This window comes from Aphelocoma coerulescens, chromosome 3, assembly GCF_041296385.1.
Source record: "Aphelocoma coerulescens isolate FSJ_1873_10779 chromosome 3, UR_Acoe_1.0, whole genome shotgun sequence".
Classification (NCBI taxonomy): domain Eukaryota; kingdom Metazoa; phylum Chordata; class Aves; order Passeriformes; family Corvidae; genus Aphelocoma; species Aphelocoma coerulescens.
The window spans coordinates 22,943,884-23,046,751 of NC_091016.1; the positions used below are offsets into that span (position 1 = coordinate 22,943,884).

A 102,868-nucleotide genomic window follows, 5' to 3' on the forward strand; every position below is an offset into this window, starting at 1 on the left:
TACCAAAATACCCAAAATTACATGTCTCCAGGAAACACCTGACTCCATGGAACTTTCTGAAGTGAGGATCTTAGGAAAAACTCTTGGAATACAGGCTGCCAAGTAAAGGGAAACAGCAAAGTCAATAGTCCTTGGTACGTCAGACAACCTAGTACTCAAACAGCAGTGCCTAAAGCATGCAGCCTCTCTAAGCTGTGCATGATCTATGTCACAGGCTCTGCAGACCCCAGAGACCCTTTTCTGACAATCTGAGTGAATAAATAGCCAAAGGATAACACCATTATAGTGAGGGTAGTTGTGCAGTGGTGACACCGGATCCAAATCCATGAGTCTGCAGAGATCCGTTGTGAACTCGGAGAAGCTCTTACCTTTCTTCCAGACTATAACTCCTACAGGCTGAGCTTTCTACTGCAAAGGCAAGCCTTGTTTCACACTGTGGGAATATGCAACACTCAGTAGGACGGTGTCCCAGGTCACCGTCATAAATCAAATGCTGCATGTATAGGCATTTCAGACCTTATTGGCAGAAGTAAAATTTAATACACCTTGCCAGCATGTGGAAAAAATTTAAGGTCCAATTCAATGAAGTCAGTGTGATTCTGGCCTGAATCACCCATCTACTACCTATATTAAGTAGTATAACATTCATTATATAAATAAAATATATTCAATTTTTATCACGTTTGACATGTCTTACAGTGCTAAAATTTTTATCATTTGTCAACCTGTATTTTTAGAACTCTCTTGGACTGACTGCCAGGACTCCATCTGGCAAAATGAGGGGTGTTCCTAATTCAAAGCACTTCAAATCAATTCTCCCACATCAGTTCAAAGAGATCAAATTAAAGTGATTATGGGTGACTGTAAAAAGATGGATTTTAATTTTCTTTAAGAACACAAACAATGAAACAGTAATTTAAAACTCCTTTATGTTACTCTGTCAGCTACCTATCCACCCACCAATTCTTTGTATGAGGTGCTGCATTTCCAGTGACTATCTATTGAGCCGGGTTTAATATTTTAAGGGACTTATTGTAAATTTTTTTATCTTTTTTGTTAAACTAATCAATGTATTACCCACACTATAAATGTGATTATGACCTGAAAAACACAAACCCTAAGGACAAGACTGACAACTAAGGTATCTGTTATGTTAAACATAATTTTTTTCCCCCTGGGTGAAGTGAATTTGAGTGAGTTGGTCTCAGATACAAGCCCCAACTCTAGGAAAGATTCTGGCTTGTAGTCTTTATTCCTGAAGAAAGCATATCGGCAACTTAAGAGCCACAAAGAGACCACTGTCTCATCACATGAAGTCTCCTTCCTTCCTTGAATAAGCAAAGAGATGTCACTTTAAAGACTCTCTACATGTACAAGTTACTGTCAAGTCTTTCCTAGACTTTGGAAAGGCAGAAAGCTCACCTGTCATGTCTCAAGCTACACGTGTCATCACTGGCAGAACAATTCCCAAACACCCCAGCATGGATTATCCATAGAAATAAAGCTCTGCACCTTCTAAAGCCAGGAACATGTTGCTTCCTGGAGGAAGCGCGAGCCAGTGGCAGGGCCTTCACCCTACCTGGGCAGCCTGTAAGAGAAGCACCTCACTGAGCCAACCTGTGTGGTGTGTGCACATCCACATCCCCCATGCAACCCCAAAGCAAGGGAGGACCTCAGTGACAGCAAATTACTTAATGGAAATTTGAGTATTTTAGGCTCATCAGCTTCCCCTGGGACTTGGCCATCACTGGCAAGTCTTTGAGAGATGTCTCAGGAGGATGCAATGGTTCTTGTTAAGATTTCCTGGAATGGAACAGAATTCCACCTATCCTCACTTGCTCCCAGTAGCATGTAAGAACTTAATTAGTAATTATTTCTCTCCTGAGTTTTCTGGTGATAGAGTAATGCATAGCCTCATCAGCCTTCACCCGTCACTGGAACCAACTCCTCATCTCTTCCACTCCCCACACTCTTCCACTTCTCAGTGGCTTGCATCTGAGAGTCTGCACATGAATTGACACAGATGCAGCACACACACACACACACATCTGTAAGTATCAAAATCTAAGTCAGTGATTGCTCCTTGTCAGCTAACTGATTTGGGAAAGATAAAGCAGTTTGCAAGGAAGAAATGGCAAAGTCACAAAAGGCAGATACAGCAGTGATCCTGCTCACTAGCCAAGCACATTAGTTAATTTTAATCTTTCCTAAGAGCACATTGCACCCCAACTCCTTATCTGCCCCATTTTTCTCACTGTATCAGCCTTTAAGAACATATAAATCATAATGGAAGCATAACATCAATCTGTCACTTAAATCACCATTACAAAACCAGTTATTAATACAAGCAAAGGTGGTTTCCTTATGCAGGACGGAAAACTGGTTTAGGAAAAAAATCTAATTTTGAGCCCATCAGTTGAGAAAGTCCTGTGTTCTGAGATGCATTGGCTGGGGACCTCCCCGAAGGCCCACGTCTCAAAGCTGTGAATGACAGCTCATGTGGACAGGCACTATGTAAGCATTACATTTGACAAGTCTGACAGACTGCACACAAGCAGATGTGGTGGACAGAAAAAAAGCTGGACAACAGCAAGAGCCCAGTTTATTTCTTATTCCCTTAAATTTCTTTAGATTGCTAGCACTGCAAGTCTTAGCTTACAATTAATGGACTCTCTAATGCACAGAAAAGCCTTGCATTGGTCTCATTACAAACATAAGAATCAGGCTCTAAACTGAGTGACAAGTTCCAAGGTAACTAAATCCAAGTTTTATTTCATAACTAAGAAAGAATGATACTCTTCTTAAACCATGTAAAACTATTTTAGGCTTTTCTGTAGATTTCAGCCTCTTCCAGTCCCTGGGACACGGAAGCACAAACATCACTATTCCCAGCCAAACCAAAGTGATTTGGTATGATGTGAACCTTCTGCATGCCTTCAGTGTGAACACCAGGACAGAATTAGCCAGGCTTTCCCTCCAGTGATTCATTACACACCAAGTACCTGATATCACATCAACCCATGAAATCTATCTTCTGTGTTTCATAAATCAACATCATCAGCACAACCAAGCGATGAAATGAAGAGAGATTTGTCATTAAGGTACATAGCAATGATGACATGCTACACAGCTCCAGCTCTCAAATCCACTCTCCCTGAATGGTAAGACCAGCAAGTATTCCCATGACTAGCCCCAGCTATCATGTGACTAAACCCCGTACTTACACAGATACATCATCTGAAATCCAATGTCTTGGTTACATGGTTTAGCTCAGTATTTGTAACTCATCTTGGAACTTCTCCAGATAGGAACACTCAGAACACAATACTTTAATTTATGTTTCTGAGCCTTCTGAGTTGACTTAATCTGATACTGTTGGCAGTAAAACTAGAACCTGTGCATTAACTATGCCTTTCTCCACAGTAGATTAACTCTGTGGGAAAAAGTTCAGTATTACAAGGCACTTCATGCCCAATTTTATAACTCTTGATTTTACATACATCTGTCAGCTGCATAAACTGTATTTTTGTTGTCATCACTGAGAAGTCAGTAATGTTCATTGACTATTGTTTCCACCTGTATTCTCTGGTATTTAATGGTAAAGTCTATACAGTAACTGCCAGAAAGGCAGTTTAAAATGTTTTACTGCACTATACACACAGAAATGCAACAAGGGCAGGGTAAATGCTGTAGACCTCCAGGAGCTTAAGATTTTGTTAGGATGAATAGTTAAAAATATTCCCTAAACAGGCTACCCTGCAGAGCTGGTCTGTCAAACAATCCTGAAAGAACACAGTTACAGTCCTGCTGCTGTTCCAAGGTGTGCAGAAGCCTGCCAAGGCAGCAGTAGAATAAAGGTAAATTATGTACTCAGGAAATGTGGCAATCTCGGTCTGCCCCAAACAATATCGATCTCACAAGCCCTGGCTTCAGAACAGGAAGAGTTTCTTTGTAATGCTTTATTTCTTGAGATGGTTTATAAGGAGAAATCGAACACTAATGCCCTGGAACAAAACCTAAATGAAGCGTAATCCACCTTATGAGTTATAGCAAAAAAACATTCTGGACAACATCAGGTTTTACTACATGTAATGGCTTTATGAAATGTATAAATGTTATTGTTCTATAAAATACATTTTTCATTCCAAAAGGCAATTTATAATTCATATTTATTCAGGACTTTCCTTTCTAGTGCTTTAAACTTACTTTTAAAAGAAAGACGCAGGATTGCCAAATTAAAGGTTTATTATAGTGTTTTTATTAACAAACTTTCATTGGAAAGTTCTGGGCGCATTAACATAGGAGGCACATTGGCTTCGATGTTTGGCATTTGACAGTCAACAGAATTGCACTTCACTGCGATAGCCTTGCCACAACAGTGTGAACTTTCATGGCAACCCTCGGAGCGAGCCTCTCTCCCTGACCTGGTCAGCAGGTGCTTTTTATCATTTTGGTCAGCCTTCAAAACTCGCTCATTCTGCAAAGAATGCTGATCTATCTTGCTCTCAGCTTTCTTTTTCTGCTTTGACAGAGAGGCTTTCTTGCTTTCCACCCCGTTCACTTCTGTACCACCCTTTTCATCACACTTGTCTGTCTGCTGACAGAATCCCTTTTGGTTATTTGAGACGCTGTTCTCACATTCAGAGCAACGCACTATTAGAGGTGCTGCGTTTCGGCAGAGGAACTGTGAGGAGCTCATCACCTTTGGAACAGTTCTTACGTTCTCCTCTGGGTTTTGATGAGCGTGTGTATCTGTCCTGTTTATTCTTTGATGTGCCTGGAACTGTTGCATGGACTGGAGGAAAAAATTTTTAGGCAGAGAGTTTTGTGTCATCGTTCTTTTCAGCCTTCCTTGAAGGCAGCTGCAATGGAGGACGTGCTGGACTGGATGCACGTAACCCTCGGCGGCTTGCTGTAAAGCATTTATAGGAGCTACAGAGCTTTGGATCTGCATGGTGCCCGGGGAAGGAGAACACTGGTAACAGAAGGTGTCGCTTAACTGCTGACAGGAGTGTGGACTCCACTTCACTGCCACCTGCTTATATGCATCAGGACAGCTACACTGCCTGTTTTGAGAGAAAATTGGGCATATGGTGGGTTGGTCAATAGATGTCTGCAGCACAGCTGAACTAGCAACATTTTTGATGCCTTTACTGACTTCACTATTATAGGCTGGATGCATAGGCACACATGAGTTTTGGGGCCTGCTGCTGAAGAGCTCTGAGCAGATATGAGTTTCTTCGTACGTCACTTTCTCCGCAGGGTTACAGATGCCGGTTTGTGATGCCAGAGGCTCAAGCTCATAGTGCTCATGCTCCATTTCTGGTTTCTGATTTCGGGAGTCCAGCTGATACTTGCTAACAGGATGTGATTTGTTTTGACTTCTGCCCCCTTGGGCTCCTGAAAAGGCCTGAGAGAAGGCATTACACTGCAGTTTTTTTGGCAGTGGGATCTGACCACAAGTGCCCTGAGGCCCAAGGCATCGGCACATGCACTGGAAGAAGAACGTTGCGAAAGCCCAACTAATGCACATTATAAGCATCATGAAAGTGCCAAGCTGTGTGTATGCCAACACGGTCGAGGGCATCATCATTGCCCCAGCTACAAATGTAGTCAAGGCAGCCATTGCAATAGCAGAACCCATACGGCTTAGAGAAAAAATGACCTTCCCCTCTCGGTCAGGGTCAGGGGCTAAGCGATAAGCCACTCCATAATGAACAGCGAAGTCCACTGACAAGCCAACAGCCACCGAGATTGTGACAGATTCCAACACGTTCAGCTCCCACCCAAGAAGAACCAGAGAACCCACAGTGACAAAAATAGTTCCAGCTATTGAAACTATTGCATAAAGGCTTATGATTATGTTCCAAGTTGTAAGAAGCATTACGCTAAATGCAACGGCAACTGAAAGGCCCATGGCAATCAGAGTACCATCAGAAAGACTGTCCTGAAGATCATAAAATTCAAGGTTACTCACAAACCAACCATTGCTAAGACCTTCAGGAGCAGAACTAAGCTCACTTGAAATCCACGAGTCCACCTCTTTGTAGAACTGATGCATTTTCTCGTAAGCCAGTGTGAAGAGGTAGGTGCTTTGGAACTCCAACACCACTGCCCTGATGGTGTCATTAAGGTCAAAGCGAGGCCCTGGGGTTTTGCTATCTAAATGGTACCCTGTGCTTCTTTCTAGCTCCATTATAGCTCTCTTGATACATAATTCAAAAACTTCTTGTTTGTATGGAAAGCTCCAGTGGCTGCAGCAGGGGTAAAGAGATGGCTCATCACAGTCTTGATTTTCCATCCACTGCTTAAATGTTTCAATGAAGCAGCTTGTGAAGTCTTGTTCTTCTGTCTGATAAAAAAAGGTTTGATTTCTTAACTTCTGACAGAAACGTAAAATCCAAACCTGTGAGGCTGGGCTAGCAATATTAAAACTTGTATCCAGCTGCAGCTTTCCTTTGCTTTTAGGGTTTAAAGGGTCACCATTATCCTCAGGTGTGACACCCCAAATTACTGTAATCGGCATGTGGAGCTCTTCTCCATGGTGGACACGTTCAAACATAAAAAGTTTTTTGTATTCTGCATCATATCGTTCAAATGGGTGAGAAGACCTAAAAACTTGAAACTCAGAGAGCTCCAGTGACGGCAGTTTCATCTTTGGATTTACACACACAATATATGCTCCACCAATTGTTAAGGCAAGGAACCAGAAAAGCCAAATATACCGAAATTTGATAACAATGCATGGCAAAACTTTCTCAAAAAATATCCTGGATGCTTCTGAGACTGCAAAAATAATCTTGTGGAACATTTGGCACAACACTGTCCAGCAGTTTTTGTTGTTGTATACCCTCTGCTGAGGTTTCTTAAAGCAACTGAAAATATTGAGAAGATATCGTTCATGTAATACAACTACAGCAGGCAGCCATGTAACCATCAAAACATAATTCACCAGAATGGCAGTGCCAGCATAAACACCAAAACACCTGATTGCTGTGATATTGCTGACATAATTAGCATAGAAGGCAGCAGCGGTTGTAAAACTCGTGACAAACATGGAAAGAGCAGCGTGTTGCAATGTGATGCTCACTGTCTCAGAGGTTCCAGCATGAGGTTTATCAAACTTTGTGTAGTTCCACACATCGCATAAAACAAAAGCATCATCTGCTCCAATCCCAACGAGGATAATCAATGCTGTGAGATTCATGAACGGAAAGAACTCAAAATTAAATACTACCCGATAGAGAAAATAAGAAATAATCAAGGAACTAATTATTGCAAACATAGTCATCAGCGTGATAAACATGGACTTGGTGTACACACACATAACTAACAGAACAATTACAATGGCTATGGCAGGATACACAGTATCCATCAACAGGTAATCCTGAAACAACCTATGTTTTATTCCGAACTCAATCCCCGTGACGGTTGTTACACCATCGGAAGCGTTCCAGTTCTCAAAGTTATCTAGGTAAATACTCATCATGCTTTCCCCTTTCTCGGTTGGAGAGAAGAGCATGCTGTATTTTAAAGCTGGTAAGACATAGTCAGCTGTCTTTGGGCTTAGGAAATCCTTGTCCACTAGGTAGTGAAGGATCTGGTAAACAGCGTTGTACTTGGTACATTTGCGAGGCACGTTAGTACACTTGAGTTGGTCCTTCCTTTTGGCATTCATATCCCAGCAGTCCGGCCCCAGGGTCCCGTTGTAGTAGTATTTGGCACATGTGCGAAGCAGCTTTAGGGTGTGAGAGACATCCCGTTCGACAATTTTCTGACACGATGACCTGTTGTTTAGAATAGCAATATAGTTGCCCAATGTCCAGCTGGGACAGCACGAAGCAGCAGTGGCTCTCTGGCAGAGATCACCAAACTGGGAATGGGATCTGATCTATATAAAGACAGGCAAGGAGAAAAATCCAATTTAAAATCTGAAACATTCAGTAACAAAAAAAAAAAGCCAACCCAAAAAATGACTTAAAATTATGAAAATTCAGTTTACAGCCCTTTGAAATTCTTATTTCCACACACACTGCTTTTGATCAGTATCCCCTTACATGCAGGAGACTATACCAGTCAGTATACAGACTTGCCACAGTGGCACAGAATTGGCAGAAGCGTTAAGAGCGTTACTTGAAGATCCACTGAGGTGTTTTGTTTCTTTCCAGACTGAGGACTGTTAACTCTCTTCTATTATCTCAAGCTATACTCCTGAGAATAAACAATCAGCCATACATCAATGAAGTTTCATTCTGCTTGGAATCATATCCTGAAGTTCCTAGGAGAGGGTAGGGACTTACCATCCAGAAAAGAAGGATGTGATAGCTTTACCGTGACTTCCATCACCTCTCCTCTCTTCTACAACCCTGATTTTATGAGTCTCTTTTAGCTCTTGTACAGTGACAGGTGCTGTCTCCAAACAGCTCTGCCTGCCACCCAGGCACTGCACGTCCCTAAGTCATGCAGGATTTCCAAAGCACAAGCACAGGATAATTCACTGTCATAAAGCACCCCAGAATAACAGGTCATGCCTCTGAATGCTGCATCTACGGTGGGACAAAGTCCCAAGAGTTGACTCAGGAGTGGAGTGGAGGGAGCTGCAGCAGCAGCAAGGCCAGAGAAGTCACAGGGATGAGCAGGCAACAGTGGCAAGCGCAGAGGGGATGGAGCTGGGACATGGGGGAGCACTGCTGTTGTCAGCTCAAGCAACTGCCCAAAGCCCAGGAACTCTACAGAAATGATAGCAATTTTAACATTCTGGTTAAAGATTCTCCTGAACTAAATGAGTCTTAATCCCTTATGGGGATATTTTTCTTTCGCTTCTAGAATATTCCAGATTTAGTCAAAGACAGTAAGAGCACAACTTCGCTAAATCTCCACAAGACACTTCTACACAAACTGAAAGTAACTATAAACCGGAAGCGAAACTCTTAAGTAACAAGGTTAGATCAGGCAAATTTTCTCAAGTTGAGAAAACTCAATCTTTGGAAAGCACAAGGAATAAAAGTCTCAAAAAATAGAACTTCCGTTATATGTGACAAAGTAGAATTAGTCCTTCAAATATTATAGTTATATATGTAAAACTTCTGTTTAAATCAAGTTACACAGAATGAACACATATTAATACAGTCACATTAATAAAGCCATGTGCTTCAGATTTTGTAACACTGGGCCCTGAAACAGTTGTCCATGTATGCTTTAAATTTAGGTGATCTGAAAGAAACCACTTAGCCTCTTTTTACTTTTTTTTTCTTCAGCAAAATTGCACAAGTTTATTATTAGCAATCCTTCATAATGCAGACAAAAAAAATCCACTCGGAGATTCTCTCAGCAGTTATAAAAGCTTTAATGTGGACCAAATTTTGTCAACCAGTTTCTGAACAATAACAAACTGGCATTCCAAAAAAACAGGATAATTCACATTTGATTGTTTCCAGATAAAAACACTCACACATGCAAACTCAGGAAAAACGGAACAACCCACTAAATAAAAGGAAGCACTGGAATAGCATATGGGTGTTTTTCATGGCACATCTCCAGGTTAGCCCTATGAGGATATAATAGGCAAACTGGGAGGAGAGGATTGTATTGTCTTCCCTATGTATTCAGGTTCAAGATGGGACAATGAGGTTTATATACTGTTCTTCTACACTTGCTGCAGGCCATAAACATTCACTGGCAAAATAACTGCTGCCAAAGATAGAGTAACATGAGCTGGCAGCTGGAAATTAGAAAGTAAAATACAAAACTTAGCTCCTGATAGCTCATTAAAATACTACGTAAAATGTTAATAGATTGTAGCATTGGGCTTTGTTGGTGATCCAAAGGAACTGGAAAGGTCATTCTGGTGTTTCCAGACCTGGTCTGCCACTGGCACCATTTAAATTTATTTTGGAACAAGTAAGGAAACTAAATTGTGCAACCTGCATACATCTGTGGGCAGATCTGCCCAAATGGGTCTCTGCAGTAACAGAAAATCACAAATCCACTGCTTTGGGGAAGCACTCTGAAGACATAATATACAGTCTTTGAAGTTTATAAAATAACTGTTTACAGTTTATAGGGAAAACATTCTGCAATTAACAGGTAAAAAAACCCCCAACCCTTCTTATCCAAGTAGTAAAAAATGAGAACACCTCCTATAACTATTTTGTATATAAAGTTTCCATGAAGATTTTAGGACTAGCATATGCTGAGCAGCTGCAGGATAGAGCCCCTAAGTGTCAGTAAAACCTATATTTAAAGTAGTTACAAGCAGATGGGAATACAATTAAATACATAGAGGATATGTTGTTTGTTCCATACTAAAGCCAATAGTAGTTGGCGCTGATATCCTGCTTATCATCAGGAAAATACATAAATTCTAAGGTTTGCCTTTCCAGAAAGCAGTGCCTGATTTTCCTGTCTTTGAATACAGAAAGTTTTGCCACTTAATTCACCAGAACTGTGGCCCTAAGCAAGCATGAACTCAAAACCAAAAATAACTACGGCCAGAAAAGAGTTTGTAAGATCAGGAGGTCACCAAAGTCATGGACTTCTTGCTATGGCTGCAGTGCAAGTCAGCATCCTCTCCCTCCCTAGGGACTGGCTGCTACCAGAACTTAGCTTTCAGAGGTAGGACATGGCACAGCACTTTGTGAGTTCTAAGAAGTGTTAGAAGTACTTAAAAACTGCTAGAAAGTGTTAAAATAATTCAAAATGTTATTTGTAAGTAACAAGCATTTAAAAAATAAACCATGATAAAAACTTCATCCCTTTCTGAGCCCTGAATACCTAATTTCTATAATAAATTTGCATGCACAGACCAGCAGTAATAGCAAAACCTAACCATATTAATTTGTTTTCTATACTAACTAGCTAAAAATCAATGCTGCTACCATGATGCACTGTTGTTCTGCCCAGCTGAGGTGTTCAATTAGTTTATTCTTAAGTAAATTACAAATAAAGATCTACAAAAACATTATTTACAACAACATTCTCTATAAATATCTACACAGCTGTGGGTGTAGATGATGCAGCAAACATTTAATTTTCTGAAGTGTTCTTATTTCGAAGGAAGAGCTGGTTTTATGGGGCTTGTTTGTTGCAGTAAAGTAGTTTCATCCTTCCCTCACAAAGTATAGCAGTATTTGAATAACACATTATTATCAAGGCGAGCAGATGGGGAGGAACAAAAGAAAAAATCCTCAGGAGTAATGCAATCATTGCAGAGACATTCTTCAGAGGTAATTAACTGTCTTCTCGTAAACAGAATGATGTTTTTTAATTCAGACTGCATTGCTTTGCAATGACCTACACTGCCTGGGATTCAGCTGCATCAGCTGCCTGTGTGACTAAACCTCTACAGTTAAATGCACAGATTAGCATCTCCTCCCTCAGTCCCAATTTTTACCCTTGTTAAAGGTTATTCTCCCCTGGATCTCCTGATGGAACTGGTGATGTGACGACTCATTCAAAACTGAGCTGGGCTGCTTCAGATACTGTACTTTGCTCACCTGGCTCGTTCTGATTGCAAGAGATAAGGGATAACCACATGAGCCATCCTGTCAGTGCAATCATCTCTGATGGGGAAATAAGGAACATTTCATGAGCGTGTGAGGACAAAACCCACTTCCACCAAGGGAGGCCAACCAGGACAGAATGCCTGTCAGCAGACTGCCAAGGAAGATTCATTATACAATGTTCCACTACACCTCAACATTTTAAGCAAGCGAACGATGGCTGCTGTAGAGAAAACAGTTTGGAAATTTGCTCAATTAATACAGTTGTCTAAAAGAAAATGATCAATCTAACAGTGAAGATATTTCTCATTAAAAAAATGTTGTATAATATGAATTAAACCGTTTATGATTATTTTTGCTTTGGAGGAGAGCAAAATGGAAATAAATCGTTCAGTATTAACAGAAGAAAAACATTGCTTCATACTTAGGGGTTCAAAGGAGTCCACTCCAGCAAGTGACAAGCTTATATTTTACAAATAAAGTTGAAATAGAAAATTATTATTACTCTTTAAATATGATTGTCCACATATAGTTAACTGGGCTGTATTTCTAGCTACTGTACCTATGTTCCTTTGCTGTCCATTTGCAACCTAAACCAACAAAAAAACCCCCACTAATTTGAGTGACCCACTGGGTGTCAGAGAAAACTGCATATACTATGAGGTTATAGCTAGTTCACCTGAAGGTGAAAAAGCAATAAAAATCAATTATTTGCTGGAAAACAAGAACAAAACTCCATAGAATAATATTCTATGAGGAAACACACAGTAAAAATTAAGACAGTCCTTTCCTGAGGCAACCCTCTTCTACCCCATTCTGGATGCTAAGAGTAGAAAATCCCCAGAAATCCCCCTATATAACCTGATTTACAAATTGAAAGTTGTTTTCTAACTTCATGTGCATGACCATTTGGCAGGAGGTGAACCACGTCAAGACCTCTCAAATGCTACTGGATGGCAGTGGGCAGCAAAACAAAGTTTCAAATACACGCCCTGTATCTGCAAGTTAAACCAATGCTGTATTTACTTACCCTCAAGTTGTCTACATTGCACATTGACTTAATTGCATTCAAATTCCATAAATTCTCTCCTTCTGTTGATGTAAACACCACTCGTGAATAGCGATCACCTGAAATTACAGGAGGGGGTTTTCACTGATTGTTTGGGCGGGCCTGGTATCAAAGGCTGAGGCAAAATCCCACCACTCCAATGACACACATGAAATCTTTGTCGAGTCATGGGAATTCACCTCCTTTTCAACATGAGCTGTTTATCTGTAAGACTCACTCCACATGAAAGTTTCCATTTCCTTAAAGTGCTTATAGTAAATATGGCATCTTCAATACTATATACCACTCAGAAGCTCTACAGATTTCTATTCAAGCAAACTATCTTCTGAAATATGACAAACAAATAAAAATCAAAAGATCTAATCAGCAAACTATGAAATTCTTGGCACAGCATAATGGCAGTACACTGATAATAGTAATCAAAGGCTGATTTAGTAAGTCATTTGGGAATATAAATAATAATTATAAAGCTGTTTCTACAAGAATGTTTTTGCTTTAGAAGCAAATGACTGGAGTGGAAATTGTTGTGATATCCTTGAGGCCATTTTCAAGAATTCCACAGTTCAGACACATGGAGCTTAAATTACAAATTAAATCACATTTATCAGCAGACAGATTTAGGAAAGGAAATAATTACTTAGTGGCAGTGAGATCTGTCTGCAGAGCTCACAAGAGAAACAAATACACAAACACAAATATATAGTACTGCCTAATGCAGTATGCTACTTTAGGATAAGAAATATTATCACATTAATTAAAATATTCCAAAACCCCAAAAAGCTGAATTTTTCCCACTGCTGTGAAGCTGCAAAATTTTTGCCTTTCACAAGACAGCAATGAAAAGACTCAGGGATAGTGCCTTATGATCTCCAGCCATGCTTTAGGATCAAGGGAACTGAAATGTAGAGATCCTGGAGCAGACAAAGAAAGAACCAGGAATGACAAAAGTGGGTCAAGAGGAAATCAACTGTTTTCTTTACATAATGGAGTGGCAAATTTTCCCATAAAAGCACAATTCCTTCCTGACTGTTGCAATTGAGACTACACAGAAACAGCAGAAGAAAGAATGATAGTGGGACTGTGCAGGAACAGTGGCCTGGATAAGAGGAGTTAATTCTGCTTCAAGTTAATGCTCAGCAGAGTTCCCAGTACATTTCCTCTTCCTTACTCATGATATGCTCAGTCTCATTTGGTTCTGTTCACAGGAGCAGAAATGATGACCTTGCTCCCATCCTCCTCAAGACCATACTATTATTGAAAAAAAGAATAAAAATCTGTTCTTCACCCCAGTTTCCCCTGGTCATTGCTCTCTTAGACCAAGTAATCTAAACAAATAATTTCACAATTGTGTTTTTGTGCTCTGTTATCAGTCCTCACATGTGGAAGTAGCCACAAAAGAGCTCAGGTCATTCTACGAATAGAGGCAAGATCTACATCTCAAATGCACTTTCTGCCAGAATAGCACTTATCAAAGTTCTGCAGTGTGCCTCGTTAAAAAGTCAAAAGACTTTGTCTTTTTTGTCCTCTAGTTTAACTTAGTCAGCTTCATAAGCCTACAGTGCTTTAAGGGGGGGATTTTCAATTTTTACTTTTGTTTCTTTGAGGGGGAAGTTTTCGTTGTTGGTTTTTTTTGTGTGCATTTTTTTCCCCTAAACAAACCCCTAAATTCTGTACAGAATAAAACCAGTGGATGCCTTTTAGGACATATACAGGAAAAGTATTTTGATTCAGGTTTTTTAGAATTCAGTTAACAGCCCAGATAAAATACAACTTCTTCCCTAATGTGAATTAAGCACTACCTCTCTAGTCACACACAAAACACTGATTTTACAATGTTCAGCACTACCAAGAACTAATAAAATTCCTTACAGGAAATTGAAACACTTAAAGGAAGCACTTTAAGTAAACACAGTTTATTTTGAGAAAGAACCAATAGAACACAACATTTCAGCCCAATTTTCTCAAGATTTCTGCACACAGAAAGAAGGTGCTTATTGTGTGTATATATTAAGTAAAAATATCTTCCTAATATGGCCAACAATATACAGAAGAGTTAGGAAACATTGAACTGGCAGAAGTTTTTAGCCTTCCTTCTTCCATCATTTCTCCACTTACTTGGAATATCACAGAAAAAGGTATCCTTGTGGAAGTTCCAGTCTGCTTGCCTCTTCTCTCTTTCATAGTGATCATCTGACCATCTGTCATCTTGATGACTAAACCAGAACAAAGTTTTACTTTACCTTAGCAAAGAAATTATTAAAAGAAGCACCATCCAAACAAGTCACACCTTAACAGCTCTTAGACACGAGAAAACATATTTTTACCGAAGTGATTTTGGTATACAATAACTGAAACAGTAATTTAATTTTTTGTTTAAATTAAGAGACTTCAAATGAAAGGACATAGAGTCCAATACCGAAAATATCCATAGAGAAAAGTAAAATTATACATTTTTTAAAAGAGCTTGCAATGGGAAATATCTAGCCTGATATGAAAGGCCTTAAGAACTGTAGACTATTAGATTGTGTGTTTATTGAAATCAGTGGCAGTATATATATTAACTTCAGAGAGTCTTGGTGAAAGCACGATGTACCTACAAAAACCACCAACAAAAGAAAGTGCATTTTTACTATAAAGTCTTACCTTTTAGCTTGCTCATCTGCATATTTGAAAGGATAGTTTGCAAGTGTTGCTTTGTACCCTGTGTTTTTCACCATGTTGTTCCATGTGACCAATCTCTGTCCTATGGCCGTCCCTCTCGGTTCAAAACCCTAAGGGGAGAGAAGCACAAAATTCCATTGATGCTTTTCATTCTTCAGCTCCAACAGGAGAGCGGAAACACGATCAAAGTGATGGATAGTTTTCATTATGAAGCATAATTACTCCAGGCATCTACTTTTAGAGGTAAAATGCTTTATGACAGGTCAGACAAAATAATGACCGACTGTAGAGAGTGACGAGGGATTAAGAATTCTTGCACGTCCTACTGCTCTCTCTGAGAAGAGATGATGATTTAGTCCATCAAATGTTCAATACTTGGTTTTCAGAGGAAGGGCATTCTACAAAGTCCTCTTCTGGATCTCAATTATCACTCTCTATTGATTAAATATGATTAAAAACTGTCAAGTATATCTTCTCTATTTCTCCAAGAATAAGGCAAATCTTTAAATAATTTTGGAAGTGACTTTGAAACAATTTTAACTTGGCTGTTTTCAAGAAATATCCATTACATATGGATATGTACAGATACACATACTATACTATAACAATAACTTACAGAAACAGTTTGTTTTTATTTGAGGATAATAACTAAATGCCACATTTTCAATAAAAAAGTCCTGAAAGTTACTCATGCTTAAGAGCATTTATGGAAAGTGAAAAATAAGTGCAGTATTTAATAGAATCTGATAAAAATTACTTTTAGTCTTTCAATATGGCTATCACTTCATCCCCAGAAGGCACTTAGAATCCCCTTCTCCTTTAACAGCTCCTGGCCTTCACTCTTTGAAACCTGAGTTAGAATGTACGGTCTGTGCTGTACATCTACAACTCGGATGAATTTACAGTATTCAGTCTGAAGCAGTTCTGTCGAAGGACACATGACCTTACAAAAATGCAGAGGGAATTGAAACTAGTGGATAACATTCTCTGATGGCAACTGCAGCTTTGTGTTATCATTTGCTGCTCCGGTGTCAAGGTTGGGCAATTGTCAACACTGTGTCAACTGCTGTACTTGCATTTGCTGTTTACTGGTTCCACTGAAAAAACAGCAAACAAAAAAATACTTATTTGAAAGTACAACTGATTAATATTGACTTACCAGCAGTGGATCAGAGAAATCTGGAAGATCTGGAACTAATATTCCCACGAGAGCACACACCACTATGAGCACAGTGCACATGCCCAGGACCACCACGGGCCAGTCGGCAATGAGCGCAGCGTAGCTACGGGAGAGGAGCAGGGACAGGTGCTACAGCAACGAAAGCCACACACAAAACTAATCCACACTTCTCTAAAGAGCTTTTCATGTCAGACTATTATTTTTCCCCAGGATTCTGACAAAAATGCAAGCTTATCCATTATTGCAGACCACTAGAAAAAGATGCTTTGTTAGAAATTTAATGAGAAAAAACATCCTTAGTTCTTTTTTGTACAAACCTAAGTATTTTAAAGAAAAAAAATCAAAGAAAGAAAAATATCATTTTTAAAGTAGAACCCAAAGAAAACATTTACTCTATTTTAAAAACAGCCATTAAAAAAATTTCAAACCTTACGTACTTATGATCCATGAAATCTTTTGTAGTTCAAAGATGCAAGGGATTGGCAACATGATGCATAAACTGATCAACATTAATTGTCTAGTTTTACAGCATAACATCCATCCTTGGATTTTAACACCTAGTTCATTCTAAATTTTATGAGTGGAAGAATTTTTATATTCTAAAAATACAAACCTAATTTTTATTATTTTTTTAAAATATTCTTATTTTTGTTAATTCAACAGCAAAATTCAGAAAATTAAGTGAAACCAAGAAATCTAAATTTCTAAATTATTTTTCTTACAATAAAGACTCGAATTCATAGAGTTTATGTTTCAAAAGCAATATTGTCTAATATTGGGAGCAGAGAGAGTACAGGAAGTCCCACAAAGGCATTAGAAAAGAAATTACAGGCAATGAATCCTTCTATACAAATGGTCTCTGTACACACTAAATATTGATCAAGAAGATCTCCACTCTTATTTCCTCCTCAACTTACAAGCAGCATAACATGAAAGGTTATAGCACAAAGCTCCTTTACTTACTTCTACTGTCTTAAAAGATTATTGGCTCTTTTTCAGTTTTAAGAGCAACTTCCTAATTAATCACATTACAATTGTCAGCTTGACAGAAATTTTATGTCCTGCTGCTCAGAAGAGAGGGATTGTCCATCTCCACACTCCAGCAGTGGTTTCCCAATGTTCTGACTGCAAAATCCACGGCACGAGCAAGCTTATTCCTGTTTTTCCATAGCATGCAGAAATAGGCACCTCTAGGGGTCTAAGTAGAGCTTTAGGGAGCAAGGAAATCCAAAGCACTGGGTGTTTCTTCATTTCCCATTAGGTAAACATGGTAAACTCTGACATGTTCACACAAGAGGTTAATTAGCAAAAGCTTGAAAAGCAATCTGAAGTCAAAGTTTTCATTAAAGTCAGTCACAAAGGGGCAGCTTGCCAAATGAGCAATTGTACAAAGTAGAAGTGAAGGGAAGTAAATGACCTAACAGAATTTTCCTATTTATAGGACTAATGTTTTTATAAACACCAAGCTAGACTGACTAGCCATTACAGACATTTGCTCTGAAGTCATAAAAGTTATACCCCAAAGTTTTATTTTCCTATTCATCACTAGTGCCAGATTTACCACATTGACATGTTGTCTCTACACTTCCCCATTCTCAGTTGAGCAGTCTTAAATTGGGTAAATTCTTTCAGCTGTAAAAGAAACTCTGTCCTAAGTGTTTGATGTGATAATAAGCCACATACAGAACACAGTAAGTGCTTGTTTACACCTGCAAATTTCTTCTGTTTCTTATACCACATACTGAAATTCTGATAAGCAAAGCTGACCTGGGCTGTCAAAAGGACTGACCACTCCATGCTTAATTTTACCAGTCTGAGCATCATTTAGTGCTGCTGAGGGCTCTGGCTCCCACCAAGTTGCCTCAATCCCAACCCGCCATACATGGCTTAAAGAGATGGCAGGTTTTTTATTTTTTTACCCATTAAAAAGCCATTAAATGAATTTAGTAACTTTTTCTTTCCTCTGAAGAGGAAGCTACTGCCCTGATAGATTCAGCATAAATGACCACTTGCCTCAAAATGCCCAAATTCAAGGGGAAAATGCTTGAATCAATTCCTCAGTAGAGGAGTCACATTCAGAAAGGATATCCTTAGTGCTAAGCACATCCTTTAGCACTTTCCTAAATCAGGATAAAACCTCCCACTTTTGGATGCCTCATTAAAACTGTTTTTTGGTTGTGCAGTGACCTAGACATATATCCACACTGATACCTTTCCTTCTTTCTTTTTCATCCAAACTATTCCAGCACTGAATGATGAACTCATGTAAGTTTGACACTGAGTGAAATACCACTTTTTATGCCATTTTGCCCTGTTTTCAGTCTGTTAGAATAGTACTAATTTTAGCTAGCTATGTACCATTAAAATGCATATAGCTTTCATTAATTTATTTCCTCCTGATGTTTTCCACACACCTATAAGAGGTTTGATTTGTTTTTAGTTTTTTTCCTTCATGTTTTAAGTAATTCAAAATGCTTAGGAGATACAGTAATTCAATCTACATTTAGCACCACTAAAAGCACCACTGTTTTCAAGCAATTTATCCAAAGGTGATCCAAGCCCTCAGATGTTTTCTTCAAAAGGAGAAGGTAAAAAAGCTAGTGTTTAGTTTTTCTTCCCATTTTAAGCTACAGTATAATGTGTGGCTAGAGTTAAACTTTTCCACTCAGCCCCTATATACAGGTGTCCTCAGGTTCAACCACTCCTCAGGCTCATAGAGAGACAGAAATGTATCATATACAGTTTTTGTATTGTAAAAAGCTCACTCTGAGCAATAGATATTTGTGTGACCCAAATCACATCAACACACAGACTTCTGTAACTCAAAACAGATACTTAAGAAACAGGCCTGCTCTTTATTGACAGCAAATGCTAAAGATGGATTGTGTTTTTAACGTATTTCACTTGAGATGGTTTCTTGTTGCCATTATGATGCACTGACAGTTTTAGATATAATGCTCTGTTTTTTTCTATGACCCTGACATGCTACAGAGCCTATACAATCCAAACCCACTGTTCTAGATTGCATGGGGTTTTAGGAAGAACTAAAAACTACTACGATGAAATTTTCTTAACTTGTCTGTCAGGTCTGTTTATCACTATTGATGATACAACCAAGCCACTTCTCAGAGCAACCCTCAATCAAAAAAGTACTGAGGCATGGAGTTTCCATGCTTGTGGAGGTAGTGTACATACACACAAAGAGAATGGCAGAGATTGTAATAAAAATGCCATAAAATAGTTGAAAACAAGAAGCATTGAAATCTGCATAGATTTTTAAATTCTGGCCTATTATTAATGAGGAGACTGATTTACTGTCTGTAAATAGAGCCTGAGTTTGGCTGTCTTGTGTGTTCTATCCCCTTGCTGCTCCCCCAGGATTCACAGATGTGTTATTAGGGATGGTAAGGAACTTATCCCTGGCTCCTTGTTTCAGTGCTTATTTAGGGACCCATTGCAGAGGGACCCTGCCTCCCCAGTCTCCTGTGGCAGTTGCAGAAGTTTACTACCCACTACCTAAAGAAATACTTTTAAAATCTGCCTTAAATTGAATGCTTATTATTTTCGTTGAATATTCCTTATTCTTGCTTTGTATGGAGAATAACAGCTTTGCCATCATGTCATCTACCACCTTTACAATTCCACAAACCTCAGCTGTGACAGCACTGCACCTTACCTTTTTGGTAACTTGAATGGTCTGGCTGGTCTGAAAGAAGGAAAAAAAGAGACTAATTGAGAATGCATGAAATACACATGCACACATCAATTTGTTTAATTATTCTCATACATGGGTAAGCAAATAAATTATAAAAATCAGATATTTTAGGATATGAATTATTTTGAAAGGCCCACAATCATATTCAATTGAGTCTTTGCAAACAAGTAGTTCAGAGAATAATTACAGCTACAGACAGCTGGGTTTTCAAAAGTGGAATTTTATGCAGCTAATTTTTGGGATTACTACTCCAGAGGCTTTTCCAGTTTTCAACAAGAGACCAAATAAGCTAATGTGATAAAAATTCAATACTATTGAAAATCATGACAAAGTTTGCATATGATGGGAACAGACAACCACAACACCATGTTCTGACTGTAATTCACAAAACCTCTTAATTATCCTTTGTAATTCCATTAAAAAGAATTAGTTTGACCATAAATTCTGTCTTGTCATAAAGGAAACAGAATGACATAGGGTACCTCTGTAGAATATTTTTATGCAATGTTTTGTTACTTCTTAAAAATGTAATATAAAGTATATTATTTTGAGGAGGAGATAGCAAACCCAAGTGAAAATTGTTCTTATCTGACACTGTTCAGGGGGCACTTCAATTTGTTAGCTACTGGACCACAAAGTTTCCCATAAATTCCACTTAAAAAAAAACTTCATGAAGAATCTGCAAGTCCTTTCAAGAATGTGACATAAAATCACTCCAAAGATGTAACCATACTACGGCTTCAGTTAAGTTATGGATTTGTTTTACCACCAAGGACATATTTAATATTATTTCTTTAAAGAAGTACAGAAAGCCCTGAATTAAGAAGCAGGTACTTGCATAAAACAGACCATTTAGTAACATCACACCGAGGTTGCCAAAAGCATAGATTTGTATGCCTTCACACACAGATAAACAGTTCAAACTTCAGACTCCTCAGAGATTTTCAGAAAAACTTAATCCACTACATAGAAATGAAATTTGCTGTTCTTCAAAGTAGTAAGAGTTGTTTACTACTACACAGTACTAAGATTTGCTCCTTACAGTCATGAGGAAGATGAAGAAAAGCAGAATAACCAATCTGCAGTTACAGTGACTCAAGGATTAAGGAAAGGTACAGACAATGATTCTCTGTTAAATTCAGCCACAAAAATTAAGACTAAATTTATAAAGTGTCACCAACCCTCACAAGATGCACAAATCTGACTTTCAGATGTACTGAACATACCCAATTTCCCAACTAATCCCAAAAACTGCTGGTACTACTACAACAGACTCACCAGAATGCAGAGAAATCCAACTAAACTGAGTTCTGAAATGACTTTGAACAGTAAGTTCCTCGAGGCTGAAAAGAAGTTGTGGCAGGCTTGGGGGACTGCTCGTTGTGTGATCTACAGCCTCAACCACAAACCCAACTTTTCCCAACTCAGGCTAGACTGGAGGATAAGAAACCAGGTGCTGAAGTCAGAACTCACTCAAGTTGAATCTGAAGTTAGCAGCAACAGGACTCTGGATGAAGAGTCCCTTTCACGGACTTGGACCAACACAGAACACTCACTGAATGTGCCTTCCCGACTGTATGGAAAAGGGGGCAAAGCCACAGTGCTGGGAATAACAATTTTTTAAACTGCAGCATAGACTCCTGGGTTTACAGATGAGAGAGAAATATAAACAGACATATTTACTGTTATTATAGTGATTCAAACATGGATTTCTAGCTTTCATTTGTAAAGATCTGAATTTCCATATATATATTCAGTCACTTGTTTTTGTCTATGCCTTAATGGGCTCTGCCATGAGCAATAATATCAGACAACTCTTTGGCACAAGCAAAGCCACCCAAGGACAATGATTAGTGCAGGCTTTGTATTTGTGCTGACTTTATAAAGGTTTCTGTGACAATTCCAGTTTATATTAGCAGATAAAATTGTTTTCTTCAAATAAATACCTACCTTATTCCCTTGCTCCCGATGTAGTCTCTGTTTCTCAAGGCATCAGGGACTACTTTAAAATTAAATTTGCCTAATTTGGTTTACTCAAAATGGGTAAAAATACCAACACAATCATTCCTCATCCTCCCCCTTTCCCATCAAAACCAAACTACATTTCCCTCTGTTTTCTCCACCTGCAAAAAATATTCAGTGCTGAACAAATTATGATGATTAAGTTCTTCAAAGTTAAGGAGGGTTAAAGGTCACACCTGCTATCAAACTGTTTTGTTTCGAAAAGCATGCATTGAAAAAACCTGGGTACACCCGGGTGAATTCCAGCAGTGTAACCAATCCCTTGCAGCTGTTGTGATGACTCTATTATATTGGTCAATAGGAAAAGTTATCCCTGAAAACTATGCCCCAAAATTCTTTAGTTATGCTCTAAAATACAGAAATGCATGGCAAAACCAGATCTTTCCCACTTAATTAATGTTGCTGTATCTAATTTTTGAAGTATTATGCTTTCATTGAGCCAGTTTAAGTAACACCATCAGCCTCCAAAAAAAAGTGTGGACAAAAGAGTCCTCATCAGTTTTCATGAGAAAGAAATGGCGAATTCCATTCTTTTGCTGGGACAAAAGCCAAGTTGATCTGTGTATTAAATTACCTTTGTACTTAGTTCTCACAAGTCTGATAGCAGAAAGTGACTATTACAGTTGTTTGTGACAAGACCAGCACAACCAAGTTACTACATAAACTGCAGCCACTGATTAAAATCTAATAAACACTTTGCACCAAGAGGGGAAAAGAGGAAGAAAAGGACCAGCTCTGTTCTACCTCCATTCACTCTGAGTGTCAGACCCTGCTCAACAGATGCTTTGCTTCATCCTGTCCTTTCTTAATGGCAAGTTTTGTCTGAACATCACACAATTAAGAAACACAAAAAGAAACGATAAATAGATTAGTTAAAACCCCCAGATGTTTCTCAGCCTGAAATGTATTTTGGATGACCAGCATCCTTCTGTGTAACATGGTGAAAAGGAGGAGCAGTCTCTTTAAAAAGGGCTGCTGTAACACCAGCAAGTTTACTCCAGGAAATAAAAGAGCATCAGAAGGATTGATCATGTTTGGACTGGACTACTGCAGCTCTAATTATTCACCTTTCCATCCTAAATAAGCACTTAACCTCAGCGTTTCTACCAGTATTTTGAACAGTGAGGTAATTTGTTCCTTTGTGTACATACCTACTCAAATAGGGGCAGTTCACAGGTATAAAAATGGCTTTACACATTTTTCAATCTGAGAAAGACAATGATCAGTGCTTGAGCTTCCTGGAGGAGAACATGCTGTGCCACATGACAACAACATGACTTTGGGTTCCCAGGGAAGCCAAAGTCTCCTCTTGGTTACAGCACTGAATGAGTTTTCTCATGGAAGCTAACAGGGTATGTCAGAGAGGGGAGTTTTGGCCCTAATTTCAAGAATCATAATGGAAAACAAGCTTTTGGAAATCCTATGAAGTATTAAATCTAGTTTATAACCTTCATGTCACCTGGACATCACAGGGCACAATGCAATGTTTCAAAACATGTTCCTCAGCGTGGGAATGCTGCAAATTAATTGAACACTTAATAATAACACTATGGCTGGTTTACTGCACGTGCAGCGTGTTTCATTAATCTCATGTATTTCAGGGAAACACAAACCTGAGTGTGTCAGAGGACAGTAAGAGTATCTAGATATTACAAGACACTCTTTTCCAGGCTTTCTTCACAAACCTCAGCTGTGAGAAAGGTACCAATGTAAGCAACCCCTTGGCCTCACACTCCAAGGAATCAATATTTGCTGCTTTCTTAGTGGGTACAAGAAACCCTGAAGAATGTAGCCATGAAATAGAAAACTAGGAAAACAAGCTGTGTTTTGAAGCATACTCAGAAGAGGTTTCTAGTTGTTGTGAAGCACCCACCATTTCAAAAAAGTGTTAAAAAGGCAGCTATCAATAACTTAGGAGGTTGAAAGAGATATTAATATGATTTTAAACAGGAACATTCCTGCTTACACTGACAGTAACGTTCATTGGGGGTCTTTGAGTCAGCTAAAAAGCATTGACACATTCCAAATCATATCTTCGCACTAACTTATCCAAACATTACCTTGCTAAGATTCCTATCACAATTCTGGATATTGCCCCGGCTAAACATTTGATTTCTGATTTATTTCATGTCACTTAACTGCAATTAATTTTTATTTCACCACATGCAGATGGTAGAGACTGGAACTCAGATAGAAGGGCTTTTCCTCCTTTTTGCCTGGGAGGAACAACAAGCCAGTTAGACTTTAAGCTGAAATTAATGCCTATCAGCCTGACATGGGGCAGCACAAAGGCACTGTCTGGGGTTGTTGTGCCCTATTTTTAGGTGTAAGGAAACAATAAACAGCATTGGATACATCCAAAACTGTCAGTGAGAGTGCTTCTCCTCTGCTTCATTCCTGGGAGACAGGAGCTAAGGGGAAGAAGAAGCTGCTCTCCCAGCAGTGATATCCAGCTGACTGTGGTGCTTTGCTGCAGCTGGGAACATCTCCCAGCTGAAACCAACACTAACTGAGAAATTCTGCTCTTCTTCACACCACTGCCTGCCATGAAGCACTTTATTAGGAACCTCCAGCTGACTGGACCAGAAGCACCTCAAAAACACAGACACCTTTGCAAGGTTCAAAGTCTTTGACCCATTTTTCCCATTTAATTGCAGGAACCAGTGTCAGATAGAAAAAAAGTACTGACCGCTGGACAAATGCCATCCCTCAGCAAATCCAGCTGAGATCCAAGCTCAGTGACATTTGGATATGAACAGTGACAGCCAACCATAATTTCAGGGCTCAAACCCAGGCACAAGGGTAACGTGAAAATAGTCACTGACAGAAATTTGAGAAAAGCTCAATTTTCCAAACAAGCATTCAGAGATAACTGGTCAGGTTGCTGATCTCCACCATTTTGGTGTTGAGCTGCACAAAAATTAGAAAATAAATGTACACTTTACTGATATTTATCATAAAGGCCTTATACAACATAGAACCACGGAATATTCTGAGCTGGAAGGAACACATCAGGATCATTGGAGTCCAACTCTTGCCCCTGCACAGGACAACAGATTCATTTTGCACTCTTACTTTTCACTTAAAGATTCACTGGAATAAAAAATGGTTAGTTGCAATAAATACCTGTATTTACTGGGGGGGAAAAAAAAAAAAAAAGAGAGAGAGAGAAAGACTCTCCCGTCCAAGGATTATGAGGTGTTTAACCTCAACACTCAATGCTTTACTTTGCCAGAGGGAAACTATTCCCTTTGTTGGTAGATCTGGTTACCAGAAGTGATAAAACATAGCTTTTTGTCATTATTACACTCCTGCATAAGCTAAATCCCTGCAGGATAGAATGAGATATGCATCAAATTGTACATTCTCCATCAGATCATACAATACAACCTAAATCCTTGCACAGGAAGAAAATCCTCATGTTTTCAGAATGTCATTGACCCAAGAGAACAATCTGAATTGCTCCTAAATATCAAGCTAGCTTTTGCTGTTATATCAGATATAACACCTATGTGCTTTATCACTTTAACACTCAGACAACAAATCCAACAGATTAAGTTGCCAAGAAAGTCTTTATAAGCCTCCCAATTAATTTTTTTTTGCTATGACGGACAGTTTTCCATGATTCTAACCATGAACTCTATCTAGAACACATGCAGTGTTCATTTAATTTGTCTGCACTTAGCTTTACTTGTTTACATCTCTGAGGAATAGGACAACCCACAGCAAAATAATATTGAAAAGGAGATAGAGAATCCAGTTTTCGGGTAAATTACTTTTTTAAGGTTTTATTAAAAACAAGAAGAATGCAATTAATTTTATTGGTTTTTTTCCCCACGTAAAATATCAAGAAATAATCCAAAAGGATTTAATATTTTTTAATCTCTAGATTATCAAGGTGAAATCATCTGAAACTAACTGCTGTTTCATCCCATTAAAATGTGTGAAATGTCAATATTGCAGCTTTTCTTAATGTTGTACATATGACTATCCTTTGCATAAAATTAAGCAAAATGCAATTTAGCAGACTAAAAATCGATATGCTATTTGGCAACTGTATTACAGATGTCAATTCACATTTTTACAGTTCAGACATCAAGCTTTATAAAGGTTCTTGTCTGCTTTTCCTGTGTTCTTACCTACCTCTTCAATTCCAACTGAGCATCTGCTCTATTTTCACAGCAAATTTGAGCAAATAACATTGCCTTTCTGTGAGGAAAGCAATTGTGAGGAAGGTGTTAAAAACTATAAAATCGTCGTCTGAGTGATTCTTCCTGTTTGATTTAGATTTAGCATAAAAGTGTAAGCTTTACTGACTTACAGCATGCCCACTGGATAAAATCCTATGGAAAGGGGCAAACCCTATACACTTAACTAAGAATTTCACTCCCTTTCTGCTATGAAATCAATATTAAACTTTACTAACCTACTCTGCAAATTAACAGATAGTTTTGACATCTCCCACAGAAAAACTTGTGGCTCATGCCAGAGTACAACAGGGAAGTATGTTTCCATTAAGGCACCAGAGATGGGAAAAGGTCAATACAATCCTACTAACATCCTATATGTGTGTATTTTCATTTGGAAGTTTAGTAACAGCACTGGGAGGAATGTCCTAGGAAGATGGGTTGAGGACTTTGGACTTGTCTTATTTGGAGGAAAGGAAGCTGAGGAGTGATGGCATTGCTCTCTACAGCTCCTTGAGGCAGGGAAGCGGAGAGGTGATCTCTTATCCCTGGGATCCAGTGCTGGGACATGTGGGAATGGTTCAAAGCTGAGCCAGGGGAGGTTTACACTGGACATTTCTTTATCTAGAAGGTGGTCAAAACCTGAACAGACCTTCTCAGGGAGGTGTTGATGTCCCAGTCCTGTCAGTGTCCAAGAGGCATTTGGACAATGCCCTTAACAAGATGCTTTAACTGGATCAGCCCTGAATGGGTCAGGCAGTTGGGTTAGGTGATCCTTGGCAGGTCCCTTCCAACTGAAATAGTCTATTTTATTCTATCCCTATATAACTCATCATATGCTAAAATTAAAATTTCTATAAATCTCTAACATACAGGTGATTTAAAATTGAAATGATCCTACTATAATAATCTCCAGGGCTGGAGGTTTGTTGGGTTTTCCCCCCTCTCCTTCTCCTCACTGCTCCATAGGGATGGTATCCACTTAAGAGCCCAGGACTGACTTACCAAGTCTTCAGTTTAAGGTTCCTTAGAAATGTTTTTTTGCAATACTGACTTCTAATGTCTTTCCTCTCCCATCTTCAACAACTGACTAAATATTATCAACCACTGGGAAAACTGGCTCTTTTCCTTTATAGCATCTCCTTGGTTCACTCATCCTGAAAAGGAATTAAATCATCTCCGTAGGAAAATCTGAGAGCATATAAAGGAGCCAAGTCATACAAGACCCTCCAAACACTTTTCTTGTATTCTTCTTTCCCTAAACTTTTCTCCAACGAGTGCAGCCACTTTTAAACACTGCTCCAAAACTGCCAATAAGAAAATTGCCATCAAGCACACTTAAACTGGATTTTCCCTGCTTTAAATGGAAAAGTTTATACACAATTTAAAGTATATACTTCTTCAAAAGGTTTAATTGAGGCTATATATATATTCCTTTAACTTTTGAAGCACTGAAGGCAGGACCACATAGAGCACTGCCCGGCAAATTAAACAAAAGTTCTGAACTATTTAAGAGAATAAAAAAAAGCTTTTCTGTGAGAAATACCACCATGAATCATTATTTGAAAACAAGCCAACAGCTAATTTGGAGCAGACTAATATTATTTCAAGATCCTTCACAAGTCTAAAACCATTAGTCTTTTCTCTTTTCTTGGTAATTACAGTGAAATTAATAGATATGTTCTGGGATTTAAATGATGACTAGAGTAGTTTTCAACATTTTTACTGGCAAAAAGTCCCTTCCTTAGAAATATTTTATTTCAAAGCTGTTTTTATTACACTTCCCAGTTGAATGGAGCAACACAAGGTCATGGCCACATCTTGTATTTCTCTGACAGACAGGAAATTAACATGACCCAAGGAATCACAACATACACAGAAGAAAAAACCCCATCTCATGATACCAAGGAGAATGAAAAAGATGTCCAAGAGTGCCTATTTTTATCATGGTATCTCTCCACACAGGCTGAAGTGCATGATCTTACAGGCATTAATGACTGACATTAAGCACACAAAGTTTGGCTCTAGAGTAGGGAGACTTGGACTGTTAAAAATCACACCTCAACTGGTACTTCAGTCTTCCTTCCTGTGCAGATGGAAGAATTTGTGATTGTAAGTCACCAGGGGGTTCAGTTTTGCTCTCAGAAAACCTCCTTTGACCAGAAAGCTTTTCTAAAGATAGACTAAAAGCACTTACAAGTTCTCCAAATTGTTCATTCAACTATGGTGATAAGCACCAGATTTTATCTTTCTCCATATTTAATCTCTTGCAGCAAATGAAAATACTGTTACTTAAGGTCTTTGTTACAAATTTAGTCAAGTATCTCTTCAAACATATATTTTAGTGTTGAACTCTTCCAATATCTGTGAATTAAGTCATTCAGAATCTCGTAACTTTCAAGTGATATAAAACAAATGTATAGTCAACACAATATATTTTAAAGGATTTAATATTTTAACTGCACAATGAAGGCTCTTTAGCTTTTCCTGGTGCTAATGAAAACTTGCACATATATAATGCAACATTATCTTCCCTATCTCCTGACATGAAAATTGTTTTGTATGCTCAGTAACAAGCAAGCAGAAAAGGAAATATTTACTGAACACTTAAGGTTTAGAGTATTGTAGCTAAGACCCCAGAGAAACACTCTAAGATTGAAGAGACTATGAAACAGATTTAACATTCCCAAGGCTGTTCAGCAAAACGTTTGCAAAAGTTCATCCATTTGACAGAACAAACTAAACATCCCACAAACTGGAAATGTAACATAAGAATTTTGAGGGAAGGTATCCCATTAACATGCTGGAAAATATGGAAGAAGTGGCAGAAGTGATGCAAGTAAGCTTTTCTAGTCCAGTACATTAATCTATTTATGATTTTAGTAGAAAAGAACCAAATCACACCCCAATTTGCAAATAGTGAGGCTAGGCTCTCTGAAATATCATCAGGATTTCTACCTGTAACTTCCCTTACCTGCACTGATCTGTCAGTGGTACCAACTCATTTCTATTTTGCATTGATAGTCCAGGCTTTAAGAGATTTCTTTATTCAGAAGAATCTCACTGCAATTTTTGTGTAGCAAAATCAATGCCAAACTTCTCAGGCACCCTCTGTATTTCCCTCTTGCACTGTGTCTGGAGTTTTGTTTTGCTGTTCAAGCACCACTGACTAATTAAAAGCATGCACATCAATTACTATCCACTAGGAGATGAAGACAACACTGAAATATCAGAGAGGAAGAACGTGATTTTGGAAGGAGTTAGAGACAGAGAAAGCAATGGTAACTCATAAAGAGCTTTCCAAAGTCAGTGTTCATCATTCTGCACTTTCCCCCACCATAAAAAAGATTCAAAACTTTTAAGTTGGAATACTCAAACCTCTCAAAACCCATCTCTTTAAGAGTGATGTAAATCAGGTCATTCACCATGCACAGTTTAGACTGTTGTTCTTTGTTGTCTGGTGTTGTCTTATCCACACTTGAATCTTACTACTGTTGAAGAATGGTTGGAGGATCAGGGACACAGGTCCCTGGAAGAGCTGTACAAGCAAACACCTTTTTAGCTTGACATAAGTAGGCCTCTTGCTAACTGCAGAAATCAGCAGGCCTTTATAAGCCTCTTGCTAGCTGCAGAATAAGGAAATTGTGAGAACAGAAATCACGAGAATAAAGAAAGAAGGCAAGGACACAAACACAGTGTTCTGGACAATCCTGTTATAGATAAACAGGACGTGCTGACAAGATGTACTGACCATGAGGAATGAGGAGGAACCCTGAATCGCAACATCAGCAATACATGTCAAATGTAGCTTTTTACCCAGCATCAATAGACAATAGGGAAGTGACAAGTATGCATATTTGAGTGTATAAAAGCAGAATCCTAATTCCAATGAACTGAAGCTTGCATTATCAATCACATTGATAGTCTGCATGTCTTCCCTCACCAGAGTCAACAAGATACTACAACCTCCTACTAAATTAAAAGTACATGAAAACAACTATACATTGTCAAAACATTCCAGCACACTGACATAATTTTAGATGTTGTGGTTTTTTTCTCTAAGTGTACATAAATGCTCAGTTTTAAAAGTCATCTCAAACCCCACACCAATTAGTCCTTTTCCAGCATGAGCACAGCTGATGCTGGTTTTCCAGTCAATTTAGTACAAAAGAAAGGAGCCATGTTTTTTATGGTTTCCCTCCCATTATCAGCTTTACATCTTCTGAAGATGGCAGTTCAAAGGCCCAGCAGATTGCTAGTTATGAGTGAGCTCTCTGTTGTTCAGGGAAAGGTGAAGGATACAGGGCACGGGAAATTCATCCTCAAGCACACACAGGACCTGAATTCCCTAAGGAGCAGAACCTGCACAGCAAAACAGGGCCAGGCTGGTACTCAGCTGCACTCAGACCAAAGCAGGAACCTTCCAAGCACCTCCTTCCTATGGCAAAAATGCTTGTTTCCAAACAACCTGAAGTCTAGACAAACTAATGTTTAATTAGTACAATTAAAAAGCCTGCAAAAATCCCTTGGACAGCCCAGAATGACAGGTGTTTTGAAGTGCACTTCCATGCAATACTTTCCTAGGCGTGCTGTTTTTATTTGGTCAGCCACCAAATTATAAATGGCATTTTTATTTGTATTCTTGTCTCTGTGTGTCAGCCCTTTGCTTTCAGCTCCAGCAAGTGCAGCAAGTTGTTTGCACAGCTAACAATGCACAATATTTATCATAGGAAGAATAAATGAATTAATAAAACCAGAATATAACTCTTAAGGTATCACACTCTGAAATAATGCAGGGCTAAAATAAAAATATGTGAAAATGAGGAAGCACAGCTCAAATTAGACTGACATGAAAAATTATTTCAAAGAAAGAAGAATCAGTTCATTTGGTCACAGGGAAAACCTACTTCTCCACATGTGCAAAACAGAAAATCCCACATCTGGACTCAGAGGGATGCATGAGACAGCTTCGCATTCCTTTTCCTTTTCTGCAACTCCATCAAAATCCCAAGTATGCCACTGGGTTGATAATGCTTCATAATAAGAAGATAAGAACTCCTATTTTGGCACAGAATAAATGGCTTAAATGAGAATAGAGGCAGAATTTGTATTGTTTCAGGAACTTGTGATCTATAGCATGAACCAAGAGATTTGCAATGGCCTCAACACTGAATGAAGTGATGGTAACAGCTTTTGCCTTTTAGCTGCTAAGGTTGATAAAACATTTCAGAAATCCCACTTTCAGAAACCTGACTGAAGGTTTCTTCCTAAAGATTCCTATCTTTAATCTTCCTAGGGGAAGGCAGAAAGTCTCCTTTACTACTTTTTAAGTTATTATATGCATAGGTATTTTGTACAAAAGACACTAGTATACAATTCATATAAAAAGTGAAAACAAAAATCTTTTAATGCATCAAATAAAGCAGAAGCTAACAACTTTCAAAACAGGATAGGCTGCTTTAAAAGCTCCACGGAAAAATTTTTGTGAACAGTTCACGTTGCTGAAATGAGGATATTTGAAAATATTTTATACATATGTATACACATAATCAGCTCTGCAAGCCACGCAGAATGTACTAGATAACAATTATCCTTTTCCTGGAATCAAGCAGGGAACTGTTTCATAACAAAGTCTTGTTATTAAGATTGGTATTTGGCAAACATTCCCTTGCTTTTTGAAAAAACAGAAGCTTTTCTTTTTTTCTTGGTTCTAATCTAAATGCCAAGTAACTAGAAGGAAAATATAAAATGTGTAAGAGGCAGCTGTAGTGTTCTATCCTCACTTCACAGCTTTTTCATTTTTATAGAGCTTCTTTTTAAAGTATTAAATAAAGTGTAAGTATTCATGTATATCTGCAGTGCTGTTTAAACAGTGTGTGGCACAGAACTCTGAGACACAGCAGAACCCAGAATCCCAGAACCGCCACATAAATCTGCAGTGCCAAAACACTTCAAAAGAAGGTTTAAATCGAACTGAAAGGAAGATGTACAGTAAGTCTGGATGCTGTACCAGTTTCCTGGTGCTGTTTTTTGCCTTCTTTAGAATATAAATTGGTCTAGCAAGCAAAAACTTTGAATCCAGCAATTTAAACCAACTAAGCTTTGGAGCTAAAACCTCCAAAGTAGGCTGGTGGGGGACAGGAACAATTTACACATATCCCAAAGTCTTAAATTTTAGCCAAAGTAAGGATTCTGTGAGGTTTTAAACAGATTTTATTCTCCTGTTCCAGCTTGAGATGATTGCATGATCCTGGAGAGATCATCCCATATATCCTTTCAGCCTGCTTTTTTTTTACCACAGATAATTCAGATGCTTTTCAGAACAGTTTTCCTTACTTGTCTGCTTTAGTCAAAAGCATTAACAGTATAGTCTAAAAAAGTAAATAACAGTGGGTGACATAAAGCAGGTTCACCCTGAGCCAAGAGTGCTTGTTTGAATTTATTGGTTTGATACCGCAAAAGTGCAAGCACTGCACACACTGGCAGTCTGGAGCACTTGCCTTAGCAGTAGCACCAGCAGTTCTTTCACAGCTCCCTGACCTCTTCTGCCCTACCTTTTGCCTCTGAGTCCACAGACCTAAGTTTTCTAAACTTTATCACCCAAGAGAGATTCCAGCAGAGGTGGCATCAAGATTAACAAGCATACAGGTAGCTTTCAACTGGTGTTTTTCCCATTAAAATCTTCCCATACATGTCTGAGGGAAGCAATCCAATTTGGTACCAGAGACAACACCACTGTTATTCCATGCCTTTCACAATCCTGAGACGACTTCCTGAATGAACTCTGCACATCCTTCCTCTTCCACTCCTATTTATATGCATACCTTCCTATACGAAGATTAAGTTTTGAAAAACACCAGGAAAGGTTCTAAGAGTTTTCTGGCTTTTTTAAAAATAATACTCTGTTCTCCTAGAGAACTATGCAACTGTTCACTATTTATTTTATCCTCCTTTCAATCCACTAAGCGTGCTACTGGGCTGCACAGTTTTACTTTTCCCTAGTGACTCCTAACTCAATGCTTCCAGTCATTGTGGATCAATCTTCATGCTTCTTTCACAGCTTTACTTTTCCCCATTTCTACTCCACCCTAGTGAAGGCTGCTGATAACTACAGAAGCAGGGGGCAGCAAAGGAAGGGCAATAACTACCCATCTTCCAGCACCTTTAAGCCCCCAGGTTTCTTGAGATACGTAAGTGCATTCCAACAAAAAGGGATACTTCAGCATGAGCTCTCCAGAAGAGTGAGGTAGGGAAAAAAAATCATCCAACACTACCAAAAAGAACTAAACACGCCATGCTCCAAACAGGTAAATTTAGAAATGGTTAGAAAGCAATCAAACCCCCAGACTGATGCTGATATGCATGCTGATATGGAGAGATGGCTAGAATTTCCCAGGGAGTGTTTGCGTGGTCAAGATATGATGGCCACTGAAGAAAGAGGTATGAACATGTTTACATGAACTACTTCTTAAATATGTACACACATTAACACAAGAAACTTTACTCAAGATCTTCCAACCTCAGAAAAACTTCTAAAGATCATCATAATCATTACGATGAATAGTTGAACTATTTTACCTACTTTTACAAGAGAATTTTGACCATAATCATGCTGCAAAACACCAACCATTAAAAATATTTTCTTTTACACTACAGGACTTTTTCACCAACCTAAAAAAATTAACAGGTGTCCAGACTCTCAAGATATGGTGGATAGATGATGTTTCCGTGTAATTTAGTTAAACTTCAAAGCTGAACCCTCTACAAAATTCCAGATCCAGCCAACTTAAGAGGAAAGGACAAGTGTGGCATTATTTCAATCTGTCTTTACACACTCCAATCTGCAATGATATACCAGAGCCACATTCCTGTAATATTAGGTCACTGACAAATGTTAAGCCTTGGGCTTCAAAACCTGACAAAACGTGTTGTGCTGAAACAATTGGTTACCTGCCCCGAGCTGTAAGCATCAGTGATACAGTTTGCAAAGAGTGTTCATCCTCCTCTCTCTAATCACATCTTTTCTCCCTTCTTAAAATTATAACAATATTTGAATGAATTTTTAAAAATACAAAGAAGCAAAATTAAGTGCAGTTTGACTATATATTGAATTTAATTAATGTATTGTATCAGAACCTGCATTTAAAATAACCCTGTTAAAACATGCACATTTTATAAAGCTGGATGATTTCCAACAAACCTTGTAATAAAAATACCTGGAGAAGAAGCTGCTGTGCAGATTATAAGCAGAAACTGCAATAAAATTAGAGTGTGGAACAATGATCACATTAAAATATCACACACCTAAGTGGTACTTTTCTGTTTACAGGAACTCACCCGAGCATGTAAAAAATGAATACACATTTATCACCTATCCTTTATAGCATTGCCAAGTAGCTAAAATGAGGCAGTTTGCTTCTTCCTCAGTGCACATCCATCCTCCTGCAATGCTGCATGCAGTTGCTCCCAGTTTTTACCATCTCCCAACATGTCTACACTGACAGTGGCCTCTCTGGGTGATAACTTCACAATGCAAAGAGAGACGACTGTATTTAGACACACCTTGTTGAGTATGGAGAGAGAAAAGAAGTCCTTGGTTCCATGCTAAGTCACAGTGAGATGTATACACTGTCCATTAATGTAGCCATGGGCAGTTCAAGGAGTGAAAAGGTATGGAAGCAGTCCAGTAATCATTTGATAGGGATATGCACAGTTTGCTAACACGTATAGCTTTATATAGCTTATTGCATCGTTGTTTTGACTGCTAGCAGTAAGACATACCATTTATTATAAGTCATTATCCATAATTTCTGTATGTTTTTGTAGAAGTGTATGGTATGGCAAGGAAGTGCAAGATGAAAAACCAGCATCTTGGCTCAAGAGCCCAATCAGAGCAGTTCAAACAGTTTTTGTATTTGTGAAGCATGACAGAAAACATTATTTTACCGTATCCAGAAGAAATTCTCACTGTTTTTATTTCTACACTAAAACCAGAAGCCCAGACTATGGATGGCATTTGTTCCCTTCCTCATGACTTTGGAATACAGATGAAGTTTAACAGCCCTGCTGCACAGGGAAAAAAACCATGAAATCAGTGCAACCATTCCGACAGTTTGAAAAGTGTGGCTGATCCTACAATAGTTCAATTTCCTGCATACCTTTGCATACAAAATTATACAATATCTTTGCTTGACAGTTAAACAAGTATGGGGTGGAAAAAACATCTCTGATTGTAAGCATTTCCAGCAACTCAGACTTTTTCCATTCGTAAGTGGAATAACTGGCAGGAGAAAGCTGATTTGCACTCTGTACTATCATCATCCCTATTTTCATCTGCTTTTACCTTAGGGGAAAAAAGCTTTATTCACTTTGAGTTTTTCCACATTAGATATTTTCCCAGTCTGATATTTTTAGGAGTTTAAAATTAGTTCATATATTTCATCAAGACAAAATCACTATAACTGACTGAGAAACACTTGTAGCTCCAAGTTCTTGAACAAGGTTGCAGATGTTGGAGAACAGGGAGAAGGGTAGTTTTTAATGCTCCCATGAAAATCCACCCCGTTTGGCCAAGCTGCAACTCAGAAAAAAAAAATTAACCTTGCTTAAAAGCTTCAAAGGATCTTCCTTCAATGGGGAATTTGGTTTTTAGAAACTGCCTCTTAATTGACTGATTTTGCCCAGGACCAGGAGGCTGTAGAAGGTTTTCTTCTGTTTGTTGTTCCTTGAAGCTAGGACTACTGTCACTGGAACTCCAAAGCTAACAAAGAGGCAGGTTCATATGAAGTGGAGAAGAGAAAGGATTACAACCTGTAACAATCCAGAATTTCTTAATCTGAACACAAATTTGAAGTTTAGCAGATGACCTACACCAAAAAGACATGAGGGCAACCCACTGAACCTGCTGACCCAACAGAGAAAAAACACCCTGTACACTTGAGAACAGGACTGTTGCAAGTATTTTTCAATGCATCTTTTTAAGGAAATACGTGTTTTCACTGGACTATGCAGACATACCAGATCTTTCAGTGTATTCTTAGCTATCTCTGTATTGGTTTGTTTTACACAATAGAGGTGCACTCTGTGTCTTGTAAAAGAGCTAATGAATATGAAAAAAATGAAAAAAAATGAAAAAATATGAAAAAAAAACCCCAGTCTTTTTTTTGTCCCCCAAGAAAGAACTAATTCACTTCAGGAATATTCATGGAGCCCAGCAAAATTAATCTGACTTGGTTTCTTAAGGAAATAATAACTTGGTAATGCATCAAAGATTAACTTGTAAAATCACCGGGGAAGAAATTTGGTTCATCTTCCTTTCAGATCTTCTACTTTTGTAAGGAAATGGAATAGTTCTGGGAAAGATTACCCATCCTGAGAACTAAGAAATAATGCAACCTCCTTACCTTATCCTGGCTATGTGTTGCTGCACAGGCTGATGCTGGAAATGGTCAGGCCACTGATGGTGAAGGCAGAAGGATGGGGAGGGCTGAAGACAGCAGGCAGGCTGATAGACAGGGGTGTGTTTTTGGCAAATAGAGGCTGAGTACTCAGTGTGTGGCTGCATGCAGCACGAGGTCATAGGAGATGGTGCTGAGCTGCCAACCACTGAATGACATTCTTGCTTGCTATTATGGCTACTTAAAGAATGATGGTATGGACAAGGGTGGCAGCATTGCGACAACATCTGCTGAGTTCTTTGGTTGTCTAAAGGCAGAAAGGATGGTTTGATTGTACCATTAAGTTGCAGGCAGCCATTTGGACTTGGTTTTGTTCTTGGTGTTTCCTTGGATGGGAGCTGTTGGACTGTGATGTCTCCGTCATTGGCTGCAACAACCCCTGGGCCAGCAGCATTTGACAAGATGCTGCCGTTGCTCAGGACCACAGAGTCAGTGACGTTGCTCATAGCCATGCTCCAAGTTCTCAGTGGATATGTGATGTTCCTGAAGAAACAAATAAAGCAAAGTTTAGAGAGCTGCAGCATTTTCAGATGCTCAAAAATAACTTTAGATTAAAGTGAGTAAAACTCTGCTCTGAGCTTCACCTTTCACAACACAGGGGAACAGAAAGGAGTCACACACACACTGTCAGGAATGCTTCAAAGTACTTAAATTTGTTCAACAAAATGTTAAGAGTGAAGTTATGTAAATTCCCAGTGATTAAATCAAATTGTAAGTCAAATGAACAGAGATTTGACAGTGTCTGTGTCACAGCTAACAAGTAATGGCTAAGATACACAGAACAAGCTCATTGTGCACAAGACTGAGTTATATCCACTATATATAAAAACAGATTTTGGTATAAATGGCGTAACCACCCACACCTTGCAGTGCAATTTACCTGTGTGCTTTGCAAACCTGCAGGAGACAGGCCCACACAGTAGAGATTGTTTAATAACCATTAATGTGCTGGTTTTAGTAACCTCCTTTCCAATCTCTATTGAAAATGAGGCATATTCATGTTTGTAAAGAAATTCTTTTGAAAAGCCTTATTTGAATAAATCAAGCCACTTCAGCAGACATATCAAAGTTCCTGAATAGTAGACTAGATCTTTAGCAGAAGCTCAAAATGAACTGTTATAAATACTAAAAAGATGGACTACAACCACATGTTTTTCCCAAGTTGACAAAAGAATAATTCCAGGATTAAGTTACTGCTGATTGAGAAGCTCTTGCTTCTCAGTGACACGTATTCTAAAGGCAGTACATAATGTACTATGCTGTCAATAAAGGATATTAGAAGATTTTCTCCTAAAGTTTTTCAAGCAATATGTAGGTAAACGAGAACTATTAACATTGTAGAAGTGACCACAGCTCAAGATCAAAACTTGTGTGAGGTGCTCACAGCAGCCAATTTCTCCCATCTTAACTATAACCCTGTTTTAGTAAGATATAAAGGTAAGTTGGAGATCATTATTTTGACAAATAACATGAAAGGTCAAACACCACACTCAGATAAGAGTTTGGTACCCAATTTACATGGGCCTGGGGGAGGCAGGAGGAGAAAGAGGAAGTAAAACACTAATTATGTGCTACTTAGTAGAATAAATCAACACTTGCTGAAAAAACAGAATCAGTTAATTACAACTGCTTTGACATTTTAATACCATATTTAATTAACAGCATTGCAAGTCCAAATTGCAAGGCTCGCATTACAGACACTGAACTTTGCAGAAAGACACAACATACAGATTAAAGCAGATAAGCAAGGAAGTTTCTAACTCATTTTCTTCCCTGATACCTTTGCTGAGTGCTCAGAGAGCTAAGCCTGCCCAGCCAGCTGAGCTATTTAATTGCCTGAATGCTAATTCTGAGCAGAAAGTGCTTTGCTGACTGGAATGCTCCCCCTGGCAGCCCCCCGTGCAGCATCTCCCCAAGACAGAGCTAAATCCTCCACTTCTGAAACGAAAATTAATCCTCTGCTATTTGTTCTAGATCATGTGCAGAGCCAGATGCCCTGGGAAATCACTTTCATTTAGATAACCACTCAAAACAGGAGAACATGCTGCTTTGACAGGCAAATTTTTCCAGCCTTCAATTCCACACATTCTTGCCGGGTACCCCCTCCCCTGGCCCAGGCAAGTCAAGCCCAAGGAGGACTTTCTGCTGAGCACAGAGAGCAAATTCAAGTGGCTGGCTAAGCTTCAGTTTGGTCTGAAGAGACATATTAGTTATGTGAAATTCCACTGTGTTTGAGCAGTCTGGTTTTCTCCCCCACTGCAGTCAATATCAAACCTCAGCGGACAGAGCGAGAGCCGGACATCAAGGCAGAGAAAGCTCCTCTCCAGGTGCCTGGTAACATCTTAGGAATTTCTGGCAGCTTATTTTCCCATTCACTCACATAAGAGGCTGCACAATGATGCTGTTACACTTGTTTCTACGTTAGCCAGACCCATCCATATTATCACTTGAAACTGCTGTAGACTGATCAAAGTTACTGTCTACTGTGGTAACTGAACAGAAGGGACGGAAAGACTGCAAGTATCTGACATTTCAGGAAGACAAACACACCATCCTTTTGCTTTAGGACATTTGCAACACAATTTTTAGTAGCTGTTTTCAACCACTTCATGAAGGAAACCACACATCTCTGTGCCAGGCACGCACGTGCCAAACACAGATGCCCAAGCTTGTGCCCGCAGCAGCCGGGCAATCCCAGCCCAGACACATGGGCTTGGCCCTTCAGTGTATCTGTGCCCCTTGAGAACAGGGAATGACATGGGAATTGTAACTTCTGTCCAGACAGCTCAGCAGCCTCCATTTAATATGATCTAAGATAAAATGCTTTTTTTCCACAGATACAATATCTACCTGTATACCTTTTGTTCAGAAACTTTTTAGAACTACTACATTTGAAGATCATCATCAGTACCACAAGATATAATTCTGCCTTTGTTCTCCTGTTAACAACCGATTCATGAACCATTTCAAACTATAAAAATTTTAACAGATAGAGCTGATTCCTTCTTTTTTCTTAAGCCTTGAGGAACTCTTGAGTTCTGTCCATTTTTATGGAATCTTTCAGAGAGACAATGGAAGCACCTGCTTGCCTTGAAATTCTTTCAATGACACATTAAACCAAGACTACTTTGCATGCTAAGGTAGACATCTGATTAAATATTTTATTCAGTCACAGCTAAGAACTGGGACCCAACCCAATTGTCTAGAATGTGAGCAGGGCTGTACATTTTCATTTGGTTTGGTAGCTTTTCTGTTTTTTAAACAAATGTAAGAGAGTCATTGAATTTGACAAGGCTGATGGCATCTAAGTTTTGTTTCACTCGTGTTTGAGGGTATTAAAAAATCTGTACTGTAGTACTTCATTTGTGTCCCTCTCTACAGAATTGACTATGAATCCACTGACAGCAAAACTTCACCTGCAGCTGTCACACCAAAATATATTCTTAGATTATATTCTTATCTCTCCACTGCATTTTGTCTCCTCTGCCATAATTGCAGTGACTGGGAACTTAGATGTAATAATGGCCCAATGAAATAGTTAACTGAGTCTTTTTTTTAGAGGATGAATAAATAAGCCAATTAAAATGTGACAAGTAAAAGCATAGTACAATTTTTAAAATGACATGGGCATGGGAAATCTAAGAACATGCTGATAATGAAAAAAATCTAAAAATAAGAATCTTCTTAAATTCAGTCTTTGAGAATTGTGAATTCTTTCAATGTTGAAGTTTATTTTTGCTGCACTCCTCACACTGCTTTAGGATCTGGTATTCTCCAGGAGAACGGGGTTTTCAGATTTATGACAATGAAAAGCTTTGAAGCTTTGAAAAGCTTTGAAGCAGTGGACAGGTATTCTGAATAATGAAGTTGTAGAAAATACAGGTTTTAACGCAGGCAGCCCTACTTAACAGAAGATTAAATACAATTAGAAAAAGTGTTTATCTACATGTTTAATACATCCCACTTAGGTACCCACATCTCCAGCTAGACACAAGGTATCTTAAACATGATCATCTCTTTAGAAATTATGCCAGCTGGACTGCTAAGGGAAGAAAACCAGAATTGTCTTTAATTACTGCACTCTTGATAGTGGTAACTGCTCAGAAAGCACTTGAGCCACGCAGTTCAAAACAAGTCTTGGAAGAGTGTCATATCTGGAATGTACCATGGTCTGAGCAGCGATGTTCCTTTGTGACAGTTTTATGGAGTAATCCATCTATTATTTGTAGAGTTAACAGTGAACACAACTCACCCAGCAGACAGCTGCCATCTGCATTGCAAGCCCTTCAGGAAATAAACTAAAGATGTACCACACAAACTACGTAGGATTTGGTGCTCTCCAACTAGCATGTTCTTTTAAAACTTGGATTAAGTTCACCTGTTCCTTTGGCTGCAACTGAAAGAATTTTTCTTTAAGTTTCTTAAAAAGAAAAATCCAAAACAAACAAAAAAACCACCACCACCAAAAAAAAAAAAAAAAAAAAACCAACAAAAAACCCCCAACCAGACTTAAAAAACATTGATTCAACAAATCCCATCTGGACTCATAATCCCTGCAATTGGGAATGACAGAAGTGCAAATCCAAGAGGGAATGACGTAGTGGAAATTTAGTACAACCTAGTATATTAGTACAGATAATTTATAGATATTTAGAGGACGACAGAGAACAGCCAAGTGTTGAGGGTTGTTTTAACCATATAAGAAAAAAAATACCCAAAATATGTAGCATGCACAAAACCAAAACTAAACTGCTGTCAGGCTTTATATTTTCCATTTAAGGTAGGACAAAATTCAAATTTCATTTCAAAGTTATCTAACACTTTTCAGCTGTAGTCAGCATTGCATCACTCAGCCAGCTGGGCCAGTCTCGGCTTTATGGACTTTGCAGACCTGTCAGCTACAAAGCATCATCGTTCTGAGATGAACATGATGTCCAAAGTAACAAAAACATCTTTTCATGTTAAAATTCATCTAAACCACCTGGATTCTAGAAGCAGTGCATTTCTGAAATAAGCAACATTTAACACTCCCAGCACTACCTGTTAAGGCTCCTTGCAGATGAAATACCATAATGGCCTTGCAGTCCTTTAAGACACTGAAGTTTTCCAACATGGCCGATGGGTTACATGGTCTTACAGTTTGTAAACTCAGTTAAATCCTCTCCAGGCTTCGCCTGCTGTGCCAGCCAGTGCACAGCCACTCTAAAGGAGGGTTTGCTCCTCCTTCACATTACCAGAATTCTTTGTATCTTTGCTTTTTCTCAGTGCTCAGAGGAGTAACAGGTGGTGCCTGGTGTTGGATACTGCGTTTCATGGGAGATGTCTACTTATCTATCACTGCAATGGTCTTTAGCAAGTCAAACTGCTTTTTAATGTTTTATGGTTGTTGATCTCCATTTTGGCTCTCAGCTAGACATTTTTCACATTCTCCAGCTCTTACTCTAATGCTATCATACATGGTGCTTGTTTTCTCTCAATACCTTGATTCTTTCTTTTCCATTTCAGCTGTTAACCCCTAGGTCTTCCCTGAAAAGCTTTCTCTGTACAAAACACAGGCACTTCCCAGAACAAGCCATCCCTGTGCTTTCCTTTTTTCCCCCCAGGTATTTCAAGTATATTAAATACATGCATTTCAGCTTCAGGAAGTCTCAAATTCTTATTTCATCCACAAGCAAGTTTACCTGATATATTTATTAATCTATCAGCCATTTCACTTCGAGGATTGGTACAACACAGCTCCTATTTTTGAGAAATGCCACTATGGTCAGCTTATTTTCTGCACAGTCTATAAATACCCATTTTGTCAAGTAATGTCACCCTATTAACAAGCAGATTTTCATCAACGTAAGTCCTTGTTCCCTGAAGTAGTAGTTAGCAGACAATTATGAAGCAGAAGAAGCTTGTAGAAGGGAAATTTCCCCTCCTCCAACTGTTTTGAGAGCCAGCTGTCCCTGCCATCCCTCTCCACAGCCCGTGAGGTTGTGAAGCTGTCCTGTCCTGAACCTGAGACTCCATGAGTTCATTTCCTGTGTCGCAGGCTGGCTCAGGAACCGCAATTCCTGTGACAGGGAGTTTCCAGATGTCACCATGCCAGCACCACAGCTCACATACAGATGGGCACTGGCAAACCAGCGTCGCCAAGCTGGCACAAGAACGGACCCAGCAGCGACAGCTATGGGGTGATGGAGCTGGGAAAGACTGCAAAGGGTAGGAAAACCAGGATTCTTCAGACCCTCAGAAACAGATTTTACTTTGCTTTTAAGCTGAAGTTACTTCTCCTGGCACGGACAGCAAAACAACAGCAGACCATTCCCAGAAATCATTTGCAGGGCTTCAAGTACAGAAATCAATAGCAGTACTTTAACTACAAAGTCCTTTTAAAGTAAAAATCTACAATAGATATAATTAGACTATAGATAGAAGACAACAGGAAGCTCTGAATTCTCTTCCAGAAGTTTTGTATGATTCTAAAGTTTTAATTAAAAAAAAATTTAAAATCATAACTATTTTGGGGAAATGAAAAAAAAAAAGTATTAAAGCCTGAAAAAGCTTCATATACTCTGAATTTTGGAATGAAACACAGCTACTATGAGAAATTATTGGAACCATACTACTTCAAGAAAAAATGTGCGTAGTGCTGGAAAGCAGGTATACCTCAGCACAGTTTAAGAGCCCAGAAAGCTGTTAAAAAAACCCCTAACATTGCTTACAACTGCCACACTGTCATCGCCCTAAATCTTATTCATACTACTTACTGACTTCTATTACCATATGAAAGACTTTAAAGTTTTTGTAATTGCAAATATTCTGATCCAAAATAGCTCTAATCCTGCTTGCACAGAAGGGGGAAAAACAAAAATATGTCTCTTTCTGGCTGTAAGAAGAGTTACTTGCATTGAAAGTTTCACAGGTTTTCACTTCATCATGCTGTGGGATTAACATTGAAATTACTACAGCTGTAAAGGGACATAAAAGCAACACTCTTTAAGCTACAGCCCCAGCTATACCTACCATCACCCTGGCTCTATCAGTGTTACATAAGAGGTTAAGAAACCTCTCCACCATCTGCTTAGAATCAAATTTTTTTCTGTCCAAATTTAAAAGCTATGTTTAAACATAGTAACAGGAATTGTTACTAATATTAGCATTTTTCTTCCTATTTTAACGGAAGTACTAATATAATTGTACCACTACAGTACATTAAAGAAGGCAAAGAGTGAGAATGCCAGGGCACATCAGGCAGGTACACATTGGCAGTCACACCTATTTGATAAACACAGAGCATTCCTTGCATTTGGCTACAGAAAACACAGCAGAGCACTTTTGCTCTACTGGTCCAGCAATAATTTTCTTTGAAAGCTGAACATGGGAGAAGCAATTTTTTTTTGTTGTTTGTCGCTTCATTTCCCAAGCGTGAGCGGGTTTAAAGCCTCCCGTTTGCTGAGCCGCGCTCTGAAGGTCAAATGATAAACCTCGTACAGCACTTTTATCACAGCGCATCTGCTCAAAGAGCCGGGGGTGTTTTGCTCCCTCACCAGGCTCTTCAGCGCTGGCAGGGTCCTGCGCTAAGCTCTCCGGCATTTCTACCCAGCTGAAAAGTCTCTCACAAGCCCAGGAACCCACTTGCATTACAAAGTTGCACTGCAGTGTAAATACACACTAAGTTAAACCTCCATCCTCGCGCTTTCCGAAGGCACGGCCAGGTCCGAAGCAACCCAGCCTCTCGCCACTCACCAGCCGGAGCAGATGGGCAGGAAGGAGGCGGCAGCCCAGTCTCGATCCAGGTATCCCGCGGCTCCGCGCCCGCTCTCCCCGCAGCCGGAGCCGCTGCTCCGCTCGCCCCAACACTGGCCCCGAGCGGAGAGCGCCGGGAGCCGGGGCCGCCCCTCCCCGCGGCAGGTCCGGGCTCTGGCAGCGCCCGGCGGCTCCTCCCTGCTCCTTCTGCCGCCGCGGGAGCCCCGGGCCGCTCCCCGCCCTCGCTCCCAGCCCCCGCGGATCGGGCTCGGGGCTGAGCCGAGCGCCGCAGCTTCACCTGCCGGCGCCTACCGGGGCTGCGCCATCCGCGGGCTCCGCGCCAGCCTTTCCACGTGGAGAGCACGAGTGGCATCACCTTGGCACCGCCTTTTGGAAAGGGAAAGAGCCGAGGGAGGCGGGAGACTGAAAACAGCACCGGGGGTCAGTCGGAGTGCTTTTCAAACTCACTTCAGCCCTCATTAGCTCCTGGCAAAGGGCTTGTCCCCCAGCACCAAGCTCTTACTTCATCCTTTGGTTGCCAGGCATTTCTTACAAAATATTGCGGCGTGGCTACAAATCTCTAACAGGTCTCCAGCAACAAAATACCTGCTGGGATTTAAGGGCTTTTACCCCACCAGATTTTACGATATTTGTACCCAAAAAAGCTTCTTCCACGGATGAGTACTTGAGGACCTGGTAGTTCATCTCCACATGCTTCTCAGATAACATTTTTTTGTACGACTTTATAAATACAAACGTAATTATTACAGACTATTAGTGCAAAAACCTGAAAATTTCATGCTTCACAACTCAAAATGAAAAAATAGAGATTACCAAAATCTGGGGATATCTAAAACCCTCAATTCTAGGACCTCAAGAATAAAGCAGCAGGTTGACTTTTGAAAGAGCTCAGTACTAATGTGGGAAACGTGGTACTCAGCAGAGCTGTTCTATGAGGAGCTTAAAGCCCTAGCAGAGGAAGTGCTATAAACTGGTCTCAAGCTGTGGTACACCAAGATATTATATTATGTTCAAACTCACTTCTAAAGCTCATGTGCTCACAAGCCTTGTGTTTTGGGAGCTGACTCCTGGTTTTTCCTCAGCTCTGGGTATCTCAGATACAAACCTCAGAACTGGCATCTTCCTGTCAGATCTTGTGAATCAGTTGCCCGTAAATCCAAAGTAGATCACAATTCACAGCTGTCTGACTGGCTTACAGAAGTGCTCTCCTTCCTCTCTATTGAAATACAGGAGCTCTGATTTCAGGGTCAAGTTGAACTGGTTGAAGCAAAAGGAATTCCTCACCTATAAGCATTCTTTGCTCTTTGTAAAGCAAAAGATCTAACCAAAGGAAACACTGAGGTTCAATTTTCCTTAGTGTGACGTTAGAATTATGCATTCCAATTGCTATCCAAGTTTTTACACAAGGCAGCTCTTCTTGTTAAGTGGATCTGGTCTTTAACAGGTGATGAGAAACTCTGCTGCTTCCCCACCTCTAAGAGGAAACTTTTTTTTTTAAACCTGTCTTCCTTGACTTTCTCACTGAGCTTCAACTGAGAAATTTCATTGGCATCAGCTGCCATCTCCACCTCCCCCCACACCATCAGCATCCTATCTAAAACATCAGTTTCCTAATATTAATGGATTCTATAACAGAAAACTTGCTTTCCATCCAAGGTAGAACCAGTCAGCGTTAATAATCTAGGACAGTTTTTATTTAAGAAACTAAAATGTTTTTACTGAGCAAAACAGCACTACTACAAAGCAAGTAACTTTCAACCATAATTCAAAATGAAAGTAGGACCGCAATACAGTATTCACTTTCTGAATATCTGAAACACATAGCCTGGAAGTGCCAGAAGAATAATCTCAAAGTTACTTTTCCAAAGTCACACAGCTCCATGTATTTTTGAAAAACATACCTACTAAAAAGTATTTCTGAAATGTGTAAATATTATTGTGTATCAATTCACTGCAGATACTGTATCCCTTGTATTTGCTAACCACCTCAAAGAAGTGACAAAAGGCATATAATATTTGCTCACTGCTTTTATATCTAGGAGGAAAAGGATGATAAAAATCTGAAGGATTACAGTCTATTAAAAGTCTTAGATGGTATGTGCTGCAGAAAATAGTGTTAGTTTGTTAGCACATAAATTTAATGCAGATACATTGTTCCCAAGGATGACAGTAAAACAAATGTACAATGCATGTTCATAGATACAGTTAATAAAGGTATTTGTCCAAATGGGATTTAAATAGTGTATCATGTATTTGAATTACAGACTTGTAGTAGCTTATTGCCTTTACAATATCTGAAAACCTAACTCAACACTAAGTGCTGAGTTTTCACTATGCTGCACTCAAGCCCTGCAGAGCCTTGGTTGCCCGAGGTCCCCCCAGCATATCTCTGGTTTGGACACTTCCATCACCCACCCTAACATCTCCTTCTGCATCATTTCTACTGTTGCTACTTATCCCACCATTCATCTCCAGCAATATCAGACAAATGCTGACTTCTTTACTAGCAAGTGATTAGAAAATACAGCTGAGCCCTACAGCTTATGGAATGCAGGTACAGAAAAACCAGGGCAAAGTGAAAAAGGATGGAAGAATTTAGAGTGATTCAAGGCAGACCAGGAATGTCAGATTTGATCTGTGGAAGCCTCAAAAGGATAAATGAGTAACACTCTGCTCTATTCACTGCCTCGAAATGTGTCTATGCAGGGAATCTGGAGGACATCTGCACTACTAATTCAGCCTTAATTTAAGTCAGTATGATCCTTGATACATCGGGAAGTTCTGCTTACCTATGGATCTACAAATACATTTCATAAGTACTTTGCATGTTCCAACCAAAGAAAAGTTCTTTAACTTAGTTATCATAAGAGATACTTTGTGCATTTTTCTATCATAAGTGGTACTTTTAAAACTGAGATTTTAAAGTAACATTTTTCACGGTATACTTCATGAGTAAAATCAAGTAGTAGTAAAAAGACTAATACAGTTCCCACGTTTCTGTATACAATACTCAGGAAAAAGGTAAGGTATCTGCTACAAAGATAACCATGTCTGAGACTCAAAGGAGCTGTAGTCTGTGTAAGATGAGCCTAAAAGCCTGAAGCTTGTATTTACGAAGTAGAACTGACAGTGTGTTATAATGCATGAAGCTTGACCATTCTCTCTCTTCACACAAGATACAAAGACCTGAAATACTTGGCTGGGACCCTTTCATAGCCTTTCCTAAACTGAAGACATTGGGCAATGCCATTGAGTGCCAGCCACTTCTCCAGCCTTTGGCTGCCCATGATCAAGAGCTGGGACAGAGCTGCCACCCTTCCACTACAGGAGGTGCACCTACACCTTGTACCTTTTCCTGGCTGGATGCCTTCACCTGCCTCTCTGAGCTTAATCTGACATTAATCACAGACTTTTCTTGTCACAGTGTCACTCCTTCAAAGAGAAAGATTCAGAAGAAGCTGGAAGACTTTGAGCATTGAACATTAATATGAGAGCTGGTGGCAGTCTTGGGTGTTCTGGGGATGAAGGACTAAGCAAAAGCTCAGGAAAAAAGTGCACAGGCTTCCAAAATCCTTGTAAGCCAGACAGAAGGCACAAGAGGTACTGTAGAAATTCTGGTGAATTGCTAATGAACTAGGGAGAATAAGGGAATATGGAATAAAAGAGCCAATTAGAGGTTAAAATGACAAAATGAGTTCTGCACGTGGCACATGTACTCTCCACATATTTTATTACAGCCACATTGAATTTTTATTACAATTCCTATCCACCTACAGAATTTCCTGGCTGGTGTTTTCTTTCTTCTTGGATGCAAAAGTCTCTGTTGCCTTTTAGATGCCATAGCACAGTACTTACAGTAGGCAATTTACCAAATGCCTTTTAAAATAAACAATGTAGCAGGAAAAATATGGTAGGAACCAACCACTCATTTACTGCTTTTCATACTAAAGTATATTTTTGTGCAACACTTGAGGTAATTCTAAGATAGCAGCACCTACTTTAATTATTCAGAGGCACACAGAGCACAGACCAGGAACTTCCAGCTTCTAGCAGCACATGGGACATGCCAGCACCGTATTGAGGAAGTTAATTGGGCTGAGTCAGCTTGATCCATCAGAGATTACAAGGTCTAGACTGCCACTGATCCTCACACCTGACAACCTGCAGAGAGATCCAAGAGCCTACATGGTGTTCCCAAGTGTTTTTGGCTCCAGAAATATGAGGCAAAGACACAAAGGGACTTACCTGAGACTGCAGCCACGCAAACGTGAGCTGTCTGCTCCTAAGCGTAAACTGAACCTGAAAAGAGAATGGCTGTCTCCATAAGGAAATGGAGTTTGAAACTCTCAAAATTGGCATTTGGAAGCCTCTGAATACTGCAGTTAATTCACAACCTGTGTTACCCATCCAGAGATGAAAGAAAATATTCAAAATATAAAAACAAAAGCACCCAGCAATGAAAATATGGCACTTCAGTCTGTAGGTTTATTTATCTGAGATACAGGATGAAGAAAAGGAAGTGATTGAAATTCAAAGTATTAAAATCTCCATCCTCTTACACTGTTATTCTTCTATACACTTTTTTCCCCCCCTTGAAGTATAGAAGACTGACCTTCTTATAAATATAGGTTGTAATATAAGCAAAACTGATTCAGTATCATCATATATCTATGGCAGAAGCCTTAAGCAGAGTCCTCCACTTACAGACTGCTGCCTCCACAAAGATGAAATACTGTCTGATCAATAGAGGACATGAAGTAAATTGAGTATCCTCCTCCAGCTTCCACTCATCCAGACTTTATCACAAAATCTTTCATAATTGATAACCTGGAGAAAGGCTGAGAATTAAGTGAGTTTACAGGCTGAAAAATCTTTAAGCCTTGCAAAGCAGTCTTTCTCCAGCACTAGTGACAGGGGAGAAGTTAAGACATACTCTCTGCTCATGCTCTATTCATTGTGGTTGTTTTTTGGGCTTTGGATTTTTTTTTGTTTTGGTTGTTTGGGTTTAAGATATGCAAAGGACATCTGGCTTGGATTTGGAAAATTTAAACTCCACACACTACATTCAATAAACCAGATACCAATGCATTCTTTTTAATATGCTGGAAACTGGACATTTAAGGCCACATTGGCTTAAAAAACATTGAAAGTCAAAGCACAGAAATAAATTTCTGGGGGCAAAGAGGGTCTTTCATTGTCCATGAAGTGCCTAGGACAATGTCCTCTCAGTCCCTAGTGTAATGAAAGAGTCAGTTCAGTATGAATCTGCAAACAAATACAGCCTGATTCTAAACTATTTCCTTTATTGATTTTTTTGTCCTTCATTGATTTTTTAAAAAAGCTCTCAAATTATGATAATGATATTTTACAGCTGTGCCTCCTCCCCCAACTGAAACAAGACACGAGCAGCATTTCTCTAACTTTTTTTCATTGAGACCCTGAGATTTTAAATCACATCATGTGAAGACTGAGTTTTATGACATATAAGACTGTCTTGATTATCTACTCACAGAGCAGAAATACTAACATAAATTTAATGACGTTTTTTGGTGGAGATCTAACAGACATAAACCTTTTATTTCCCATGTTTTCAAACCACACGTACTCTGAATTGAAATGCATATCTGAGGCTCCGCAGTAACTCAAGTCCCACATCACACAAAAGCCTTGAAAAGCTATTAAGTTTTAAAATTCCCCACACTGGATGAAATTATTTACATTACTAAAATAAAACTGAAAGTTGTGTATTAATCATGAAAAACAGAAGAAAGCATTAGATTTAATACTCTGCAAAAAAGCTTTAATATGGAAAATTTATTAGACAGTTTTATTAGCATCTCAAATGGTTTTCAGATACTAATATGAAGAAAACTTGTTAAAAAACCAAATAAATCTGGAAGCAGAATTGCATATCTATACTTTTAATTTATCTACAGCTTACAATGTTTTGAAGGAATTTTTAATAGCTTGTCTTCAGCTGTAAAACTTTCATTCTCTAAAGAGAGTGCTCCAATAATAAGTTACATTAAAATGCAGCTGCATAAACATGTTTACACACAGTTATATTTTCTCATTCACATTCCTTTCTCACAGGTGTACCTTTTCCACTATGAAGTAACTGAACTTAAGTGTATCTTATATAAAAGTGCACACATGTATAATGTCACTTGTAAAATAGTCCAGACTGACCAGGGGGAAAAACTAACAGAATGCTTTATCTGAACATAAAATAAACAAGTGACATAAAAAGCAGTAATTCTACCACTTGTACAACACCAGCACTTAAATTACAACCACCAGCCTGATGGCAGTGAAAGCCACTATTGCAGTGTAACTTTTTTTTTCTGATGACAGGAGAAATGTATTTTACTAGTACTGTTTTAATAATCACCACATTAACTTATCTATAATCAAAGAAATAACAAAGAACTGCATTTCTCCCATCATTTGGAGAAATTCATATAGCAACAGTCCAGAAACCACAAATACCACTATTTCCATTTCAGTTAGGGAAGCAAAGGAAAAGTCACTTTTTTCAGATTCATATTCTTAGTTCAGGAAACAGCAAAGTCTTGCAACATATGGGATTCTTTCAGAAGATATCAATTATTTTTAAGATAGGTACCACTGTTTTGAACTTAATTTAGAGAAACTAAAATTTTAACTACTGCATTTATTGCAACTGCATAAGTATTGCCATATAATGCTTATGCAATATAAACAGCTGTGTGCAAAATAAACTTTTATGTTGCAGAGATCAGAAAACTATTCATTTTGCTGTTCATTTCATTCACTTACACATCTAAGTAGAAGGTTCTTGCTCTTCTTTTAAGAGCAAACAAGGTAACAATCGTAATTCTGAAACATTTCTTCTACCTACTGCACGTTTGACTTCCAACCTAGCCTCGCTCCCTTGGCTTAGTAAAACTAACAGGAGAGGAAATCCCTACCAGCCTCTTAGTTGTTCATTTTTTTTTAAAAATATTTTCAAAACTAACTGCCTAAACCTTCAAACAAATACATGAAAGAGTTCCCCGTCCTTTTGTGCTCAACCAACATCACACCTTCACCTTTCTTCATTAGGAAAGTGGAACAAGCACCAGAGCTAATTTTTTTTTTCTTTTTCCTTCCCCCCCCCCCGGAAAAAAAGAAAGATCTAAGTGTTTGGAGTAAACAAGCATTGCTAGAGCCCATAGAGGACCTTTTATTTGAAGTGAGCTTTACTGACACACTGAAGGAAGGCCTGACAGACAAGGCAAGAGAAAATGGTATTTGAGCACAACCTCAGTGTTTGCTCACCAGGCTGCTTGCCTGCCACAGGCTTACCCAAACACAGCCCCTGAAATGCGAAGTCAATCTTTTCTGGCTGTCTCTTAGCAAACACATGTGAGCCTGGGAATTCCTCATACACTCAGATAAATCAAGAACCAGACCGTTCAGAGCCCCAGCCTCCATGGCTTTAGAAGGAGATGTCAGATTTCTCTGGGAGCCTCTGATTTCACACTACTTTGACTAAAATACAGTTATTGCCCATCATATGCAAGCCACATAATTTCCAAAACTGTTCAACAAGCTTGACACATTTCTGTTTCACCTGCTACTCCACGGTCAAAACCTTGAGACAAGTCTAAACTATGAAACACCTACATAACATTCCCCTATGTTGTTTTTTTTTAATGCTATCTCTATTCCTTTTGTATCATGCCCAGGGGTATTGAGGCATGTCTTCTCAAAAAACTTATTTGGCATTTTCTACTGTGCACAGGTTCCCTGGAGCCACACAGTTCTGACTGTACAGTACAAAACTTGTGCTGTCAGTTCAAAACTGCAATGGTACCTTCCTGATCAATGCTCAAATCAAGAAATCCTTTAGAAAAGGACAAGGTACACAAACATTGCATTACAGCTGTAATACAAACCCAGACAAATTGCTTCCCTGCATGAGGTCCATTTAACAAATCAGATTTTTATGTAGAAAATGACCCAGTATTGACCAAAACATCTAAGGTGATGTACTTGAGTGCTCTTCAAACCTAAGGGTACCTCTTGAGATTTACATTCAATAAATACAGTCGGATACCTACTTAAAGATGGAATTCAAGAACAGACTTTGACTAGACTACATATTCTGTGATGTACATAGAAATTCAGTTGGACAATATTGCTTTTACCATTTTATCCAATTACAATACAGGCTACACATGCTCAGTTTCTAGGAGATTCATTGGAATAGGATTTGGTTCTCCAGTATCAGATTAACTCCCTTCACACAAGAATTAAGGAATCTTAAGAGGATCAGCTGCTGAAATGTATTTAGGAGTACAGTATCTTTCCTTACCCAGGATTTGAGGATCAGGATTCTGAAGCAGCAAGACTGATACCAGTCTGCAAAGGAAACCAGGCTATGGGAATTGAGAGAACACTAGTCACTTTTGGTCCTTAAAGACTACAACTGTGGAGTTGTTTTTTCTTTTTTAAAATCCTGATGAAGAGGAGTGCCTGGTATATGCCAGCAGTACCACAGCTGTACAAAGTCAACACCAGGAAAGCACCTCCATATCAGACATGGAGACAAGGAAACAGCAGCCGTGGAAGACTCCTGGCAGCCTCAGGCAGCAGCAGCTGCACACCCCTTCCAAGGCTCCAAGGAAAGTTTGGTCCCTTTGCAATTCCCTCCCTTCCTGCTCCCTTAATTGGGCCATGTACCTGTTCCAGGGCATGGGCACTGGTAATTTTAATGAACCTGAAAAATCTGTTTACTACCAAGCCTTTGAACCTTTATAGCAAGTGTTCAGATATTAAAACCTGAATATTCTTTTTATAATTTTAAATCTTATTTCACAGAACAGCCTTGTTTAGTCTACAGATTTAACAGTCACTGGCAGATATCATTTTAAAGAGCAATGCACGCAAAAGATACTGACCTTCCCAGCAAGAACTCACAGGGCAGCTATTCAAAAAATAAGACCAGCCACAGTAAAGGTTGCTCCACTTGTCAGAAGATATTAATCTTTGCATATGCCCTTTCCAAAACAACTTAAGTATAAATCTACCAGCAAAAAAATCTTTCCCAAAGAGTTTCCTTTAGAAACAAAGCCAAAAATAATCTAACCTTGAGGGAACCATCCCAATGAATTTTGCATGACTTGTTCTTCATACTTGTATGACACATCCATGTTTTTCCTCACAGTGAACAAAAAACAGTGTCATATGGATCTGGTCACAGTACTCAAAGGCACACGAAGTTATTGCTAGGCATTAGAAGAGACTTTAATATCAGCCAGTGTTCTTTCCACCTTTCCAGTACAGCTGAGTGTGAGCAGGACCAACACTCTGTGCACAGTAAGTGACCCCGAGCTCCTTGGTTACTGGCACATTATAAACTAGGGGTGAGAGCAAGCTGCTCACATGTATCAAGGAGAAGGGGGCTGGGAAGAAAGGAGAGAAAGGAGCCTGGAATGCTTGGCCCAGGGCTGGAGGACAAAGAATTTCAGAGCTAGGCGGCAATTTTAAGAGGCAAGTGCCTATCACGCAAACATGTGCTCACCATGCTCACCCACACACTTCCTCTTCAGAGATTAGTTTTAATCCCAAAAATTTTTCTAAATGCAACTCCCCACATATTTGCACAAGCTTGTTTGCTGGCATAAGGATGGTGGCTATAGCAGGCAAGGATAACCAGATGGGGGAGATGCATTTCTCTCAGTGGCATTGACCACTTAGGTTCACTTAGGAGAACATGTGCATATAATGTGTATACCAGAGTACAAAGTGCAAAAGCAATAGGCTTTACAAGACTAAAGAGAAACTTTAAAAAAATGCTTAAGAAAAAGCATGCAGTACACAGAATATAACTAAAAGGCAGAAATGCAAATCACAGGGATAAGCATGATGCACAATCTCTGGCTCTAAGTTTTCTGTAAAACAAGTTATTGCTGAACTAGTTTTGAATTCTCACAAAACAACAAAGCAGAAACAAAGGGCTGTGTTCAAAATGCTTACAAACTGAAATTCCAGTTCCCTACATAAAGGACTTTCTTTCATTAGGACAAGATGGAAAACAAGTCAGCGATTAGCATTCTAATTCAACACTAAAACATAGTGGGGTACAATTGGTAAAGGCACTGACAGGCATTTTCCCAGGTTTCTTGTTGAATGACTGCACTTTTTCTTTCAGAAAAAACAAGTCAACAGTTCAACAACATCATTATCTGCTATGACTTTCTTCACAAGTGCTGCATTACTGAGCTACTTGCATGGCTACTGTAAACACTGAGCAGGAGCATCAAGGCTCTTCAGATAATCAGTCAGAGCACAACTGAGAAAAGAACAGTCACACTTCTTGTGCACAGAACACACCCAAAAGACTCCAGCCATCAGGAGCTAGTTTGCAGGTAAACATGTGAGTGACAGCAGACAAAGCTGTATTCCATTAAAATGGCAGGGGTGAAACCTTCAGAGGGACATAATTCAAGGAAAACTGTGCTGTGCATTACTGGATTCTGCACAGTTCTTCACAAAAGCCTCGTGACTTCAGAAATAAAAGAACAGGTTTTGTTAAATTTCCTATGCCCACTCCTCATATTTAAAGGTGGAAAGAAATATTTCCCTCAGGGAAGGGGGGCCCAGTTCATAATTTCTGGATTAAACCCATTACAATTAGCTGCAGAATGAAATTATTAGTGACAGGTTCACTGAATTACCTCTTTACAGAGGTCACTGGAGCTTCCTAGAAACCTAAAACTGCCACTGCAAATTTAGCTAATAACAATTGAGTTTTTGAAACCACCTAAATTAGAGGTAAACATAATAAAGAACCTGCTTTAATACCCTAATTTAGTCATGCACTGTAGTACAATACATTTTCATTTTTTCACTTTGAAGTTATAGACTAAGAAACACAAGAGTTTTGGCATGCACCACTATTACATCAACATTTTATATCCACAGATGTGGATGTAGAATTTCTATTGGTTTTAAATATGTTCATTTCTCTTTGAACTATAACACAAATCAAGAATGATTTTTCTGGCAAGTACACAAAATACAGCTTGATTAGCACATTTAAAATAAGATTATACAGAGTCTTAAAATAGGATTAAACAACAGCTTTCACCATGTAAAATTCTGTTATGAAATGAATCAATTTTGCAGTATCGAGAATCTGAAAAAAAAAGAAACCACATGTACAAAAGTCTTACTTTCATTCTATGCTTAGTACTGCCATTTTGAAGTTTTGCTCAACTATTGATGAAGGACTTTAGACAGAAATTGTTCAACCCACCACTTTACAGGCTACACTTAGTTCTGCTTAATCTTCCAAGACAGTTAATAAACTCTGTGCACTGTTTCATGTAAAGTACATACAGATCCTCAAAGTCCAGCCTGTGTTTCCCCCTTCCAAGGAAGTGACCTCACCACCAGATTATGAAGTCCTGTTTCTCTTACTGGTGCTCTCCGTTGCTCTGGTCCTGTAAATTTTGCATTCCTGGTAGTACAAAGGACGCCCTTCATCCCAACCCAGTAAACAGCTGAGTAGTTAAGAGTCTGCTACTTGGTGAGAAACCTCAGCCTCAAATCCTTCAGCTGGATTTCAGCATTAAATCCAAGTCTTCCCTTTTTTAGGGTTATCGCTACAGCTGCCCAGCAATTATATCCAAGCTTTGCAGGGCATGTGGAGACACTGGTGGGATGCTGCTGCAGTGGCACTCGGACACTGGGGCCTTGGCAGGAGCAGCACTGGGCACAGCTCTGCTGCCCAGCACACCAGTTTGCCCAGCTGCTGGGAGCACAGGGGGACTGGATGTTACATTTGCTTACACCAAGCTCTCCATCCCTCCCAAACACAATGAGAACCTTCATCCCTGCTGTCCCTCCCAACTTTTGATCTACTTTGTCACAGGCTGCTTCAAGAACTCACAGAAGTAATGCCATTCCATCCTAGTTGAATCCATTTTGAAATGCCTATTTTTACACAGTGTAAAAATAAACACCTTGAATTCTGATGATTCATAAGGAACTGCCAGGTAAAGTGGTGCTATAACTGAATTACTGGGGAAGAAATAGAAGACCCCATGAAATGGTCATGGTAAATCTTACACTAAAATGAGGGTCACCTGTCACAACTGAGCCACATTCATTAGTATTGAACAGGAACCTAATGGAGTTCCCATAGTCTCACAAGCCTTAAATAAATTTTAAATGTGCTCTGTTAGGATTTATTTTACCAGTGGAACACTATTGTGTAAGGATCACAGAATCCCACTGACCCTGGTCATGAGTTCCCTGGAACTATTACCAAAATTCCACAGTTGCCAGAGACCCTGAATCTGAAGTAGACTGATACTAATTTGCAATTAAGAGACTAACCTACCACAGAGTGCAGGTTTCGTGGTCTAAATTCAGTTCCCTTTGTAATTTCTTTTTTTCTGCTTACTACTGTAAGGGGTTTTGTTTTAATAACTAATATATCTCATGCAACAACTAGACATACCCATAACAGATAATTGATGCAAAAGGCTGGAAAAAGAGCTTGATTAACCAGCTGTAAGATTCAGTATTACCTTTTGCATAGGACACATCTGATTCTGAACAAGGAAGGCAAACATACTCTGTGCTGTGCTAGTCTCTGTATCTTTGTGGTAGAGAGTAAGACCATATTATTCAACTTCTTCCTGGCACTGGGTGTCTAAATTGAAAAAATGACCACACTCTCCAGGTGTCTAGGTTGATCAAATGACCTCATTGAAATAAGAATTTCTTTGAATTGTTACAATTCAAAATTTGCAGAATACTCTCAAGTATTCAGAATTTGCAGAGTACTCTCAGCAAGATTAAGCCAAGAAAGGACAGACACTTAAATACTGAAGTGTTTCTCGTCCTGCAAAAGAAACTTAGAGGTAACAAATATTAATTTAAATAGGTAACCAAAATGCTGAGACATTTGCAAGGAAACTGAGGCACTGAAGTCTTGGAGTGGTCTAAACTATCTCCAAATATTATTTAATATTTGGATTCTAGCTCCTCTTGCAGTGCAACTTCTGCTAGCCTTCAAGACATTAGACGATCTAAAATTCAACAAACTCTGTCAGGCGCTGTGCTGAATTATCTACCATCTGGAAACTGTAAAAATAAAAGTTATATGAAGGGACACAAAAAATACTATTAAAATAATACAGTGGTGACGGTAAAGCTTGACAACTTTCCAACAGACCTAACTGGAAACCTGCCTTTTCTGAAGACCCATACAACTTAGAGCAAGCTGACTGAGAGCTAAGAGCCCTGAGGCATCAGATAAGGCTACCCAAGCAGTCTCCTACCTGTGGAGATTAAACTCTATTTCTTTCTACAATGAAATGCAGAATTTTTTTGATTTAGCTTTTAAATTAGATAAAAAATAGAAATCTAATTTCAAAACATTGAAGTTCCTTCCAAAAGTATAGTTCTCTTTATCCAGCCAGCTCCATGTAGTCTCCTTCTGAAAAACATAGCACTGCTCAAAATTAAGTCCAAAGGATTATTTGGAGTTGTCTTGCATAAACACAAGCCAAGTATCAGCTTAAGTTACTATAATGGTCTTTATGTAGGCTCATAAGTCACACGGCAAATTCTGGCAGAAACAGACTTCAGTCTTTAGACACGTTCAGATATTTGAACATAGTGCCAAAAATCTCCCAAAGATAAGTGAAACACACCAGGAAAACTGGTTTTAATATCCGAAGAGTTACTCAAGCTCAACTGAATTTATCAAGATAAAGAATACATCTTTCTTGCTATGCAGAGGACAGATGAATCCTTCTGCTCAATATCGAACAGCTGTTGAAACAACAGATGCTGAAAATTCTCTAAGAGAGTCTACAAACAATCTTTTATGGAGCAAATTACTTTGCAACCTTAACACCAGAGTTCCTATAATGAAATCAATTTCTATGCCATGGTCTTAATTTCAGTTTACTGCACATATTCATTCAACCTACAGCCTCTAAGCTTTATATTCAATAAGTTCTCATACCAGCAGTTGTGTTCCATAAAGAGCCTGGTTCCCTTAACAGTGCTAGTATTTGCTCAGTGAAATATTAGTTCCTGCAACCTGTCAGAAAGGAACTGAACAACAACACACTCCAGTCTGACCAAACAAAAAGTAAAAAAGCCTAAACAAGAACAAAAAGGACACATTTTCAAAACTGGGTGTTTTACTCTACCTACAACAGTTCTGCTTATTCCACACTCCTAAGTGGAAAATTGTAACGTTTCACCAATTTACCAAAAAGCTTTTATTTTTTCACCCAAGGTTTAAGCCAAATGTGTCTCCCCACTGGATCCCAAACTTTAATTTCCTTCTACTTCTGCTATTGTTATGCCAGCACTTCTAAATATTTACCCTTCCCAGATTCCTAAAATGGAAGAAGCCGGGGCTCTTTTGTAGTGCAGATGATTTGCACAGACCCCAAGCAGTGGAGAAATTCTCACGCTTTCATGGGAGGGAACTGGATTTAGGGGACACTTTGCTCCTGACAGGGTAAAGTAATCTTTAATAAATTTAAATTGAAAGGTCTTTCTAACACAGAGGGATTATGTATATCTTCCTTATGTACAACGATAAACATTAAAGGTATTAGGAGACATTCCTTAGAGAACTGCAGATTTACATTTTTCATGAAGTGTAGATGTGATTAAACTGCATCTAAAGCTGGAAATGTTTAGCACTAAGTAACTGAAAAATTACTTTTCTGTATATGTCACTTCAATTTATCTTCTGAAAAATTGAACTGTCACAGACAAGGATTCAGTAAAAGCTTAATCAAAAACGTTAAGGCAATACTAACAAAATGCAAGCATAAACAACATGAAAAAGAAAACTGCATTTTTATCTCTACTGAATCTTTTGGAGTCTCCACAGGGGCAACTTAGTTCTTGGTATCAAAGAGGGAAGTCAGCTTGGTCTTTGCTGGCATCACATATTCAGCAAAGGGACCTACAAGAGAAATGCTCCATATACTGTTTATTTATTAAATCTACCCCACCCATAGTCAAAAAAGTCATGCTACAGTAAATCTAAAGGAGATGTAAACATGTAAGATACTAAGGAGTCATCTGAGACAAAAGCAGATTTCCTATTTTTGTAAGCACACACTGAGTTACATCGTCCTACTTAACAAAAATCTGTTGCTAAGGGTAGACGGAAGGCTATTTAAAACTTGCTAAAGCCATTGATTGTGTCATTTTAGCTGAAGCTGTGAGTAGAAGTATCAATATATTATTCTTTATTTTGAAGTTGTCAAATTATGCACTCTAACTAAAGAAAATCCTTCCAGAAAATCTTTGTGAGCACTGAGCCTCTTCTGTCATCAAAGTAAACATTTCTTTGTGTATCTATTCCATCTGATAAAGTTGGATTTTTTTCCCCCTTATGGATGCTGAAAACTTGAGGGATAAGAATCTAAATGAGATCATGGTTCCCATATATTACAAAATTCCTTAAGAATCCATACAAGTGCATAGTAATCGACAGAGGAATATAAAGAAACTTAAAAGTGTTTTTCTGCACTGTGGGGAGCTGCAGTTTCTCAGGATCGAACTCAGAACACATAGGCATATCAAAAAGGAGGAAAGAGAACAGAGGTTGTCCCAATCTGCTTTTCAGTTTAAGGCAGTAAAATGACCAAGTCATAATTTTTAAAAAACCAGGACAAAAATACTTCAAAGGAATGGCTGTTAGTACCAAACCCATTTCACACAGTTCCACCAGTCTATCAAAAGCAATCTCTCCTTATCCTCTTGGTACTGCACCATTCCTTCTCACTTTACATGGACCTTTGCTTCTTTCTCATCTCCTGCTTCTGTTTTTATCTCCTCTCATCCTGAACTTTTCTAATTACAAAGTCTTCTAAATCAGCAGAACCAGAAACTTGGGAGAATAATTTCTAGAAGCAGCAGTCTAGATAGGGAAGGGGAAATCTGCCTCTGTCCTGCAGATTTCTCCCTGTGTAGAATGCCTATCTGCACAAACACCACTTACCATTGCAAGAAGTTTAGATGTGCAGGACAGTTTGACCATGTAACCAAGGAGCTGCTGTGGGCACACAGGTTCTACAGACTCCATTAACCAGTTTCACCTTTTAATCATTGCAGTGACCTGCACTGCACTTGTACCTCACACAACACTCAAGTGCCAGTCACCATAATGCTCATTCAGGAGGTGTTCCTTGAGTTCTCCAATTTAGGGTAAGATTATTTCCAAGCTATTTAAGCCTTAAAGGAAAGAGCTGGAAAACATAGTCTGAAATTTTGTTCATGAGACTAGTGAGAAACTGTAACATTCAAAGTCTTCATTAAAATGACTTTGATTTTACAGACTGACTTCAAGAAAACACTTCAGAAAACCCTAACTTAATTGGCAAGTTAAAATACAATTACATTTCACCAATTTCAGATTAAGACAGGTGACTACTTTAAACTCTCAAAACACCACTGAACGAGCAATAGCTACTTATCACAGAAGCCCCTATCTTTAGAAAATATTGAAAACCAGTGGTGGAAATATAAATCATTAAAATAGAACTTTAGAAAATAACAGTGGATATTGACAAATTGTAGGCACTTATTTTTCTTAACTTTTTTTTATAGGTGTAACAGTTGCTTTACAAGTCATAAGAAAAAAAATAAAAGAACAATTCTTTACCTCTACAATTTAAAACTCATAGATGAACAGTGAAGGTTTGGTGCATCAAGTAACACAGCTGCTGGCTTCAAAACTAGTGATTATGAGAAAAATTTTAAAAGCTGAAAAGAAAGATAAAACCTTTCGGAGTCCCCTAACTGCACTAACCAAAGGTTGAACACTACTGATGACTGGACCAAACTTTTTAATACTCTTTGTTCTGCCTTTCCCTTTTATTTAACTTACAAGATATGCTTTCCCCAAATCTGAATTAAAAGCAGAGAGATAAACTGGAAAACTGTAATAGCATCAAAGTTACACGGATATGCAGCAAAGAAATACATTGCTAACTCTGACTAGCAAGGCAAGATTCCTACCTTCAGCTGAAAATAAGTTTTAAAGAGCAGCCAAGGTGAATTTGCATAGTAAGGAACAGTGTTAAAATGGGAAATGTTTAGAGAGGGAGTTAGCAGTTCTGTATATATTATAAACAACATCCAGACAACAGGTCACAGATACAATCCTTTCAAAACAGTTAAGTGTCTGCTGTTCTCAGGAATCTTGCCCTCTCCAGTGCAGAATGGATGATGTTACTCTGGAGAGCAAAGGCAAAAGGGAACAGGAAGAGAAAAGGCACCTGGAAAGAAGTAGCCCAGTTTTAGGTGGGATGATAACACTCTGAAAGCTGCTGCATAAGGAGAAAAGCATTTTGAAATAGCTCTTTGTGTCACTCTCCAACAGAAGATTTTAATGATAATGAAAATAAGGGAAACTGGAAAAAAAATCCAACCATAAGCTACATAAAAAAGAGAACATGTTCACAAGAAGAAATGCAAATACTTATTGGCCTTTCCTCCAATCATCAATGCAGAACATGACATTGTATGTCTGTATGTCCTACAATTGAAATTGCCATCGATGCTCCTCACTAAAAGCAAGAAAGATGTCACCTTCTGGTTCTGGATTAGTTACCTTGAACACAAGTGAGCTGACAACTGTAACAGCACCTTCTCAATACAGCAGAATTAAAATCATGAACTCCCCAGAGCCTGCACAAAGCAACCCCAACCTTCCTTACCCAGCCACGGGTGTGACTCTTGAGAAGCAGCTGACTGCACACAGAACGAAGTCTCTACTGGAAACCAGGCTTGTGTGTTACATTTGATGTACTTCAGGCAAGTGAAAAACTTCATTAGAACATTCCAAACAGGTTTCCAGGAACAGCAGCACACTGAATTAGGGGCTAAAGGAAGAGGAGTTGTCAGTTGTAAGTGCACCAGAAAGAAAAACAGGAACACACTTCCTGGGGCTTTTTAAATTACACTTCAAGAGCTATTGTTACTAATAGCTGCTCTGAGCTGTAAAAACTGCAACCTTGGAGGGCAAAAGTCAAAGAAACCCTACTGGTTTTCCCCGGATTACTCACAGAATTAATAAGATCATTTGGAAGGCAGCCTTGAGGTTATCAGAAATCTCCCGTCACATGCCCACAGCAAACTTTTCCAGCATTTCTGCTTACAACTCTTTAATGAATTGCAGCACTGAAGCAGAAATCCTCTTGCCTGCTAGCAGGTCGTGCTGGAATGCAATTTGGCTACCTATGTGTTTTGTGTTTCCAACAGCAAAGTTACAAAAAAAGAAAAAGAAACAGGTAAGTCTTTAGCAGTTTTCCACCACATGATTCTGAGACAGCTTTTAAAAGTGTATTTAGCACTGAAAAAATAAATGTCACAGCTTCTGTATCAATATTATTACTGACAACATAAGCAAATTCTCTTAATTTTTCAGTACATAATCAAAGAGAACATTGCTTTAAAGTACCATAGGAATTGTTCCTTTTTAAAATATTCTTTAAAACAAGAGCACTGGAACAGGCTGCTCAGGGAGGTGATGGAGTCTCCCTCTCTGGAGACACTCAAAAGCCACCTGGACCCGGTCCAGTGTCACCTGTTCCAGGTGACCCTGCTTTGGCAGGGGGGTTGGGTGATCTCCAGAGATCCCTCCCAACCCTAAAGAATCTGTGATTCTGTAATAGGTCTCAGGCAGGTAGAAACAATCTGAACAATGACAGTTCATAGTTCATTGAGGACTGCTGTTTTGATATACAGAAAACCCTAAACATCAATGGAACTAAATGGTGGATATGATTCAAACAGATTCTTGTCAAGGAAGGAATGGTAGGATTTTAGCTACGGGCACGTCTTCACTACACCATATTTAGGTACTTTGAGGATTTTGGCCCAGGGCACTATTTGTGTACAAATATCTCATATTCTGAGCACGTGAAGTTCCCCACAAAACAGACACCAAGATGGGTATCAAAAATACAGCTTGCCAGCCAGAAGCTCAGACATTCACTGTGAATTTGTGACTGGAGGTCAGCAGGAGAACAACCCAAACTGGTATGCCCACTACAGGACAGCCTTTTGATATGGCCACAAGAATAAGCAGAAGCAGGTAGAGACCAGATAAATAAAAATGACAATATTCATGGCAAAGCAGGATTTCAACTTGTCCTTAATGTGATGGGCTTGGTCAAAGATCTGGCATTGCTGCAAGTGTGCATCTGAAGCGTTAAACATCTGAAAATCCTTTTTTTGGCCTTTTGGACAAACTTTCTGAGAAGAAAATTAAAGGACTTGAAGAGGGTGAATCAGTCTGGGAACCAGAGTAACATTACAGAAGAGCAGAGACTGCATGTATATCATCATCAGGTTGGAACCCAAGGGAAAAGTAAAATCCCAAAACGTACTTCCTTCCTTAAAAGTCAAAAAAGAGACCAAAATCCCCAAAGCAGCCTGCCACAGGTAAGAAGCTGAGTTAACTTTTTTATCAATTTGAGAGAAACTGGTATTTGTAGAAGGATTTTGCTGGTTCAATCAGTACACTCACTGGAGACATAAGATAATCAGGCATTGACTGTCACAGCTTAAAACACTGTTTTGCAATATTTCACTTCCCCTCCTACATCCCAGACAATCCAAAATGGATTCCAAGCAGGCAGAAAAATTAAGGGTCTTTAGCCAGTCACATCTGTTTTACTTGAAAAGTTACAAGCAGCACAAATCCAACACATCAGGAGGCAGAGGGAACACAGAAACGCATCCAAAGACACTGCTCTTAGTTTCCAGAACAGAAAAGTTAAATCAGAATATGGAGTGAGGTTGTGTCTCAGCTGCTGTACATGGAAGCTCACTGTCCTGAGAAGGGTTAACATGGAGAACTTATTGACCACTTGAACATGCAAGCTGGACATGTTTTTTTGCACATTAGAAACAGCCTTAATGCCCTGTCTGAGATATTTTAAGTCATAAATCCTACTGTATGACATGCAGTTTTAAGAAATCCCATGAGACTGCTGGTGCCTGCTACCTGGGCACTGCTGATTCACTGTTTGCATCCACGTGCTGCAAAGATTGCTGTCGCATGCAATGTTCTGTTCAGCATCTTGTTTGTGTTGGCAGGAACTTTTGCCCACTCTTGACAGAAAAAGCTTAAGATGAGGTTTAGAAATTCCTTGATCAGGGCAGATACTCCCTTCTCCTCATACAACCCATGTCAGGGAGCAGGGAGGAAGGAAGAGAAGACAAGAGAAACAAACCTATTAATAAACTCAGAACAGAGAAGCATGGGTACATAAAATTTTGATAAATCAAGTTACCAGTTATCTACACATTTTACTCCAAAAAAGATGGAACAAAGGATATCTGTTGCTTCCCCTGTACTGCTACACCATGAGCTTGAAGAGCTGCATGTCCTGCCTTGGACTCAGTGATTTCCATCCAATCCCAACAGCAGCTCTTGACCTCACTCTTTTATTTGTACCATGTTCTCTCTATCAGCAATGACACGAACCAAATTTGCCACCTGAACAGCTGGGCAACAACAGCTTGCCTGTCTTGGGCTTTCAGCTACCTTCAACTTTTAGCAAGTGCTCAGTACAAACATTCTTCTATTGGGATGATGCTTTCTAAGTTCAAGCAGCACAGTGTCAGCTGGAATGCCCAACAGATGGGACAGATGCACACTGGCTGGTGACAGCCATGGCAGTAGGGATGCAGCAGACAAGTAATGGTTGTAAATCACGGAGGTTATGGAAGAGAACCACTGTCTTGGAAAAGCCACTTACAGTGACAAGATGTGAGGATAATTTCCATTACCTGAAAATAACAGTCACATCAAGTTCCTTACCTGTCAATCTTGAAAAAAGAAAAGTAAACTTTTTTTGGTAGACTTTTTTAGAGTCAGCCATAGTTCTGTCAACAAACAAAGCTTCATCCTGCCATTACACAGTCAGTCCAGCAACTACTAGCCCAATATCTGTACAACTCCCTAAAATTTGCCCTGCAGACCCCTCTATCAAAAAGGTTAACAAAGATTTTTTCCCCTTTCACGCTGCTTCACTAGTAACCCCTTCTTTTGGTTTGTCTGACACAATTAAAATCTAATTTCCACATTTTTTGGATGATGACTTCTTGTCAGAACTGTGTTATCTTGGGACTTTTAACCAAGGTGCAATTTTTACACAACAAGATTATAGGAAGTATCATCACAATCTCATTCTCTCCACAAAGTAACTGGTATGGATTTATTATTTCGTCTACAGTACCTTCAAGCAAAAATTTTCAAGTCTGAAATGATGCAGCGAAAGAAGACATCATCTACACTCCATATTTAAGTTTAGACATTACCAACGAACCAGAACAATTACCAACAAAGTGTCTATTTAAATATTTTAAAAGCTGAGTATTAAAATCAAGGAAAATTTTAAATGTCTTAACCTGAAAACAAAGATTGAGAACTCACATAGATACCAAACATGAAATATATGCATGGGAAATGGTTCAGAAGAGAACTACAAAGCTTAGATATTAGGAGTAGGAAAGGAAGATCCGTAACATGCTAGTTGATAGCCAGCTTCAGACAGTATCCACTAAAAAAGGTATCAGACAACTTTTTGACTGCTCATGCAAATTGAATGAATGACTTGATTTCAGAACTGACAGTCTCAAAGAGTCAAGAATTTCTAGGCATAGAGTTGCCTGTTCCCACTGCAGTAAACCACCAAGATGACTTTTTTTTTAATAGAAAAAAAATAGTTTCTCTACAGTAAAAAGTTTTATTCAGTAGAAACCTCAGGAGTGATGGGAAGGGACCAGACCTGCTTCACAAATGACCTGACATTATTTCTGCATCCCTCAGAGATTACCACTGGGGCAGAAGACTCCCAGGGATATTCCAGTCAAGGCCTCTATGATGCAGTTTGTGCTGGGTGTGGAAAGCCACATGAATTAGAAGCCCAAGGAATTGTAAGCATCTTGCTGATCTTGCCTACTACAATGAATATAAAGTACCTTACTCAAATCCAAAATGTAAACAAATTTGTGTAATTCAAATAATCAAAAGGTAAATATTTATGTGCAACTGATGGCAGATTTCTAATACTTTTATCACCTGATTTACATCAGGAATATGATCTTGTGTTTATCTATTCTTTATTTGAGGTGGAAAATAAACTAGTTCAAAGTATTTGTGCTCATTTAGGAAAATCACATCTCTGCAAAGGATATTTATGAGAAAGATGAGAACAAAGTTTCTCATTATCAGAATACCATGCCACTTCACACTTTCTACATAGTTTTTCTAAGAAATCCAATTTTTCTTAGAGTTTGGAAAAAAATGAAAAAGCAGTTGTACCTGGATTGAAAATAAACCATCTGAACCGATCAGCCTCCCAAGGGAATCTCAGTGTAAAATTTTAAGTGAAGCTCTGCTTGGAATTTCAACAAGGTAATTAGGTATAGACCACTTCAAAGTGGGACATGTCTATACTGATCACTGGCACACACAGTATTGCAGAAGGGGAGCCAGTACTTCCATCAACATTTGAATAAAATACGGATTTTTTAAAAAATCCATACTCTACAAGAAACATAAGAACAGACTGGGAGAATAGCTGCGCAGGTCTGCTTTTCGCGTTTTTCAGCCAACATTACTTATGCCCGTATCAAAAGCTTCTTTGGAAGCACCAGAACTTAGCTGTTGGCTCCAAATACCTTAACATAACTAGAATGCTTTTAAACTTCATTTAAGCCATACTTCCTAACCCTTCTGTGCAGACTGCAGGGGATTGCAGATCCAGTTTGTCTTCCCTCTTGCTGACCTTAGGCAGCATCACAGCTCAACTTGTCCTGCTGGAACTCACAAGTGTGTGTCCAGTGTCTCTCTTCCACATCACACACTGTACTACCTTTGCTGATACACGATCTGAGACAACATCTCAGCTTCCTTCTTCAGTCTGCCCATTTTCTACTTTCAAACTCCAAGCTTTTGTGACAATCAAAGGGAAACACTGTACTGGGTCATATATATATTGCCATACATGTACAATTACAATCCATGCCTAAATTGCCTGGAGCATGTATTGTTTCTAGTAAGCTCTTCCTCTCTGCTCACTGACTCCCTCAGAAGATTTCCAAGTCACAGCTCCTCTTCACAAAAACTAAAATGTCGCAGATTGATCTGTCTGGTGCAGAACTGGGACTTACACCATTTTTTCCCCCTCTGTCTGCAAGCACAAGTAAAACAAGTGTTTAATCAGAGTATATGAGAAAAGAACTGGCTGCTGTGCTCCTAGTCAGCTGATGTTGCAAAACAATAGCTAACACAAGTAGTAGGGCAACTATCCACTATTTTAGCAAAAAAAGACTTCCATGTGTTACCCAACGTCCAGATCTTTTTAGAAGGAAAAGTGAAAATTCACTTGTCTTTATCCTAAAATAGATTTTCTACTTTTCAGCTTGATGGTTTGGGGGTTTTTTTTAATAACTAAATCTGCAATTCATACATACCCCAATGCTCAAACATATATTTGCATCAAAAACATATTTTGTAGACTGAGGTGTACAGACTCAGTGAACTGAAACTTTGCCTGTGATAACATCAGCCAGTTGCAAATAGATTCTAGGTACACTGTCAGAACTGGGAACACAGGCCAAAAATCCCTGGCTCTCTTTCTGGAGACCTAGGTAGAATTTTGCTTTTAGCATGGAATACACAAAGAAAAATAATGTACCTGCCTTTTACAACAGAAAGTTATTTGGATAGATGACCAAACAGGTCATATCTTCAAATTACCACTATGAGATATGGGGTGTTTTTTTGGAGCTGTTTGTTTTGTTTTAAAATGTAAACATACACACTCTTTTACACTCATATTTTGCTCAATGAGCTTTAGAAAAAATCTGCCATATTCTGCAGCTTTGCAAACTGAGACCACATGTGAGCATTATACACACCACAATAAAAAGGCAAGCTGACTGTTCAGCTGAACATCTCTTCCTGCACATGGACACAGATGGAAGCAGCTGTTGCCACTAAATAACTCACAGAGCTAAAATACATTTGAGAAACTCTGCTCCATTCCCCAGGCAGGACCTGCTTCTATGGACTGCAGCAGAGCTGGATGGGATAGAAAGTAAATGCAAGTAGCAAGGTGGTTTGTCGTTCCCCCCTCATCTCCTGAAATGAGCTGTGAACAGATACTCATCCAGCTTCGAGAAATGAAAAGACAAATACAAACACCACTTCCTCCTGTAACTGCTAAGCTAAGCAGAAAGTGCACACTTGTATTTTACAGCACAGTACAAACAAGAATTAGCCTTTTTGCACCAAACCATTAAAACATGCAATTTGCCCATCAGGTCACCTTAAGAAGATGAAAGAAAGTAGTGTCTGCAACACTGGCTTATACTGAAAAAACAAGGAGGTGGAAGGATGAGGTAATGGAAAGAGGGAAAGCCGTTTATCACCCCACTCACTCTCCTCACGGAGAAGACTCTGAGCACTCAGGAATAGCAGGACTATGTTCGTACTCATGACCTTTCTTTGAAAAAGTGCAGTGCAAAGTCTCAAAAAGTAAAAGTCAGGGAGGAGGCAGAAATCTGACATTCCAGCACTCCCACTCCCAGCTTAAAACTTCAAGGCAGACCGATTGCTATTTCACAGTCTGCTGATTTGCTCTACTTTCCATGAACCAAGAATGCTTAAGAAACTCTAATTTAATCTCTGCTTAATGTCTCAGGTCAATCATGTTAAAATTTTGCTTCTGGAATCTTTAATGTCATCAATGGCAGTAGTGGCCCACTGAAAGTGAACATTCAGTAAGAAAAAGAAAACTAAGAATTTCCTTGCTGGAGGAAAGCGAGCCAGAAGTCTCTTTTCTTGAGGATTTTAGAGACAGGTTAGCTTCATTTGCACGTTTTTAGACAGGCATGCACCTTTAAGTAGGAGAAATCACATGTAAATCAATACAGAAATAACACAGTTCTCTCCAATACTTATCAAGTTAGCAATGGTACTGAAGCATATGTATTTATGGATTAGAAAAGGCATTCCTGCTTTCTGCAGCTCATGAAATCATTTCTCTTGCAGAAGGCAGCTGTAATACCACACACTGCAGTCTATACAACTGTAGGTGTTTACATTTCTGTGATTGTGATTGAAATATGGCAATGATTGTGCTGAGTCAATCCACAAGATAAGAACTTTTTAAGCCTCAAAACCAACAAAATATCTGATTCTCCAGAGAAAAGTATGAGTACCACAAAATGAACAACTCTACAGGGAATGCTTTCCCTATTAAGTTATTTGAGCCATAAGTTCATAACTATTCACTATTTTTTTACTGTTTGAATCATGTTTCACATTTGGAGCCCACGACATTTTTAAGTTAAGTTCCAGGTTTGGCAGAGGCCCTATCTCTACATCATCAATTCTGTACCATGTAGCCAAATTGTCTGATCTCCAAACTATGCCTCTCATAACCAAGGAACTGCAATTTCTGCACTTCTACAAAGCAGATAAATTTTCAGAAGTAGTTAATGGTGGATGCTGCTTTCTCTGTCATAGAACTACTTTGCAATTAAATGATTAAAACTATCACAGCTTACATGAACACACAGTATCTCTCTAATCTTTAGGTATTATTATACAGGTGCAGTTTGTCTTGGAAATACAGAAGGTAAACATTTCCAGCCACTGGCCCTTTAGAGATGTTGACTGGGTAATGTGAACACGGAAACAGGAAAGCACACACAAGTTTTATCTGCAAGTTTCACTTCCCATTCTGTCACCTAAAAACTTTATAAATTTTCAATTTCTATTGAGAATCCATGCCAGGATCTTCACCCAAACCAATTCTTTCATCAAATTAAAAAGGTTAATTCCAAATTTCAAGTAAATATTCCTATAGTCACCTTCAGAATTCATTACTTACCCAAACAATGAGGCAAACCAAAGGAAAAAAAAAACAACAACTCAACAATTCCATGAATCACACAGAAATTGTTTTGCTTCCACTGACGGGATCAATGTTTAAGTTAAGCACTGATGTCATTTTAGTGGCACACCCTCCCCCACTGCAGGACCTCACCCTCCACAGCCTGTGCCCAGCTTCCATCCCAACCCAAGCACATCCATTAGGTCTGTGCTACTGCAGCAGGGTACACTTATATTTGCACTATATTTTAAATAATTTAATTCTTCTACCTGCTTTTTAACAGAGTCAAATCAGATATAACAATAATTACAAGCAGAACAATGAAAATAACAAAAAGATTCAGTAAAAAGAATCCTCAATTACATAATTGCCTTTTAAATCTCATACATTCAACTTTGCTGTTTCCAGTTCTTTCAAGACAATAATGGCTCATTTGACCAGTTCTTCTTTAAAAGTCAATTACTGTACTTGTAAAATTTGCCTTTAATGCAATGGCCACCCAAGACCTCTGCACCATTTTAATTGATTGATTCCTGAAGTCCTTCTCTCAAAGTAAAGTTCTTGTCAGTACTGCAGCATCTTTCCCTAAGTCTGTGATTTTCTTCTTCTCTATCAGCATTGAGAAGACAATTCCCAATCACAGAATTTCCATCTACCCTCCATCCTAACTCTCCCTAGTAAAACAACAGTCTTGTCATTCTGACTTTCCCAGGTGGTGAGGGGAAAACAAACCCATCCATACCAAAAGACATTGAAGTTACAGAAGTTATTTCCCTTGCAAGGAAAAAGAGTGCACTGTAGTAAAAGTTATATGGAGAATAACCACACAGAGAAGTTAGCCAGAATTGGGAAACACTGTCCTCATAGTCTCAAAGGCTTAAGGAGCCCCACACATTCCTGAGCTTGCAATTTATATTCCCAACTTACATTGTTTCTCCCTCAGCTGCCTGCATCTCCTGGGTTTGCACACAGCACCTTCATTTTCTTCCCCACACCTCACGTGCTTTGAGCAAGATTCAGCTGCATGAAGCCACCAGGCATTTGGCATATGGAAATACCAAAGCAGGAGAAAGAGCAAAGCCTTATTACAGACAGATGTTGCTGCTCTTACTGCAGCTCCATGCTCAGGAGTCTCATTAGAAAGAATATTGCTCCCAGTTGCAGCCTAACAGCGGAGAGAAATACAACAGAAGCAAAGCAAGTTGTCTGCTCCTGACAAGGGAACATTCAATAAAAATCTAAATTTGGCACCTTAATGTCTTTGAAATCAATCAGCCTTTAAAATTCCCTGCCACATGATGCTAACCATGGAATACAGCAACGTTTAGTGCACTGCAAATTTTTATGGTTGTCACGGACTTTTAGCTGCTCATACTATTAATGCCAACAGAAAGACTGTGGGAAGAGAGGTAAATATCTGCTGTTTAAGATGTTAAGCTTTTCATGCCTCTGGCTCAAATAACTTCACACTCTCTGAGATAGTAAGATTCCTTATGGTAAGAGTCCACATTCCTTCTAAACTTGCCTTTTCTCCAGCTTAATACTGGTGCACTTTCTTTCTTCCTGCTCATTCTGTTCCTCCACACTTGCAAAAAGCATCATTGCTCCTATGCACATCCAGCACTCTGACAGGCCTTGTACAAATAAGGACTTGGCTTCTTTTTGCCTTCTCACAGCTATTCAGCCCTCTGCCATCTCCATCTCATCTCTCCTCAAGCTACCACAATATTTTTTAAAAGTAGGGAATAAATGAAACAGCAAAAAGGTACTGAATAGCTCTCCCCCTACTAAGGTTTCTGATGCCTTAGGCTAGATCAGACGTTTCTCTTCATGTTAGTACTAGCACCAAGTTAATATTTCCTTTCAGTATCGAGATTATGGTGCTACCAAATAGTAATAAAGCTCCACTAAATATTCTCAAGAAATTAAGTTCTAAAATTAAACTTAAAAGTAAGATTTTTAAAAAACCTCTAATGACTATTAGAATGGGGGAAGATACAAAGGAAAACTGACTGAAGTGGTTTCAAAGCAAAGTGTAATTATATATGAGCTTCTAGCATTTTATGATCACAAAATGAAGTTATCTTTCTTAAACTGAATTATGACAAATTGTTTCTTCTCAGGTATGGAACAACACAAAACTGGTACTACCAAAAATCTTCAGCTGAAGCAAGGTATCTTCAGCAAAAATTTTTACCTCTATTATCATCTTGTGGTCAGATGACTATTACATGGCCTAGCAAAACAAACTTCCATGTGAATATATTTCTAACCTGTAGCTAAAGGCACCAAAGTAAACATTCTTCTGCGTCTGTTCCATTATTTCCATTTGCAGAACATGAAGGTGTAAGTACAGAATGTTTTCAGCACCTGCACACACATGAGGAATAAACCATTCCTTTAGTTCAGTCTCAGAATTGCAGCTATTCTCTACAAGCTTTAGGAGATGGGAAAATTCATCCAGAACATTCCAACAGTGAAACCACAAAAGAAATATCCTGGAGACAGAATATGGGAGAAGAGGAAAGGCAAGCTGTCTTTCAGACCCATCCCAGAAGGGCAGCAACTTTTTATTATTTGACATTTGTAAAAACATTTAATTCAGGCATTCAAATAAAACCTTCATGATATGCAACATCTCGACACAAGAACAACTATTCCTGAAAGGTGAATATATAAAATGGAGTATAAACATACCAACTACAAAACTGGGATGAAACTCTAAGATCACTGCTTCTTGCTTATGACAGAGAGATTTGTGTAAGAACACTTGGTTTTAGTCAACTACAGATAAATCACAAATGTTATAACTATGCAAAAGAACCCATCAAAATTCAGATGTGTTCAGATGGACACTTCTGTAATTCCATCTGAGAAGTTCTGGGGTTTATTTGCTAGGAGTACTGGTTTTCCCTAGCTCAAATAACCAGCCATTTCTAATAGCCTAAATGAAGTCATCTACTCTTTTTCTAATTGCCACTTAGACCCAAACCAGTCATAAGGACACAAAAAATAAAACAGAGACACCAAAACCTAAGATTATTCTGGTAAACAGCACTTTTGGTACCCAAGCCAAGCAGCAGCCACAAGAATGCAATCTGGACACGATGAAGCTCTTGATATCCAGTCCCTGCCTCTCCGACTGACCCCTGCTCACTCAGAACATTTCAACAATTTCTGCAGGATTGCTCCCAGACATTAGTGTGACTATAGTGTGATACAGAGTAAGGAATCTCCATCTTAGAGCACTTTAACAATCTTCAGCTTCTCCCACAAATGTAAAGCTATAGATTATTTTATTTGTCCAAGACCAAGTCCACATTCTAATTTTTATCAGATTTCACTACCATCATCTATCAAGACCAACCTAAATATTTTCCCAAAAGGTACTTTTTAAATTAGATCTTGTAAGCAATATATTAAGTTCTTTCCCTTAGAAGCAGGATCTCATTTTGTGCAAGTTTAAGATACCAAAAACCCACCTAAAAATGCACGCTATTTCTTGGGCAAAGTTAATTCTTTGTTAATGTAAGTACTAAAGCTCAAAATTATGTTTCTTTCCAAATAACTGAAACATCTCTTTAACAAAGCAACAAACTGTAGTACAGCATGAACATTGTCACTGTCTCCTTTCAGCAGATAATTTCATTTCACCAGTGCAAATTTTATTGTAACTACCTTCCACTACTTCTCCCCTCTCAAAGTTTTCCTGTTTCATAACACTCTGGAAACCCAACATCTTGCTTTGAAAACCTGGCTTATGGCCAACTTGCAACTGATACTACAGTTTAAATACCTTCCTAGCAAAGTTGCACAAACTTCAAAACACTCTGGGATCAGTCATTAAAATGTTTTTGTTTCAGTTACAACACTAATGAAAACCAAATGTCTACATTTATTTTAGCCAGCTTAATGGTCTAGGGACTTCGCTTAAAAGAAAGCTCTGAATCAACACTCATTTACTTGACTGAACAGATTAGCAAAACAACATTGTACAGAGATACAGATAATATTTTTAAAAGGTTTAATAAGAGTCTTTCAGCCACAGTTTCAATTAAGGAGGCCAAATTAATCGCCTCAATTTTCTTCTTCTCTGAAGTCTTCAATTACAGCATGCTCAAAACTATGCACTTTTAGCTGCAACTTTACAAGGCTCAATTTGCAAACAGATTTAAGACCCAAAACTAATGCTGTGCTACAGGATAGGCTACTGCAAACCAAGTAAAGTACAAAATAACAGATCCTGCCTGGAGATTGAGCCTTCCCAAAGTGTCTGCTTGTGAAAGATATCACTGTGCTATGCAAGTGTATCTCCCAGTTATACACACGACACATTCAGCGGACATGGGAATATTCTGGGTGGGAATCACAGCGTGCTAAATGAAATGCTCCATACAAAGCTGTCTTTCAGCTGAGAGTCATGACATTCTGCTGCTGCTTTAATCCATACCCTCTACAATCAAGCCAGCAAATTCTATGCTGGTTTTGTACAGCCTTAGCAATTCAAAATAAATTGATGTTTCAGCAACATTTTATCCCTTAATTCATTTTTGAACACTTTGTACGTACTTCTGCACAGCAAAGAATATGGAAGGTCTGCGGAAACAAAACCAACACAAGCTGGCACAAATATCTACATTTGCAGTAACAAATCCTGTTGACCATCATTTGTATCTCAAGATATTTGGAGCATGCACCACCTGTTTCCAACTAGCTCTCACACTGTTCAACCACACAATTAATGACAGCTGCTAAAAAGTCTAAAATATCAGGGAAAACAAATAAAAGTCTAACAGCAGCTATGCAGGACTGGGGCAAGCCACGATCTTTTGCTAAATATGAGTCATTATAACACATACAATACTCCAGTAACGTGGATTTGCACTTCACAGACTCCCTTCAGCACCATTACAACTGAAGTTAAAGGGTTTCTGTGTGCAGGAATGCCGGCGCCTCTGTGCAACAACTCTTTCTAGGCCAGGAGGGTGAGCAGGCTGCCTGTACATTTCCAGAGTTTTACAGATCTAAGGAATCCCTAGAAGAGCCTTCCCAGTACACATCCCTAACACACACATCCATCCTATTTAGCCAGAAACATAGAAAACAGAGCAAAAAGCCTGCTCAAGAGGTGACACCAGGTGCACAAATGCCAACCCAGAAAGAAATTTTACATGATTGAATCTCAAATCATCAATTTTTTTATTCCCTAAAATGTGTAAAAACCGATATATAGCAAGAAAGTAAAAGCTACAGATAACTGATGGGCCAGTAAGTAGACTTTATAACATCCACTTTAAGTGCATTGCCAGTATATTTAGAAGAGCAGTTTACTTAGGAACACTGGCACTCTTGCCATGCTTTCAAAAGTATGCAGAACTCTCCTTGTGTAAGAACACCCCTTTCTTTCTTGCACAGCAAGATACTGAAAAGAGTAACTTTTTACATGCTTAATTCAGAGTTTCACAAAAAATCACATGCTTACAGTAATTCAATTGATTTCTCTATTTAAGAGGTTTCTTTCCCAGAAATTAGAATACACAATTCTCGTACTAAGTAGCTGATAATTGCTTTCCTGTTAATCCCAAAAGGAGAAAGGAATAATACAGGAAAAAAGGGATACTTAAAAATAATACACTTATGTTTCACAAAAAAACCCAATGCAACATAAAAGGCTTCCAAGGACTTAGGTCTCTGACCTGGTCACGACTTTATAGATGATGGACATCACGTCAAGAGCACCACAAGCAAAGAATCCTTTCTCAAAGTTTCAGCTAAATTATCACTAAAAGCAACAGCTAACAAGATCAAACAGTTCAGCTATTTAAAAATGAGAATGGAAAATAGCTGAGAATAATTTCTTATTCCTTTACTTTGTAAATGCACATTCCTTACTCCTTTATTTCACATTTCTTACTCCTTTATTTTGTAAATCCACGTACCTGCTCTTTACTACTTTGAGAAAGAATCAAGGCATACTGTTTACTTCTCTTATGTGGATAAGAAAAGTATGAATTCAACCACACCCTTCAAAAAACTTCAAAAATACCATTTCTCAGTATGAATTTTGTCAGACCCTGGCAGCCTTACAGAACAGTCACAGCTCCAGCCAGCAAAGAGGTCCTCTCATGGAGTTTCAAACAGATACAACAACACCTTCATTTATTAAATTGACCATACCTGCCTATCACAATTTCTCTCAGGCATGCAGCACAGAAGATTAATAAAGAGCAGTGGAGCAAACAAGAAATACCCCCTGAGATCAAGAATAACAAATTTCTGCAAGAACACAGTTGGAGATAAGTTCCTGCTATCAAGTACTGTTTGCACAAAGCAGCATAGAAGTGCAAATCACAAAACTCTCAGGAGACTCCCACATCACATCTGCATACAAGGGAAACTAAGTTTTACATCTAACCTATGGTTTGGGACAAACTTCTCAAATATGACTCTTTTAAACAGTGATACACATTCATTCCTCTCTCAAATGAAAATAATTACACCAAAAGCAGATTACAGAGAAACAGTAATACTGAAGAATTAAGTCTTGTAAATTCAGAGTATTAAGACTAATTTTTATGGCTCATACAACAAGCTTCAGTTCTTTCATGAGACAAGGGATTTTTTATGTGAAAACACCTTGAAGAAAAACAGATAAATAGTAAGTATTTTCCAGTAAAACAGAACTTGACACTTGCCATATATTGAGCATTCTCACTTCAAAGCCTCATCTAATTGGCTATTTAGTTCAAAACAACCATATCAGAAGACCTGTTCCAGAAGAGAAATACGGAAGCAAGGAGAGCTTAAGAACAAGGCAGCTGCTCACCTTCCTTCATATTGACACACTCATAGGAACAGTCACTCCTTTTGGAATAAGAGAACAAAATTCTGAGTATCTTTTCTTTTATCCTGACATCCGGCATTGGGGGCATTTTCTCACTATATAGTAAGGGTTAAACTGAAAGCATTTAATAGAGATTACTCTGTGAATATTTAGGATCTTCATGGCTGGTAGTGTCAGCTCTGGAAGCTGGCTGTTGGGTCAGGCCAAGAGGATTGATGGACAATGAGGTAATTGAACAGATGTACACAGCACTTTGGGTTTTCTTCCCTGTCACTAGGGCCAAGTGCCTTTCTGTGTACAGCACAATTTCCAGGTATGGGAAATCAACATATGGGATGATTGGAAAACAAAAAAACCAAACCCCAACACACTAAACAAAAACATGATGGCTTTTTACTTAGAAATCTACTTGGAAATTTGGCCTGAACTGCCAGAAAAGTGTTCTAGCCCAAGAGCATTTGGTCACTGATGATTATCACCAAAAGGGACAGATTGGTATTGTTAAGACAACATCTAACAAAGTGAAATAAGCATGGACTGGAAGAGGCATTCATCCCAAGCACTGTCATGTTTTAACATCCTGCTGAGTTTGTACATTTGTGGGATATGGGCTATATTAGAGCAGCACATGGAGCCAATACCACATCAGGTCTCACAACCTGAAGCTAGAAATCCACTTCTTGGCAACTCCAGTAAAGATTCTCACAACTTCATTTAGTCCTGGACATGTCTTCAAATCCATGCCCACTTTCTTCCCAAAGAAGCTGAACCTGTGTCAAAGAAAACTAGACTACAGCTTGCCTCACTGCCCTGCAAGAATTCCCTCCCTAGCACACACTGCTGAGGGGATGTTTGGCTACAAGGAAGGACCCAATTAAACTGTATCTCCAAAGAGGTGCAGGAAGTACAGACTCCACTGTTTCTCATTCTGAATGGAAAATGCAGATGTTTAATGGGGGTAGTATTAAGCTTGCATGAACCACTCAATATTTTGCACTACATCTATTTAAGCAATTAAAGAGCTCTCCTATTACACACAAATAGTTTCAAACACAGCTATCTCTGTACCTATCACTTCACAAAGGCACCTCTGGCTATTGCTATGGATACTAAACCCAGAGAACATCTTGTCACCTTCACCTGGAAACGCAGATCTACTGCACTAAAATTAGCACACTGAGGGTATTTCATTTACACTTTTTAAAATACACAAGACACTTCTTTTTAGAGACATTTCAGAGGTTTGGAACACACAAGGTTTTCTCAAAATACTTTTAATAAACTTTAAATGTGAGGTAACTTTAAAAGGTAGATGGTACAGCTCATATGGGAACTGACTGGCACAGACTGACCATGCCCAAGCTTCTCCCCCGCTCAAGAAACTGCCTTTGATTATGAAGTGGGAGGGGACAGAGTCATTGTGGCTGTAGAGTTTCACAATTAAGTTAATCACAAAATGTACACAAAGGTCAATTTTACCAGGAAAACTGCTGCTAATTCTTTTACTCCACTAAGAGTGGTCATGCATTTTTAACAGCTGCTTCTTTAACAGGTGTTTCTCTCATCTTTCACTTTCCACAACAGGACATTTACCTTTTCATTCTTTTCCACTATGTTGCCTCTTGACTTTTTGCTACTCTTTTGGCTATTTGGTCCAAACTGAACCAAGTGGCCTGCAGCAGTTGTCTGTCTCATCCTTAAGGAGTGCACAGTGAGACATGAGCAGCACTTAATGACACCTTCACTGTGACAAACACAGAGTTCATTTTCCTCAGCTTTCAAATGTGCCTGCCCACACCTCTTCCAGTGTGACCTGGGAAAGGAACAAGTTAATGTTTGACTTCTGGTTTAATCATAGACTTTTTCTTGTGGTTACTTGATAGCAGAATCTGGTGCTGTGCAGGTCATTTGCATGGGCTCCAAAGTCATCAGTCTGTATTTCTGAATCAAGATTTCAGAGGTTACATAAACACATTTATCTTTGTGGTCTTTATTTTGGAAGGGGAGAAAAGTAAGTGGGCAGCTAGGAAGGAGCAAAGCAGATGACTTGGAAGGCAGAGAACACACCAGAAACATACTTCAACTGTTGTATTATGTAATATAAAAATGCTCTCTCATGGGCACTTCATCTATGCATGCAGGAATTATAAGGCTTGATTTCCTTGTTATGCCAGTTCTTAGCTAGAAAAAATTCACCATCCCCTTTTCCCAATCACAGCAAGTCTAGGACCTCTTTGCTTCACGCAGGTGCATGAGATGCAGCACGTTTTCCAGCAGCAATTCCGTAGTTCTGGGTGGGTGCATTGCCCCCCATTTAAATGATGATTGACAGGACTCCAACACACAACACGGGGCACACAAAATCAGCAGGGTCATTTTACTGCAGAGGGAATAAAGCAACCTGAACAACTGACAAGCTAGTGCAAAGATATATACGTGAACATCTCTGCATTAACTCTTTTCAAAGTGAACTTAATCCATTCTCAAAGCAGACAGTAGAATTTACATTCACTGGCCAGTTAACTCCAGTGAGAACAGCATCACTTGAAAGCAGAACATTCATTTGAAAATAGCTACTGTAAACCTTGTCTACCTCATTCCTCTGTAAACAAACATTAAGAACCTGACATATCCATGGCAACTTGTGCTGTGGAAACGAAAATTCAACATAACCTTTTAAAAACTATGCCAGTTCTTTTACAAAGAATTTACTGAAAGAACTATAAACCCTGTAGGGTCATACTGTAATAATAAATTTAAATGTCTGTGCAGGCCTAACTTAAAACAAGCACCTGCAGGAAGAAGCCTGCAGGGATTTCAACCTGATGCTACCAGCTTTGGAAAAGGTATTTCATTGCCCTGAAGACCCCACACGCCCTCTCAGTCTTCAACACTGCTGGTCTGTTGAACCAGAACAACATCTCACAGCATTGCCCTCAGCCTCCAAAGGAACTTAAATTAAAAAATAAGTCCTTTGGCTGTTTTGCTGTATCAATGCTCCAAGACAAACCAGCTTATACCAATGCAGCCTCCTTGCTTAGAAAATAACAGGGATTCCAATAAAATTTAAATTCTGCACTCTTTCTGTACCTTTATAAATCATGAATGAAGTAAAACAACTATACCATATATCTGAAGCCTTTGAGAAAGGAGCTGCCTTCAATAACAGCGTGGAACCAAAAAAAGCAAAGGAAGAAAAAAAGTTTGCATTTTCCATAAATAAAGACTAAGGAAAATACCACAGGGTTAGATATTTTTAACCTATCAAAATTTTAAATTATTGTTCTTTAACCTGAGGATACTGTAGCAGAAGAATTCAAACACAACCTAGGAATTCATGAATGAAAACCTCGAGCTTACATACTAACTTTTAATGCGAAAAGACGTCTGAGAGTTTTAATTCTGTAGCGACAGACAAAAAAATTAATCCTTACAGCATTACATTCTGTGTGTGGAAAACAGGGCCAGGAATTAAACATGCCCTTCAGCAAATCATAATTCAACAACATGTCTAAGATTAAGATGCTGACAGTTCTGTCTCCCAGGCCCAAGTTCCTGCTACCAGAGTACACCGCCTCTTATTCATGCAATTTAATTGCCAGGTTTAGAAAAAAAAGGCATGCAAGATAAAGGCTGCTATCTGCTAATGAGGGAATGGTTTATTTTATATCTTAATTCTGACTCTGAGGAATGTGTGAAGCAGTCTGAAATCTCAGAATCTGGTATCAAACTTACCATGGGGTTTGAAGAGTCTAATTTCTCCCTCATCCCCAAAGCAATTTTACATATAGCTGGGGAAGAAAGATGATTCTGGAAGTTTGTAGCCATCAGTATACACTTAGTGTATCAACTGGAAGATATTTACAGACATGAGATGGAAGTGAGCCAGAAGATTTATAAAAGTATTTCCCCCTCTCCCCCAGTGCAATATTACTTTCTTTGAAGAGCAGGGAGTGGAAATGAGGGAGTACAGATGTGCAATTTTGATAGCAAGACCCATTATCACAAAATGAGAAGGTTATTAACATGGGCCCAGTGCTATTAACCACTTTGATACCTTTTTAATTTGAATGTCCCTGCTTTCTAGAAACCCTTCTAGGATTTTCTAATACTCTAATGGTTAGAAAGGAGCTCAATAAATCAACTAATCCTGCCTCTCAGGACTGGGGGAGAAAAAGACGGTCTAGACAGAGTTAATCTGTGCCTTATGAGGCACTCTGCTTGGGAAGACTGTGATATTGCCATTTTTAATCTGTTTCAGTGGGTCACAGTTCTTTTCTAGTGTTCATTTACACTCTCTCTCTCTGTTGCAGTTTAAGCACTTTACCAGTGGTTCTGTTGTCAGAGTGACTCGGCTGAAAAACGCTCTCCATGTTTATATCTCACCTGAGGAAGACTCTTCCTTCCCTCTGTAATCTTCCATTCTGTAAGGGAAACACTTCTCAATCTTTCTGTGAATAAAACAATTACATTTTCAATACTTCATTCTTTACTTTCCTCTATATTGTCTTGTAATCTAGCTTTTCCTGGGGTGAAATGCTTAAGCCTAGCATGAAAGACTATCATGTGATAGGTAGAAACTCATCCTGCTTACATATCACAGTAAATCCAAGTTGTTTGCAGCAGCTGCGTTAACAGAATCATATCTGGCTTTTCAGTTGCAACATCCCCAGAACTCTTTGCAGAAAACTTATTCTACTCCTCCACAGTCTTCTTGTACAGAGATGATAAATGGAGGATCTCGAATCTTGCCCTCATCCAGAAGGCATGGTTTTCTCCCTCCCAGACTGCTTCTTCTCTCTCCTCAAGTCACTCTGAACCCTATCCACATTGTCCAACACACTCACAGCAATTCCAAGCTTGATACCATCTGCTGCTAATACTGCACAGCCTTAATGTTTCACCTAAGTCAAAATTAGTGACAGAACCCTGCAGAGACCATTCAGTCTCCACATCCTCTGGTCTGACAGTGATCCATGAAACTATTTAAGGCTTTTCACCAACTTTATGGTATTTAGTGAAACATCCTTGCTTATAACACAGAAAAAGCCATTAGAATAACTAGCTAAACTAAGAACATATTTGTTCCTCCCAAAAAAGACTGGATACCATGCCATAAAAGGAGATTTGACTGGTTGTGAATTTGGGTTTGAGAAAATTCAAATTTATGTTTATTTAACACTTTTTGTACTTACTATTTGTAAAACTCATCCAATGGTTCACATTTGTTGCAATGTTTTTGCAAGTGGACTCCAGATCTCTCGTGCTTCTTTTCCACCTGACCCACTTAGATACAGGTGCTGGGCTTGGCTTCTCTCCCTATTTAAAGAACTTTAGCTGTCTACATGGAAACTGATAATGGTTCTGTGACCAGGAAGCAGGTGAACCAAATTATCCTTCAGTTTCACCTGCTTTCCAAATTAGCCCTTTTGTAAGTGTCCTTCATCTTCCTTATATAAGAAAAATTCCTATGCTTCTGTTTCTGGTGTCAGGTATAACTACAGCTTATCCTGCAATAAAGATATGTCTGAAACCAGTGTGCTAAACATACAGTTTAGAATTTTTAAATGTATTCCAGGGAAGAAAGTTCATTCAAACCTTTTCCAAAAATGTTGCAACCAATTGATTTTTTTAGAGTATTTTCACCATTCGAGTCTTTTATTAGTTGTCTGCACCCCAATTTGTAAACACCCAGCAGCATTTCACATTCAAGTTAACAGTCCAGTTTGGTAAACTGGGGTAACAAAGTCTTATGTTGCAGATGTAAATGGCCTCACTGACCACCAAACACCTCCTTGGTGCTAAATGAGGACTCTTGCCTCCTGTCCTGGTTGAGCTGTACCAACCATGCTGGTGCACATCCCACCACACCTTGAGCTCATTCTGTGCCAGGACCTTACAAAGACTAAGTATGAGCACAGCTGCTGCACACAGAAGCCACATCTACACCTAAAACTACTTGATATTGTTACTTATAGACAGCCTTTCAGGAAGCTGTCTGTACATGTCTAAATTCACTGGAAGGAGGTAACTGTGAGAAAAGAAGAATTTAAGTAGTGGAACAAAGCACCTGCCCTTCTCCATGGAATAACCACGAGTGCTTGTTTTGGCCCATGGCTTATTACACTACACAGCACACCATGGAAGGCTACCCAGAAGCAGCTCACAGAAGAGATAACTACATCCAACTAAGAACTACCAAAATATTTATTCAAACTTTTCACTTGTTGCATTTCTGTTTTCTACTCCTGCTCCATTCTGCTCAAAGCTGCAACACAATGGGGAAAATTCATAACACAAACATGAATACAAATTTCCAGAAAAGACAAACAAGATACCACAGAACATCCTCTTAACAGGGCTGACAGAAGAGCTGGTATTAAGCCTTGAAAAGTAAAGCAGTAGAACTGTTTTGAGCTATCATTCAGACCCATTATTATCAGCTGTCTAAATTTTACCTTAATACCTTTGACACTAAGGCACTGACCACCAGAGCCTTCCCTGAACCAGAGAGAGCAATGATGAGAGGTACCATAGATAAGAGAGAGGTCTCAAAACTAATTAATATTAATTAATTAATAATCCCATTTTTATGGCTTCAGTTGTGGGTTTTATAGATTTAGCAGCCTTCAATTTGTAGGTTCTACAGACTTAGCACCCTAAGTTCTAAAATCAGCAAGGAACTCTAAACAGCATATTCAAATTGCCTTTGGGGGTTAGAGGATAAGATGCCAATTTAAGAAAAAACAAAATCATGTTTGACACAAGCAAACAGATGCAGTTTCTCCTGCCTAGGTATTAAAAAAAAAATAGAAAATCATGTATTTTTGGAAGTCAGTAACTTTACTGTGTATACAATCAGTAAAGCCATAAAAAAAGAGAAGTTAAAGAGCTTCACAAAGTAACAAAAGCTAAGAGAGGGACAAGCCTTCCCCAATCCTTTCAATATTGCACATCTGTGATCAAAATCTATTTTAAAAAAAATAATTAAAACCCCTTTTGATTTCCTCAGAAAGCAGTTTGGTTTGTAGAACTCAACCATATACAGGGCAATAACAAACAACCACGTGACCCTCTTACGGAAAGGCCATAAAAAAAATAAGAAATCTGTCGAGTTTGTGTTGGCCAGGCAAATCAATATACTTAGTCATAACTCAACTGCACTACTTACAAAGCAAGTAATTGTTTTCCCACTAATGCCATCTCTACCATTTTTTAACAGAGAACAAGTTGCCAAAGTACTCAGTTTGCAGCAGATCAAACTGGCTTTGCTTGACAGCAAAAAATAGCAGAGAATAGCAGTTTACTGATGCAACAGTTAAGCAGTAACACAAAAAACCCCCAGTTACAGTTCACAGTCAATCACAACTACTTTCTTCAGCTGTCTTGGTGTGTGAACATTATTACACAATGACATTTCCAAAACCCTTAAAGCAAATCTTGCTTTTTCAGTTCGTAAAGTTTCACTGTCACAGAAAACACATGATGACTAATTCAGGCCCAAAAAGTATCTGTGACCATTCAGGATCTTAGACTTCACTGTCACAGAATGAGTTCTAAACTATATTAACGATCTGACTTTAAGTTTTAATAACGGATTTTGGTTTTAATTCCATTATGTTTTTATAAAGCTATCAGCATGACATACATTTCACATGACTTAGCTTCAAAGGGTTAAGATTAAGTTACTGAATTCTTGCAATACCTGCTGTAGTTTTTTATAGTATTAAAGAAGCTATCAACAATAAGTGAGAACATATGTTTAAGACTAGGGTAAAGTTTATTCCAGAAGGCAAAAATTCCCTTCAGCTTTATATAATTATTTAGAACAGCATACATATGAAAGAAAATATTTTAACTTACTTGCATATTCAAAGTATGTGGCATAGCACTCTGTAATTTTCCAAGCCCAAAACATCATAACCACAGCAATCTTTAATTAATTACCTAGTTTTCAAAATCCCCCTCTTCCTTCCTCCCACCCAAAGATATCTCCACATCACCCAGTTTTGATGCAACTTCAAGAACTGCAGCCCAAGAGGGGTGTTTCAATATTAAATACTTTTACCATTAGAAATGGATCCTATCAGCTGTATTGCTGAGCACAGCAACTACTTTCAGTAAACACAACAGGGAGAAAATTCCTAAGGAAGTCTTTTAAGTTCACATCGAGTCTAAAAGCATTTTCAGTCTAAACCTGTAAGTGTCAAGCACCCTCTAGGTCTTACAACAACTAATAGGAAAGTGCAAAACTCGGAAGACCACAAATGAGGCTTTGTGAAGAAAACAACAAACAAACTCCAAAACCCCCAGCTTTAATTCCAACACTACCCCGAAGCACAAGCGTAATCTGAGCTGTGTCATTTCACTCACATTCCAGGTAGAATGGATTTTGTGTTTACAAAATGTGTCCTCTCAAATCTCACTACTGATGCTCCATCCTGTCTAAAAATACTTAATCACAGACAAACACTTCACGAAAGGCAGCTCATTGGCAAATGCATCTTCTCTAAGTTAAAACACAGAAAAATTATGTTACACATACAGTTAAATTTGGTATTGGAAAAGAAACCTTAAAGAGATATGCATTGAAAGAAACAATTTCTTAAGTGAGTCACTTTATGTCTGAATTATTTGTCAAGCATATTGATTGACCAGACATGCACAAGTCACAGGAAGATGATGCTGTACTTACACTTTGAAACCTGAAACAATTCTCGAGACTCTCTCCAAACACTCAGTAAACAGCAAACAGGATACTTTTGAAAAGCAAGGCACAAGCCCAGTATTAGCTGTGGCAATAAACCTTAGTGCCTTTGAGATTGACTCCCTGGTTCAGCTCCAGCAGGCATGTCTTATCACATGCAAGGATGGCAATGCCATAGAGAAATACCAGGAAGTCTAAAACAAGGCTGTTTACAGCCCCTGACCAACCTTAGTTACATAAAGAGGAAAGATAAGAATTAAAGCTCTAGGAGGGGGAGATATTCCAGGAATAACAATAGTTTAATTTCTAAATACTATGGCTCTGCACAAGAAAGAAGTATTGCTGAGCACGCAGGCTTCACCCAGGAGTATAAGTGTTTTCAGATGACAAGGCAAACATTTTCCCTTATTAAAGTCTATCTCCCTCCCATTTTATCTGCATGTGAAGTTCATTAACAAGGAGAGACTACACAAGACTAAGCCACAGTTTCCATCTGCTAATAGTTATGGCTTAATTCAGTCATTTTTATTAATTTGTGTTACATAGCACAAGAGTTATGTTGTACTATAGACAGCACAAGAATGTTTTTATCATGCTGTGTTTGTCTGTTTCTACAAAAACAACAATGCTATACATAAAGATACACAGCAAGACCTTTCTTCAGAGACTTGAATGCAGAAAGCTGATGTTATTTCCAGTCATACGTTGGCTGTACCAACCCACCAGAAAGCAAGGTTTTCATGGCTCCCATAGAGGATAAAGATGGGGGGAGGAATCAGAACAGGGAAGGCAGAAAGAATGGTTCTTTCACAGCTTCTGTAAGCTGTGCCCACTGTGACCAACACTCTGGGCTCTGCACCACTGAGGACATCCAGACTCCTGAGGTTACCATACAGCTTCTCTCATTTTGGGCTGCACATCTTAAGCTGTCTCCATACCACAAGACCTCAGGTAACCCACCTCAGCACTCAGGTTTTCCTCTCACAGGAATGGGCTCCACATGCCCCTACTCTCATTTCCTTCCACACACTCCAAGAACATGCACCTTACAAACACTAGTTCTTTCTCTGGTGCCTTTCAGATGTATTTTTACTTAATTTTAAATGTCACTTTCCTGCCTCTATACCACACAGTTTCCTTCTCTGTTTCTCCTCAATGCCACCTTTACTAACCAGAAAACTTTATGCTTGCAAGGTCTACACTACCCTACACCACCAGCAACCTTTAGTCTTCTGTGATCTCTGGCTTTGCCCCATTCCATTTCCCAACACCCCTTTCGTTGCTTTTCTTTGCTCCACTCACCTGACCTGAATGCTTGCACTTCCAGATCATCATCTGACACTGGTCCTTCTTCCCACAACTCTCGCAGATAAATTTATTTCTGTTAATGTTGCATGCTGGAGAATCTCCCACAGAGAAATTTAAGCTGCTATTTATAAGCACAGAGTAAAGGCCAGCTTAAAAAAATCCAGTGTTTTTCACCTTTCTAAGGCTGCTTCAGATACAGCTCAGAGCTTCCCAGCCAAAGGCTCCTCTCTGCTATCCTAGCCTTCACTGGCTCAGCTGGACTGTGCTCCTTGAAGCCCAGAATGTTTCTCAGAAGCTCTTGATTTCAAATCTTAGAACATTACGGTTGGAAAAGACCTCTAAGATCATCAAGTCCAACCATTAACCAAACACTGCCAAGTCTACCACTAAACCACATCTGTAAGCACCACATCTATGCGTTTTTTGACATTACTAGGGATGGTGACTCCATCACTTCCATGGGCAGCCTGTTCCAATGCTTGACCACTCTTTTAAGACATTTTTTCCTAATATCCTACCTAGACCTCCTCTGGAGCAACCTGAGGCTGTTTCTTCTTGTCCTATCACTTGGTAGCTGGGAGAAAAGACCAACTGCCACCTGTCTACAACGTCCTCCCCATGCGGTCATAGAAGCAGTAACGTCCCCCTGAGCCTCCTTTTCTCCAGACTAAACAACCCCAGTTCCCTCAGCCACTTCTTATGTCACAGATAAAATTCACACTTTTTTGACTGCTGCAGGCCTCAAAAAATCAGAATTCAGATGGAAATTTCCTGTGGTTGCTCTATTAATGTCATGACACATTTAACAACAGCATTAATGTATCACACCTCAAGAAGAAAACCCCTTAAAAGGGTATGATACTGAAAGAGGGGTCTCCTTTTTACAGTAAAGCTAAAAAGTATTTTGTTTACAACAAAACACTGATCCGTTGATCATTATTTGCACTAAAAACATCAGTGTCAAACAAGCAGCAGTTACAAATTTTTACTGCTTTAGCATTAGTCTCCCTGAACACGTGATTTAGAGGCTACAATCTACGCTTACACCAAAATTAAAGCAACCTGCTTTTATTTCTTTTAATATAAGAACATTTTCACACCTTCCCCTAGTATGTAATTTTTGCTGCACTTCACACCAAAGCCCAGCTGACTTTGTAAAAACCACCTACAGGAAATCACACTAAACTCAGAAATACCATATGGCTGCTGAACGAGAAAATAGCCATGGTTACCAAACCAAATTAATGCCATTGATCACTTTAAAGAGAGATAGATGTAGGGTTGCTAATTACCTGAGGTGCTTATTATGTATTTCAAAGTTTGAAAGTAATTCTATCCCTCTATCAAAGCCAGTATATCAATCATCTCTGTTAAAGGCTTAGAGAGTAAGTCAAGCTTACTGCCCAAATAAATCTATGGTCAACATATGAGAAACATTACTATGAAAGCCATTCAAAAAGCCTCCTCATGGGAAAGGGTAACATTATGAGAACTAAGTGCTTTCACATGTTGTTTTTACCTTTGTTCTTTCAAAGTCTTACTTTTCACTTCTTCTACAGCAAGACTTTTTTGGAGGCTACTAATCTGAATTCCATCTCTTTCTTCTCAAGGCCCCTTGGGACTGCTTCTTCCCCATCACTGTCCTTTGTTCCTGCTACAGTAATTCTCTGAGCAGTCAAAAATAGCTTCACGTGGCATTCTCCAACAGAGCCAGGAATCTGCGATGGTAGCAGATTAGGAAAGAAGGAGTGAGAAGAAAAAATCGTGAAGAGAAAAACGCCCACATTCTCAGCAATGTTGTGACTGCTGTGGCTTTATTTATCACTTCACATAACCTACAAGCAACCTTAACTTTGCTACAATGAGTTCAAAAGCAGGCTAAAAAAGTGGAAAACGCAATCACTGTGTTTTATTCCCTACATATATACTGTGTCCCTCAAAAGGGGAAATAATGGCTCCTGAGTCATGCCACAAAGTTTCAAATCCTAAGGCATACAAATCCTAATTCCATACTTCCAACCACTCGAGTATCAGGTCCTGACTTCAACACCCATCTGCTTTTCACCAACATACACGTTTAAGCTTCTAATCTCAAAATAACTGTGTCCTCAAACTAGGCTATGGTATTACTACAGGATATTACTCCCCTCACTCTAAAGAGGAAACCAAATCTTTCTGCGCAATCTGATTTTTCTTTCTATTTAATGACCACCACAATGTCCTACACTACAACCATGGTACAGTTCAACCATTCTATTCTGAAACAGAACATGAGTGTCAAAGGCTGTTTTTTTACTTAAAGTTTAACATTTAATTACTCAAGCAAAAAAGCCCCCATCTGGATGTTTGTTTGCCTCTTTAATTTGTATTTCAATTTACATGGACATTCAGCAATCAGCACAGCAGCCCCCCAGTACCAGCTGCAGTTTCTGGGAGCTACGAAAAAACTAAGAAGCACAAGTCATTTATTTTACATTTCAGAGAAAATCATAAGTACACGTAAAATAAATACAATTTGTAAATGCTGTATACATTATAGTATAGTGTGAAGATTTGATTACAAGCGTAAATACCTGCCACAAGAGACTACAAATCACAGAATCTCCTGAGTTGGGACAGAACCACAAGGATCATTCAGTCCAACTCCTGCACAGGACAGCCCCAAGAATCACATCACGTGCCTGAGGAGCATTGTCCAAACACTTCTTGAACTCTGGCAGCCTTAGTGCCATGCCAACGTTTGAAGTATTTATATTTTTCTAATACACCCCTCCCTGGCCCCACCTCGGCTGTTTGACACCAGATCTCTTCCACACCCATCCCTGCAGGCTGCTTGCTTCAGGCTCTTATTCCTCTCTCCAGTTAAGAAAACCCTTATTCCTTCCAGTCTCAATTCATACCATCTGCTTCCTGGCACCTATTTTTGCCTGTAGTTCCGTCAGTCAACACTCTTAAAGCTGAGCACTTTTATAAACCCACTGACAATCCAGATGCCTTGTCCTAAGTGTTTGTTACTATTTCACAGGTTTGACCAAGCCAGATATTCTATAAAAAGCTACTTGCAATTCTGATCAGAGAGTTTTTATTCATTTAAATCACACACATGCTACAGACACACTTTGAGTAACTACAGCTCTTCATCTCTCTCCTGAAGAGCTGATTCTCATTTACATCCATACAACGTGAACCATCAACCATTCTGCTAAAATGTATTTTTCCATCTTCTCCAGAGGCTGAGAAAAAGAGATGGAGTATCCTATTGCCTTACTCACAGAAAAGTTTTCCATTAATTCTAATAGCCTATCAACCTCTACTAGGATGAGGATGTGAAGGATCCAGCAGGTGAGCTGTCCCTGATGCAGGAACTAACCCATTCCCAAAGTGGGGTACAGCAAGAGCTCCTGCACTGGCTGCAGGTGCCAACTCCACAAATAACGTGGGAACTGGTTGCTCACACTGAATCCAGAAACTGAAGAGGCTTCCACATCCCTCTGGGCAGACCTCTGCCTTAATGGTCTCTCCAACACACCTCCAGCATTTTCCACCGCCACTGGAAGCAATGCTTAAACAACCTTATCAGAACATTGGTTGTGCAGACAGATGTCGGGAATTACCGTATCCTTATTTCCCAAGACAAAAGGGTGCCATATGAGCTCCCTTTCGAAACCACTGCCGGCAGACCTGCTCTCAAGGAGTCTTTGCTCCTAACAAATAAAATAGGCAACTACCAGCAGCGTATGTCTGAACAAAGGGCAGGAGCACACGAAAGGCTGCTCACATCTCAGTCCGTAACGAACGAAAAAAGTTAGGTGCTTGAATACCTTTAAATAAAGGGGGAAAAAAAAAAAAAAAAAGGCCCCAGGTCCCATTAAAATAAACACAAAAGATTCAGAAGTGAAGGTGAAGAATTAATTCATTTTCACAAGATATTTTAAGGTACGGCTCAGCCGACACAAGGGCACCTCCGCCCCCAGCAGGGCTCTCCCTACGGAGGGGCCGCCGCTGTCCCGCGGGCGCGGCTCCCCGGGGCGCTGCCCCCGGACCGGGGGTTCCTCCCCCGCTACACGAGCGCGGGGCGGCCGCCGCCGCCTCCTCCCCGGCGCCGCCGGCCCGACCTGGTACCTCGGCGGCGCGGAGAGACCGCCCCACGGGGCCCGCCCGCCCCGGCAGGCTCTTCTCACCTCGCGACCTGGCGGCTGCCGGCGGCGCGGCCCCGGAGGCGGCGGCTGCCCGTCGTCGCGGGCCGGGCGGCGGCAGGAAGCGAGCGGCGGCCGCGGCGTCCCCACCGTGGCGCAGTTACCATGGGACGGACGCCCTCTCCCGCTCCCTCCGGAAGTCACCGCCGGCGGGGCGGGGGAAGGCGGGGCGGGCCAGCGCCGCCATCTTGAGCGCGGCTCCCGGCCCGGCTCCCGCCAGCCGCCATCTTGAGCGTGGCACGGGGGCTCGCCTGAGGGCCCGCCCCGCCTCCTGCCCCCCTCCCGGCTCCTGGGGTAGTGGCTGCGAAGAACGGAGCGTGTCCAAAACTCCCCAAAGAACCACAGTCTAATAGACAGACTTTTAAAAATATATCAAAACTGTGGGAACGTCGTGTCTGGGGTTGAAAGGATTCCCCTCTAGTCTAAGGAAATTACACCGTGAAGGCCACAGTGGCCCCCAGACAGTTTCATCCTAGGCAGTGACATAGATCAGAGTCCATGCAATGGACCACCCTTCATCTCTAAAAACATGTCAATATTGCATATGAAATTGCACATAGGAAACAATATTACCTATATGGATAAACCCGGTGCTGAATTTCTAGGAAAAGCTTGCTCCAGCCATAATTCTGCCAACTTGTTCATGGGCCTCAGTTTTTAATTACATGATTGCGTAGCTTTGCGTCCCAAAAGGCGTCTGTCTCTTTTAGTGCACAGAATGGGCCGAAATACAGACATGGAGTTTCCTAACCTTTGAGTGCTTCCTTTGAGCGCAGTTGGAATAAAAGTACATCTTTGTAATTTTTAAAACCATAGTAGCACATGGGATAATCTGCAGTGATCCCTTGCACATGACGAGCTGTTTCACTTTCATCCTGGGGTGAGGGTAATTGGCTCTCTAAAATCCCTTCTAAAGCATGTGAAACACCCAGGTCAGGCTGCGGATGGCTTGAGAGCCAGAGTCTGCAGCCTGAGTCAGGCTCCAATCCGCTCCTTCCCTCCTCCTTTTCCCTCTGCGTTTCACTTGGTGTGGTTTTTATCGAGGACTCGTTGTAATCTCCAGTTCTGACCCATCAATCTCCAGTCCTGCAAGCCATTGCTGTCTCTCCTGCGTCAGCCCAAGGGTTTGCCTTTGGTCACACAACCAGAGCGTGAAATGCTGTGGAAGTTGATGTTTTTAACAGTGTCAAGTCTGGGACTAGAACTGCGCTCAAGGAGCATCGCGGTGACTGGGAGGGAGCACATGAACTCGGGTGCAGATTTTGCTGTGAAGCAACATGAGCAAGTGAGAGAGGGAAAACTCCATCCCCCTCCATCTTCAAAGGGACTTTGCTGCCAGCCCTGGTCACTTAATATCACGTTCTGCCGCTTCATCTCTAATTGTACCAATTTAATTCATAGACTCAAGTAACAACTGAGTCATGCAATAAAGCTTCTGTAATTCCTATGAGTTCTTTCTTTCTCTCTCTCTCTCTCTTCATAATAGATTACAGGATATCATTTATGTTGCAGTGATCCTCCACTGAAGTACATGAACGTCAAGAAATGTAAAATACCTGTTTTCCACACTCCAGCTCCTGTCTTTCAGTGCCATCTAGTGCCCACGCATGGAAGACATACTGTAACTAATCGAATTTCTCCTAATCATCGATTTGCCGTAATTAATACATTTTGGAAATTGGTAGATGGCACAGGTAGAAGGTATATTAACACAATATTTCTCTCTATAAATCTAGCGATATATAAATTAATGTTTTTATTTTATGGCACTAAATTCTGACACAGATCTCTTTTACATTAATTAAATTAAAATCAATAGCACTCACAAATCAAACACATATATATATATATCAGTTATTTACTTTTGGCTGTGCTGTCCTCTGTAACTAATTAGATTGCTTTGGAAAATAGTGGTCTCAGAAAAAAAAAAAAAAGTACTGAAATAATTTATTACCTTGCTTCATTTTCAGCTCTACTGAAAAGGAGTAGCAACCCAGATCTGAGCCAAATTGCAATTTAATTTACAAAGTAAATCTGCAAGGCTTGGAATAACAGATCTCTCTATCCATCTACAGAACGGAACAAGGTGCTTTTTGAAACAAGGCAGAGACAAAAAATGAAGAGTTATCCAGAGATCATCTGACTTCAGGTTGTTATCATTTATCCCTTCATGCCTTTCTTTGCAGTGATGGCTAGTTATTACTTCCATCAGCAGTTAAATAGTTCTTAACCTTGACACACCCTTGGCTGTCTTTTACTGTAACACATAAACTTGAGAGATGCACATGAGGGAGTTACATCATCTACCCGTATTACTGCAAAGAAAGCATTTAATGGCCAGTGCAGATAATTCCTCCTTGAAGATCTCAGATTCTAAATTAAGATGCAAATCGTGGGTAGCAAATACAACAAAAGGAATATGGAGACAGAATTTTATACAATAGTCTTGTGCATATTCAGATCCTTGTGTATAATTAACAAATCTTACCTTCCCTACCTGGCCATGAAAGAACTGGAAAGTCACTATTCTCAGAACTAATCCAGCTAAAGAGGAAACAAAACAAGGTGCTCAGCTGCTTTCATTCTAGTAAAAATCTAATTTAATTAGAGCAATTTCAGATCACAATTCTGACAGCTGTGTTTATCACACTTTCTTCAAAGGATAGAAATTAGCATTGACTGACATTAGCATCAAAGCTTATTTATTCACCCGCCCACATCGTAGCAGCCCTTCTGAGTTTGCCTGTTTATTTAGCACTTTAATAACACCACAGTAAATAAGATTTCATTTCAGAGCGTGCATGTTTTTTGTCAAAGCATTTAGCGCAGGCTTGTTGGAATGCCACAGTAGAGCCCCTCGTTGCAGGTTTCATGGAAGAGCACGGGGTGTTCTCCAGCAAAAGCACTTTAAATGGTTAACAAGGACATAACCGGGGATCCAGAATTTCTTTTTCTTTCTTTTTTGTCAACAACTAGAAAATATCTGTCTTTCAGCAGTGGCCAGAGACAACCTGTCAATCCTTAAGCTGTAGAAGACTGCCCAAGTCTGCCAAAAGCTGGATAAGGTGGGAATGGAGCCTCTTGTGGATATGACCCAGACAGAAATGGCTGACCACAGGCCTGTTCTGTTATGCTTTGCTTCCTTATGAAATCAGGAGAAAAACAAGCACAGCTCTGTGAGCAAAGGGGCAGTGTGGGCATTTTCTGCCTTGCAGTGAAACATCAAAACTAACAAGGGAAATAGCTGTTCCTTCCCAAGGTTTATCGTGCTACAATCAGGACAGTAGTCTCCCCTAGACAGTACTGTCAGCCTCAGCTGAAACAAAAAAATGAGAGCCCTGATGTCATTCAGACCATGAACAAGAAACAGCATAGCTGTAAAAGTTGTCTCTCCAGTGGGCATATGATTCTAAAGAGAAGTCAAATTTTAAAAAAAACAAAACAACAACAAAGAAAACAGAGGGAATGACTTATGTGAATAAATTCCACTTCTTTGACCGCAGAATTACTTTCTCAAATCCTGACACTTAATATGCAACCAAGTAATCGTAAGACAACGGTTCTGTGTCATGGAAATAATTTAAGTTTCAATATTTCCTCCAGCAGTGCAGACAGGCCTGTGGAGCGTGCTATCTTAGCTGGAGCACTTATTGAGTGTGACCACTGGTTTATACAGCAGGAGCTGAACAGTGACAAATTCAACTCTCCAATTCTGAAATTAGGAAAAACCAGAAACGCCAAGGAAATGAGACACTCAGCAGCTGGTAAGAGAGAGAGATGAAAAATTCACAACTTTCAATCACTCACAGCACATGTTATGCAGAAATAGACTGAGCTCCTGGTTTTGCTTCGAAGGTTGTGTCACTTCCAGTCTTTCCTGTGAGACTCAGGCATGGCTTATGGTGGTGATTTGCATGTGGATGAATGAAATGTCTGCTTTCAATGATTGTATGTCTGTCTTGGTTTTCTCTAGCTGAGAGAGAAAACAGCTTTTGGGGGGATATATTACCCTTGTAAATATTCCCATGGTCTAAACCATTGCACTCAAACTGACTTCTTTTTAAGAAAAAGAAAAAAAAAAGGAGGAAAAAGAAAGAGTTAGGGGAGGCAACAGTGTTAACACTGATTTGCATTGTCAACTGACAGCTCAGCGGCTGGAAAGTTTTATTTATTCTGTTTAGCTTGCCAGAAACCACACAGTCCCATGTAAACCCAAATTTTGGACATGCTTTTTCTCAACTACTGTGAAAATATCAGGGAAAAGCATAATTTAGACAGCCCTTCAAAAGCATTGTCCAGAAAAGTTGTCTTGCATAGTACTTTACACAGTCCACTCTTCCAGTGGTCCCCCTCACTTTCTTCAGGCATACTAGCAACGAAAAATGTGCAACCACGGGTAGCTTAGGACAATATTCAGTACCTCATAGGAGATTACTGCAGCAGCATATCAACTAGGATAAGTGTCTCTTCTTTTATTAGATTAGTTGATCTAGAAAGCAAATCTACCTTCCTTATGAATACTGACCAACACTTTAATTTGCAACAAAAATTAGGAATTTGGAGAGCAAGAATTAAGAAGATCACTATTATTAATGTTAAACTGCTTGCTTTGCTGAATATAGGTAAATTTTACATGTTTCCATTAGCCAAAGGTCTTTTTTTTTCCATTTGGTTACTTTGATGAATTAGGAAAAAAAAAAAATCTGCATCTGCCCAGACCAAAAGAGGATTCTGCAGGCTGATTTAGGGACATCAGGACACTGAATTCCTTTGTAATGCCCCAAGAAGGAAATTTGCCATGCTCAGAATCATCAGCTAATGACAGGTCCAAGAGCCTCAGTTAATGGGAATCAGATGACAAGCTCCAGCTGTCTCTTCAGCTTAAATAAAGCAGTAGATGCCACCGAGGCCATGTTCTTCCTCACAAAACTCCCTTTTCTCTTCCATGATCGTGGTTTTTTTCTCTACTGCATATTAAAATCTTGCTGACTAGGCAAAGGGAGGAGATGTGTTGCGCCACAAGTGGGTAACAATTCACTTCTAGCCTATTAAATTACTTTAATCAGAGGTATATTGGAACAGCGACAATCAGTGTTTAGTTGTTGAGACACTTTTTGGTCACATTCTGAAACTTCATTAGTATATGCAAAAGCATGTTGTGAGAAATCCACTGTATCCTTAACTGATCTTCAACACCTGTACCCCAAAGTGTCTTCTGTCACACAAAAAAGTCCATGTCATTTCTCTCAGAGCTCTCTCCACCACCTCCATGTTCCTGAAGATAAAACAGTAGAACATTCATGAGATAAGAGGCAACTAATGTAGGTGTCTTCTGTTAGGATCACTTTAAAAATGATAATTGTCCCAGTGCTTCTACTTACCTTGCACTGAGACTCCATCACATAAGCCATCACATGATTAATGGCTGTTTTTGATGTGGTGAATAGTGACAAGACATTTGCAGTGTCAGAAGCCACAAAACACAGTTAAAATTAATCTTAAACAGCAACAGTGTGGAACACCAGCAGCAAATCTGCTGTTACGTTTTAGATATGAACCAGTTTTGCTTTAGCAGCAAAGAGCTGCAAGAAGTCAGTGTTAGAGCAGGGAGGGTGAGCTGCATTCCCCTCTGGCTCATGCTTCAACAGAGTCCCAACTGCAAAACCTCCTGTGCTACCCTTTTCCTCTCAAGTTACTCCCTCAACTAAGCCTGCTGTTAAATAGGTTTATGTATCAAAGGTTCAAATTTAAGTCTGTTAAAGGGAAATAAGAATAGAATTTGATGGACAAGAATCAAGCTCAAGTGAAAGATCTCAGTATACGCTGCCAGAGCTGAGGTCCTGTTTTAAAGTTCAGTTGTACCACACCTACATCTTGGAAAACTACACCACCAGTTTTAGATACGCTTTTGCAAAGCAGACATTCACTTTAAAGCATACACTGGCACAAGCTGACACTTCAGGCTTTCAGGGAAGTTGTGTTGCACTTACATTTCAAGAGCCTACGTGTGAGTCTTCTCTGAAGTTAAACTGTCTAACTAGGACTTCAAATACAGATCCAGACAGTTTCAAGTTTCACCAACTTTTGGGAAACCTTCATTGATAGGCAATGAAAACTGAATTTAAAATTACTAAGTCTATAATCTTATCTTCACATTAAAAAAAAAAAAATCCATCTTTTCTGTAGAATTTTATTGCTAGAAAAGCTCCACCACACATTTCATTCATCCCTAGTTACAAAATTTCACCCAGTTGAACATCTAATGAGGTGTTTCCTCAAGAGGCCCTGGGATTTACCTTGGATCAGCTGAATGTCCTGAACAGCCACCATTGTTGCAGCCATCAATAACCTGTCTCGCAGCATAACAAAGCAGGGCAGGTTATTTTCTTACTGGCAGGAATTAGTAAAGGATAATTGGAGTTACCTTACATTATCCAGCTGGATTGCCTAACAGCAAACACCACTAAGAGAAGGCAACCACCACTTAATAGAACCAGGAGTGTTGCAACAGAACAACAAACTTTGGGGACTTTCAGAGAACTGGTGTCAGAAAAATGCTATAGAATTCTGGTTTTGGGAAGAGTTTTGTATCACCTATGTCATACATGAAATCCCTATTTGTGCTTGGTCTTTGCATATTAAGTGCTTTAATTAATTTTGAGCTTAACATTTTTAAATTGAATGTTAAAATTAACCCATCAGCCCAGGTACACTAATCAAGTTTTTATGGTCCTCCTGTGTTTACTGTATACTTTTACAAGTGTTTTAAGATGTGTTGGATGTATTTTTTTTTTATGTTTTACTTGTATCTTGGTTTCAGGGCAGATTTTAAAAAAACCCCAGTTGCAACAAACAGCCCAGCCCCCATAGCCATACCCCCGTAAGCTCCATGACCCTTATCTCAACTAATATCACCCCTCTGACCAGGAAGAGCCATTGGTGGACAGAGATAATCTGTCAAAGGGAAAACACCAATCACCTTAAACCAAAGGGGTGGGCTGTGGGCAGGCTGTGGGTGGAGCAAAAGCTATAAAGGTGTAAGAAAAAGACACGCCCATCCTCATTCTCCCTTCCTCTCCAGCTTGCTAAGTTCAGTGCTGGAGAAACCTACCCCTTTCTAGGGGCCTTTAGAAATAGATTTCTTTTTGACCAGCCTAGACTGCAAGTTTTTTTTTTCTACCTGAGGTTCAGAGCTGCCTTAAGCCTAAAGTTCCCGAATCCCTGCGCTCCTGGGACATACCTCCTGAGCCACTAGGATCCCAAATTTTTATATTTTGTTAGTTTTTGCAATTTTTCAATTTTTCTGTTTTAATAAATTGTTTTAATTTCTACAAAGAGTTGTCTCATTCCTCACAACCTACATTCCCAAAGGGCCTTTATGGTTAGACAAAGTTAATCCTGTACAGTGTCACGCAGTTAGTGACCCCCCACCTCATTTTTGGATCAGGCTGAATTTGGGATGTTACTTATTGCAAAGATGCACATAAAGGCTCAACTATTTTCTGTTTTGTGTTGAAAGGGTCAGCTGACATAAGATCATAAAAGCTGCTGGGCTGGTTGTTTTTCCCCCCAGAGAGAATGGCTTTCCCCTGTGTCCAAGGACCCTTAAGTGCTCTGCTCTGCCCAGCCAGTGTGGTTGTCCTCATTAGCTTTCTCTACACACCACATCCAGTTACTTGCCATAGCTGTTGCTTAGGAATGGCACCCCTGCCTCTTACTGGGCACCATCCTGCTGGGAAACCTTGTGGCTTTGTGCCTCTCTCCCCCAACACACACTTGGGTAGGTGCCTGTGACAGCGGAGGGTCCAGGAGCCCCAGGAAGGCCTTATTTGCAATGCAGGGTTAGAACACACCAAGTTTAACCTCACATTTCAGTGTTGTTCATGGAAAGTGGAAACAAGTGGAATAGACAAACATTTATTTATGGCAAGCTTGTAATTTGCAGGCTGATAGATTTTCATGGTTATACTGAGATTACTTTCCTACAGCTACATTGATTTCCATGGAATCATTTCTTACTTGTATTCTGGTAATCAGGCCAGGAAGAATCAAATGTTCCATTTAAACCTTTTTTTTTCATTCAGTGGTAAATTTTTCATGCTCCTCTAGATCTGAGTTCTGGACTAACTGTAAGTGAGAAAAATAAAATTGTGAGGGAAGAGAAAAGAAAAAGATCTGCTTTATTTATACCAGCTCATTTGGATTAAAATCAGTCATGGCTGAGGCTGGTTTTTGCAACATGCAGGGGGAGCTTTTTCAGACCAGGTCCCTCAGCAGTTCCATTCATGCCCAGCACTGGGTTCAAAACAGCTTTTCATTGGCATTCGAGAATCTGTAAAAATTTCCACGTTTTATTAGTATTTATTTATTAACAATTTGTAAAATCAGTTGTTCCTGCACCTTGACTATGCATTATTTACCTTACCCAAAAGAAAAGATGGACATAGGAAATCCTAGGGAAGGTTTCCTCCTATAGCATCATTTAAAACTGCAGCCTCAGTGCAGATTTCAATCTGAATCACCATTTTTCCTTGAAACCTGCCTGCACATACATCCCAACTTCATGTGGCAGTGAAGAGCAATCTGAAGTTTATTGCTGTAGCTATGGAATATCAATACCTCCATGGCCACAAGTGCAATGTCTATTTGTTTCTTAAAGTACCTAAACCCCCATCTATTACTTAATCCTTATATCAGTTGTGGTTATCCCCGATGATATTAAAAACAGGCAAAGTGCTTTCATTGGGTAGAAAGAGCCAAGTGTGTGTAAATTGTAAATGATAACTCCCTACAAGTGCATGAGCATAGGGACAACAATTATTTCTGGCTCTGACTTCCTGCTGTAGGTGGATGCCCTTGGTTACCTCCACAGGCTGTGCTGCCCATGTGCAGTTGGTCAGGACATTCTCTGGGCTGGTGGAGGGGATGAGATGGCTCACTGATGATGATGGCCCTTGATGGCTCATTTTGGACATGTCAATCACTTGGTAACTCTGTCATATTTACCTGAAATTCTGTCCAGAAAGTGTTTTCTTACCAAGGAGATTTTTTCTTTCAGCAGGAGACAGAAGATATTGTGGAAGCTGTGGAGAGACTTTGTATCTGCCTTGCCAGTAAAAAGGATTTTCCATTGATAGTTACAGCATGGGGGTTTTTAAAGCTGTGTTGCCAAAAGCAAATTGTTTTAATTTTAATGTGGCTTTGAGTTCAACATTTTCCCCTTTCTCTGTTCATTAATTTCCTCTTATATTCCTAAGGATCTACCACGTATTACAGTACTTTTCACAGGAATTCATGTAATCTGATTTTAAGCTTTATGTGGATTCTTTTTCAGGTCAATTCATACTTAAATACTTAAAAGTTTCTGCAGTTTGAAATACAGGAGCAAGGAAGTCCTTAGTAAGGCTGACTAAACCTAGTGATACATGGCTCAAATTTAACAAACCTGTCAAGAATTACTTGATCTTTCTTGGTCCACCCTTGATTAGAATCATCCTATTCTGATTTTCCTGCAAGTGCTTTCTGCCATAGGGGTCTAACTGTGAAGTTTGCACAAAATTCATACTATACCTAACATACCATACACTGATTGTTGTCTACCTCTGTGATAACCATGGTTTTCTACTGTTTTCATCCACTAAGGCTGCTTCTGGGCATGCAAAAGCTCCTTTGTGGGTATTGTAAAATGTACCCTTTGGAAAAAGCTGATGGGCTTATACTAAGCAGTGCAGTCTGAATTGTATTGATATCATTTGAACAAAAGAAAATAGCTAATTTTAAAAATCATCAAGGGTTTTAAATCCTGGTAATAATCCCTTGAGACAACAACAGTCAGTATTAAAAGAAGGAGAAAAAATATCTAAGTTCCAGCTTTGTTGCTTGAGTAATGATTGCATTCCAGTTAATCCATCCTTCAAGTAAGTTAATCAATCATATTAAAATTAAAAAATAAAAGGGAAGAAAAAACTTTAATTTGCTAAGGAATTAAGTGGTTGCAACTCAAACTGCCCCAAACCAGAGATACAGCCTCCAAGGATACTGTGAACTATGGAAACAAGAAGAAAGCTTTAATTTTGAGCATAAAAACAAGTTAATCTGTGAAGTTGCACCAAACACAGTTCTGTACCATTCAGCTTCCAATATGATCTGCTACTTTGCACAGAAGAAAGCCTGCAGCCTCTTTTAATTGATCTCCTCACACTGGCCAGATTCAGATAATATATTATTTGCTTTAAGTAGTTCTACCATGAGTAGCAGGTTTTGCTATAATAGTTAGTGTATGCAACAGCCATACCGAGATCTGAATTTGGAAAGAACAAAGTCTTGGAGATACATCACTTGTATTCTTTTTGCCAGGTTGTCAAACGAAACAAGACAAAAATGGCAAAGTTGCATGTTTCATCCCACAAATTCATAACTCCATGACTGAGCTCTCCAGAGGAAAGGTTCACATCAGCCTCAGTTGTGTCATACTTAACATGGCTATTGGAAGACTCACTTGGTGGTCTTTGTAAATACCACAATACCTGTATTTGTGACTTTCTCCATTTTTAATACTGATGTTTTGCTGGGTGGAGATTTCTTGTCATACTTGTGATTTTTTCTAAACATCCATGGCTAAAGCTCCCATTTCCTGCTGCAATCCTGATATGCAGATGCTCCTTATGTCCCATCATTCAGATGTTGTGTGCACAGGGTGCTGCTGTTATGGTTTTACAGAGGACTGTCATGATTTATCCCCAGTTGGCAGCTCAGCACCACACAGCCACTCACTCACTTCCTAGCCCTGGAGGAGAGAATTGGAAGGGCAAAACACTGGTGGGTTGAGATAGAGGCAGTTTAACTAAGTTAAAAAAAAAAAAAAAGGAAGAGGGAGAGGGAGAAAAACTCCAAACCCAAGAAAAACAACGAACTGATGCCCAGCCAGTTTCTGAGCAAGCAGAGCCCCTGCCAACCTCCATCCCTGTGGTTTGACTGCTGAGCATGGCATCATAAGCTGTGGGAAATCCTTCTGGTCACTGGGGCTCAGCTGTCCCCGCTGTGTCCCCTCACAGCCTCCTGCGCACCCCCAGCCCGCTGAGGCACACTGGCAGGGCAGTGTGCAGAGGAGAGAAGCCCTTGGTTCACATTTCCAGCTGCCCAGGGCCTCACTGTCCACCTCACGGCCTTTTCCCCACAGCCACGAGCAGGCGGCTGATGGGCACAGCTTTGGCCAGCAGAGGCTCTGTCTTGGGGCTGGCTGGAACGGGCTCCGGCCAACATGGGGGCAGCTGCTGGTGCTGCTCACAGAAGCCACCCCTGCAGCCTTTCCACTGCAATCCTTGCC

General features: G+C 39.4%; 1 protein-coding gene across 8 annotated transcripts; it reads right to left on the reverse strand.

The window, feature by feature from the left end:
• Positions 1–4,155: 4,155 nt before the first annotated feature.
• Positions 4,156–91,629, reverse strand: DISP1 (dispatched RND transporter family member 1). Of its 8 annotated transcripts, none has more exons than XM_069009470.1 (9): positions 91,528–91,623; positions 81,718–81,755; positions 36,739–37,275; positions 20,088–20,117; positions 16,391–16,514; positions 15,214–15,341; positions 14,686–14,783; positions 12,532–12,629; positions 4,156–7,891 (listed from the first exon to the last, which is right to left on the reverse strand). In XM_069009470.1, exons 3-9 carry the CDS (start codon positions 37,242–37,244, stop codon positions 4,247–4,249), a joined length of 4,629 nt encoding a protein of 1,542 aa, XP_068865571.1. In that variant the 5' UTR covers positions 37,245–37,275; positions 81,718–81,755; positions 91,528–91,623; the 3' UTR covers positions 4,156–4,246. The 8 variants fall into 8 exon arrangements, with proteins under 8 accessions (XP_068865571.1, XP_068865565.1, XP_068865564.1 ...); XM_069009464.1 differs by having other exon boundaries at positions 81,718–81,782; positions 91,528–91,583; XM_069009463.1 differs by lacking the exon at positions 91,528–91,623 and adding an exon at positions 82,527–82,631 and having other exon boundaries at positions 81,718–81,782.
• Between the last annotated feature and the right edge of the window lie 11,239 nt (positions 91,630–102,868).

Coding starts and splice junctions, on each gene's coding strand:
- DISP1 (XM_069009462.1), bottom strand. CDS start 37,244: ATGGCTATGAGCAACGTCACTGACTCTGTGGTCCTGAGCAACGGCAGC. Junction 16,515..20,087: donor CCATTCAAGTTACCAAAAAG/GTAAGGTGCAGT, acceptor CCTCTCCCGTAG/CTACGCTGCGCTCATTGCCG. Junction 15,342..16,390: donor ATTTCTCTGATCCACTGCTG/GTAAGTCAATAT, acceptor CTCTCCCCTTAG/GGTTTTGAACCGAGAGGGAC.